The sequence below is a fragment of the Lissotriton vulgaris genome, chromosome 12, assembly GCF_964263255.1.
Source record: "Lissotriton vulgaris chromosome 12, aLisVul1.2, whole genome shotgun sequence".
Taxonomy (NCBI): domain Eukaryota; kingdom Metazoa; phylum Chordata; class Amphibia; order Caudata; family Salamandridae; genus Lissotriton; species Lissotriton vulgaris.
In genome coordinates, this window is record NC_141700.1 from 737,101,331 (window position 1) to 737,233,126 (window position 131,796).

The window sequence follows — 131,796 nt, forward strand, 5'->3', positions numbered from 1 at the left end:
TTTCTTAAGCTGCAGGGATTGGAAGCAGTAAAATAAGTCACTTCCAGAGGACTGATGGCCCAGTAGTGCAACTATAAAAGTGTCAGAGCGTAAACCTGTATCTCATTTACTTGCCAATGTGCACCAATGACTTGGACCAGGAGTGCTGTAGTCCCAAACAGACTGTGGTGCTCACTGATGGACCTGTGTCTATTTAATGAGGTGAGTACATTGGAACAAAGCTGTAAACATTCTCATAAGAATGACAGACAAGGGCCAAAGTTCAAAAGTTTATTCAAAGAATATAAGTACTAAAATTCATAAGCTAGACCATCAATCAATTAATTAAACATATGCATACAAATCAGGCAACACAAGAAGAACTAAGTAAAGTTCTTGTTGGAAAGTGGATTATTAGTAGTGGCAAATATATATCTACCACTGTCAATAAGGCCAATAACACAGATTAGGGCTCATGATAAGTTTCAGAAAATGATTCCCATGCTCAAACCTTGGTAGTTTGGCTGCGAGCAGACAGGCTTAACTTCAGAGACAAGTATGCAAAGCATTTAAAAACACAAAGACACAACCCACAATAAAAACCCAACAGCAATTTATAAAAATAGGAAATATTTTTATGTTTAAAATGACACCAAAAAGAAAAAGCCAATGTAGTGAACCGGGGGATGTGATTTAAAAAAAAAAGATTTTACACTATATAGCACTTAGAAACATATAGCGCCTAAAGGGACTTCTGATCACACTCTACCAGCCCATTGTGGCTACCCCTGGGCGTAGGCCTTCGTCAAAGTTTTACCTTCGGACTTAGAAACGTTTATGCAGGGGCGTAGCTAGAGCTTGTGGCGCCCGGGGCTATCCCTCAGATTGCCGCCCCTTGGGGGGGGGATGGAGAGGTGCTGGGGAAAAAGGACGGCGAGCACTTATTTATTTATTTATTTATTTATTTATTTATTTGTTTATTTCACTTGTATCGCGCAACAGCTACCCAACAAAGGGTTTCCCGGCGCTACTGATTCCGTGGTTTTTTCTGGGAGTTTATAATTTTCAGATGTTGAACAGCCAGGTTTTTAAGGCCTTCCTGAATTTAAAATAGCTAGTCTCATTTCGCACAGAGAGTGGCATCGCATTCCACAAGGTGGGTCCGAGAAATGAGAAAGATTTTCCACCCATTCTTGACAATTTGATTTTGGGAATTAAGAAATGTTTAGCCGAAGCAGATCGAAGGACACGAGAAGGGTAGTAAGGATGTACTAAGGTTTGCAAGTATTTTGGGGCATATTTTGGAGAGATCTTATGCATAAGGCAGAGGGATTTAAACTTGATCCGGTTCTCCACTCTTAACCAGTGAAGATCACGGATGTATTTAGAAGTTGATGCTGTATGTGGAATATTAAATAGCAGTCTTGCCGCTGCATTTTGGACTGTCTGCAGTCTACGAATCGTTTCTTTCTTTGCCCCTAGATATAATACATTGCCATAATCAAGCCTGGCTGTAATTAGAGCATTGATTACCGTTTTCTTTGTGGATTCTGGCAGCATCCAGCAGATCTTCTTAAGCCACTTCAGAATCGCAAAGCAGGTGGCCGACGTCCTCACTGCCTGTTGGTGCATATTAAGGGAGGCGTCAACAATGATGCCAAGGTTTTTGGCCTGCATCACAGGGACTGGGAGAAGGCCCATTTCTTGTGGCCAATGTTGTGGGCCCCATAATTTCTTGTCTTTCCCTAAGATCATTACTTCGGTTTTATTACCGTTTAATTTAAGAAAATTCTCTTGCATCCATCCTGCAATTTTCACAAGTCCTTGTTTTAAAGTGGATGGACCTTCCTTTTTCGATGAGGAAAGCGAAAATAGTAGCTGTGAGTCATCAGCATAGGAGAACATTTGTAGTCCAGTCTCTTCCGCTACTTTTGCTAATGGGCTCATATATAGATTAAAAAGTAAAGGGCTTAATATAGAGACCTGTGGTACTCCATGTTTAAAACTCTGAATGTCGGAACAGGCAGAACGAGAAAAGACCTGGAAAGTACGTTAGTCCAGAAGTTATTTAATCCAGTTTAAAGCTGCTCCTCTAATGCCCATAGAGAACAGTGTCCTCATTAACACGGTATGTGATACCGTGTCCAACGCGGCACTAAGGTCTAGTAACACTAGTGCCACCGTTTCGCCTTTGTCCAACATAGATCGAATGTTCTCTGTGACCCCAAGTAAGGTTGTTTCCGTAGAGAAACCAGAGCGGAAGCCTGACTGTTGGGGGGGGGGGAGCAGATCTTGGGCTGTAATGAATTCGGTCAGAGCACAATGTACATGTTTTTCAAGGATTTTTGCAAATATAAGCAGCAAGGAAATTGGGCGAAAGTTTTCAGGCAAGTTTGGGTCAGCTCCAGCTTTCTTCAATAACGGATGAATCATAGCGTGTTTCCATTCACTCTGCACATGTTCTTCCTGGAGAGATGCATTTAAGAGGTCTGTGATGATTAAGTTGTTTTAGCACTGAACATGGCAAAGGGTCATTGGGCGAACCTGATTTGATAGAGTTAAGTAGTTCAATGACAGTGTCAGTGCTAAGTACAGGCCAACTTTCAAGTGTACTAATGGGAGCATAAGGAAGCTGTTTGTCGATATAATTAGTTTGCATAGCCGCAGATGAATTTGAGGAAATAGTGTTATCCTTATCCTGAGCTTGTTCTATACTTTGATAAATTTTATCAACTTTGTTTACAAAGAAGGCCGCTAAGGTGTCGCATTGGTGTTTATTTAGATCTGGCGGAGTTTGTACTGTTTTTGAACCAGCTAGCTCTTTCACCATTTTAAAGAGTGTTTTAGATTGATTTAGGGCCTCCGTAATGGTAGAACATGTGAAATCTGCTCTGGCTTTACTACAAAGCAATCGATATTTGGCTAATTTGATTTTATATTCTTTTTTGGTTTCTGGAGAATAAGTCTTTCTCCACTTGCGTTCAGAATTTTTGCAACTAGTTTTTTCTAGTTTCAATGCATCATTGTACCACGGAGCAGGGGATCGATGATTTTTGCATTTTAGTTTAGTGTTCGGAAGACAAGTATCAATGGCCGTCATAAGCCATTTTTGAACTGTCCCAGACAAGTTTTGGACTGCTGACTTAGAGCAAGGTGTGTGTGTGTCAAGAAGGGTATTTAAACTGTCAATATCTAGTTTCTTCCAATTTCTAATATATTGAGTTGGCATAGATGTATACCCTTTGCTTGACAATATAATTTGAAATGAAAATTTAATGAGATAATGATCAGACCAGGGAATGGGTAAAGCAGGGGAGGTGATCATATCATTAATATTTGAAAAGATTGGGTCAAGAAAATGTCCGGTATTGTGTGTTGGTCCAGTATTCTTCAAAGTTAAGTTAAGAGATGCTAGGTCAGCTATAAATTCCACAGCTTTTGGACAATTGAGATTGTCCAAGTGAAGGTTCATATCACCAATAATGGTGAAATTAGCCGTCTTCATAGCCAAAGGGCTAATAAGGTCTGGGAGGCTTGTTACCCAATTTGTCGCCGTCCCTGGTGGACGGTATATGAGAGCTCCTGATAGTGTATAGTTGGGGGCGAGGGTGAGTTTAAAAGTGCCTGCTTCGCAGCCAGGACAAGGTAATTTAGTGAATTCACAGTTGAAAACTTTCTTAAAAATAATGGCAATCCCTCCACCCAGCTGGTTTATACGATCAAGTCTTAGAATGGCATACTGATCTGGGAGGGCTTCAGCCGTTTCCGGTCCTGAACTTTCCTGTAGCCATGTTTCCGTTAGGAACAGGGCATCCGGTTCTTCATCTATTAGTAGGTTGAAAATCTCCATTTTGTGTTTTGGCAGGGAGCGACAGTTCAGACTCAAAAAAGAAAAGGTTTTTAATTTGGGCTCAATGTTTTTATTCGTACTACCTTTATTTTCCATAGCTTTCGTCCCAACTGGAGTTATAAGGAAGTTACAATTTGGACAAACTGCCTTTTTTCGGCCTAGATGTAGTGGGCAACATGTGGTTGACAGAGAGGGTCTTAGAGCTCGCTATAGCTCAGAATTATATTTTATGGGTGAAAACGCACCTTTCCGTACGCCTACATCTAAAGGTAGTATTACCTGATTATGCTCCTCATGTTGTAAAGGAAGCTGTTCCATAGTTCTAGACTCGTCCTAGCTCGTCCGAAGCACGGCAGGCGCAGACGGGCTGGATCTATCGTGACTCCGGCGTTGCTACGGCGCGTCCACTGATCGCGTCCGCTACGCGGAGGACACCCTACTCCTTATGTAGGGATGTCTAGAGCGCTGATAATGCTGCCGCCTCCCACCCAAGATGTCCGCTGTCTGGAATATTCTCCCGGGACTCGGTGCTCAGCCCTAAGATCGTCTGTGACCGCCGAAGTGCAAGGGATAGGGAATGACAAACAGAAATAAATTATAAATGTTATGGGGATGTGCAGAAATATTTTAAAAAATCGCCGCTATTAAAATTCAGTGAAATCTCACGCTTGTATTCAGCAGAGTTACACAGCCAACAAGTTTACCTCCCGGCTTCCGCCTCAGGAGGGTTCCAGTCAATTAGCAAACACAAACTGAATCTCGCGTCTGCTCTTGATGAGCTCCTTATGTAGGGATGTCTAGAGCGCTGACAATGCTGTCGCCTCCCACCCAAGATGTCCGCTGTCGGGAATATTCTCCCGGGACTCGGGGCTCAGCCCTAAGATCGGCTGTGACCGCCGAAGTGCAAGGGATAGGGAATGACAAACAGAAATAAATTATAAATGTTAAGGGGATGTGCAGAAATATTTTTAAAAATCGCCGCTATTAAAATTCTGTGAAATCTCACGCTTGTATTCAGCAGAGTTACACAGCCAACAAGTTTACCTCCCGGCTTCCGCCTCAGGAGAGTTCCAGTCAATTAGCAAACACAAACAGAATTTTGCGTCTGCTCTTGATGAGCTCCTTATGTAGGGATGTCTAGAGCGCTGACAATGCTGCCGCCTCCCACCCAAGATGTCTGCTGTCGGGAATATACTCCCGGGACTCGGTGCTCAGCCCTAAGATCGGCTGTGACCGCCGAAGTGCAAGGGATAGGGAATGACAAACAGAAATAAATTATAAATGTTAAGGAGATGTGCAGAAATATTTTTAAAAATCGCCGCTATTAAAATTCAGTGAAATCTCACGCTTGTATTCAGCAGAGTTACACAGCCAACAAGTTTACCTCCCGGCTTCCGCCTCAGGAGGGTTCCAGTCGATTAGCAAACACAAACAGAATCTCGCATCTGCTCTTGATGAGCTCCTTATGTAGGGATGTCTAGAGCGCTGACAATGCTGCCGCCTCCCACCCAAGATGTCCGCTGTCGGGAATATTCTCCCGGGACTCGGTGCTCAGCCCTAAGATCGGCTGTGACCGCCGAAGTGCAAGGGATAGGGAATGACAAACAGAAATAAATTATAAATGTCAAGGGGATGTGCAGAACTATTTTTAAAAATCGCCGCTATTAAAATTCAGTGAAATCTCACGCTTGTATTCAGCAGAGTTACACAGCCAGCAAGTTTACCTCCCGGCTTCCGCCTCAGGAGGGTTCCAGTCAATTAGCAAACACAAACAGAATCCACTTGAAAGGTGGGTGTAATTTCTGGTATTCACATGACTTTCCTTCATCTTTATTGAGTGATTTTAATGTTTGCCCATGAGAAAGTGTGACTCCTAGATGTTGAAATGTCACTCATAATTACAATGAAATTCTGAAAGTGCCACATATAGCAATCTGAAACCTTGGCAGCTATGGATGGGCCACAGACTCATCCACCCACCCCTCTGAACCTGCTGCTGCACTCCTCTTACCTCACTCGATCCAGGCAGGGTCTCTATGGCAGGCAGGGGCGGTTCGGTTCGAACTTTGATACCCTAATAATTTCTGCTGTACTGAGTCTGCAGTGCAGCAGCCAGACTCTCAGTCCAGAGAGCCAGCAAAACAACGCCAAAAGCTGCAAGCACCAGGCCAGAATTGACTCCTCACGAGAGCGTAGCGGTGAAGCACATAACGCGTCACTGCTAATTACGAGGGCTGGCCAAAATGTCACTACAGGGCCGTCATAGCTGCCAAGGTTTCAGATTGCTATGTGTGACATTTTTTTACATTTCAGTGCAATTATGAGTGACATTTCAATAATTTATGAGTGACAATTTCTCGCAAGCAAAACCAAGCAATGAAGTCCATGGGAACGGATAAATATTACAAATTATGCTCTTTTGAGCTGTGATAAACTCTAAAAAGATCTTGAAACTGCTGCAGAGCACCTGAAATTAAAGTTTCCTATTGATCACCAAATGTCTGCTTTTTATACCTAGGTGTTTTTTGTATTCTGGGGTTTGTATGCCCATGCATTATTATAGGAAAGGAGAAAACTATTAATTTCAGATTCCAAAGTATTTAGGATTAACAAATCAGGATTCACGGTGTTACAATTCGCATGAAGCACACAACAGGAAGCAGCTACGGATAGGTCACATTATAGTACTTGGTGTCATGTGACACAGAGAGCCTGCCACCCTTTGACACAGATGTAACCTGATAAGTAATGTAAACCCTTCTACCCACCATAATAACAAAAAGATACAACCAGGCGTGGACTGACCCAAAAACAGCAGCAGATGCTGCTCAGTGAGCACATTTACCCTCCTGCCAATAACAAGGATTACTGCCTTCACTACTGCTCTCTATGCTGCAGCAGATCACATGTAGTTCCTACTGTACCAGTCACTTACTTTCAGGGCTACCATCAGGCTCTGTTGGTATTTTATTGTCCTGGCTGTTACAAAAAATCTGAGAAGCCCTGAAAGTCGATATTTTTCCCCTCATAAGCGCATATTTTAAGCAGTAAAACCAAAAACAAGTTGCAGTGTTCTGGAGCTGCGAAGTTAATAACTGTCTCATAAATAAAGTAAAGACAGAAAGTAAAGCCCCTATATACACTTTAGAAATACATTTTTTTTATAACTCGCTCATCTTAAATCGACATGGTCTGTGGTGCAGAGCAGAGTGCAGTAGCGTAATGCTGTCCTTTAATGACAACTCAGGCACCTGGTCACAGTGTGACCGGACAGGTGTACCCCAGCACCGAGCCGGCAGACAATTAAGTAACAGACCCTGCTTTAGCCAGCCTTTGCCAACTGGGCCTCTCTGGGTACTCCCTGGCAATCAATCAGATGCAGAGCAAATGTGTACTGCAGGCCACCCTGTCCCACGTGGGACCCGGCCAAAATAGGATGTGAGGCCCCAACAACATGGATGTTCTTGGTCAGCTACTGAAGTAAATAAAATGAAATAGTCAACAGTCTGCTGACTATCGGACTCGACAGCTGAGCATCTAAGCCTCAGGCTGAGGCGCAAAACATACATAGGTCACAACCAAGGTGCACGCTATGTCAATCTTTATTTAAATAATGACTCAACACTAAATCAGTCACCTCGAGAGCTGCGATCGTCCCAGTCAGCGCGCAGCTACCAGCCCAGCCTCACAGCCACCAGCATGGTACAGATGATGTCGCAGGCAGCTGAAAATTAAGTACTCGCACAAAGAAAGTCTTCAGCTGTAAACGCAGGGCAGGCAGGCGAATATAACCAACATGTTAAATAATATAAATGAAACCACATTTTACAAGAGTGAGGATATCTCACTCTACTTACTTTGAGAGGTGAGCTTCAGCGGCTGCAAACTGGTACGGGCCCGGTCTCCTCGTGAACTCAACCGGCATGAAAATTCAACAGCCGAGTGTGTTCTGGGATCTAGAAGTCACGGCGCCGTTCCTGTGCTTGAGGTAAGTAGGTCAAGTTTGCTGCTGCTAGTGCCGGCCTCTCACGCTATTTACCCTGTTGAAGCACCCTCTGCCCCCCCCCCTCCCCGGACCCCGGCCAGGAGGTATATGCTGATTGTTAGGCTCAGCTCAGCTGTGGGACCCCGGGGGCGGTGGAGGGTTGTTCACCTAATCACTGCTTTCCGCTCACATTTCGAAAAAATATAATTACTGCGTGGTCTCGTTTTTTGGGCTGCAGTGAGAGTGGCGAAATGTGCGCCGGCGGGAGTTTCGCACACAGGAAGCAGTGCAGATAATGTAACATTGTAGGACGACTAGAGCAGATATTTAACTGTTGAGCTGCTGCTGCTCGAGTCGGAAGTGAAGTCTTCTGCGGCCCGGCCCGGGGCACACAAAGGTGGCGCCGGAGCGTGCTAGGACCTGGCGTAGGCGCGGCAGCCTTTATAATTTATTTGGGGACACTGTGTTCATTCCCAAATAAATTATAAAGGAGGCCGCAACAGGCGGCCGCCTCAAAAAGAGTGCCGCCTGGGGCGGACCGCCCCCCTCGCCCCCCCTAGCTACGCGGGTGCGTTATGGAGCTTTTTCTGCCAGGGACCCTCCATGCTCTTCACCACTCTTGTTCGGTGAAGGTTCAGAGGCTTGCTTTCCAGGGAGCTTCTGGTCAAACTCTGGATGTCCGACCTCCGGAGCTATTCAGTGGGATAAACCAGCAGAGCAGGCCAGGTTACCGTTAAAGGTCGGCGGCTTGCCTCTTGTTGCTGAGTCGGTCCACCTCTGGAGCTTTTTTCCAAGGTTAATTCAAACTCCTCTAAACTTCTGGAACTTCTACCGGAAGTTCTTCTGGTGGTCCTGAAGTGCCCAAAACACAATCCAAGGTTCTGTAATCTCTTGAAAGTTTGAGACTCCAGTTCCCACAATCTACTTGGACAAAACTCTTACAAATCCACTGGATGCACTCTAGACTGAGAATTCTTGGTGGTGATGGACCAAGTGAGCTCTGTTAACTTGTAGGTTGTAGGGAGTCCACTCGTCATTCCTATTGAAGCAAGTTATATCTGCAGGGCTATAGCTCCAGATTTTGCAGCAAGCACGGTCAGTCAGAGTGCAGGGCCTGCTCGGTGCAAATCAAACTTCCAGCATTGACCTTTCATCTTTTCTTAGTTTCAAGCAACAGATCAGAGAGGCTTTGCCCCTCTCAGAAACATATTCAGTGTCCTCTGGGGTCAAGAAGGAGAGCAATACTGTCCCATGAGGTGCAGGGTAACACCCCAGAGCATGGCCACTTCTTCCAAAGTGTGGCATATTGGTCTCCCAGAAAACACTCTCCCTCCAAAATTCAATATGTCTGAAGTCTCAGCAAAGGAACAAGATCTAGTTAAACGAACCTCCAGTATGTCTAATTTCCACAGCTCTCCTCCCCCTGGCATGCTTGGAAATGCATACCTTGCGTATAACCGCCATGAATGCATCCCACAATATCAACTGTGACCCGACCGTGCCCTCATTCGAGTCGAAATAGTCCTGTGTTGCCTCTCCCACCTGGCTCTGGAACACAAGTTCCAGAAGGGCAGAAGCAGGTAACCTCCATAAGGGCCGCTGTTTAGGAAGCAAGGAATAGTCCAGTTCCAGTAAGACCGGCGAATGGTCCGATTGCGTTCGGAGAAAATTCCTTCCTTAAGCTTGCCAACTGGCTGGGTTAAGAGGGAAGGCGGTAGAGGGACCTGGTCTTCTCTGCCTGTCTCATACTTCCTTTGAAGCTCATTCTTTACAACCCATTCCCCTGCGCAGACATTCCTGTGTAGCAGAACCCTCTCCTAATAGATACACTCTCTCCCTGGGTGACACTTATCACTTCATCAAAGCAGCTTCCCTAATCCTCTTAACTCTGACCAATCAGTGGAGACCACAGGAAGGCTGAATTTTGGCTTACAGACAAGAAAGTCTTATAACTTATTTTTTGTATATTTTAGGATACATTCAATAATAGCATATTATTGGATATATTAATACCATTCTCCTAAATCCTTGATTTATATTTTCGGTAATCCCTAGTGATAGTTATAAATTCATAAACTATAGCAATGTTAACCCATGTGGCTGGGAATCTACAAAGGGGGAAAGGAAATGTCTAGTTTCTCCAACATCAGGTCCTATGAAACATCTTTTATAAGGTCCCTGCTTATAGCTACATGAACCCCCTCACCTGGGACACCTAGGGGAGACTTTAGGGGTCCTGAATACGCAACAAAAAACATAGATCCTTACTTTACAGAGCTCCTAGCACAAAAGTTGATTTTGGGAAGCACTTTCTTATTTTTATTTTTTTGTAAATTTATTTTTATTGTATATAGCCAACAACCAAGCCGTCATACAGTACAAGATTCGGCAAATATGCTGCAAAAGAATGGCCCGTTTTGTGGAATAAGTAATGGTTGCATATCAGTAACAAAACATTAACAACAGAGGAGCATAAAAAATTAATCATTCAGTAAAAAAAAAAAAAGTACATGGATAATCAAGTAATGTGTGAAGTGGCAGCAATAGGGCTATAAACGTTCATTGCATAGTGCACATCATCCGGGAACTGTCTAATAATAGCATTTGTCCAAGACAGAAAGCACAGCGGACATGTCACCACCATTAGTTTGCGTGCACTTCACTCCGGCATCTCAACAAATGGATGAAGCTGTAGGTAATCTTTAAGCGGCTGCCATATGTCCCGAGTTCTAGAGGTCAGAGGCAGCAGTGTGGCATAATCATTACTCATTGAGTTACAATATATGAGGTCTCAAAGCCATGCCTTAATTGTCGGGGAGTGTGCTCAGCCCCAGTGCAAGGAAACTTGACGCATAGCTAAGAGCAGGGCCATGGCGGTGAACCGTCTGATGCACCTTTTATTAGGTTTAACATACCCCAACAATGTCAGAGGCGGTGAGGGGGACAGTGCTTGCTTGGCCATGAGTGACAGGTGTTGAAATACCTCTCCCAAATGTGCCTGAATGTTTATACAATTACATGCTAGATGTCCAAAGTCAGCATCCAGCATCAAGGATTTGGCACATGCACTAGAAGTATCTGGGTGCATCCTGGATATTAATTTTGGGGTGATGTATATTCCATGAAGGTATTTATAATGTAGTAGTATTTGTCTGTAGTTGGACGATATATATTGCATCTGTGAGCAGCAATATGTCCAAATTACATCCGTCAGTGGAACCCCCACATCCTGTTCCCAAGCTGCTCTGGCCTTAAGGCCCACTACAGGCCTCAATGTCCATGATAAGTGGTATAGCCGTAAAAGCAGGTAAGTGCAGTCAGGGAAATTAATGACCAAAGTCAGAAGAGGAAATTCCTCCGGTTCACTAGCAGTTTCCGGCAAGGCACTCAATAGGGCAGCTCGTACTCTATGTAGGAGGAAACTATCCATATATGTCATGCTCACCCCTGATGTTAATTCAGCAATCGTGAGCGGGTGAGAGCCACAGAACATATCCCCAACAGTACGCAGTCTATGTCTGTCCAACTTTTTTGGGTGAGTGCCTCAGTGGTGGGAGGTAGCCATAGATTGTTAACTAAAGGTATGTGGGGATAGTATAGAAAGTCATGGCGCAAGTAACGGCGTAATTTATTCCATGGCCAGCATCTCGTTGCCATCATTTCTATCTCACCAGGGTGGCGAGGGAGACCCAGTGGCTGAACTGTCTGGAGTGAGCGTGGGTATATCTGGAAGCGCTCGGGTCGAAGGTCTAATATGCGGGTGTCCAAGTGGTATCAAAAGCATGTGAAATGTGTTTGCATCACAAGATAGTATAAATAAAAGTCAGGGAAATCAAACCCTCCCCGTTCAAATGGTAATGTCGGAGTAGCAAGACTAATATGCAGTTTGCCCGCCCAAATGTGTCGAGTCAGCAGGGAGTGAAGGGTATCAAAAAAAGACTTGGTCAAGGCAATTGGGATGTTAGGAAAGAGATATAGTAACGGTGGTAAAATCACCATTTTAATTATAGCGATCCTCCCAGCTATAGAGAGCGGGAGTTTGATCCATCTATTAATCTGTTCCTTTACCCGGTCCATTACAGGCCCGTAGTTAAGGCAAATAACCTCTGCAGCACTGCAGTGTAGATAGATGCCCAAAAATTTTGGAGGGTCTGAGCACTATTTCAGTGGGAATTCTTTGTCCAAGTGGGTAGTGGCAGAGGTAATTGGAAATATTTCCGACTTTGCCCAGTTTATGACCAATCCTGAGTGTACCCCAAAGTGGACCACCTCCCTCAAAAGCAGATGTAAGTTCTCCGCCGGATGAGGAACAAACAGCATTATGTCATCTTCATAGAAGGAGGCAGCAAGCGGTCCTGTGGGGAGTTGCAACCCCCAATGGAGATGACGCTCCTGAATATGGCGGGCGAGGGGATCCATTGCGACAATGAACAATAAGGGGGATAGTGGGCAGTGGAAAGTGCGTCGTGACTGTCCCGTTTACTTGGAGCCGGGCAATGGGTTGAGAATAGAGCAGTTGGACCCTCAATAAATATCCGATGGGTAGTCCCAGTTTGTGCATCACTGCATACAAGAAAGACTACTCCAACAAATTGAATGCCTTCTTGGCATCTAGCAAAACAGCTGCTGCTGTAAGGGATGGTTCTATCTGATTCAACACTGAGAACACTGTGCGCAAATTGAGTGCAGTTGAACGTCCGGAAACGAAACCCACCTGATAGGGGCACAGCATAGTGTCAATGAGCAGCACCATACGGGTGGCCAGTATTTTGGTCAGGATTTTATATTCATGGTTACGGAATGAAAACGGGCGATATGATATGATTAGTGGGGGGGCTTACCTGGTTTAAGTTACAATGTTAAAATGGCCTCTCGCATGGTCAGTGACAGGGAGCCGCTCTCTATAGCCTCCGCATATACCTCGAGCAGGCATGGGGCAAGTATATCTTGGTATGCTTTATAAAAATCCCTGATAAGGCCGTCAGAAAGGGGACACGTCTACTCGCCAATGCCTTTATGGCCTGCTTGACTTCACCAGCATCTATTGGTAAGGCTAGAAATTTTCTCTGCTCATCTTCAAGCCACACCATGGCTATTTCTTGCAAATAATCCCTCAAAGCCTGCCCTCCCGGGGTATCTCGGATTTTATAGAGACGTGTGCAATAGACTAACATAGCAGCAGTTACATCTGTGCTGAAGGTCAATGTCACTCCCGTGTCTGACTCTAATCGAGTATTATATGTCGATTGATATTGTGGTCGAAGGAGCCTGGCGAGTGTCCTCCCAGGTCTCTCTCCCTCACCATACACATGGGCCCTAGCACATTTACCCAGGTTATTGTTCTCCCCGGCGACAGCATCGTTGAATTCCACCATCAGGGCGGCTTGAGCACGGAAGGCCGCTGAAGATGGGTCCGTGAGCATTATCGCGTACAATTCTTTAAGTTTCTGTTCAAGATTACTGAGTTCAGTATGAATAGAGCAAATAACACCAGCATGGTTGGAAATGCATACTTTGCGTGTAACCGCCTTGAATGCATCCCACAATATCAACTGTGACCCGACCATGCCCTCATTGAAGTCGAAATAGTCCCATATTGCGGCTCCCACCTCGCTCCGGAACACCACATCCAGAAGGCCAGAAGCAGGGAACCTCCACGAGGGCCGCTGTTTAGGAAGCAAGGAATTGTCCAGTTCCAGTAAGACTGGGGAATGGTCCGATAGCATTCGGGGAAATGCTTGATGTTACTTACAGCCAGCAGGAGTTGTGGCATGAGATACCACAGATCAACACGGACCATGAATTGTGTGGAGTGGAGTAGAAGGAATAACTACGGACCCCGGGTGGTATGAATGCCAGGGATCAGCTAGCAGTGAGTGGCATAAAAGGTTCCACAGGCCTTGAGTGGCATGAGGTTTTGTAACTCGTCTTGGGCCGTAGTGTCCGTGGTGGGGTCAAGTGTGAGGTTGAAGTCCCCCCCATAACTATATTGTCAGTGTTCAGTCTGTCAATCACAGCATGTAGCCCAGGAAAAAAGTTTTTAGAGTCAATGTTCGGGGCATACACATTTACGAGCAGTATGCTGTCTGCCCCTAGGTGTCCCTGAACCAAATCATATCGTCCGTCAGGGTCCTCTATAACGTCAACCGCTCTGAAGAGGACCGTGTGATGTACCAAAATTCAGACACCCAGTGAGTATGAGCTGTAACAGGAGAAGACTCGGTTCCCTCCCCAGGTGGACGCAAACTTTTGCATATTAAAGAGAAAAGCGAATAATTCATTTCTTGCAGAAAGGCAATTTGTATTTTATGCCTGGACAGATATGCTAATACCTGCCTACTTTTCTTTGGATTTCCTAGACCTCGTGCATTCCACAAGAGACATCTCAGATGCATCCCGGAGCTATTGGCCCTATTATCAGTCACAATACTTTCCGTGGGTCGGCAACCAAAGGTTAATACTACATACATCTTGCACTGTGAATATCAATGGTGCTCCAACCAACATAAAATAACATCTAGAACCAAAACAACCCAGATATCCCCCTACCCCCCACCACCCCCATCCCCATTGGATACACACAAACTAGGCACCAGGTGAATCCCTGCATACAGAAGAACACCCAATATATCAAATAAACAAAGGGAAATAGGAAGGGGAGAACATTTGGGCATCATCTTACAGGGATGGCAACGCTCCATTGGAACCTCAGAGTGAAGGAGTTTTAATATCCAGAATGTTCACCTCACCAGTAATTGCCATGCAGTCTGAAGGCAGGTCCGCTCAGTTCAAAGTTACAAGAGAAACGTCATTAATGAAATACATATAGAGCAACCAGCGGAACATCACAGCTAGGAGCTAATGCAAGAATCCACTAAGCGGAGAGAGGGCAAGTCTGCTGCGATTGGAGGATCAAAGGTGATAGATCCACAGAGAGTCAAGATCCAGAACCGGTGCCGTCATCCTGTTGTTGCTTTGCCAGAGATGGTTTGTGCTGTTTCCAAAAACGTTCGGCTTCAGCGGGGGAGTCATGAATGCGAGTCTTGCCACCCAGTTGGATGCGGAGCCTGGCCAGGTATAACATGACATACTTTATGTTTGCCTTCTGGAGGGCACGCTTCAAGTCAGTATATTTTCACCACGCCTCCTGCACAAGGGGCGTAAAGTCTGGAAAAAGGGATATAGTGGAATCCTAGAAGTTTAGTATGCCACCTTCTCTTGCCAGGCAGAGAGCTAAGACCTGGTCACTGTAATTGAGGATCTTGGCAACTATACTGCGAGGGAGTACCAGGTGCTGGGGGAGGGCCAAGAGTCCGGTGGGCACGCTGCACTACAAATGTTGTGGAGAAGGTCTCCTGTCCAAATAGATCCACCAGGAGACATACTCTACAAATTTGTCCATTGGGCCCGTGTTGGTCGACTCCGCAATTCCCGCGATCCGGATGTTGCTTCTACGGGAACACGCCTCTAAATCTTCAGCTTGGCAGCAAGTTGTTGAAGGAGTTAGTTGGCTCAGTCTAGGCCTTTCTGAAGAGGAGGTTGTACATCCTCCAGATCGGAGATACGCTGCTCCACCCCACCTATCCGTGTGTCCTTTGCCTCTAGGAGGCCATTGATTTTATCCAGTCAGCTATTTGATGCTTCCAGGTGGGTATCGATGGAATGAAAGACCGCCCAAAGTTCAGCCATTATAGTGGCAGCCCCCTCTATCTGGCCCTGCTCCTCCCCAGCGGCAATGTCGGTATCCTCCCTCCTAGGGTCTTCCCTGCGTCGAAATTCAGCTGGTGCTGCTTCTGGTCAGTGCAGCCAATTGTGAAGTAAATGGGCGGGCGGAGTGCCTACCGTATAATAAGGTGCATATAAGTCCCAGTGAGGCCTGGAAGCATGGGGAGGGCGATAGCCCCATGTCGCATGGGAGTGATGGGGAGCTGGTGAGTGATATGGCAGTCAGCTAGTCAGTGCACTGTTCTTCACTCGGGTCCGGGCTGCCGGGTCTGAGGGACTGCAATCAGAGGACTGGGGTCCGAGATGTGAAGGAGATGTGAAGGAGGCATGGGATTCCCTCAATAATATGGGCATTATTCACTTCAGGCCATCCGCGGCGGTAGGTGACGAGAGTTCTGCATGTGTGGAGCTAAGGCAGCACAGCTCTGGCCCAGAAGACATACACAGCGCTAGTCAAGCAGGACATGCCTTGCAATGTGGATCAGGGCTACCCCGTCTCCCATTTCATGGCATGATGGGAAGCTGCATAGACATTGCTGTGGAACAGTACCTTGTGGGGGAGGTGTGCCCCGTCTGCATCTGGAAATTGCAGCTCTGATCCTCCCTTTGAGCATGTGAACAGACGTGGTCGGCCGAGGCACACGTTTCCAGGGCCCCGCCCTCAGACTTACCGAGTACCCTATTTACCCGGGGCCTCTGAGGGCCGTGTCAGGCCCAGGAACGCCTCTGCGCAGATCCCTGTATTGGCGCCAATTTTGTGGGGAATTAGCGGCTCATTCTGCTCACCAGTGCCTACTGCATCAGCTTTGTTGAAGCTAGGCGGATAGCATAGCGATCGTTTGCAGTAAGGTGAGGTTCGCGGTCCAAGTGCTCCGGAGCTCCTGAGTCAGGCGGCCATTTTAGTCACCGGCTCGGCGACACCCCCGGGAAGCACTCTACTATGATGGGGGAAGTAAAATGCCCAATTTCTCTATCCTAGGGCATTTCAAACCTCTTTATAAGGGTTCTCCCAATAATTACATGACCCCCCACCCTTGGGACTTCTAGGTGAGACCCTGGGGGTGCCTAATATGCCAAAACATTGTAGTTGATCACTTTTTAAGTGCCACTACTACCAAAGTCGAGTGTGGGCACAATTTACATTTAAAAGCAGCGCTGCAACACAGGGCTAGGTTTAAAATGACCTCAGGCTCTCAGCAGTGCACACATGCAAGTATAGAAAGGTCTGCTGGCCACTAAACTGCCATACCCTAATATATCTTAGGGACCTATAGGGTAGGTCATGCCAATCATAGGGGTTCCCTAACACATAGTGTACCCTAATATGTGTGTATGTGTGTTTCACTGTGTTTTCACCATAGCACTGGCCCTGGGCCTGGTTAGGGAGAGACCAGGGACAGTCAGAGTCAGTTACCACCAGTACCAGACAACAAAACATGGGGGTGCCCAGGGCACAGGATGACTTTGCAACAGATCCACAGACAATCCAGCATAGATTCACCTCCTAGGAAAGGGGAAAGGTGAGCCTTAAGCAGATGAAAAGCAGGTCCTTTAATAATACTTTAAAGGATTTCATACATTTACTGCACACTTACATGGTTCACAGGGCATGCACCAATAACAAACAAGCAAAAAGAAACAATTTACTTCAGCCTACATTCGAGTATTCTTTCACAATTCTTCTACATTAGATTCGGGTGTTGACAGAGCCAATTTGTGTACATTGTATGTTATTTGCTCTGATACAGGTTGCCCTTGATTAAGTACATTGCATTCAATGAGACTAGGAAAGTCTCAATGTTTCAGTGTAAAAAGTGGTGGCTGGCATCTACGGAGAGCGGTGGGCAGGGGCAGGTGCAACTGAAATAAAAAAGTTACAAATTAAACACTTATCAAGCATGTCCACTGCTCCAGACTTCTTCTTCTGTCGATTGCAGTGCAGGCACCAGCAAACTCCCTTGATCAATCCTGGCATGGCTCACATGCTGTTAACCAGCATGAGAGCAGTGCCCTGATTGGAGGGAGCGGCCTCTCTCTGTACTCCCAAGCACACTGGAGGCCTGCACTTGCTCTCAGCCCAGCTGTCTAAGACAGCTGGTCTGAGAGGTTTAAAGTGTGCATGTCTTGGTGGCCATCGCAGGACGGCTTGCAAAAAAGACATAAGAACTTTGAACAGTGCGTAGGCAGCCCCCTGCCTACCATTCCTGTCTGCTGCCACTAAGCAGGCCCGCCCCTTCCTAACACTCGGTTAAGGATGGGATGATGGAAAATAAAATGGTAATAAATTACCATTTTATTTTTCAGCTCTGTAGCTTTGGGGGCCATTTAGGAGTGACAACTCTTCTCCACTCTAATGGAGGTGCCCCACCCTGCACACTGCCCATAATTCTTTAGGCAGTCAGTCATAAAGAATGGATGAACACAATAAAACAGCAAGGATACAATAAAGCACTGTATTAAAAATGTTAAAACTTTATTAACCCCTTGCATGCTGCCGTGATTCTGTGCCTGTGTGGCACATTCCGATCACGGGTGCGGTCATGACGGCCGGGAGCCTTCATCAGCACACGAGCACTATGTGCCATTACGACTGCCGGCCGTCATCAGCATGCAAGGGGTTAAAAAATGCATAGAATAATCAATTAAAGTAGAATAGAATAATAAAACAGATAGAACTAAAAACAACACTTTGTGGATTGCACAGAATTTTATGTGAATCTAAAGTGACCCCACTAGCCATAGAGTCAATTGTGCCCCAGTTTACATAAAGTGCAAAATTTATCCCCACAGGCTTGATACTCCATTTTACACAGGATTAAATCAAAAGGAATAGGAAACAAACAGCAGCAATAATACGGTATAGGATAATTTTTGTGTTAGAAATTTACTGTCTGCAAGACTCCCTCTGTCTCGCTTGGCTAGGTAGACTCTAGGCTGTATTTGTCCCTAAATCCCCACATGCAATATAGGAATCTGAAAACTACAAAAACTATAGGTGGATTTATGTCAAAATGCAAAATCGTATAGGCATCCAAGTACCACCTTACACCTAGTTGCGGCATACTTGGGCCCACCATTTTAAACTGGAATTCTTATAAGAAGGGCAGAAGAAAAAAGTATGCACCACTGATTTCAAATCTGCTCCGCAAGGCAGGCTGGACTGCTCTCTGGTTCTAGTGATGCCAGCCCAATTGATGGTGAAGGAGTGCAACAGCAGGGTTCCAACCCTAAACTGGATGTACAGCTTCCTTGCCAGAGAGGCTTGTATCTCATCTAGAAACTGTTTTGCTATATATCCATCCTACAGCAGAAGGAAATAAGTGTTTAGAGAACCTGCCGTGTTCGCTGTTCGGATAATACTTAGACTGAACTGAGCATAGTTTCTCTTTAAAGCTGCTTTCGAAATCAAGAGAGATACCCCCTTTGGATGAGTCCACAAGCTTTCATTCCCCATTTTCCTTAGTGTATATCTGACGTACTCAAACCAGGGGAGGTTCCTAGAGCCTATTCTGCTGAGTATGTCTTGTAACCGGTGCCGATAAGAATGCAGTTCAGGGGTGGCCCATATCCTTCTCCAGTAGAGAATAGGTCTAATTCCCTCCCCATCAGAGATTCGCCTAAGCCCCACATCCAACCTAAGCATGAGCAAGGGCGTGCTCACCGATAGGCCCCATATTTATCTCAGGAAACTATCCTATGCTATCACAAGAGCTTTCATGTTCTTGTGCCCCCATAACTCTGCTCCAAAGAGAGTAGCCCCCCCAGCTCGGTGCTTTTAATCTCAATTCTTTATTGTAGCGGTAATCAATAACAGCAATGGTCACTTGCTATGATACAATGTCACATTTAAAATGCAAGAAAAGTGCAAGGTTGCTTTAAGTTAGCGTGAGCTTGAATTCAACACTATGAAGTGGAAAAAAATGATCTCACAACAGTGGGAGGGTTCAGAGAACATGACTTTTTGGTGTCAGGGCAAACAGCTCAGTGTTACAACCCCTCCTGTTTCCTCTCTGTCACAATCCCATCTTGTGTCCTTTGCATAGTGGTGTGGCACACATGGCTCATGTTGCTTTATGTAGTGGTCTAGGGTGCAGAGCTCATGTTGCCTTTTGTAGTGCTCAAGCATGCAGGGTTCATGTTGCTTTACCACTATGGTGCCCCATACACACATGACTAATACACCCCCAGCATTGCTCAAAGCTAGTGCTCCCCCAACGCCCTCACGACTGATATCCCCCCAGCATCCTCATGACCCATGCTTCCCCAGCACCCGTAATTTCCATTATGCTTGAACCCCTGCAACTGTTTCCCACATGGCGTGAACTACTAGATTAACTACTCTTGATGTTCCTATGGCCTTGGAATGGATTTCCATGAAAGCCCTGCAAACTTCCAACAAATTCCCATGAGCCAATGGCAAGCCTTTTTTCTCACTGTTTCTCGGGAGTTGGTGTTATTTTCCACTATGCATGTTTGAGCAAATATGGTACATTTGTTTCCTGTTATTTGGTTCTGATCAGCAAGTTGCAGCTGCCTGTTTTGTGAGCTCATAGAGAGTGTACTTACACTTGTTTTTCCTAAAATTCGAGAACCTTTCAGACAGACATGTCCTCCATGTGCTGCACGTGATCTAGCCACATCCATCAAGCCTTCGAGAGTGCAAATAGATTCCACCCAAACCCAAATTGTGGCTTGGCCTTCCTCGCTTCAGATCAAGCTATACCCTTCCCACTCACTTGAAGAATAGTGCTGGAACCAAGAAGTGCTTCAGTCTCCATAAAGTCCATCTGAACAAGTGGTTCCTGTGGCATGTGCTCCATCAATGTCTGCCTCCTTGCTCCCTCTTTCACAGCTACTCTTGTCCCCCCGCATCTCCCTGAGTCAAGACTTCGAGATCTACTTCGGCCTTCAAAGAAGTTGAAGAACTAGGGTCAGTACTTGATATCATTTTAGTGCACATTCAACTTTCTACAGTAGTAAACAAAAGCAAGTATCCCGGTCTTCAAAGACTGTAAACTTTTCCTCCATTTCCTATTTTGTGATTTACTCCCGTGCTTCTTGTGTGCTTAGACTCCAGATCCTCCATATAACTGTGATGCCAGAACTGTCACCTCTCAACGATTAAAGACTTTAGTCCTTTGTTTCTCTGATGAACAGTAGTGTCAAGAGAAAGCACTTTAGAGTCTTTTGATATCTGCATCAACCTTGTATTCCACTCTGTGCTTTGAGTGTATCCCCATGAGTGCATGTAACTCCAACCTATGCTCCGAGTGCATCTTGATGAGTGCCTATAACTCCACCAATCTTAGCAGTATCACACTCCAGTCTGTGATTTTGGTATTTCTGCTCTCATGCTGAGTGGCTCACGAAACTTGTAAGTTTGTGTCATTAAAGATAATGCATGTTCATTATATGTAAAGACTTGTTCGAGTACTAATGGTGACTGCCTCCTATTGTTATTCCCAGTGTTTTGCATCATTACAAAGCCAGAGGTTCTGGCCCAGGGCACATCTACCTCACAAACGTAGATGGTCTCAAAAGTGACAAATCCTTTTAAGCACTTATGCACAGCTGCAGAGCAGATCTAATACCGCACGTCTCTCTTCTTATTTTATCCCAAATCCCATTCCTCCAAGGGCACAGTGTGGACTCTCAGGTTTCAGTTCCTGGATCTGCATCGTCCTCGGGTGGGATAGGAGGTCCAGCAGCTGCTCCATTGTCGTCTCTGTGGGTTGGACCAGGCGAGTGCATGACCCTCAGCAACTGATGGACAGTTTGGTAGACAATGAGAATATGAGGGTAAAGGAGCATGGCCAGGTGAAATTTAATGCTTGAACCCACAGACTTCCCATAGGAAGGTTACATAAAGTGTAGTCAGACCTTGCTCCTAGAGTCTACAAGGCACGGTCAGTTGTTGGACTTAGTGGTTTGTGGGTGTGGAGAGCTAAGCAACTTCAGGCATCATGCCAAGAATGGTGAGCACTGCACTGCTGGGAGGTATGGTTCAATAGCTTGCAAATACCTGTGTGTTTAAGTGGTTTTCCTGATTTGTGATATAGCCCAATGGTCTTTGAGGGGAAATCTTCTACACACCCAGAAAGACGTACATAATTATGTGAGTAGGAGTTCGAGTAAACACAATAAACTAGAAAAGTAAATGTCATCATTGCTCTCTGCCACGTGCATGACTACACAAGTGAAGTCAAACAATAAATGTAGCCATTGTTGTTCGCTACCTCTTCAGTGCTGGTCTCCACTGAATCAATCACTGACTCAGTCAACTTCGTCTACATACGTCAGTGCATGCTGTGCCATCTTGTGAGTCAAAAGCACACATAGATGGTGCAAGCTCAATCAATCAATCAATCAATCAATCAATCAATCAGGAGTTTATATAGAGCAGTCACTCACTTGTGAGGGTCTCAAGGTACCAAGGAGGGTGGTGCTGCTGATCCGTCTGGGCATGGAGGTTCAACCAGAGCTGTACATGCTACCAGGCATTGAGTTCAGAGCCAGTTTTGTTCTCCACACAGAGGCTTGGGCTTCACACTGGCCGGTCAGATGTCTACAATTGGCTTTGCTGTCTTCCCAAGGGGCTAAGGAATCCTGGTCTTCTTCAAGGGTTCGCTATCATCCTGGGACATATTACATTTTGGCTGTGTACCTTTCTTTCACCAGTCCTACCAGCTACTGTGTATGTGCTCTGTACACCTCTTATATGCCCTTCTACATTTATTTATTTATTTATTTGAGAATTTTGTAGAGCGCGCAGCGGCCCCAGCGGGGCGTCCCGGCGCTGAGAACTCTGAAAAATAGAGGTCATAGGGTCAGATGTCCAGTATTAAGAGGGGAATAGATGTGTTTTTAAGGATTTATGGAAAGCTGATTCTGTCTGACAGGTGCGAAGGGCTAGTGGGAGCTTGTTCCAGCGCTGAGAGGTACAGACCTCAAAGGTTTTCCCACCTGCCCGAGAGCGTTTGAATCGGGGAGTTTCCAGGAAATGGAGGGTATTGGAACGTAAAGTCCTAGAGTTGGCATAGGGTCGCAAGGTGTTTTTCAGATGTGCCGATCCACTGCCTTTGGATGCTCGAAAGGCCAGTGTCATGGCCTTGAACACACATCTTTTAGCTATGGGCAGCCAGTGCAATTTGCGGAGATGGGGAGTAATATGGTGTCTAGCCGGGATTCTCTCCACCAGCCGGGCGGCGGCATTTTGAACCGTCTGGAGTTTATGGCAGAGGCCTGCTGTGATACCAAGGTAGAGGGCATTGGCATAATCAAGGTGAGATATGATCAGTGCCTGGATCACAGTTTTACGGCAGTCCGCCGGCAGGTAGTTGATAAGGCGTTTTATGGTTCTAATCTTAGCGAAGCAGGAGGTAGCTACTGTTTGTACCTGATTTTTAAAGCTAAGTTGATTGTCCCAGCGAACTCCAAGATTTCTCACCGAGTCTTTGGGGGTGGGAGCTAAACTGTAATTGAAGTCCATGGAGCAGACATTATGTCCCCATCCAGGGCATCACATAGTGGCCCTATGGAACATTCCACAGCTTCAACATGTGCAAATGCAAGCCCTTGCTCTGTCACAACTGCTGTATTCTCATTGCCATTGAAACTGCTCACTCTTGGGTCAGAGGCATCAATGCGCCCTCTACTCACAGACAAATTCAGGACACCAAACTGCAAGCAAATCCCAGAAACCAATACAGCTCTGCCCTCACTCCTCTATAATTGACTTACCTTGGCTGCAATAGTAAATCGGTCACACTTAACCATGTTGTTTAGTGCAGAATTTGCACCCAACCCCAGTCTTGACCACAGATGAAAAAGCCCTAAACACATGAAACAAGTAGCAAGGCTGTGGAGTCATTGGTCATTCACGAAGACACCCCCTTTGCAAGAGGCCATCTGTAGACAATCTCAAGACTGGACTTCACACAAGCACGAGGGCACATTTCCTGATGTCACAATGTCACAATGTACTACAAGCGCAATTTAGAACACAATCCAGTAGCCTGGTGTTTGTGGCAGCACTGTCCACTTTATTGAATATCAAAATGTAATGTCTGAATAGTAAATCATGGGTAGCTGTTCTTTGAATCTACTGTTTTATGGAATGTTATGATTTCTGTATTATGGGTGATTAGCAGAATTATAAAGTATTTAACATGATTAAATGATATACCTATACATTCAAATATGAATACAAATTCCATCCATTTTGCCCATGGTGTACATCTATCTACAGCTACCCGTGCTACTGTGGCTCATGAAGAAAGTATCTGTCCCTGTACTATGGTGATTACAGATAACACACCGCCCATCATCATCAGGGCTTTTCTAAACCAGATGCATTTTGAGACTTGGATTCGGCAAAACCCAACCCAGACAGCCTAGTGTGTAATTTTCACAAAACCTGATTTTTAAGGCACAGCACCTACTTGGGTGGCCTATGTCATGGTAAGTACAGTAGTATTTTGGGGACATCTACGTCCTTACACATCAGGGTTGCTGAGAATTTAAAGACACTTTTATGAGGAAAAACCAAATCAAGCCTCATTCCAGTCAATTGCTCTGTGCGCATGTGAGCTCAAATGGCCTTTTTCACGAGCCCTGTTGTCTTTCCCATTAAATAGTCCTTTGTGTTCATATGAGGCCTCCACAGGATGATATAACATTTAGGAATAAAGATGCACGAGATCAAAGCAGAGCTGGAAGTCAAGATGGCAAAGACCTCCATGGCCACCATGTACTTGCCCTTGGTGCTGAGATAGGCCGGAATAAATGACAGCCAGACACTAAGGAAGGCCAGCATGCTGAAGGTGATAAACTTAGCCTCGTTGAAGCTGTCGGGCAGATTTCTGGCAAGAAAGGCGACTATGAAACTGTTGGTGGCCAGAAGGCCAAGATATCCCAGCATGCACCAGAAAGCGGTCTGCGATCCCTCGTTACATTCAATTATTATCTTTCCAGGCAGGGTGTGGATGTTGTTTTCAGAGAAAGGATGTGAGAGAATTAACCAAGACAAGCACAGGAGAACCTGAATAAGGGTACAGACACAGATGACCAGATAGGACAATTTGGGTCCCACCCATTGCTTCAAATCACTGTTGGGTTTGGTGGCGTTGAAGGCGATGACCACCATGATGGTTTTGGATAAGATGCAAGAGACACACAGAGCAAAAATGATTCCAAAGGCAGCTTGGCGGAGGAGACATTTCTCTGCTGTGGGATAACCAATGAAAGCCAATGAAGACAGAAAGCAAAGAGAAAGGGATAGGAGCAAGAGGTAGCTGAGGGAGCGGTTGTTGGCTTTGACGATGGGGGTGTTCCTATAAAGAACAAACAGTTGCAGAATCCCAAGTGGTATCAAGGAGCTGAAAATGCAGATGGCTGTCAAGCAGGATCCTAGAGGCTCATCATAGGACAGGAACTCTGTTGTCTTTAGGATGCATTCGTCCTGTCTGGCGTTAGGCCACTGATCCCAGGGGCATTTGAAGCAATCTGTAGATCCTAGAAGAGATTTATCAACACATGTAATCATGACTATTATCTAATATTCATAATATTGATATTAGTAATACATCCATGCACATAGAGCATGTGTTCCCATTTTGGAAAAGGACTCCTGAATATATCTGATGTCTGGTAGTCTGATTTTTGGAAGCCAGTTGCTAGCTGTACTGGTCACTCACCTGTCTGATTGGAGATTTCCCCTGGAGGACATGGGAAACATAGGAAGCAGCACACAGCCTCCCCTTCCCTAGCTGCTTTTCTGAATCCAGGCACACAGCTTTCACTGCATACAGAGACAGGGACCTGTTATCAGAAAAAAAGTAACTTACTCCACAGCTAGATAGATACATTTGTCAAAGTCTAGCTGTCATGTTCTCTCCTCAAACAATCCAGTGTCTCAGCTCAGCTCCATATCGGAGGCTTTATGTTGAGCCAAAGATGAGCGGACTACACATATACAACTGCTGTAGCAATCGAGGCATTTTGTTTCTGGACAGATAGTGCAGCATCCCTATGGTTGGAGTGAGTAGCCTCCTTTCGGCAAGGTCCCAACACCCGCCTCTGAGCTAATGGTTGGATTTCCTGACTCTGTTCTCCTATGCAACAGTCACCATGTAAGATTGCAGTAGTGGTTGGACTCCCCACTTGGATCTAACACTGTGAGGTGGTCCGAAAGGGTGACAGTAAGTTGGTGGTGTACCTTGTACTGCCACGCTGACAATAACCTGGGCTCCCCTTAAAGAAAGTGTGCGCAATGCCAGGGATTTTCTAATGTCTGCCACCTACAAGCCCTAAAATTATGAAGGAAAGGATTCTCCCATCACCCTTGAACACGGGAACCCTGGAAATCCTTAAGTTTACCTTCAATGTTGTGCATAAAAGAACACAGCAAAAGGTGAATCTCTAGCATCCGGTCACCACTACCAATAATGTGTGGGGTATCAGCAAAGAAATGTCTAGGATTGTCTTCTGCTAGGTGGCAGTTGCTCCACCACAGGGAAAATTATTGTTATTATAATAGTTTTGACCCCACCTGAAGTGCAATGTATGCACAGTAGTGCGTCCAAGAATAAGAGGGATTCCAAGCTGCTGGGGCATCTGCCAGTGACTCTGACAAGTGATAAAGCAGGTCCATCAGGTAGAAGGAGGCTATGAGCACCACAGTTTTGACAACACTTCAGCCCTGTCTTTTTTCCCGCTAACTGGGAGGAGAAGCTACTGCTATTTGTGATAGGAGCCTGACAAGAGTGTGGAAGGGTTAAGATTATATTTTGAGAGTTTCGCTGGCAGTCTTCATAGAGGGCTACATCCCCTATCTACCTCTTGTGAGGTCCATGTATATTTCTATTTACATCATACAGAAGTGTAATGAATGCTAGTGATAATTATTGTAATTCTACAACCAACTACATGTTCCCCTCTTTTCTTTACAGTCTCAGAGAAAACATTAACCGAATTTCCCAAGTTCTAGCTGGTGATCCTGTGGGTCCAGTAGGTGTCATAGTCCTACTGCTTAGCTTACTTTTTTTATGTGTTCTTTCTCACTGATTTATTTTATATTTAGTTTTTATTTTGCCAGTACTCCTCCCTGGTGGGATGGCCTTTCAAGTGGGAGGGGAGCTGCTCCACTCCGGTTTGATCTGAGTTGCCCTCCTTGTTCTATCAGAGTTGTCACGCCATAGCCATGCCCCGTTTAGGGGAAGCCTATTTAGAGATGCAAGCTGCGCATCCATACTTGGTCTCAGCTCCTGAGTGGAGCATTTTACATTCCTGACGCTCTGCATCTGCTTGTCAGCTGCTAAGGAAGTGACCAACTTTAAGGTCCAGAAGTACGGCCCTTTTTTGCACCCAGAAACGGGAGATTGGCCTGTTTGTGACCACAAACAAGGGTCCTGGCATGTACAAACTCTGTTTTCCGAGTCACTGACTAGCAAAATAGCATTTGCGACTCTCGCTATTAGGAGTCTCAATGTCATGTACTATTGTTTTGCTAGCGCATTTGCACCTGCAAAACACTCGCAGTTTACCACCTTCTTCAACTAGGTGATAAACCCCTTTGTGAGTGTCTGCGAAAATATTTTTTAAGAGCAGGCAGTGGTCTCAGGGACCATTGACTGCCCTTAAAAAATGAAACTGAAAAGTTAAATTTTTCTATTTTAAAAGCATTCCGTTTTCCTTTAAGGCAAACAGGCTGCATTTTAAAAAAAAACAGCTCTATTTAAAAAGCCGTCAAAGACATGATGGTCTGCTGACCTCATCAGGCCACCATCCCTGGGAGTGCTAGCCAAGCCCTATTGGGTCGCATGAATATTGATGAGGCATGCAATTTGTGACCCCTTTGGGAATCGCAAGCAGTGTCTAAGACCTCTGTTGTATATTCACTTTAGCGCATCTAAAGTATATTTGTTGTATTTGTTAAAATGTATATTAAATCTAATTTATCTACTAAACTATATTTATTATTTGATATTTATTATTTTATATATATACTTGAATGGATTGGGCAAGCATATAATTAAATTAACCATAATAAGACATATGACTTTCATTCAGGCATGGATATGTCTAATCTGGTATGGGGTTCACTGCCAGAATATCGAAACCTAAAATATCCCCATACCAAAATACCTAGGCTCTTATTTATGAGGCCTTGCGTCAGTTTTGCGCCGCCGATGCGTCACTTTTTGTGACGCACCAGCGGCGTAAAATATGCGCCTTGTTGCGCCATATTTAAAAAGTGACGCATCTAGGTAGAAGCGTCACTTTTTAACCCCCTGCGCCACATTATACCTGCGTCAGGTATAATGTATGCAGAGGGGGCGTACCCCCTCAAAAAGGCTCGTAATAGTGACGCAGTGAAATCTATGAGATTTCACTGCGTCACTTTTAGGATGCTGTTGCGTCAAAATCTTGCGCCTGCCTCACAGCAGGCGTAAGACTGACGCAAGCCCTTTCACATGGGGCTTTCCCCATGTGAAAGAACGCATTGCTGGAGTTGCGTCACTTTTGTGACACACTCCAGCAATGCGTCATTTTTGCCCTTACAGATGCGTCAGAAATACTGACGTATCTGTAAGTCCTTGCGACATGATGCGTCATACATTAAATATGACGCATCATTGGTGTCGCAAGGAGTGCGCAGTGAAAAGTGACGCATCGCTGTTTTCACGCAGCGATGCGTCACTTTTCATAAATGAGGCCCCTAGTTTTAAATATAGATGTCAAAAATATCTACATCTTATATTTTTAATGGTAAGTATAAAAATATCAGAAACGAAATATTGATGTCAAAAATATAGTTGCACAAAATATTGTTGACCATTGAGCAAATTCTGGACTTGAAAAATCTTTTTTTGATCTCATTTATGATCTAGAAGAGAATATAGTAACTGAGAGCCAAATATTAAATGAGCTAGGTAGAGAAACAGTAGGACGCACACCAAGTGGCATAAAAAAAAGTCTAAATATTGCCCCAATTGTCTCCAGGCAATAAAATAGATCTCTTTTCAGATGCTGTCATGCAAGATTTGGATAATTTACAGAAAATATGCAATAATGGAAAAAAGGAAAATCTATCTGTTAAAGAACGTGCTGCACTAAAAATGCTAATGGATGATGATGAAATGATTATCAAGCCCACCAACAAAGGTGGCAACATAAACATCCAAAATCGATCCAACTATGTAAAAGAAGCGCAAAGACAGTAGAGAGATACAACAAAATACAATAGGTTACAGGACAATCAGATCAATAAGATGATATCAGAATTGGAAAAGAGTCTTGTGAAATGGAGCGATGGGGGCCAGATAAGTGAAACGCAATTCCAATACCTACGGACGGAGTATCCAATGATACCAACCATATTCTTCCTTCCAAAAATACACAAAACAATTGTGGACCCTCCAGGTCACCCAATTGTGTCTGCCTGTGATTCCTTATATGAGAATGTGTCAATATATGTGGACCAATATTTGGCACTGATGGTCCAAAATCTCAGTTCATACTTGAAGGATACTGTAGATTTTTTGCGGATTCTTGCTAATACCGCTTGGAATGAAAACTACATCATGGCCACAATTGAAGTGGTATCCCTATATACATCGATTCAACATCACATTGGCCGTGATGTTTCTTACTATGATTGAGCTGTGCTTAAACAATAATATGTTTTTGTATGATCATGACCTATATCAGCAGCACTGTGGGACTGCCATGGGCTTTTCCTTTTTGCCAAACTATGCCAATTTAACAATGGGGTGGTGGGAGAAGGAAATTGTCTGAGGGCCTGAGAATCAAGATGAACTAGACAAAGTGTTATAAATTGGTTATGCGACATTGGTGATTTATTTGTTATCTGGAATGGGAAAACAGGAGTTCTTGTCCTATTTCAACGAGTTAAATCAAAATGAGATTGGATTGGACTTCACTCGTACAACTACCAGCACCGCAGTTAATTTCCTGGATACAACGGTATATATAGATCAAGGGCAGATTCAAACAACATTATTCAGGAAAGCTACAGTGACTAACAGCATTTTGCATGGCTCAAGTTTCCACCCCAAACTTCTAAAAAACAGTATTCAGAAGAATTAAACGGTGCTGTTCTAAAGATGAAGAAGCCAGAAAGAACATTTTGGAAAGTGCACAGAGATTCAAAGCAAGGGGATACAGACCAAGAGACCTTGACAAGAGTCTACAAAAGATTGAAAAAGTAACCGGGATGGATACCTTCATTCCTAAAGTTCAAAAAGATAAAGACGTCACCACACAGAGCGGGGAAGCGCAGAGACTCATGCTAACGTATAGTAAGGAGAGTGCCAAAATTGTTCAGATTGTACATAAATACTGGCCCTTACTGAGTAGTGACCAGGACATTGGTTCAATGATTGGAGTAAGACTGCAAGTAACATACAGGAAGGCACCTTCACTGCAAGACACTTTAATCCAAAGCCATTACCAAACTAAAATGAAACCGTGTTGGTTGGATTCAGAAAGTGTAACAAGTGCCAGGCATGCAAAATTTGAACTAACAAAACAGAAATAGTAGACCATGAAGGAAAAATCAGAATCAAGTATAAGATCTGGGGCCAGATGTAGGTTATGAAGATTTGCCGATTCTAAAATACTGAATTTTACCGATTCAGTATTTTAGAATCGGTAAATGGGATGTAGGTATTTATTCGGTAAGTATTACTGAATCGGTAAGATTCGGTAATTACCGAATCGGTATTTACCACCAACTTATAGTTGGTGGTAAATAACGAATCCTTAAAGCACATAAGTACTCCTAAATGTGCTACCAACATGACATTTACCGATTCGGTAAATACCGAATCGGTAAATAATGATTCGGTAAATACAGAATCGGTAAATACAGATTCTGTATTTACCGAATCATCACCTACATAGCAAATGGCTCAATACCGGTCGGTAAGCCTGAAATTTACCGAATTTCGGGTTTACTGACCGGTAATGACCCACCTACATCGGGTCCCTAGTGTACTACACAGTACGTGGTTTATGTTATCCAATGTATTTTGAAAAAACGGATCTTGGAACACATCTGTGCGATAAAAAACAAAGATCTGAATTATGCTACGGCCAGACACATGGCGATATGTCAAAAGAATGATTGGAGGGCCATGGAATTTTTTGGTTTGGTCACTATCCCAGCGAATGAAAGTGCAGGGGATTGAAAGAAAAAATTAAGACAGTTGGAGTCCAATTACATTATTAAGTTATGAACCAAGACCCCTAGGGGGCTCAATAATGACGAGGAACTTTATATCCACCTATAAAATGGTTCATACCATCAGAACTACACAATGCCTATAGGGAATTGTTTCATGTATAATATCTGTATGTTCTGAAATGTTGCTAGTTAATAAGGGTGACCTTTGGCTGGTCCATATTGTGAGCCATATTTTGGATCGAGCCGATTTATAACAAGGTAGAATGCTCTCGAAAATGAACTGTGTGCATTTGATACAGGTATTTTGCTATGTTTGTTTACATTTAAATAGTTATCGTTTTATTTGATTTTCAGTAAGATTTGATGGTTTCTTAAAGACCTATGTTTCACTAACGTTATTAATGATCGAAGGGAACAACAATGTGGTGTACAAAACATTGGAGTAAGAATTTTATTTGTGTAAGTCAGTGTATCGTGGGTCACTGAGACTCCATCACAGATGCACTCTAATAAGATTAGTTTTAGGGTGCTGAGTTACAATACTCAGATTTATTAATGAGTGAGTTACTATAACTCAAGTTCTGTGATACAAAATCGATCGCTTCAAAACACTGTCACTGTACATATTATAGTAGATATAGCAGCTGTGATATATTATAAACTGCCAGTGAGGGTCAGGGGATCTTTTACAGTATACACGTTGTGAAAAGACCATGGAAACAGAAAAGTCACTTCAACATTTGATCAATGAAATTCGATTTGTTGTAAGTATATTTTTTCACTGAATGTAGCATGTGAAATGGAATGACGCCTATTTATATATTGAATTCATTACACCCGGTGCTTTACAGCAAATAATGTCTGTTGTTTATGAGGAGAATTGTTGTTTAATGAACTACGACCCCCAGAAAGCCTGATTATAGGCTAAGATGGGCTATGTATGTAAAGGTGTATTGTGGAAAAAAAAATTCCAACTGTGAGCAAGGCCTTTGGCCGAAACACATCAGTGTGATTTTGATTTACAGACTGGGTCCTCTTGGTTAATGAATAAATAACTGATGACCTGCATACCCTGAGTGCAGTATTTCTTTATTTTCAAAATTGACTAAGGCAACGGATTCTGCCTCACGTTTGCTCCTGCCGTTTAGCGCTCTGGCTGAGGGTCCAATTGCTGAAAAAAGAAAAAATATATATAAATATATATATATATATATATATATATATATATATATATATATATATATATATATATATATATATATATATATATATATATATATATATATATATATATATATATATATATATTACCTACTGGCGGTCGCCAGTAGGTAGTTATAGTAAGGATTATTTTGAATAGGGAAATCGCAACATTCTATTGGGAATAACTTTAGAGCCGGTTGTCGAATCTGCCTGAAAATTTCCTCAAATTTGCCTCGCGGCGCTCCGGTCCTTCCCTGAAAGTTTGGGGGTGATTCGTCAAGCGGGGGCCGAGATAAAAGGGGGGTCCCAAAACGTGTTTTCCCCATGTTAATTTCCATAGGGCGGTCGACCTCACTTTTAGCCCGAACGGCTGAATGGATTTCCACCAAACTTGGCAAAAATGTAGGGACTGGTAGCTAGATGTGCCTTTGCTATGTCTCAAGATATGTGCTCCAGTGGATTTTGAGTACTTTAGGTTATAAAATATATATATATCTATAAGCGCGGCCCAGTACGCGCACCGGGGCGTGAACCAGCGCGCTACGCGAGTTCGCGCACGGAAACCTGATTGGCTCTTGGGTGTCTGTCAACATTCTAAACAGTCTGGAGCACCCGCAATCTTGTGTCTCGGTAGGATCGAGACACAAGAGGTGGCAAAAACAAAGGGGGAAATGACCAAAAGGGGGAAGAGTAGACCCCCCCTGACCTCCTAGATTTGATGTGGGGGCCATAAAAGGGCCCCGCGGGGCAAAACATTTTTTTTTCGATTTGCGCGGGGGGAGCGCCCTGTGCGCGCACCAGGGAGCGAACCGGGGAGCGTACCAAGGGGAAAAATGAGTTTTTAAAAAATTTAGCCTTTTTTTATAAATTGGAGGTAGTTCTAAAAAGAACAGTTTTTTTTTCTTCTTTTTGTTGTTTTATATTTTTTTTAATGTTTTTTTGAACATTTTATACTTTTTTTGGCTTTTATGGGGAGAAAAAAAAACCAGGGAATTGTAAACGGCTCAACTGGAGCAAAAAAAATCAGGAAAAAATAATTGGTTTTTGGGGCAATTGTGGTTGTCACCAGCATGGTTGATGAGCTTTATGCTTTGCTCACCATAGGTGATGGTTTTACCACAAAATATACAAGTGATCTTGTATTGCCCAAACTGGGGTTGTATGTTTGGGACCATCTCCCTTGTCTCTGGTCCCGATGGAGTGGGTGTCTTTCTTTTGGAGGTGCTGGGTGAAGATTGGGGAGGGTTTGTGGCCAGTTCTCGGACCTCTGCCGCAGCATGGTTGTTGGGATGCCTGCGCTGTATGTGGCGAATCATGGTGTTATTGCCAAATGAGTATTTCTTGTTAGGGTTCCCCCTTGAAATTTCAATGCCACAGATTAGGCAAGTCACCTTTGGCGCATTCACTTTTTTGAGGCCACTTGGGATTAAGCATGAGCGGATTTTGCGGATTGGCAATCCGCGAATTTGCGGATTTGCAAACTCGCAATCCGCAAAATCCGCGAATTCCCGCGAATTTGCGGATTTTTTTTTTTTTTTGTGTTCGCCCGTGTTTCTGCCAGTTCGCGAGGGTTTTTACAATTTCGCAATTTGCGAACTTACCTGTCGGGTCGCAAGTTTTGCGAACTTGTTGTTTCTACGTGTCCAACCTGTTTGGGACACTCTTCTTCATCACTGCCACTCTCTGTCACCACTGCCACTCTCTGACTACTCATGCCACCCTCTGGCCCACCCATGCCACCCTCTGTTTCATCACCACACCCTCTGGTTGTCCAGTGTACATTATTTTTGGCAAAGCACACCTTCCCTGCCTCAAGTGACCTGAATTAATTTGGGGCTGATTAATGTGTCACAGAATATTTTTTTAGCTGGCACCTGCTTCCTTAGTGCGCCCTGATTAGTGATCTTTTGCACTTGCTAAGTGCTTTCATTGTTGCAAAATTAGTTACAACACCTGCCCTGCCCCAACTGACAATAATGAATTAGGGGCTGATTAATGGATTTTAACTTCCAGCCTGGCTCCTGCTTGTCTCCCTTAGCTGTAATTCAGGACCTTTGTGGCATATGTGTAACTATTCTGAGGTTCAGAGCAGGGTCACATAATAGTTGCAACTGGCAACTGAACTCTGGAGGGGCCCCTCAGGAAGCACTACAGGAAATGGCTACTAATGATGAGCCTGAACTTTTGAACCTGGTAAGTAGTTACTTTCAGTTTTGCTAAAATCGTATTTCTGCAATTTCGCACTTATTCGCGGGGCGCGAACTCACGCGAACAGTGCGAGCAGTGCGAGCAAAATCCGCTGCTCGCGGATTTGCGGATTTTTCAGGAAATTCGCAAATCTCGCGGATTGCGGATTTCCCGAAAATCCGCAAAATCCGCGAGCGGAACGGATTTTCCGCCCATGCCTAGGGGATGGAAAAAACTCCCATATAATGTGCTGCTTTGGCCTATATGGGGTATTGTCTTCTGGCCGGAACTTGCGCTCCTGCAATGCACTGCTGATGACATGAGTGATGTAATATGTGACGTCATCAGCAGTGCATTGCAGGCGCGCAAGTTATAGTGAGTCCAACTAACTATTAAGTGGGAATTTCAATGGTTTTATGTCAGTAAAATTTCCAGCTAACTATAACTGGTGTCAAACCTATGTTTTTTTCAGTGAATTTAATAGGTTTTTTAAATGCTAATTCCTAACTATAACTGGTGTGAAACCTATGGTTTTTTCAGTGTATATATATATATATATATATATATATATATATATATATATATATATATATATATATATATATATAACGATAATTTTTGCAACTATATTTTTCATACCAATATTTCTTTTCTGATATTTTTATACTTACCATTATACATATAGGACGGCAATATTTTTGACATCTATATTTAAAACTCGATATAGTGGTATGGGGATATTTTAGGTGTCGATATTCTGTCAGTGAACCATGAAGCAGTCCTGTGTTCCTGAATATTGATATGTGTATCATCGTATACAATATATGATTTTATAATATATCTTTCACACATTTGCATTAACGGTGCCAGTGTTATTTGTTTTGCTATTTATGGTCAGTATTTAATGTATGTGAATATTTGATTGATAGTCCTAAAACACTGTGGACAAAAATAGTTGAAAAGCAATTGTCTCTCTTATGGCAGAACCTCTGTCTGTATACTGTCACAATTCCCAAGGTTCTGCATGATACTGGAATACCTCATTGATACTTATGATTACTATCTTGGTGGGTAAGGTTACTTCATCACAAACATGATGGCTAACCAGTCCACCAAATTCCAATTCCATTATATCCTATGGGACTTATAGTACGGAGGACGGGATGTCCATCACGTTTGTGACAGATTATCACATACATCAATATTGTAATCAGGCCCTAAGTTTATAGTTTGTAATTTTTATGTGAAGCTGTATCTGAGTTACAAACCCCGCTTCTACCATCTCCTGGAGTAATCCTGGAGGATTCCAAATTGCTCCTTCTTAACAGTTCATTACAAAGGGAGTACCTTAGTTATCCAATTTGGAGTGCATTAATAACACAGACCGTGAAACAGTTATAGAAAACAACTGGTCAGAATGTGGATATCGACCAGTAACTAGTGGGTCATGGGACAAGAATAATAAAATTGAATCTCTTGGTATATTTTTATCACTTGGGTATTATAAACATATGGCTTGTAGCCTGCAAGTGGCTCAGATATATATTCTGTCTGGAGTTTTATGGGTTCAGAGTTGAATGCATACACAGAGAAATAAAGAAATGATATCCCAAAGCTGAATCATGCATATGTTACCTGAGCAGAATTTAGCGCAAGTTCTTTGCATTTACAATGTCTAAAGCACTAACCTTAACTCCACATTTTCTGCGTTAGTGCATTAACTGAAAAAAACACAGCTCAGAAACAATACTGTATTGGATAGTAATTGCCTTTCTCTGGTCCCCTGCTTTATGTCTGGAATGATCATCTTACACAAGGTCATTACATAAAATGGCTCCAGTGCTGAGCATTTTCATCTACAAAATATTGCTTTCAGATGTGTGGGTCAAAGTAAGCTAAATAGGACTACATCCCAAAAATGTATTAGGCTATCACAAACGTATATTGCAGGAAGCTGAGTTCATTGTGACCTGGAGGTTGATGTTCATATAGTACCACTACAACTTAATAACTGCGATTATTGCAACCCAGAGACCAAAGCACCTTCTATGGTTCAGGGGTTCCTTAGCACCTTCACAGCAGGGAAAGTAATACTGTACCTGAGAGTACCCGGGAGGCCACTGGATAGAGCTGGTGTTGAAGGCGAGTCTTTGGCCCTGGGGAGCAGTCGAGTCGTAGGCTCCAATTCTCACACTCTGGAGAGCTCCATTGGGAGTCCTGTGCCAGTTCACAATGTCATACTGTGCAGGGACTTCACCTGTCTGGCTGAAAAACAGCGCCTCTCCTGCTTTATTTTTGAATTGCACATTCTTAACATGGTGTAAGAGCTGAAAGAGAGAAGCAATTATTGAGCACTTGTGTAATGCATTTACAGTATTTTAGTTGCTGTACTATGTACAAACTTGCTGGGCTTCCACAATTATTATTTTTTTTTATTTCTGAATGAATGAAATACAGCAGAACAGCAGACATATGCGAAGTTGAGTTATTTGAGATTGTCCTACATTAAATCCCATCTAAATGTCTTCTTTGTGACACATTCAACTGGTGGGAAGGCGAAGGCTGCACAAAATAACAATGGACAGTGTCCCATATGCTCTAAACCCTGACAAGGACAGGCACGGAGCTCCTTATGGCAGCTCCTAGGATGGGTGTAGCCCGCTAGGGGCTAGACAGTGTTTAAGGTAGGTGCATGAGGCTAATTTGTTTGACTGATGGTGAATCCTGCAGTAGTGATGAAAATGTATCAAAACGTGCTAGTTTACCAGCAGATGCATGATGTTTGACTGTCCAATATAGAAGGTGCCCGGGGTAGCAACAGGTGTAGTCAGTCCCCCCCCACGGTCTACTTTGTGAGATGGAGCAGGCCAGGACAGAAAGGTAGGTTAGGTGTAGGGGAGGGGGCAGGTGTTAGAAAAAATTCTTAAAAGAAGGGAAGGTAATGAGTCAGCCTCTCAATGACTCCTTCACCTTGGTGGGGACAGGGAAAGTTGATGGAGGTCCTGGGCGAATGAAGGAATGCAGGAGAACAAAGCTGTTTGCAGGAGAACTTTGAAAGGTAGGAGATAAGAGTGGTAAGGAGACAGGGATGGGAGGATGACAGATCAGTGATGGTCAAGGAGGGGGAAGAAGGCAAGGAAGGGAAGCTGCATAGGAAGAAACTACCATATATGGGTTTCGTAATGCTCCTCGGGTCTCAGTTATCAGATGAGACAAAAAACAGGATTTGGAATCACAAATATGTTAATGTGTTTAAGATAGACAGAGGTCAGGCAGCAGCACTGATGCTGCTCAACCTGACTGCCGCCTTTGATACGGTCAACCATGAAATCCTGCTGAGAAGATTGAGTGAGGTCGGGGTGAGAGGCTGTGCCTTACGATGGTTTCGCTCTTTCTTGCTGGATAGACAGCAGGCAGTGTCCCTCCCCCCTTTCCAATCTGCCTTCGCTCACGTGCTGCATGGTGTACCCCAGGGATCGGCAATTAGCCCCAAGTTTACCTTGGAAGCTCAGGAAGCTGTTTCGCAATGATTACGTCCCTTCGCAAAATCTTCCCCTTATTACCTTCTCAGGCACGTGCCCAAGTGGCAAGGTGTAGTATTCTCAGTAGGCTTGACTACTGTAATGACCTTTTGCTTGATTCCCCAAACTTCCTGTTAGACAGACTACAAAGGATCCAGTCAGCAGCTGCCAGGTTAGTTTTAGGGCTGCCTAAAAAATCTTCTGCATCTGCTGCTTTGGCAAAACTTCACTGGCTCCCATTGGGACAGAGAGTGCGATTTAAATCTCTCTGCCTTGTCTTTAAAGCCCTTCATGGGATAGGGTCTGTGCTTTCGCATAAGAAATTTGACTGGTACACCGCTACAAGACTGCTCCACTCGTCATCGGCAAGACTTGTGAAGGTACCAATATTTAGGAAAGTCAAGTCAGGGGGTAGATCTTTTGGGGTGGCAGCGGCAAGACTGTGGAACAGACTCCCCTGGGAGATCAGTCAAATCAGGGAACTCCTTCCCTTCAGGAAAAGTGTAAAAAACTGGCTGTCCCCCAAGAATTAGTTGGCCTGACCCTGTCTCCTAGTCACCTCTGCCTTTGAGTTGCTTAGCGCCAGGATGCCTGCAAGGTGATTGTGCGCTCTATCTATACTAATATAATAAAGAGAGAGCCCAAACCTTTGAGGCGGGTAATCTCAGGAACCACAGCACCAATCACAACACCCAATACAGCATTGGAAAGGGCAGTTGCAGCAGAAGGACATAGTCTATGCAGACGCACACCATATACATTTAAAAGGTAAAATAACCGTGCCAGCAAAGTAGTCCCTTGTGGGCGTGTCTGCGTTGTGCTGTGGGCGTGTGCTGGGGGCGTGACCAACGCTGGGGGCATGTGGTACGTTCCGCCCTTCATGCCATGTCTCATATTGTGTGCTCTGGGCGTGTGCTGGGGGCGTGGCCATGTGCGGGGCGCAGGATTACGGGAAAAAAAGTGAGCGTTGTGCCCAATATTTCATTATTTTTTCTTCCCAGGTTCTGTACATTCCAGCTCCGGTTGTGCTTGCCCCGCGCTCCCAGTGACGTGCACCTGCTTCACTGTATGGAGGTCAGGCATGGCGCTATTCCCAAGGGCTGGAAGGAGCGCAAACAGGGGCCATTGTGCAGGAAATGTAATCTCGCCTTAACTTCGGGTGACGCCTAAAGCGCACACTGGAGATTTTCCACTTCTGTTGCGCACAGGCCTCGCGCCAGGCACATCCGGACACAAGGCCCGCCTCCACGGAAATAGCAAGAAAGGGATTATTCCTCCCCCGGGAATATGTGATGATATTCCGCAAACCAACATCACGCATACCATCACTCCGCAATTTTTATAACGCAGGACTATTACTCCGCAAAGACATCATTTCTAAAACTTTTACAACGCATATGACTTTATCACGCATGCCATTATAACGCAAATGCATGTGTGGTAGTCATATACATTGTAAAAGTACATTATTAAAACATCAAATATATGTTTGTATATATGTGTATATATATATATATATATATATATATATATATATATATATATATATATATATATATATATATATATATCACATCAAACAGGTACGCACAATTGAAGGAAGCCACTAGAAGTAATATTACATTCTTGGTTTATTCCATGTCTTGCCAGCAAGCAGTGAATAAGTTCAGTCCTCAAAAAGTCTTTCAGTGGCCATACGCGTTTCAGGACAAACCAAATCCCTTCTTCAGTGGCCGATGTGGCGGAGTTTCTGAAAGTACATTGAATGGCGCACTTTAATGAAGTTCCAAATAACTACCACAGTGGGCGTGGCCTCGCAGGGACACCTGGGCATTGTAGTGCGGCAAAAAAGTTTTGTTCCCCAAGTGGGGCGGCTTTCACTCCCTCCATACCAAACTAATCATTATTTCAAGTGAAATCGAGGCACTGTTCCGTTCGCTGCGTGCCCCGCTTTCCAGACAGGAACCAGTGTCAGCAGGCTGCACCAACCTGTTTGGCGCCGTTCCTGCACTTCTCCCCGTAACTGCAAACAACGGGATGTCGCTTGCACAGTTATATATACATTTTTTAAATTTAATTAAAACATTTATTCTTTTAAATTGCATTATTTATATTATTTTTATTTATTATTTTATGTGATTACCCTTTACACCCTGAAAAGTAATCCCACTCTGCTCCCTTTAAATACCCCTGCACCCCATAATCATAACCCACACTTACTCCTTATAATACCCCAACACCCTTAAACACTAACCCATCTTAACCCTATAAATATACCCTGTACCCCAAAACCCAAACCTATCCCTAAACCCTGAAAATACCCCTGTATCCCAAAACCCAAACCTAGCCCTGAACCCTATAAATACCCCTGTACCTCAAACCCCGAACCTACCCCTGAACCCTAAAAATACCCCTGTACTCCAAAACCCAAACCTAGCCCTGAACCCTAAAAATACCCCTGTACCCCAAAACCCAAACCGACCCCTGAACCCTAAAATACCCCTGTACCCCAAACCCAAACCTAGCCCTGAACCCTTAAAATACCCCTGTACCCCAAAACCCAAACCTACCCCTGAACCCTAAAAATACCCCTGTACCCCAAAACCCAAACCTACCCCGAACCCTAAAATACCCCTGTACCCCAAAACCAAAACCTAGCCCTGAACCCTAAAAATACCCCGTACTCCAAAACCCAAACCTAGCCCTGAACCCTTAAAATACTTCTGTACCCCAAAATCCAAACCTACCCCTGAACCCTAAAAATACCCCTATACCCCAAAACCCAAACCTAGTCCTGAACCCTAAAAATACCCCTGTACCCCAAAACCCATACCTATCCCTAAACCCTAAAACTACCCCTGTACCCCATAACCCAAAACTATATCTGAACCCTTAAAATACCCAAACACCCCAAAACTAATACCTCAGTACCCCAAAACATATACCCCTATACCCATACTTACCTTATCCAAACATTAAAAAAAACATGTTTTTACCATTCATGCATTTAAACAAAATTTCGTTGTAAATGTATGTGTGGTAAAAGCATATAAAATGTAATGCCATGCGTTATAATGGCATTGCGGAGTCATGGTACTTTCATAATGAAAGTATGCGGAGTGATGGTATGCGGAAAGAAAGTAGCAGAATAACGGGTGTTTACCCTCCCCGATAAGTACATTGGTGGCACGGCGGCCCACATCTCCAGCAACATACTCATATTTTTTCACCACCCATTTGAAAAATGCACAGATCTCTCTCATTGATGGCCAGCACCGACATACACTTTTAGACACACCTCCCGCCACAAGTTCTAGAATTGCGAACTTTAGATCTGGGGAGCTACGTTTGAATCTCAGCATCAGCTCAACATCCTGTGATTCCAGGCAAATCGCTTTTTCTCCCCGTGACTACCACAAATGAATGTGTTCTTCTGTAATGTAAATTGTGCTCATGCCATGTTGTTGAGTTCGCGCTATATAATATCGCAAGGAAAAATAAAGTAGGGAAACTCGAGTTCACACACTCTTAAGTGCATCAGCAGTGCACTGTGAATCGGAGCGTTTCACAGGCCTGTCACAGATAAGAAATGCTATCAAAACGAAATCTTACAAAACAATATACTATTGTCCGGCAGCAATTCATACCAGGACAACGTTGGGACGGGCTGCTAGTAAATTGAATAAATAAAATAAATAAATAAATAAATATTCAGGTTACAGAGGGATCTAAATAGGAGGAACGGGAACTGGCCCGACGGCCCAGGGTACCCATCAATATGGAAAACTGGACATCAGCTTTAGAAAATGATGGCAGTATCTATTGCAAGGAGAATTCGGACCATGCAATAGCCCATTTTAAATACATCGATATTATCCAGAAAGAACAGTTTAATTTTGGTGGTATGCCTAGCTGAGCTTTGATGAGGAGTTCAGAGTTCGAGTTAGCTTAACCTCCGAGAGGGATGTGGATTCCGAATTGTGGCTGCAGGGGATGTCTTCCACACAACTGCTGGCAACTACGCACACGGCGAGCGATCTTCCAGTCACTTACTTGCTTTTTAGCACTGTCCCACTCAACAAGGGGTGTGATATGGTCAAGAAAGTAGAGAACCCAATGTTGGGTGTGATGAAACTTCAATAAGAGGTTCTGCTTGAGACATCTTTACAAGTTCAATCATGAGTGCTCTAAGTGTGGGGGAGTCACCCCCATCGCACAGTGCTTCGCGATGGTCACCCCTGCAGAACAATAGAGGGTGCCCAAGCGGAGGGGACATCATGTCTCAGCTGGCCACAAGGCCTCCTACTTCGATTAAATTGGAGAATATGGCCACACGATTGCAGTCATACCTGGACAGAGACTTTAGATGCTGGTCGACCTGTGACACGTGTTTCTTCCTTGGCCACCATGCCTATCCCTGTATAACAAGACAAAGTACGATGCAAACAGCCTAAGAAGAATAAGCACGATATATACGGTTATTCCATCCAATTATATTCTTTCAAGATCTAGAGGAATCATTTACCTGCCATTCCCAAGGAATCTCAGATTGCTGTATTAATTTTTGAACTAGTATTGATCTTTTGAGCCCTGAAGAAGTCTCAGTGTTTGAGACGAAACGCGTTATAGTTTTAGAATAATTTTTTAAAAAGTATATAGTTTGTAAAGGACAGACTTTATTAGATGGCCTACTTCTTTACTATTATTATTCAATACTTCACAACTTACTTAATGGGGATATTGAATCTTACACTTATACCTAGTGTGGTGAGTTAAAGTATCTTGTTCAATGTCAGTAATCAACTCATGTGACTATATGAAATAGGTATACTACAGTAGTATTGATTTGCATCATTTGCTCAATAGATTGATATTCCAAGATATTGCAAGCCAATTTGAAATATCATATTATAGCACTTGTGAATAGTGTAACCTGAGAAAGAGACAGATTGTACAAAAGTCTTTATTAACAATTAGCATATGATGAAGGATTAGGAACAGAAACTGGCTTTTGCCTTCTTTTCTCTTTTTCCCAGTGCGTCTTTTACAGTATAACAAGACAAAGTACGATGCAAACAGGTACTTTCTAAACCTATATATGATATTTAAGTCTATTTTCTAAAGAGTTAAGAGCTGTATTTTCCAGTGGACGAAGAAATAATTCATGTTGCACATGTACTTTTTGTGTCTTGTTTACAGCCTAACAAGAATAAGCACGATATATACGGTTATTCCATCCAATTATATTCTTTCAAGATCTAGAGGTAAAAACAAATTAAACGCAAGCCCTTCAGTTTAGCATGATGAAGGTTTAACAATTTTTCGTAGTGTTAAACTACGTTTAGTAATTATGAACTAAAGATCATGAAAAAAGGAGAATAAGTCCATATTATGGACTTTAATTAAGATAATTTTTTCACATGTGCTGCAATTCTAAAAAAATTGACAATGACTTGTTATAAATATGAGATACGTCCAAACAAAAAGAGAGGCAGGGAGAGTAGTGTGACACTCTTATTCCCTGGTACTAGTCAATAAACAAGAGAAGAGTGTCCAATGGTAGTATTCAACCACCGTCAGGAGCAGGTAACCGGCTTCACTTAAGGTGTTTAAGGAAAGCCCTCCCTCACCACCTAGTGATGACATGCTTCATCATCGGGCCCCACAAAAGAGACAGAGTGTCTCTTTTGTGTGCTACGACGCCAGATTTTACTGCGGAGCGGGTTGGTGAGTTCAGGCAGTGTTGTGTAAAGAAAACTAGTGAGTGCTGGATGGTTAAAAATAGTCCGTAGTGTATCAAAATTAACTTTATTCTAGTGATCACTAGGGACAGGTTCATTAAAAATTATTTGTAGGATATTCGTCCACAATTAATTAAGTGGTAGTTTCCTAGTTATCAGTCGACATGTTTCAGCTACGAAACGGTATGAATTTACCTGGCATTCATCAGGACTTCAGCGTGTGCTAAACCCTGGCGGAATGGACTCTCTAAGGCCCACCCTTACCTAGGAACGTGAAAGTGAAAATTAACAAAAAAGTGTAAAGTGCAAAGAAATTGGGAGGAAATATTGTCTTCCTAATTACTCCTGGTTTAGGAGGATTCCGGCTTTACGGTTTCTGCACTTTTGTGGTGTTCAGGATTCACACCATGGGTCACAGGAGGGGGGTGGGAACGTAATTAGCACACCGCCCTTGACGCTCAGCACCCGCTGTGTACCTGCATCTACCCTCGACTGGACCCCGGGGGTGTGAATCCTGAACACCACAAAAGTGCAGAAACCGTAAAGCCGGAATCCTCCTAAACCAGGAGTAATTAGGAAGACAATATTTACTCCTAATTTTTTTGCACTTTACACTTTTTTGTTAATTTTCACTTTCACGTCCCTAGGTAGAGAGTCCATTCCGCCAGGGTTTAGTACACGCTGAAGTCCGGATGAATGCCAGGTAAATTCATACCGTTTCGTGGCTGAAACATGTCGACTGATAACTAGGAAACTACCACTTAATTAATTGTGGACGAATTTCCGACACATAATTTTTAATTAACCTGTCCCTAGTGATCACTAGAATAAAGTTAATTTTGATACACTACAGACTATTTTTAACCATCCAGCACTCACTAGTTTTCTTTACACAACACTGCCTGAACTCACCAACCCGCTCCGCAGTAAAATATGGCGTCGTAGCACACAAAAGAGACACTCTGTCTCTTTTGTGGGGCCCGATGATGAAGCATGTCATCACTAGGTGGTGAGTGAGGGCTTTCCTTAAACGCCTTAAGTGAAGCCGTTTACCTGCTCCTGACGGTGGTTGAATACTACCATTGGACACTCTTCTCTTGTTTATTGATAAATATGAGATATTCATCTCTGAAGGAGAATTTTTGGTTTTAGGCTGCAAGTGATTAGAGATGTCTATGATCATTATTTTTTCTTTTGTACAACAAAGAAAAGACCTGTTAATGTTGGGTAATTGCTTAAACAATAGCACAATTGTTGGCATGAAATGAAATTTATATATTTTTTATATGTTTCTTCAGGAAACATTTACCTGCCATTCCCAAGGAATCTCAGATTGCTGTATTGATTTTTGAACTAGTACTGATCTTTTGAGGTATGCACCATGCTCACACCTTTCCTTGGGGTCCTTTCATCATAATGATCACCTGTAATCTAATTTATTTTTTAGGAGGTTTTTTAATATTGGATCCTTCTCCAAACAGCTTAACGTATACTTTGGGAATATATAGGATACTATTTTGTACTGTATTGAGATTTCTAAAGATACTAATCCTAGTGCTAGCCAATTCGGATGAATTTAGTTTACATTACACGTTTGTTAAATTGTATTGTTCTAAAATTTCTATTCTGTTCTTTGTTTTTATAATGAATAACAGAAAAAGATGTATGTATAGGTTAAATAGTGTGTAATCACTTTATGCTTTATCCTTAGCCCTGAAGAAGTCTCAGTGTTTGAGACGAAACGCGTTGTCTAAGAAGGGAAATCCACATATGTCCTTGGATTTTTGCCGGTCTTGGATTATCACAATAAAGAATTTGAATCAGAAACTCCGCAACAGTCCAGACTTATTTATTACAAGATCTTACACTTTTATATATATTGAGAACAACAAAGACTGCCAATGAACATTTCTTAGATGGGTGCTGATTCCATATTGTTCATTGTAATTTTTGGGCTTTGCCCTTGAAGGATTAGACGGGGTTGTGCTCCTTGGAGTCACAAGCACCATCGCCATAACTCTCAAGCCACAGGTAAAAGCAGGTGCTGTTTTCTTGCCTCAACCCTTGTTCTTTGAAATACCTGGACAGAGAGAATGCTTTGACACTGGAGTGGGGTTTTTGGGAGGACTTGTGATGGCTGCTAAACTGGGGGAAGGACGTGTCAGAGGTGAGGATAGTGGGCCCCTTTTATGACTGGCCCATGCCCTATTCGATTGTTTCCCCCTGCATTGGTTCCCAAGAAGGCAGAGAGGGAGTTCAGGATAGTGTATTATTTTTGCTGTCCTAAAGTGGGGTCAGTGAATAATTTCATTGCCACTGAAGACATGTGGGTAGTGTATGCCTCAGTGGACGATGCTGTGTGTTTTGTGCAACTGCGCTCTCTGGCTCATACCTATTCACGGGGTGGATTTTCCTTTGTTGGGCATTCAATTTGATGAGGCTATCTATGTGGATACGGTCCTGGCAATGAGCTTAATGATATCCTGTGCACTGTTTGAGGCATTCAGTACTTTTTTTCTGCAGTGGTTTTCCTCACTGAGAAGTGGTCATAGGGAGGTGACTCGCTATTTGGACTTTTTGCAGAAGGTTGGGCATGGCTATGTTTTGTTGGCTGTGCAAGCTGACCTGTGCATTTGATGGGCATTTTTGGAGGACTTCAATGATGTGTCTATGTTTTTTCAGCCAGACTACACAAATACCAGAAAGGATCTGCAAACGCCAATGCCATTATCAAAGAGACGTATCACATTAGGGGCAGTATGCGTAATTATCAGCAACAAGGTGATATGGTAGTGCCTCAATTGTCTCCTGCCCCCTTACGATTGTATTTAACTTTTTCTATCCAATTCTCAGTTAAGATTTTATTTACCAAGGTCCCGTTTACAATCTGTACATTTTTAATGGTATTTCCGTGCCGGGAAGGGTGGATGGGATAGCTTATGCCCTGTACTTGTGATAATTCTTCCAGCCAAAGCACAATGCACTTCGTACTATTTTGCACATTATAATAATTGGTGAGGACTAGATTGTTGCATCCATTATTAGGGAATATTCGTCCTTGTTCATATACTGATGGTTTTAATTTCTTGCATACATTGGTTTCCTCTGACCTTTGTATTGTGGTAGCTAACTATATAAGGGGCTCTATCGCAATTAGAAAACATTAGGAGTAAAATTTGTATAAGGTCACCAGGGTAATATTTTGCTGCTCAAATTGTCTTTTTAAGGAAATAATATGATTTTTATTTCTGCTCTTGCTGTAATTTTATGAACTGTCTTCTCATCTTTTCTATTAAGGATGTTTTATGAATTGTACATTTTGTAAAAACTTTTATGCTTCTATGAACCATATAAAAATTATTCTTGACTTGACTTGACAACACAAATTGGCGGGTGCAAATCTTTCAGATAGGGCTGAGATGCATGGTTTTGGCCTTTTCTGGGAAGGGAGATGGTGTGCGGAGCAATGGGCCAAAAATTGGCTGAGGCAGGGGAGAAGCATTGCATTTCTGGAAATCTTCCCTTTGGTTGTGGCGCTAGTGGTGGGAGGGGGTTGGCAAACAGAAAGATGATGTGTAATCTGGACAACATGAATGCGGTGGAATTGGTGACCTCAGGGTGTTGTGCTTATCGCAAAAAGTCATGTTGAGATGCTTACAGTTGAACATTGTTTTCCGGGTTAGGCATGTGCCAGGGGTGATCAATGATGTAGCAGACTTTAAAGCTGGCTTTGGGTGGGGAGGACACAGCTCTCACATTAAATTTGGGCTTTTGGGGAATGAGAATGATTGAATTGGTAGAAAACGCCTTAGCTGACGCGATAAAGAGGAATTATCAGCTGGCTTGGAGGGAGTTTAGAAGTTTTGAGCAGAGTTCACAGACATCAGCGACTAAGAAACAGGTCAGCAGGGAAAGGAGAGTAATCCATTTTATTCTGTACCTGATTGACAAGGGTTTAATTCCCATGAAGAGATCAGGAAAATTGGCTGACATTTCTTTCAGAGGACTCTGAAGGGTTGGGAGAAGGAAAGGGCCATGGGGACTAGAATGCAAGAGGCCATAACATTTTATTTATTGCAGCACATCTTGGCAGTGTTGCCAGGTTGTTGTTGTGACTGTTTTGAAGTCACTATTTTCAGGTTGTGTATGCTGTGGATGTTCTTTGGTGCATTTAGGGTCTCTGAAGTGCTGGGATTGGTAAGTAATGTATTTAGTCGATGCAGTTGAGTATTTGGTTGCACAGTTTCAAGACTGTTCAGGCAGGGAGGGGAAGATGTCTGTGGTTCTGGGGAGGGGGCAAACAAGATGCATGCCCAGTGAGGGAATAGTGTCAATTTTCACTGTGGCCAGTGCTTCGGCAGGAGGAAACTTTCTGCCATGAAGGGTGAAGGAGTGTAACAGCTATCCACATTTGTTGGCGGTATTACGTGGACCACTGTGGAAGGTGGGGGTAATCCCAGCCCACTACTGGACGCCTTGCTTTAGGATTGGTGCAGCTACAGTGCCGCGCAGTGGAGGTTGCATTAGAACTGAATAAGGAGCAAAGGGCTTTGGAGATCTAGGTGCTGTGTGCGCTACAGAAAATTAGGGTATTTTGGTTGATCTAAGTTTGGAACAGGGCACGCAGCACTCTAATATTATGTTGTTTTTCCACTGCAGGTGTGTGAGCTGTCCAGGAATGAGTAAATTGGTGATGTGGACTGTAGGACATTATTTTCTGCAGTGGGTGGCTAAGTACGAAGATCAGCAGATTTATGGCCAGAGCCTTGGTCTACCCAGTAACCGGCATGGGGTAATCTGATTATGTAGGGCTCAGATGGATGGAGCAACGTTTTGCCTTTTTCTGGTGAACTTTGTTCCTCAAAAGGGGATGCCCAGATCTGCTCCTTATACACTTGGGGGGAGAATGATTTGGTCCAGTTGTCCAGCCTGACACTTCTACAGCACATAAAGGAGGATTTGCAACTGATTAAGAGGCAATTTGCAGGGACATGCCTGCTGTGTACAGAATGTGTCCCTATAAGATAATGAACAGGGAATTTGAAGCACTCAGCTATTGACAAAGCCAGTCGGATGATCAATAGAGCTATGATGGTTTCTTGCATAGCAATGACCATTAAGGTACTGTCACATGGCGGAATTAAGGAAGAGGATCAGTTTTTTTTCGCAATGATGGTGCACAATTTTCTCTGTTTGGAAATACTTATTACCTGGTGGAACTGGGGAATATAGTAGGGAAGTTTCGGATTCAAAGCATTTGGTGCAAAGGAGTCTATGAGTGAGGAGGCCATGGACGGGCCTTAAGGGTAAGGGGCAGCAAAAAGCCCTCCAGGGTTGTCCTGGTTGGGTTGTTTAGGGGCATGGAGAAATCAGATACGGGTGTATTCACTATCAAAAAATGGGGGGGGGCGGTAGAGGTTAAGGTTAGGTTCACCCTCCTTACTGAATGCAGTTCCACAACATCCGGAATACCAGAATTAGAAACCTAACCATAGGAACAACAGGGAGTCTACAGAACATGTGTGAAAAACCCTCTTTCCAGAAAGAAAAATTATTTTCTAGAGTTCCCTCACCCACCAGGGTTACCCCTAGGTGGCATGCTTCATCATTGGGGTCCTCTCAATCCGCTGCGGATTGAGGTGTGCTGCAACTTGCAAACTATGTAGGAGCACTATGCTTTTGGAAAATATGTGTGTTGCAGTGATGTGGAGTGGGAAAAATAGGTTAAAAATACCTAGCTAGTGAGCTAATATTTTATTCCTGCTCCTAGTTGGTATGTTTTAAAATCAGTGGGTAATACTAGGGAAAGACCTAACTGTAATGAGTAAGGTGTCCCTAGTACTGGGTCGGCATGTTTAGAGCTTTCCTCTAAAGCTCTTCTTCAGAACCACAAGAGGCCCAGCCCCTTTGGTACCACTCCTAAAGAATCCTTTGAATAGGAAACAATGGGGTGCACACCTAATTTGTTCACCTGATATTTAATACTTACGATTGTACACTGACACTCTGTATCTGTAGGAAATAAAGAGAAAAGAAAATTAAAAAAGCCTGCCTAACAGCCAAGCTGGCAGGCCCTTAATATATGCGGCGTCGTATCTCGATCAATGTACTCTACTATAGTGGGTATACTTAACACCTTAGCAGCTATGGAACGTCCAGATCCAGTGCTGGACGTTCCATTGCGCAGGTGCAGTTGGAACGTTCAATGGCCGACAGCAGCACTCCCGAGGTATTGGTGCCGTCGGCCGCCGAACGTTCGAAGCACTTAAGGGGTTAACAACTATTTTGTGCGATCATCTGTGGTGGAAGAAATCAATCACACACAATGTCTTTGTGAAGAAAAGTGGTTATGTACAAATTGCAGTTTAAAAGTACTCATGAAAAAGACACCACGTGACCTACAACATATAACAAAATAATAGTATTACATATCAATAACACATACTTTTGTTTAGGCAGAAATATGCCTCATGATCTGCAGGGTTAGATGGGTTTGTAGTCACAACCTAAAATGGTAATGGGGACATACAGATAGTCACTAGAGTTTCCTAAATGTAAATGGGATAGGAACCACAGAGAGAATTCCTGGTGCCTTGGCTTATCCTGGAAGGAAAATAGAAACCTTAATATTTGCTTGGAAAAATTAGAAATAAGGTCAAACGGGTCAGGCTGAACTTACTTTGTGAAAGCACTCCTCCCGGAAAGTGACCTGATGGCACCCCTGGAAAGCGAATCTTACTGCATTTGTCTCGCGGTGGCCATTAAATAGACCTGGATCAGCTTAGCCATGTTTACTTTAAAAAACTAGACTGTGTCTCTCACAAAATGGCCGCTGTGTCTGGCAATGGAGCGGGGCCATCTTGGGCGAATGAAATAGACCAGGATCAGCCTAGTCATGCGTACTTCAAAAACTAGACTGCGTCTCTTACAAAATGGCTGCTGTGACTGGCAATGGAGTGGGGCCATCTTAGATGAATGACCAAATTGTCAGGTATTGTGGACGAAAGGCTGAAAATAAAATAAAACTAACAAGAGGGATACATTTACAAGGGGGGGTAAATTTAGACACTCAAGTACAATGTAGAGTAGTAATTCATGCAGTATGTTGTGAGCGCAACTGTACATCTAATTGATGCGCAAAACCCTTGGACATAACAGCTCAACTGTGCTCTTCACAGAATAGCTTGTATATACATCATGAAATGAATAAACCTCACCTCGTGTTGGGAGAAGTCATGAAAAATGTCATATTCCCGGATAATGTGATGCAGAAGACTGTTAGATTTAAAAGCTGGACTGCGCTCCTGGGGGCAGTGTATTCACTCCTGGGGGCAGAGGGGGAGCACAGGGGAGGGAAGACACTGTGTGGAACTTTGGACTAGGACAAGGAGGTTGCATTGGAGGATGGTTGGTAGGGTAAGAGAGAGACACTGGGGAATGCAAGGAAGACAGGAAATGACAGGTGAAAAATGAGGGAGGCATATGCAGAATTGGGATGTGAATGATTAGTACACATGGAGAATTTTGATGTAGTGAAGAAGTTGATGTTACGGTAAAGTTGTAGTGTAGTTAACAAGAATACTGCAAAACATGTCCTAGTAAAGTGGTCTTGTACGCGTCATCATGGGATCAGTGATGTTTGCAAAGGGTAACTTCACTTAATGAGCTGCCCACAGGCCAGCACGAGTTTGCAGCTGCCCTGGGGGCAGCGCATTAAATATGACAGGGCGCACATTCACCGTTGGGGCATGGCACACCGGTGTAACGGCATTTTAAAACTACCTTTCCAGGATAACTCAATAGCAATTGTTAAAAGGGTTGTGCCCTCTATATTAAAATTCACCAAAAGGTAGAAACCACTTTGTAAAGAAAAAGGATGCTCCTCATGTTTTCTCTAAATGTGCCATGTTGTTTATTTATCGTTTCAATCAAACTGTCCAAGTAAAAGCTGGGGAACACGAGGATTGGTGTGTTACTATTAACACCTTCTGCAACAACAATCAATAATAGCAAGAACTTCAACTCTTTCCTAGGTATGTGCATATCTAATTCAACCGTCGGGGTCCATATAGCAGAACATTTATAGATGCAAAGGCTGCGCTTGTGTGCTCCTCCTCTCTGAAATACAAGTTGTATAAAGGTACACAGTTACTAGTCTGAAAGGGATCCTGCTAATCAGTACCCCAGTCACTTTTCTTCCTCCCTAAATTGTTTATGGTGAGTACCTAGGTACATTACTATTTGGCTACTGGGGCACCCTTGTAAGTCTCTAGTATATGGTACTAAAGTAGCTAGGGCATGGGTATCCAAGGTGTCCCCTATGGGCTGCCTGCAGCATGTATTATGCCACCCATTAGGGACACTCCAAACTACAACTACAGGCCTCCCATTGCAGCTGTGTGAGTTGGTGCATGTTCCTCTCACGAAAGGTATAAGTCCCCTTATACCTATCATCAGTGCACTGGAAATCTATAAGTCACCTCTCTAGTAGCCCTTTCAGTCCCAAAGGCAGGGTGCTCGGTTCTAAGTGTGAGGGTGCCCCTGCATGAGCAGGACAACCTTCGGAATCCATGCTACTGGATTGTAAGTGCATCAGACATTATGATACATAGAGTGTTCATCCATCATCACGCTGTGACCATCTGTAAACTGGCTGTAAGGAACCCTGTCATGCTTGGTATCTAACATGTTGGAATCATACCCTCACACCATGCCCTGTTAAGCTCTTCCAGGAGGCCCTCAGTGCTAACAGGTACCAGTGTTCTAGACCGGACAGCACAACATGGCTGCTGCCGACCAGAGACATGATTCTGCCCTCCTGCTGCTGAGCCAAGCTTAAGAAGTGGAAGGCAGGCAAATAGGTATCCTGTCACAGGGAGATGTGACCACCTCCCAGACAGGGCTTAGTGTATTAGGACAGGGTGGGGGTGCTTGTCAGCACCACTCAGTCTGCTTGAAGGGCACATTTGGTGCCCTACTTGCATAGTCCAGTTCAATCCAGCTGAGGGAGCCATTAGTTCATGCTGTGGCATGGAACTGGACAAAGGACATGGGTGAATACTCCCCACTGTCAAACCGCTCCATTGGGAGGGAGACTTGAATCGTCCCCCCCTTTCCTTACGGTACTTAAGGGCTTACATGTAAGTGGGACCCTAGATTTGTCATGGGATTCGATTGAGCTCCAACACCACTTCAACTTTGACCGTCTGGACATCCTGGCTGAGTGGTGCTCACTGTGCCAGACTGATCACATTGTCCTTTACTTTGTGATGAAGATTGCAACTGAGAAGACTCTTTCTGCTCCTGACCTCGTTATTTTAGAACCTGCTGCACCATCAGTGTCCGTGCTCAATACAAGTTCCGTTCTGGGCCTTTGACATCTGAAGACATCCAAAGGAATTTCTCTTGGAGTGAAGGAGTTATTCCCCTGCATCTGCAGGCACCGCTATGACATCAACCGGTTTGCCGAACCTGAGCTCCCCCAGACTGCAAAAAGGATCAGCAACATACGTGGTGGTTCTTCATTTCCTCAAGGACTGAGCTTTCTTTATTGCAAAGTATTATGTGCATTGTGTATATCTGTGGGTAGGAGATATCTGTATGTGTTAGTCTGTGTCTTATAATAAATACATATTTATACTAATATAATAAAGAGAGAGCCCAAACCTTTGAGGCAGGTAATCTCAGGAACCACAGCACCAATCACAACACCCAATACAGCGTTGGAAAGTGCAGTTGCAGCAGAAGGACATAGGCTATGCAGACGCCCACCACATACATTTAAAAGGTAAATGAATCGTGCCAGCAAAGTAGTCCCTTGTGGGCGTGTCTGTGTTGTGCTGTGGGCGTGTGCTGGGGGTGTGACAAGCGCTGGGGGCGTGTGGTACGTTCCGCCCTTGATGCCATGTCTCATATCGTGTACTAATCCCACCCTGCTCCCTTTAAATACCCCTGCACCCCATAATCATAACCCACCCTTACTCTTTAAAATACCCAACACCCTTAAACACTAACCCATCTTAACCCTATAAATATACCCTGTACCCCAAAACCCAAACCTATACCTAAACCCTAAAAATACCCCTGTACCCCAAATCCCAAACCTAGCCCTGAACTCTATAAATACTCCTGTACCTCAAAACCCAAACATACCCCTGAACCCTAAAAATACCCAGGTACCCCAAAACCCAAACCTAGCCCTGAACCCTAAAAATATCCCTGTACCCCATAACCCAAAACTATATCTGAACCCTTAAAATACCTCAGTACCCCAAAACATATACCCCTATGCCCATACCTACCCTATCCAAACATTTAAAAAAAACATGCTTTTACCATTCATGCATTTACAACGAATTTCGTTGTAAATGTATGCGTGGTAAAAGCATATAAAATGTAATGCCATGCGTTATAATGGCATTGCGGTGTCATGGTACTTTCGTAATGAAAGTATGCGGAGTGATGGTATGCGGAAAGAAATTTGCGGAATAATGGGTGTTTACCCTCTCCCGGTAAGTACATTGGTGGCACGGCGGCCCACATCTCCAGCAACATACTCATATTTTTTCACCACCCATTTGAAAAATGCTTTGGTCTCTCTCATTGATGGCCAGCACCGACATAGATTTTTAGACACACCTCCTGCCACAAGTTGTAGAATTGCGAACTTTAGAGCTGGGGAGCTACGTTCGAATCTCGGCATCAGCTCAACATCCTGTGATTCCAGGCAAATCGCTTTGTCTCCCCGTGCCTACCACAAATGAATGTGTTCTTCTGTAATGTAAATTGTGCTCATGCCATGTTGTCGAGTTCGCGCTATATAAAATTGCAAGTAAAAATAAAGTAGGGAGTAGGGAAGCTCGAGTTCACACACTACTGAACGCGCACTCTTAAGTGCATCAGCAGTGCACTGTGAATCACATATAAGACATGCTATCAAAACGAAATCCTACAAAACAATGTACTACTGGCTGGCAGCTATTCATACCCGGACAACGTCGGGACGGGCTGCTAGTTATTTATAAATAGACTGTGTGGTTCTTTTTCACTAAATCTATACCAATAAGAATATGTTCTGGTGAAAGAAGCTGATTTACACTCCTTTTGGACTAAGCCTGAAGGCTGTTCTCCACAGCTTCCACATAGAAAGCTTTCTAAGGTTGTCTAAGACCACTAAAATCACCATAAGGGTTGTCTGGATTAGTGTAGGGTGCCCCCTTACATAAGTGTGCACCATATACTAAGCCAGCTTCCCACAAGGTGACTCTTGGTTTACACATGAATCACAGAGAGAGGGACTGAGGCTTGATAGGTCCAGCATACATGCCCCTGTTTGTGAGTGGCAAAAAGAGAAGACCTCTGGCAAAGAGCCCCTTTGCAGGGCCCTTTGGGCATTGTAGCGCCGGCCCAATGAGGACTTGCCTAATGATGAAGCATGACACCTGCAGAGGTGTGTGAGGGCCCTTTCTCCTTATAGGAGCCATCCCCCCGTTGCCCTCTCAAGTTCCTGGCACCTGAGACACCACCCCATTCTTTCCCTCAGTCACCACCTTCCCTAGGAACTGCATACCTTGCTTTTGCCACTCTTGGTTTGTTCAAACAGGCATTCCCAAACTGCTGAAATCATTTCAAAAATGAAAAAATGAATTATTTATTGAATAATACACAGTACATTTTCATTCCTGAAATCACTACCCAGTGTCTCGATGCCTGAATCAAACTCTTTAAAACTCTTGAGTATAACATTGCAAGGATCTTTTACTTATACAACATGGGCATAGTTATGAGGGTCTGAGTACTGATGGACTGCACCCCTTAATAACAATACTCTGGGGATTATTACTGAACAAATACGATGTGCAAATAGATTTGCGAGTTGCCTCCTGAAACTGGGGCAAAATATGCAGACGCTGATACTCACTGCTTACTTTACATAAACAACAGTTGATGGACAGAATGCAGAACAATGTCATACATTCACCCCAGAACAAAGACCTGGGCCTAAATCCATTGTTTTTTTGCTCACCACACCACCCCAGTTCAGACATGGCCATATGCAAATCAGCCTTGACCCTGTGCCTCATGGGAACAGTCCAGCCGGAACTGCCAAGCCATTTCTTCCCTGGACCGGAATCAAGCATCCTAGGATCGGTTTCTGGCTATCATCCGTCTTCAGCCAGGATAGCTTGACTCCAGTGGCGTGGAGAGCACATGGCCATGTCTGAACTGGGGTGGCTTGGTGAGCAAAATAACAATGGATTAAACCCAGATCTGTGACTGGGGTTGAATGTTTGCCATTGTACAACATTCCGTCCATCATCTTGTATGTTTCACTGCTTATTTTCTTGCACCAAAATCTGCATGGCCTAGTATTCGCCAGGCCTTTTTCACCCGGCAAATTTCAGAGGAAATAACCTTCTTCTGGTGATGTGAACCACATAGGGATTTTAATGAAGCTCTTACAATAGAGGCCTGCATCTCTTGAAAGAGCTCCAAGATGGAATATTGCAATACCAAAGGGGATGATGGACGGAACGTTTGCGCAAATCAAACACTCACCCCCAGTCAACTGATCTGGGTTTAATCCATCATCATTCTTTAGCTCACTCCACCACCCCAGTTCAGACATGGCCATATTCAAATCAGTCTGACCCTGTGCCTCATGGGAACCGTCCAGCCTGAACTGCCAAGCCATGTCTTACCTGGATTGGAAACAAGCATCCTGGGACCAGTTTCCGGCTAATCAGCCATCATCAGGAAGGCTTGCTTGATCCAGTGGCAAAGTGAGCAAGCGACCCACGTCCGGGCATACCCTGCCAACTTAGGGCGAACAAAGCGATACCAAAGGACAGTGTAGGAACCATGCACCAGGTGTTTCGTCTGCAGTTATTATATTGGAAATATGTGTTTTTGGGTGCAGGCAGACTCTATGTCATTTTTGTGTACCTTGGTCTACCTTTCGCTTCGTCCCTAGAGATTTTCTGTGGAAGACCTTGAAGGACTGGGGGTGCTCAACAGATTACACCTGAATAATTACGCTTTGGTCATGTGTGGCCCACAAAGTGAACTGACAGACCCCATTCTGATTTGTATATCAGTTAGGCAGGGGTGTGTGTTAGTTCCATACCTTTCCTACTATATATTGATGATTTGGAATTGCAATAGGAGCAATGCAAATTGAGATGCCCCACTGCTTGCCAGGGTCAAGATCCCAGCCCAGCCCAGCCCTCCTGTTTACAAGCAATACCCTTTTGTTATCCAAATCCCCTTTGGTGATACAGAAACTTTTGGATTGCTTTGGGTTCTTCTGGAGGCAGCTAGGGTTTGAGATCAATCTTGGCAAGGCCAAGTTTATGGTTTTTAACCCTAATCATATCCGTTGTGCTAATTCAGCAATTAATGGAGCAACCCTGGAAACAGTTCAGGTGTTCAAATACCTTGGGGTTACACTCACAGAGCTTTGATTGGACGTCCCATATCCAGATGTGAGGCCTTAAGCTAGAACAGCTCTGTGGGAATATTTTGAGGGCACCACAAGCTTCCTCTTTCCACCCAGTAACTCCTGCACTTGAAATTTACAAAAGTCAGGCATTAGGGGCCTTCCTTTTATGGGGGATAACTTTCGGTATCCAGGATTCCCATCCACTAAAAATAATAGAAAACCAGTTTAAAATGAGTCTTTATGGTTTGTCAATTAGCACCCTGCTTCTTCCTCTACATCTTCACTTTGGTTTTGAATGAATTAATGATGTAGTGGGACTGAGTCCACGCTTGTTTACGAAGTTTGTGGGTCAAACCCTGAATTTCCCACTTTTCACATGGCTTTTGAAGGTGTTATGAGGCAACCTGGGTCATGTAAAATTCCCTGGCTTCCTTCTATGAAGGCTTGTTTAAGACGTATTGGGAATTCCAATTTGTGGTCATCCACTGGTAATGTTATGTTAGTCTCCAAATCTGGGTTAAAAAGTGCTTACTGGCAATCGAATGACAATCAAGCCTTATGGGCTCTAAAGGGAGGATCGCTTACTGATTCTTTTTTAGGTTTTGAAATGTATTACTGTAAGGAAACATAGCTGGATGACATCGAACTTCCACTGACAAAGACCATTTTGCCCTCTGGTAGAAGAGGTTACTGAGCATGTCATATTTTTTTGACGAGTTTACCAAGTAAATCGAAATACGTGGATTTTACCGGTTTGTCATAAACTGTGGACAAGGAATATTGGGATTATACTTAGGATCTTAAGCAGGCCCTTAGCCAGAGTTATAATTTTAAGGGGGCCTGCCCCCAGCTATGACCAAACATTAAAGCTGTGCTCAATAGGTACATTCTATCCCAAATACTGGTTGCACTACTAAATATTGACCCCTAGAATCCAGCATACAAGAATATCAAGTACAGAATATTTAAAGGTAAGTGCCTATAGGTAAGTATAGATTTACTGCTCCTAAGCCCACATCTACGTTCCTTGAAGGTATATATATTACGTAAGTACATATATGTGGAGTAAGTTACAGCCTTATATCTAGTTCATATGCCTATTTGTGATTTACATATTGCAATATATAGCCTGGTGACCCCTGACTTGGTAATGATTGCCTCGTGCCCTACAAGCGTGTCGTAACCTTGCTTTAGCTGCTCATCAGTGAATTTCATTGAAGCCCAGCAACCAAACTACTGTTTTCTGATGTTTACTTCGCTCATGGATGCATGTGTTCATTTTGTCAATACAACATGCATTTGAGTTAAAAAACAAAGTATCGCCCACAAGGAAACGCTTCAGTGTAGGCCCTTGGTAGTTTATATGTATGAGGAAAAAGTTACAACCGCACACTTTTGAGCTTCATGAACACTGTCATTACAGTGTCTCTTAGATTGCATACACTCACCAACCAGCCATTTGCATGCCTCACCACTCTCAGTAGATGCCATCCTCCACTGGTGACTGATCGTTCGCCCAAAAAAGGACAGGCTTTCCAAGACACAAGCAAAGATCAAGACTGCCTTGCAAATTGGCCAATTCTGGTGTTGTGGGTAGCTGTGGAATGTAGGCGAGAGCTCAGTTGGCACTGAGGGTAACCTTCCAGACCCAAACATTTCGGAAAACAAGGTACCTAGAGAAGTATGGGCTGTTGTCGTTTGTGTGGATCCCAATGCTTTTTCTTAACCAGAATGCCATGCAAACAACAAACTTTAGCTAAATCACAGATCATCCAAATTTTTCTGTGAATGGAAGTACCAGAATCTATGAGGATCCATAAAAATTCATACAATCAAGCATTCCCACACTTCTCCCAATAACACCACTACCCCTATAGTTCACTAAATAATATGTATTTAGTACATTACTTATATAGGACCTCATTTCAGCAATTTATTTGCTATGGCCATAAATTAGAGAAAGATAAAGTAGAATTTGAAAGCAGTCAATATATTTCAAAAAGCGGATTCATTCTACACATGTCCTAAATTACAATAAAGTAAAATCTGAAAATGTTAGTTGATGCTCTGCAGAGAGGTCTAGAGTGGTCAATTATTATACAAATTATTTCAGCCTCAAATGCCCTGATGATAGTGGGAAATGTATTCTCAGTGCGTTGACCCTGGCAGAGTAAACTAGATATTATTCCAATTTTGAAAGATAATCCATTCTAGCATCCCTTTTTAACATGGTAGGCTACATTGGGTCATTTCAGCTTCACACTACTGTTATTTACGGTATTTGTACCCCTCAGCAGCAGGCACATTAACGTCGCAAACTATCTGACTCCTGCAAACAAAATCACAATCTGTAGAGCAGATACACTAACTCACCAGGCTATATTTCACAATAGGCTACTGTAAGGTGGAGCAATGTCAGTCAGATATAAATCGTACCTGGCTTTTGATCACTCTGCCGCAGCACAAGAGACTAATCACAGCACCATACCATATTGGGAAATGGAGTTTCCTGAATGAACATTGATTCTGAATGACAAGTAGGTTTTGGTAGTGGCAACCACTTATTTATCAGGCATAGGCAATGTCATGAATGTTGCTGCCTTGAGAACAACATGACTCAATGTCCTGTACAGTTAGCAATTCCTTCACACAGGCAATTCCTGTTGGACACACCACATGTGAAAGGTGAAAAGGGAGTTCAGCTAATGCCCACTGACATGTTTGCCTCTCAGCTGTCACAGTGAACTTGTGTTGATACCACCTTTCATCTCATCTCCTCACACCTAACAATGTGTCGTCCCACAGGGGACCATCATATCCCCTCTACTCATCAACATCTACCTAACTTGGTAATGATTAAATGATTTTACCTCACCTGTTACAACTATGGCGTAAAGCACTTAGACCATACTGCCACCCCACGCCATTAATTTTTTATTGTTTTATTGAATTCTATTTATAATTGTATTTTATATTGCAACAATTTTAATTAATCTTACAATGAAGTTGTTATACTTACTTACTTACTGGTTACAACTATCTAGATGACACACAATCATATTTTATAAATGTGTGGTCTGGAAGACCTCTGCATTTTAAAACTTCATGACTGACTTCGGGCCATAAACACATGGATGATGAATAACCATCTAAAGCTAATTACCATTGACAGAGCTTATGACCCGCAGACAATGACAAAAATATCAGCCTACTGCCATGTGACCTGAGGAACATAGAGACCCTCCAGCAATATCAAGAGAAGTCATAAACCTAGGAGTAACTATTGATTCCTACAAATAGTTGATACCATTTTTTAAAAACCTAAAATAGAGTGCCTTCTACACAATTAAAACTTTACGTTGCCTTCTTGGATACCAACAGAAACTGCATCGCATTTTTGTACTTGTAATCTCCAAGCTTGACTATGCCAACAGCCTGTACCTTGGTGCACTCTCTTTCATAATACGCAAAATACAATTTATCTAAATTTGTTGCCACAAAATGTCTTCCCTCCCTTCACCCAAGAAAACACATACACATGACTCCTGTCTTGCAATCACTGCACTACCTACCTATAGCAAAAAGGAAAATGTTTAAGGCACTTTCCATTGTTCACAGAACCTCCAAGGAAACAGTTATTAATTACAAGCTAAATTCAAGCAATTAGATCACAAAACAAAGACATCACACACACAACCACACACCACCATATAGTGTGTATCTTGCTGCCAATTTAGGTAAGCACTTCAGTGCCACACATAGGGGTACAAATAGGCAATACAATATACAGTATTCATCACTTTCATCACTAAGATTGTGCTAAATCCTGCTAAAATCTTTGTTTTCATCACACTTCGTGATTAATAAACCAAATGTACTGCTGGCATATGTTGAAATATGTGTATAGTTAATTTACAGGTATATTATGTTTTTTGTGAATTAGAAACAAAATAACATCATACAGTATTTCTTTGTGCACTCCCTGTACATAATGCCACTGGAAATATGAGATTATGTGGCCATTGAACTATGGGATTCGGCAGCTGCTGGGTATTCAGCAGAATTATGAATGTATCGCATTTGCTACAAAATCCATCACCTGCTGCATATTTTGCAACTTTAAAAAAAAATTGTTTCTTGCTGAAACAAAAGAAAATGTACCTAAAAATGTTGCAATGTATGCTGCAGTGCAATGTAATGTCCTTTGCAAAGGTTGACTGGCCACCTTTTAGTTATGTACAGCTGTATTTGGATGTGAAACTGGTACTAATAAAGTGAATCCTTTGCCCTGACAGTGCTATATAACGCTGAGAAAATAATGAAGTGACTCTATAAAAAAAATTTGGAGCATTAAGGTGCAACATTTGTGTTTTCTTGCCACATAAATTAGTCAACACTGCCACATAATTTAGGCTTTAGCTGCTGCCTAATTCCAGTGACCCTGTCTATACCACAGACAGACTGTCACAGATTTCACTTTAGACAATCCTCTCACTCAGAAGACAGAATGACATTTTAAATGTCTTGGAACACACAGCAAATATAACTAGATAAAAACAACACTAAGAGAGATTTGTATTGCTCATTCACCATTTGAACTACTGCACCCCTAAAGTGTGCCAGCTGACTTGCTCATTTTGGGGGACACAAGATTATTTTGGGCTGGCCCGTCCCTCAGATGTCCCCCCTGGTTACGCCCTGATTTTAAGAAGTAGCACCAGTCAATATATTGCGTTTCCTGTCTCCCAATTTCGAATGCATATGTGGAGGTACGGGTGGAAGCATCTTTCTAGCTAGTGGGTGCCTTTTTATTTTAACGAGCTCTGTGTTTTTAAGATTTTATTTACCTTAATTTGTGTGAAATAACTTATAAAAAGGAACGCTGTGTAAATTATTATTATTTTTTATATATATTGTATTATGTTCTTATTGATTCATTTTATGGCCATGGGTCAAAATAAAGATTTATTGATTGATTAAATTATTTTTCACGATATGTTTTCAGACTTAGCCTACCCATTGAAATTGCTGATTTTTTAAACAATTTCAAGCATTGACATAATTCATCATCACAATCTCCATGTAGTAATATATTTATTTAGCTTGCAGATTATGGCTACAATTATGCATAGGTGGCATCCTTACTTTTTATAATGAGTGTTCCGTGGTGTCTACATCAATGGTGGGTCACTAGGATCTCACAGCAACACACAGTCTGTAGAGTTATACACAGGCCTTTTAATTACCCAGGGAAATCACAGAAAGATTTTGCAGTTGACCAGTGGGGCAGCAGGGTACGGTGAGAAAGGATCTGGCTACTAAAGTGCACTTAAGGTGGAAGCCGTGGGGTAGCAAAAAGCCCTGGGGGCCCTTCCGTCACTGTGCACCAGCGGTACCCTGGCCTGAGTGCTCCTGGCTGGGTTGCGAGCGTGGGAGTCCCCCTCCATGTACTTTGCAAGCTGGCCCCCTCAAGTTTAGTTATGCCCCTAGGTGGAAGCGTCACTGTACCAGTGTATGACAAACCCATGTATCTTAGAGCATTCTCATAGAAGCAAATGCTTTCTGCGTTTAAACCACAGAGACATAAATATAAATATACGTTTTATTGAACCAGTAGAAGAGCTCACAGTAGTTCAGTGTGCTTGCTTTGCAAAACCTGAAACCAGTTTTAGACAGTACCTGCCATGGCTTGAAGTCCAATATGTCTTCCTGGAATCCACTGAGTAATCTGAGCTTGCTGGAAACCAAACTGTGCAAGGCCCAAACGTTTGCATAGACTGCAATGTAGACATTGTAGGGACCCCTAAAACGGGTTCCATCGTTGTATCCGACGATAGGGAGTTCGAGGCTCTCCTTGCCTGTGCACACTTTTGAAGCATTATCCCAGACACCCATACCCTGCACCTGGTCCATCCACTTGCATCCAAAAACTTCTTCCCACAACTTTTGAGCAAATATGTCAGGTGCATATGTTGAAGGATTTACTCTGTTGAGATGCTCTATGAAGCCTGGTATCTCTTCACTGCGGGTTGTGAACCCAATGGTGCCAATGAGTATACTGGAAAACCTCTCAATCGCTAAGGTGGTGGAAATAGACCACCCATCACTGGCAATCCAGACCTTCCCAGTCACTTTGTGTTTTGTCATCTCCTCTATTAGAGGACTGAGTCCTGCATCACTACAGAAGACAACAATGACATTGGCTGTTGAGCTCTGTATCACTTGGATAATATGTAGGGCATTTCTATCAGACCGGCTGAGGATGATATTCTCAGAGAAGGCGATGCACGCCCCCGCATTTTCAAGTTCTTTCTTCAATAACGTGGCCCCAAGCTGCCCATAGTCATTGTCTTCAGCTAGGAGGCCAACCCATGTCCAGCCAAAGTGCAAAAGTATCTCAGCCAGTCCCTGAGACTGGAAAGTGTCACTGGGGATGGTCCGGAAGAAAGAAGGGAACTGGTTCCGGTCACTTAGGATGGGACTTGATGACACATAACTGATCTGCAACAAAACACAGGTTTTTTTTCTGAATACTTACATATCTCATGATGATGATAACAGTAGTTGAAAATACATACCGGGGTGGCAAAGGCTAGTATAGCAGACGAATAGAAGAATGCCTTTCATTGGGAGACAATATAGTGAACGTCTCTTTGACACCAGGCATGATTTTACACATGTAGGGGCTTATTTATGAGACCTTGCATCACTTTTACGCCGCTGGTGTGTCACTTTTTGTGACGTACCAGCGGAGTAAACAATGTGCCTTGTTGCACCATATTTACAAAGTGACGCATCTAGGTCGCTTTGTAAACCCCTGCGCCACATTATACCTGCGCCAGGTATAATGTATACAGGGGGGGGGCGTTTCCTCGCAAAAAGCCTCGTAGAGATTTCACTGCGCCGTTTCTTGGATGCCTATGTGCCAAAATCTAACGCCTGCCTCATGGCAGGCGTAAGACTGACGCAGGCACTAACAACATGGGACTTGCCCATGTGAAAGTACACATTGCTGGAGTTGCATCACTTTTGTGACACACTCCAGCAATGCGTCACTTTTGCGCCTACAGATACGTCAGAAATACTGACATATCTGTAACTCCTTGCGACATGATGCGTCATACTGTAAATATGAAGCATCGTTAGTGTCGCAGGGAGAGCGCAGTGAAAAGTGACGCATCGCTGTTTTCACGCAGCGATGCGTCACTTTTCATAAATGAGGCCCGTAGGGTGTAAGTGACACAGATCGCTATATGAGCAGGCATGACTTACTCTTCTAGAACGCTAGACTTATGCATGAGTTGCAGGAGTAAACCAGGATTACACCTGGTTCACTTCTGATTTACTCCTGAAACTTAGTCAAATAAACACTTGTGTGAATAACCTCGAAGTATTATGCTATTTACTAGTCAGATGTGGGAGGTACAGTTATTTTCAGACAGCAAAAGTCCTTCACTTTCCAGATGAGAATGATTCAATATTTTTCTGCCTAAATGGGTACCAGCCTCACGTCTTTGTTTACTTGTCTCTCTTTCCCTTATTTTTCTTTTCCTTTGTCCCGTCTGTGCCCCTCCCTGGCTTTTTCTTTCAAACTTTCTGTGTTAGTGGCATGCCTCTTCTAGTCTCACTTTCTGCCTTTGTTAATCGTTTTATTTTGTAAATCTGTCTGCTTTATGTCTTGCTGTCAATACGCACATATCAGTACGGGTCAAGATTGTATTCTTTTTGTTTTCTTAGCACCTTAGTATCTCCACCTCTGAGACACTATCTAACAAGGTATAGTACAAATGACCTCTTAGAAAATAATACACTTTTGTTAGATTTTATAATTATAAAAAAAGAAGAATATAAACAATAAGGTAAAGAGCAAAAAATAACAAGACACAGATAAATGCTAGAAGTGCATTGACAAGTAAGAATAAGTACTCAAGACAATAAATGAGGTACTGGAGTTCTGGACGGAGTCAGGGAACAACACCCAAAGACCCCGGAGTTCCACCTGCCTTGGTGCACAAATGAACAGAAACACGGGCTTCTCGATGGTGGCGTCAAAGACCAAAGGTTTATTACTGCAGGGACACAGAAGTCACAGAAACTACGCATGGGCAGTAACTAGGAGCCTGTTCGATTTGTACAAAGAGGGTTGCTCCTTATATACTGAATTTTAAGCTGGGGGCAAATTCTTTACATGTAATACATTCCCAAAACCTTTGTGTCTAAAACAATAAATATTTGGCGTTACACAGGAACCGTCGATAATATCTGAGGCCAAACATTACGAAGAGAGGGGTTCCCACTAGTTTGTCACAATTCCCTGTCAATATTGCATTCAGGATCCGGACCGCCTCATCGTAAAGTTCGTTACCTCCCCCTAATAAAGATTCAGCAGGAAAGAATCAGAGCCAGGTGTGGAAGATAGAAAAGTGGGATAAGGGATGTTTGTGGGTTGTAAATGGGCAAGGCTACCGGCTTCGGCCGCCTAATCATGATCAGGACAATGGACACGGAGACCAGTTTGGCAGGACTGGCCTCGGGCAGAGGAGGCAGCCTTTGTCGAGTCATGCAGCTACAGCGTGAGCTGGTTTAAGGTGCACGTGTCAAGAAAGAGGTGAATCTCCGGCTAAGGTTACGTGTCCTTAATCGAAATGAAGTGATCAGAGGTTATTGCGTATGTGAGGGCAAGAAACACAAAATGGCGGCCATGATCTAAGATGGATGCCGTGGGTAGATCAGAAATGTGTTTATAAAAGGAGTGCTCTTGCTCGTAGCGTAGCGAAAACACCAGGATATACTAAATGGATCATTTGCGATTCGCTGATACCAATATTATGTATTTCCGACAATGTTGAAAACACGGGTTCAAATCGTCACGGAACCTCAGACCCTCCTTTTGCCCTTACATAGGCAATTACTCAGTCTATGTCAGAATCTAATTCTATGCTCATCAGGTCAGTGACATGCTGTTGTATCATCATCCTTTCTCGTGTCTTTTCTCCAAACGCAGGTGGTTTCCTAAAACAAGTTGCAGCACAAAGACTACACAGAGCAGGACCACACTGGATAATCAGACAACATGAGAATAGGAATACTAAGATGACACCAATGACCATCAGAACCTTCCATCCCCACGCTGATATCAGAGTCCAAAACCACTCCATGAAGGACCAGTTTCCCTTGTCTACATGTATGGAGTCGGAAATCTTATGTAGCTTAGAGATCGCCTCATAGACTGTTGGAGCGTTCTTAGGAATAAAGACACAGCAGCTCGATTGGATCATTCTGCATACCCCACCTCGATCTGCAAGTATAACGTCTAGAACCATACGGTTCTGCAACGTCATGAGTCTATCCGCCTGAAGCTCAGCTGTCAAATTGCTAAGGGCACCAGCAGTTTCGGTAATAGTAGATTCAACTACCCGTGTTAGCTGACGTATGTTTCTACTATTGGCCATAGGCCCCCAGAACGGAAGGAAGCCTTTGAAAAAGTCTCCAGCTTCCTGACCAGCGGTATCTTCCTTGCTGAAGACACCTCTCGCTACTCTGGTTCTGTGGTAATCAGATGAAGCAGTGTATGTCGGAGGCAACAATCGAGCAATATAACATGATCCTGAAAAGTCGGCAGGTAACCATGTATAAGCTCTATCTTGACAGATGAAGTAGGTACCCCTAGCAGTCAGAAAGGCAGGGGAAGAGTTAGCCGGAAACACATAAGTCTCTACGCACTCACTCCTCCCTAGCTGAGCCCTCGGATTTCTCCCATTACCTTGCAGACAGACTTGACCTCGGTGAGGTACGACCCAGATTGGAGTTGAGCTTTTACGCTTGCTTTCTCCTAAACTAAGGCGATACTCTGAAGTATTCCAACTTAAATACACTCGCAATTCGTCTCTAGGGTATGATGGAGTGTTATTGACGTCCTTGACCATGTCAATAATTCCCTGGACTAAGGCTTTGTTGGCAGAGTTATATTTAGTGGAACGCGGTGGACGTGGAGGATAGGTTTCAAGGGCATAAGCAAAAATGGTTTGGAGGGCCTGAAATGATCCATTGTAGCTGAAAGGCAAAACCAGATAGGGAATACCTTTATCCATAGTGTGGGGTATCAAGCCACACACCCAGCAGTCTGTAGTGTTAACTACCAGTTGGTGTTGGTGTAAGAGCTGTACAAAAGTGTTGTTAATAAACTCTGAGCGTCGAGCTTGCTCATGTTCAGGAAACGAATGAAAAGAGTGTATAGAAGAAACAGTAGAAGTAGCAGGATCAAGGGGAGGTATTGTAGTAACTGGCACAAAAATCAAATTTATACTGAAGACGATTCCACCCACCAACGTCATCAAAATAATCAAGAATGTAATGGCACATTGCATCAAAAAGCATTTGCTATGAAGAATTCTATAAAGTCTGTTTCTGCGAACATAAATCACATTTTCTCGTTGCAGCGCAGGAAGCTCCATCTTCTACAATCCGCTCGCGACCACTGATGATGTGTACGTAGATGAAAATGCCTCTATCAGCCCTGGGAGTTCCCAGAACCAACAGAAAGATCGACCTTGTGTCAGACCCCTGCAAATTCAACTAGGCACACAGCCACGACCCTACGGCTACCCAGACGGCAAGGCAATTTTAAAAACAATAAACAATAGCAAACTTCCTGGCTGAAGGCAAAAGCTCAATATATCAAAATCACAATATGCAGTTGCCTGCTTTATTTGTCCATTTTACGGCTTCTTAAGTTATATTTCTGTTTCGCTGGTACTGTCTGATCGGCAAATAGTGTATCACTAGCAGCTGTTGCAGTGTTTAAGTTCGCAGATGGCAAAGTTTCTTCTGATGCTGGAGGCAAATGTTCAGTGTTCAAAGGAGTCTTTTCAGGAGGAGAGTCAGGTTTTAGAGTGTCAGTAATCAATTCGGCATCGCTGAAAGAGATGAATTTCGGCGTGTTTTCAAATTCAGAGGAACCAATTCCCTTCTTCACCCAGTCGTCGTAAGGGAGCGGCAAAGGCACACGCTTTACATGGGACGCATGCACCCAGTGCTTGCGTCCAGCCACACGAACCGCTGTCCTCGTTGCCAGTAGGATTTGGAAGGGCCCCACAAATCTCGGTTGAAGGTTCTTCGTCCTCGCGAAGTTCTTGATGACAACGAACTCGCCTGGTTTCAGCTGATGCCCTGGACTCTCCGGAGGCTTTGGCAAAGCATCAAAAACCTGTTGATGAATAAGACTCAATTTAGCAGTCAAGTCGTAAAGGTAGTCTATCAACATAGGATATTCTAGGGAACAAAACTTTTTAGGCCTTGGCACACCCCAAATATTTGCCGGGCGGCCAAAAATTATCTCATAAGGACTGAGTCCCACCCTAGAATGTACAGTTGCTCTCGTTGATAGCAAAGCCAAAGGAAGTGCGTCTGGCCAGGCTAAACCTGTGGATGCTTGTATTTTAGCCATTTTCAGCTTGAGGGTGCCATTGTAACCCTCCACTAAACCAGCAGACTGGGGATGGTTTGCACTGTGGAATTTCTGTTTCAACCCTAGGCCGGCACACACACTCTGCATAACTTTCCCTATAAACTCACTTCCGTTATCTGACCATACAATCCGTGGCATTCCGTACCTAGGGAAATATTCTTTGAGAAGAATCTTGGCAGTTGATAGGGCAGTATTGTCCTTTAGTGGATATGCTTCGATCCACCTGGAAAAAGCACAAACTACCACCAGGACATACTTCAAATTATTGCAGCGCTCCATGTGAATGAAGTCTAACTGAATCACTTCAGATGGGCAGGAAGGGGGAGCGAAATGACCAGCTGGAGTTGGAGTTCCCTTACCAGGATTATGCATCAAGCACACCATACAATTTTTCACCACTCTTTCTGCACACTTACTGATCCCCTCATTCTTCCAGACCGGAGCCAACATCTTACAGATCCCTTTAGAACTTATATGCGCTACTCCATGCGCCATCGTCACTACTGCAAGCACATACGCATCGGGCAACATCCAACGCTGCTGTTCTGTCAAATCAATCCAACATCCATTCGAATCCAACTTGCCCATACTTTCTTTCCATACACGTTTCTCTTCCTCAGTTGCTTCTTTCTGAATCTCTTTCACACTTTCCATAGTATCCTCGCACATTCCAGACTCAGCAATCCATCTTGCAGACGTAGCAACATACATTCTGCTCATCGTGTCTCTAGCTGTCTGTTTAGCAATTTCATCAGCAAAAGCATTCCCACGACCAACATCATCCGTGATTGCTTTATGAGCACTGCACTTCACAATCGCAACTTCAGTCGGTAAGGTTAGAGATTCCAACAAGTCATTAACTAGCTGGCCATGTTGGATCTTAGTCCCATGGGACGTAATGAAACCTCTTTCTCTCCACAACCGGCCAAAACTATGGGCCACGCCAAATGCGTACTGACTATCTGTGAATACATTCACTCTCTTTCCCTTAGCTAAAACACACGCTCTTGTTAGGGCGATTAATTCTGCAGCTTGGGCAGAATTCTGACTCACTCTTGCAGTCTCCACAATCGTCTTCAAAGTCGTTACTGCGTAAGCAGCAGTCACATCACCATTCTTCAATTTAAAACATGATCCGTCCACATACAGCGTACCATCTGGATCGGATAGCGGAGTATCCTTTAGGTCGATGCGTCCTTTTGTCTCTTCCTCCGTTTTAAAACAACAATCATGTGGCTCGGAATCACTCGACTCTTGATCAGTCGGCAACAGCGTTGCTGGATTCAATACATTACATCTTTTGATCTGAATATGACCCGCTAGTAATGTCAGCTCGTAACCAGATAGTCTCGCACTGGTAAGGTGTTGTGTCTTCGTTCGATTCATGAGTGTATCCACTGCATGAGGAACCATGACCACTAGCATGTTGTTCATCACCAAACCAGCAGATTGTCGAATGGAAGCCGCAGCTGCCGCTGTAGCTCTCAAACAACTAGGCAACGCTCTAGCTACCGGGTCTAATGTTGATGAAAAATACGCACAAGGGCGTTGTTTATCACCAAACTTCTGTGTCAGAACACTCAACGCGCAACCTTCCCTCTCATGAACATAGAGCGTGAATGGCTTACTGTAATCAGGTGTACCCAATACAGGAGCTGAACACAAGGCTTTTCGTAATTCAGTAAAACTCTCTTGACATTCATCAGACCATGGTACCGGACTCGGAACATTTTTCCCAGTCAAAGCTACCAACGGTTTTGTTAAAAGAGAAAAATTTGGGATCCACTGCCTACAGTAAGAGGTAATACCTAGAAAGGCACGTACTTCTCTCTGTGTGCGTGGAACACTCATTTGTGTAATTGCTTTTATTCTCTCTGGGGTCAACTTCCTTCCCTCCTTTGACAAGAGATGACCTAGGTAGGTCACTTCTTGGCAGCAGTATTGCAATTTGGAAGGAGACACCTTGTGATTCAAATTAGACAAATGATGCAATAAGGAAATTGTAGCTGCTTTGCAAGTTTCCTTGTCATCAGCAGCCACTAAAAGATCGTCTACATACTGTATTAGAGCAGAACCTGGAGGAAGGACAAAGGAATCTAACTGGCTTTTCAGTGCTTGACTGTAAATGGATGGGCTCTCACAATAGCCTTGTGGAGCGCGTTTAAATCTGAAACTTCGACCTCCTAGACAGAAGCCGAAAATATCTCTGCTTTCCTCGGCTATCGGAATGCTGAAAAAGGCATTCTTCAAGTCGATGACTGAGAGCCAAGTAGCTGTAGCAGGAATCAGTGTTAACAAAGCAGTAATGTCTGGAACTACAGGAAACTGCGGAATTACAATCTTATTAACTTCTCTAAGGTCTATGACAAACCTATAAACTGGAGGCTTTGTAGGATCAGTTCGTTTCAAAATTGGCAGTACAGGACTGTTGCAGACATTTCCTCTCGTTTCTTCGACTACACCTTTCTTAATCAAATCTTGCACAATCAATAAAAGTGCACGCTCACCTTCACTAGATATTTTGTATTGAGGAATTCTTGGAAATTTCACATTTGCTTTCAAAGTCACTACATATGGTGGTATTTCTAAGAGACCTACATCATTAGGACCAGTCGCCCAAAGAGAATCAGGGAGTGAACGCAGCTCTGGCGGGAGTGCATCCATTGACAAGTACATCGGAGAAGTGATATTTTTACCCAATGTAAGCTGTACTCCTTCCGGAGAACAGTACAATGTCGCATATAGTCGTTTTAACAAATCTAAACCAAGCAGATTTTCATTACAACCTGTCGTCAAAATCAGAGGTGCTTTTAAGTGACATGGTCCAACAGAAATAGACAAAGGACCAGATATCGGGTTGTAAACAGGGGCGCCTGAAAAACCTACAGAGACATTTGTTGAGCCAGACAAAGGTGCGCCAGGGAGTTTCGCATGAATGATAGAACTTTTTGCGGCACCAGTATCCAACAGAAACGGTTCGACTACACCTGATGTTGCTACTGCGACATAAGGCCCACTCTGATCCACTGGAACTGATACTACTCCCTCTCTCTGTCCATGGCTGTCCTAGTACCCATTTTGCTGAAAACCCTCATCTACTTCACAATAGTCCTCAACAAGATATTGTTGAGATCTGTTTTGCTGAGTAGACTGTCCATTTCGTTGATCAAAGTGATTGGAAGGACGATCATTCGTTTGTGGAGGCATAGCACCTCGTCCTCGACCTCTAGAATTTTGCACAAAACCACCACGACCTCTCTGAGCTGCTGCTGCATTATTCTGTGCTAAGATTGGACATTCATTTTTGTAGTGACCCTCTTTCTTACAGTACGCACATTGGTTCCACTGATATTGAGGTCTTGATGCACTATAATCTGTCCTTTGGTACGAACCTTGCTGCATATTAGTCTGATTCGTGCGGGGCGGATACGCCTGCTGTAAAAGAACTTTAGTTTTTAAATCCTTCGTTTTCTTGTCTGATTTCTCCTTTTCCTCTTTATCCCTGTTTTCGTAGTACTGCGCAGTCGCAAGTATTTGCGCAGTTGTGGAAACAGCCCACGCACTTTCTGAATCTTTTAGTTTATTGCATAATTCAGGTAACAAATTATGCACAAATTTATCGACAAATAGTCTTTGTCCTCCTTCTGTACTCATGTCCTGACCACTATGATCTACAAAAGTCTCCTCAAACCTCGTGAAGAAGTCGGAGACACTTTCGTCTTTCTTCTGCCTGCATGCTGATAACTTGTCCCAATTAACACGTAATGCTGGCATCAAGGTCTTCATTAGATCAATTATTCTACCTGGTAGATTAGCAATTAGAGGTTCGGGTTTCGCACCACCTACTTGCTGACCATCCGCTGCAGTGATGGCTGCCCAGTCACCACCTAAGGCAACTTGATGATCCTCTCTACGAATTTTAGCCCACACCGGTTGCGGAACCACATTACCAAATAACATATCGATGTCGGCTAAGTTCATTATACAAGCCTCAACTGTCTGTGTTAATTCCTTGTAATATCCAGCAGGATTCTTACGTGGATCTGGCAAGGCCTGTTTCACTGCTAGCACTTCAGCTCGCTTCCATGGAATGTGTATCCACACTCTCTGGAATTGCGCTGGAGCACCTGCAATACCAGCATTATCATCACGTGCCACTGCTTCGCGCCAGATTGGAGGAACTTCCCTCATAGGATATTGGCGACTTAGCTTCATTTTTCCTCTTTCTAAATCTCTCGGCGAACGAAGAGATGGATCATTCCTAAAACTTAAAATAAGTTCCATCGCTTCTTTTATATTTTCACCCACTATCATTCCTGCAGCAAAGTCTTTCTGAACCTTAATCAAATCTTCTAAATTTGATTCAACATCATCGTCTTCTATCTCCTCACGTAACAACGAGCACATCTCGTCAAAGACATACCGTTGCGTTGGCTCTTTCCACTGCATAAAGGTGTCTAGCACATCTCTCGTACTATATCTCCTACTCTTCTAAATCCATCTGAGAGCCGTGGAATCTAAAATTCCCCGTTCCTCAGTACTTGGAAGCTGACTACGTCTCTGAACAGAATCGGAAGTAGGAGTCTTGATTAAAGTTTTATAGAAAGGAGACAGAATGTTAGATACGGAATCAGTGATTCTTCGTCGAACAGAAAGTGGAGTCAACACACTCGCAGACGCAGAAAACGCAGTAGAGGTAGGAATAGATAGCGGAACAGTAGGAGTATCGAGGAAGATAGTTTGTGGAGTAGTAGGTGCAAGCGAGACAGATACAGGTATAGAAGTCGGCAATCCAGGAGGAGGAGGAGCCGTAGGAACATTTACATTGACCACAGGAGGTACAGGAACTTGATTCTGAGGGACAGGAGCAGGAACACCAGGTTGTCCAGCAACCGGCAATTGAACATTCGGGACAAGTGGAGCCGTAGCACCTTGTGCATACGGTGGAGGTGACCGTAACAGATAAGATAGCAGAGGATCGTTTTCGGAATCCTCCAGTATTTTAGCTGTTTTCGATGGCAAGGCAGGATAGCACTTGTCAATCGCTAAATTGTGTTCTCTAATGGCTACATCTATGGCTTTCTCACACTCGTTAGCCTGCAACTGTTTAGCCGCTTGCTCTAGAGTCAACTCTTCTTGTTCTTTCTGTTCTTTCTTTAACCTTTTCATTTCTCTCTGTTTGGATTCCTTTCGCCAATAACGGAAAGAATCAAACATTGCCGGCCGGGCTTTCTTCCTAAACAATTTCGCTTCTAAATTATCGAGAATCTCGGGTTCAAAACTACCATGTAATGGCCAACTAAGGACACCATCGTTTTTACAGTAACGGACCCACACCTCATTATAAGATATAGGACCCACACCGTGTTTACAATATAAGTCATATAGGGGAGTCCCAATCGGAGGAACCAGACATGAGTCCTCCAATTGTGAGTCACTGTTGCAACTAAAACACGACAACATACAATTTTTCCGACTTACCATTTTTCAGTCCGGAACACAAAACAAACAAAACACAAAACAAATATGTGCACTCGAACCAAGAACTTAGGCCTACCAAAACGAACTGATGTATCGATACCCAAACTAAACCAAATAGATTATCGTAACTAGAACAACCAGTGATAATCTTACAAAACCAAACCAAACCAAGAACCGATCAAGGATTTTAGTAACCCTCACAAAGTAACCAGCTAGCTATCACTAAATACTTAACTGAGGCACTGAAGACGTCACCAAGGAGAAACCCGTCACGTTTCGCTGTACTAAGGACTGCACCTCGGGTCCAAGACAGGGCGACGGTCAAGGCAACGGCCCACTGCAGCCGTCCTGAACGGGAACCCTCGTGGAAGAGAACTTCGGGCCACTTTTGCGATATGCCGGGATCGATGAAGTGGGGCGCCTCCCTCAGGAATCTTCACACGAAGCTTCTCGAACTCTTCAGGCTTTTGGACCGGTACCGAATGACGTCGCCCCACGTTGGGCGCCAATTGGAGTTCTGGACTTTTTGGTTCCGTCCAGAGGTGTCAGGGAACAACACCCAAAGACCCCGGAGTTCCACCTGCCTTGGTGCACAAATGAACAGAAACACGGGCTTCTCGATGGTGGCGTCAAAGACCAAAGGTTTATTACTGCAGGGACACAGAAGTCACAGAAACTACGCATGGGCAGTAACTAGGAGCCTGTTCGATTTGTACAAAGAGGGTTGCTCCTTATATACTGAATTTTAAGCTGGGGGCAAATTCTTTACATGTAATACATTCCCAAAACCTTTGTGTCTAAAACAATAAATATTTGGCGTTACACAGGAACCGTCGATAATATCTGAGGCCAAACATTACGAAGAGAGGGGTTCCCACTAGTTTGTCACAATTCCCTGTCAATATTGCATTCAGGATCCGGACCGCCTCATCGTAAAGTTCGTTACCTCCCCCTAATAAAGATTCAGCAGGAAAGAATCAGAGCCAGGTGTGGAAGATAGAAAAGTGGGATAAGGGATGTTTGTGGGTTGTAAATGGGCAAGGCTACCGGCTTCGGCCGCCTAATCATGATCAGGACAATGGACACGGAGACCAGTTTGGCAGGACTGGCCTCGGGCAGAGGAGGCAGCCTTTGTCGAGTCATGCAGCTACAGCGTGAGCTGGTTTAAGGTGCACGTGTCAAGAAAGAGGTGAATCTCCGGCTAAGGTTACGTGTCCTTAATCGAAATGAAGTGATCAGAGGTTATTGCGTATGTGAGGGCAAGAAACACAAAATGGCGGCCATGATCTAAGATGGATGCCGTGGGTAGATCAGAAATGTGTTTATAAAAGGAGTGCTCTTGCTCGTAGCGTAGCGAAAACACCAGGATATACTAAATGGATCATTTGCGATTCGCTGATACCAATATTATGTATTTCCGACAATGTTGAAAACACGGGTTCAAATCGTCACGGAACCTCAGTACTTGACCAACAGTGAAAACAGGAGGAACATTATTGCAGGCCTATTATTATTATTATTATTATTATTATTATTATTATTATTATTATTATTATTATTATTATTAAATATATTTTATTAAGGTATTGAGTTTCATAGGCATTGTAAAAACTTGGCAACAAGTGTGCTTGTAGTTATAGAGACATTTCCTAATTCGCCATGTATAAGGTATCAACTGAGCATGTCATTACAGTCGTCAGCACGTACCAATGCTTGTAATCAACATTATGAACACTTCAACAAATCAACAATTGTTCAAAGTGTTAATGCATCTGTGGAGTCTGCTTGTGGATGACAGTACTGCGGTGTGTGTAGGTAGACCAGGTGTCGCATAGGTGAAGTGTGTTAGCGAACAGCACCAGTAGGGGGAGTGGCATCCCAGTGCTGAAAACACTGTGTGTCCAGGTGGCCAGAACACGTGTCCCGCAATGGCCTAGTAGTGATAGTCGTGTGAGTAGAGGGGACGTGTGCCAGGGGCAGCTCTAGGCTCATGGCGGCCCTAGGCAGGGAGCGTAGGTAGGGGCCCTGAAAGAGGGGATCCGGGCAGAGTGGAGCTCGAGGCCAGTGAAGAGCGGGGGTCAGGGTGTTTGGAAGTTGAACAGAGCCGGAGACCGCCAAATCCCTGCCAGGGGCCGCCATGCAAATATGTATCCATCCTCAGAGGATTAATATGTTAAGGATATATATTGGCATGGTGGCCCCTGGTGTTTGGTGGCCCTGTGCAGGTGCACAGCTAGCACATGCCTAAGGCCGCCCCTGCGTGTGCGGGGAGTATAGTGCAGCTGCTCAGCAGGGCTCGAAGTTCATACATGTGTGATGGTGAGACATGGTTCACGGGGGTCTTGCATTGTTTTTGTCCTCAACCTGAAGCAGGAAGATGTCCCAGCATTCTCGACTGGTTCTTGTGTCCCCCTGAATCTGGGTGTATCCACATGGTGTTGGCCTATGCTCGCAGCCAAAACAGCAATATGGGCAGCCAGCACTGGGGATCTGGGGGAGCGGGCGCCTCCCATGCCAAGGCTATCGCCTTTAAAATAGCACAAAGGAGAGATCAATGGAGATGTCTGTCACCTGTTTACAGCGGGCCATTCAGAAGAGCGGGGCGGGTACATGAGTTTGATGCACTGCAGGGAGAGGTAGGCTTGGTGTACATAGTTAAATTATGTAAAGTGAAATCTGGGATTTTGGTACATGTCCTTCACCATTTGTAGAACACAAGACCTGGATGAATTTGTCAGGGGTTGTGGGAGTACTGAATCCCCTCTGGCCCTTGCTCCAGCAGCATACTTTGTTGGGGTGGAATTGAGAGATATACAGTGAGTAGTGATTGCATGGCGTGGGCTATCTGCAGCTAGAACCCCCATGTAGCACACAGCAACCTTTGCATCATGTGGAATGTAAAAAACTTGGCCAGCCCCTCTCCTGTAGATGTCCATGACTTCCTGAAAGGACATAATGTTGCCCAGGGACGCCTGATAAGTGCCATCTCAGGAGATGGGAGTATGTGCAACCAAGCTAGAGGCCGTTGCAACTGAGCTGCTGCATAGTCAACTCAATGTTGGGTGTGCTAAGGTCACCCTCCATCAGTGTACGTTGCAGGGTGGTAAGTGCATCCTGGCTATGTCTCTCACTCCAGATCAGATTAAGCAATAAGCTCTGCAGTAAATCACAGCTCAGCATAGAAACTCATCTTGAAATGATTACGCTTGAAATGTGATGGTCTAGGTACTCGGCTTGAAATCTGGCCATTGGATCCTTAGGTAGTCAACAAAGAAGGGACAGCTGTACACTAACTGTACTAACTGCAGCTCAAAGGATTTGAACACTAAAGGCCAGATTAAGGGTTTGGTGGTCCATGGGATCCTGGACCCTTGGTGGAGGTTTGGGGTTGTTACTTGCCTACTGCACAAGTGGTGCGACCTCCTCACTATGAGTGAAGCGGTTGGAAAGTTTGGGGACAACTACAACCTCCGAGGGTCTGTGATTCCCGGCGATAGTGTGGCAGGCCTGAGGCTGTAATATGCTTGGCGGTGCTGCAGCGGCACCTCAAAGCATACTAAGAGTTTCCGCCAGCCTCACTTTTTATGGTGGTGAGCCTGCCGTGAAAAGTGAGGCGGGGAGGAATCTTCCTCTGCACCTGGGAATACATGCAAGGTGGCACATGGTGTGGCCCCCTGTGTCCATGCACTCCCTGTTTCTGCACGGCATGGACTGAACAGTGCATGCCATGCAAGAGCAGCTTTGATCTTCCCATTGCGGTTCTTTTTTGAAAGGCACCACTGTGGGAACTCCAAAGTACCAGCCTCCAGCGAAAATGCAAAAATACTTGTAATCTGGCGGGCAGCCGACAGTGCGCTTTGGTGGTGCAGGCGTGGGGCGGCGGCATGGCAGCCAGCTCCTGCACCACCAAAGTCATAATCAGACACTAACTCCTCAGGTAAGTGCTCTGTGTTTCCCTGACAGACATGCTCCAAATTTATCTTACAGTCAGTGGTGAAAGTTAATTTGAGGAGAGGCAGGTGGGCAACACACGCACACGCGCCCACTTACTTACACCCATGCATCATATAAGGGCAAACATTCAGTCCCAAATGAAAAGCACAAATGCAAGGACACACTCACACTCATTCACATCACCACTCACACAAAAAAAACTTACCGGGCTGCAAAGGTGATCTTAAGGGGTGGGAGGGAAGCCTCAGTGGTACATGACGTTTGAGACTGTCACCTGCTCTCACTGGCTATGTTGCTATGGGTCAGCCAATGACCGGTTGGGACAGTCTCTTAATTATCACAGAGAGAATGGGGTGAGTGAGAATGCTAACCTGTCCCCACTCTGTGACAAGCATCACTGATGTACACTCGCTCTGGGTATTTCAGGGCTTAATACTGAAGTGTACCGGTCCAAGGTCATCAGTGATGACCTCCCACCCCCCATCATGAGGGGAAGGACATCCAAGCTTTTTCCCAGGCTGAGCAATTCTCACCCACAGGGCTGTGACATCTTCAGCCTGTCAAACGTCAGTGTAGACAGCCAGGTGCCTGCATATTTAGGGCACGTACAGCGTCTGGCTGATTGCCCTGAACATGAAGAGTGTCTGTTAGGCTGACCTTGCTCAGCCTGACTCACACTCTATATGTTTGGAAAGAGGTGGGGGTGTGGGGCCCCTTCACCTTTAAGGGTGGTACACTGCAGCGTCCAGTTCCAATATATATCTATTAAGTATAGGAACTTGCAAGGAGTCAACCTGAGGAAAATCTATTCATTAATTAATAAGAAAGAGTATTGTTTAGTTTTCTTTATAAGGTTTTTAAGATGTTACGTTTTTATCTGAAAATTGTGATTTTTTTCAAAATGTCATGATTTTTCTTGTGAATGAATTTTGTTAGTGTATTATATGAATATTGTGTGACTTTTTAGCTGAGACAATAAGTACAATTTGATTTGAGTTGGTGATTCGCTGACAGCAATAACACTTGAAACAACCATCTTTAGTACTTTTATTGTAATTTTCCCAAATTTTGAAAGAGAACAATAGATTGCAAACTATGAAATGTACAACAGGATCATCTTCTCTTCACAACACTGGATTCTAGAAGTGCAGTCTGGTGCAGTATGTAAAAACATTATTATTATGGAAATTCACAAAGTACTGAAAATGTTATGAGCTAATTAAATTGCTCAGTTATCACTGCAATCTTTGTGCATCCAGCATCATGGGTATGGAGCAATAATAGGCAGTCTTAGCCTGTGATCTCTTACTGAGAAATAGTCAAGCATGTCAGCTACAAAGGTTTTCTGGTGACCTAGCCACTATAGAGGTAGGTTTGTGTGATATTAGACTACAAACCATGCAATAAAACTCAGACTCTCCTTACATGGGCTGCCTGGAAAGAAGTGCATTAATCCTTCATTATGAATTTAGCTGTATGGATTGTTTTTTCTTTCTCAAATTCTTACCTGGGGGAGTCTGTACAGCCCAAGTACCCGCGCCATGACGACGGAGCCCGATGACCCAGCATCCCCAATGACGCCCATGAGTTGGAGCTTCTCCCGACAGCAGAAATTTGGAACAGACTCATTTTTACCCGCCAGGATCCATAGTGTTCCCTCGAGGGATCGCTTCAATATCCTACATGAGTCATATATTTGGAAGCCAATGGTAATGTTGGGTAAAATGTTAGGGTTTGCATTAATCTCCTCAATTGCGAACACCATGGCTTGAAGGGCTCGGTAATTCGGTGAGCGAAATCTGAAATATACACAGTATGCTTCAAATTCAGTCATTTATAGCAGTATATTTTTGAAACACAATGCTCAATCATCAATAAAAGCTATGATGGGATAGTTAGGGACCACAATATTGATGCAAGGGCACCAAAATCACATTTCAACCATCAGAACACATTTATTTGTATTGGTCTGTAAATTTGGATCTGCCAATGCACCTCATTTCTCAAGCCATACAACTCTAGTTACAAAAAATATTCCTTTTTTGATTCAATTCCGATGTGCAGTACATCCTCAAAAATATAATAGTGGGACACACTCCCCCCCCCCCCAAACACACGTGCACAGGGGCCAGATTGGCTGCTTCCAGAGCACTGGGATCACAGTTCAAACCCCGGCTGCAGCTCAGCAACTTGTGACTCTGGACACTAGGGGGCGATTCACAGAACTAACTTAAGACAAAATCCTAAACTTACTACTTTTGGTATTCACAGAAATTAGGATTTTGTCTTAAGTTTGTCTTAAGACAGACTTAAGACAAAATCCTAACTTAAGTCTGTCTTAAGTTTGTCTAAAGACAGCCTTAAGAAAAACTCCTAACTTAAGTCTGTCTTAAGTTTGTCTTTAGACAGACTTAAGACAAACTCCCAACTTAAGTCTGTCTTAAGTTTGTCTTAAGACAGACTTAAGACAAACTCCTAACTTAAGTTTGTCTTAAGACACAGTTAAGACAAAATCCTAACTTCTGTGAATACCAAAAGTAGTAAGTTTAGGATTTTGTCTTAAGTTAGTTCTGTGAATCAGGCCCCCAGCTCACTCAATTACCTCAACAGCCCCCATCGCTTTGATACCCTTAGGGGTGATAAGTCACACTTTACAAATCTGGAATTATTTTTATCCAAGTGTGCCTTTATGGAGATCCAGATGCAGCTCTGCAGACCTATCTCATCACTCAGATGTAGGACACTCTTTTTTAACAGTACAAGTAGAATAACCCACACACAGCTCTGCCGGTGCAACTCACTATTGAACGACAGTGTCAATGGTGGTTCTGGTGCTTGGGCACGTTGGAGGACATGTACTAAAATATGATGCAACTCAGGACAGCAACCAAAGTTACCTCAAAAGTAGCGTGAAAAAAGCGTCAAGTCCTTTAAGATATGCTGCTTTTCTCTCCCAATCACATGCACTCTTCAGGCTCCTATGTGCCTACACACAAACTTGCACAAATGTGCAAGGATGATTGTGTGTATTCTGTCACGCATAGATTCTGTATTGGAAGGGGTTCATTCTAGTACAAACACTATCATGTAATATAATGAAAGGTTTGAAGAAATTAAAATGTCCTCTGTTGTACCAACCTTGAGTAGGCATAAGGTCTTGGCACAAATACCGGTCTACAATTGTTAGTAGATTTGCATCAAATTGAATGCCCAAGCACCACCCCCCTTGACACAAAGTAGAGCATAGTGCTCCTTTGTGTTACCTTGGCCAACCTTCTAACGCAAATCCTAATTTGCCTTGGGAAGTAAATACCCCCAAAATGCATTGCAAAGGGATTGAGATGCAAAAAGAACACAGATCTGGTGCAAAGTGTTCGAAAGTCTGGGAAGCAGTGGCGCCACTGTGCCGTTGCATATTCTGCATATTGTTCGTATGCCAGGGCCCATGCGTATTCCACCAGAACATCTCAGAATCAACTTCCAGAACATGTTACATATTCCAATTGAGAGGCTGACGCATCCTCGATAAATGCACTTTTTAGTGACTGTCTACCACTTCAGGTATTTATTTCGGTGGAATCTTCATTGCAGTTTCCTCAATACACTGTTATGTGAACTTTTAGTTCCGTACACAACTTTTAAAGCTAACCTGTATCTAATCATATTCATGGGTGTGCTGCAAACCTCTGACAGTGTGCATGTCGGCAGACCTATAGAATCACCTTCTTTTCTTTTGTGAGTGCTGAGTTCAGCATTTTGGCAAAGTGCCTCACTGCTACCATGTGGCACCTTGTTGTACCCTTTAATGAGCCAACATGCTCTGCTCTAAAACAGCATCCTTGGATCTGCTTCTCCCCTGGAGCCACAGCCTTAGGGCACAAGGGACAGCATTGACCATGCACCCCTTTCGTAATCTACAGCTCTGCTCTTACCCCAATCATTGGACTCAATACATGGCTGTGCCAATTCACCTTTATGAAGATCTGCATCTGGCCTCATTACCCATAAACATGTAGCAATGCACTCCCCTGATGGGGTTCCTCTTCATTCCCATGCCCATACAACGCCACTGACACCAGCCCTCTACTTGTATCTGTATTTCCCTTCCTAGCCCATTGCTGCATTCAAGACATGTAACTTGCCACATCAGCCCTTCTACTCTGCCACTGGTCAGTGTCATTTTAGGAATGTTGGGGCCCTCAGACTGGACATACTTTAGGGGTCCCTGTCCAAAACAATATTTTCATTGTTTTACTCATTTTCTGCTAATTCAAGACAAATCATTACAAACAATATTTTAAGTATTGAATGTTTAGATGGAGAAACAGATATGAGATCAAAAGAATACTTTCACAGGAACCCCTTGGCAGGTGTGGGCCCTGGGCAATTGCCCACTTTGGCCATATCTTAAAATGTCTCTGGTACTTGTACTCACTGACCTGCTTTGGCTGTGACTTGTATGAAGAGCCATAGGTGTCTCCTTCCCCAATTCTAAGGCCAAGCATTCAATGCAACCCTACAACAGCAGCTCCTCTCCCTAATTCTGGGGCCAAATGTACAGCTTTGAAACTGCACACCATGAAGTTGTCTACCAATGCACCTCTAAGATGTTCTGCACACTGTTCTAGCATTCCCTGGTATCCAATACAACAACTCTGACAGTCCAACTCTATGATGAAATCCATCTGTCCTCTCAACTCAGCCCTGACCACGCATCTCTACACGTGTCTGCACATTTACAGCTCTGACAACAAACTTACCATTTGGCCACAAGCCCCTACTCTTCACATGCCCATCAGAGTTCATGGTCTAACCCCATACAGCTTCCTACACATTGCATCACATTTAGAAAGGAGGCAATCACTGCCAGCGCCCAGAGTGGTTCAGCTAAAGAGAAGCAACACAGAATAAGTAACAGTACCTCTGGCAACGTATCAGTGCAGGTTGCACCGTGAAGGTGGTCTTTTGGATGTCCACGTCATCATGGAGTGGAAATATCCCACCTAGTATGACATCTCCATCCCTGGAGAGCCCGGTTACCTCGTGGCTGTGTAGCTGGCATCCTTGCTCTGTCCCCTGGGCGACCGACTCCGGCAGCACACAGTGTATCAGCAGATAGAGCAGGACCTTCTGAGAGTGGAGGGTTTGGTACACCTTTCTTACAAGGTCTTCTCGGTGGGGGGATCTGTGCATTGTTTCGTCGGAAGGGATGTACCTTATATAGCAGTGAGCAGGGCTGAAATGTCCTTCAGTCTCCTGAAGTGGACATCATGAGTCCCATTGAATTTGGTATTAATTCCAGCTTTATTTTAGAGTCAGGAGATGGTTCAGTTTATGATATTTGCTGAACATGTCAATGTACTACTAACTTAATGCAATCCTCGCCTTCAGAAGGGTTGATGAGACCCCTGCCAGGTAGTGGCGAAGAGTCTACCCCTTCCCTTGAACTCGTGACCAAGCTCTTAAGGACTATTTATAACAAACTTTACACAAGCATTTGCAATGCAATCAGTCCCGCCTTTAAGACCTTATATGTATTTAGCAATGAAGCACATTAGCCTGGGTTCTGAAACATCTATTGTTCTTTAACATGGAGGTAAAGTAAGCACCAAATTGCTTGACAAGACAGGAATGAGAAAAAAAATATTGCCTTTCAGCAGGAAATGGTATAGTCAAAGCTCTGTTTTTAAAATAAAATCAGGGCCTTCAGTGGTCATATCACTGAAAATACAAGATTTGAATTCGTTTTATTGTCTACGGGTGCTCGTGGAAGACAATTTTTATAGACTGGAATCTAGAGAAAGCTAAAGTGATTCTGGTATTTTACTGACCTCTGCTGGTCGTTTTCTATCAAGAAAGCTAAATAGAGGCAGTTGCCAGAAAAAAAATACAAATGAAAGTGCCTCAGCAGAAAGCAATTCTGGTATTTTACTGACCTCTACTGGACGTTTTCTATCAAGGCAGTAAAATAGAGGCAGTTGAACAAGCAGAAAGCAATGCTGGTACTTTACTGACCTTTGCTGGTCGTGTTCTATCAAGACAGTTAAATAGAGGCAGTTGAACAGAAAAAAAAGACCCTAGGCAGAAGCAGTCAAAGAACTAGGGCTGATCTCCAGAGCCCACAAAGTATATATACATATAAGTATATGCTAAATTATATACACGAGGTCTTAAATGCTCAACCTAAAATTCCCAATCAACATTTGAAACTGCAAAGAGACACCCCTGGCCCTGCGTTCAATTCTCGCATCTACACAGCAGTGACCAAATATACGACCAAATATAAAGACATATTCAGCGTCCTAAGCAGGCACACACCTCAATGTTCATATAAAACAGTGGCACGTGCTTTAAATAAAAGCAAAACAATAATTTCCTTAAATCATAGATATTGCACTTTACTGAACAAGAAGCATTTCTGGAGACAAACGCAACGCAATAAATGTGATTGAAAAATATTTCTTTTGCATCCTCATAATTCTGCACTTGTGGGCAAAAGGGTCTTAAACTCCCTCTGCAGAGGAGGCCTCAGGGAAGGGGTTTATCTTTGAAAACCTCTCCTCCTGCGGTACGGATCAGGCCGCTGTGTTGTGTGAGTCTCCTGTTGTGGAGAGTAAGTTAAAAGGCTTCCCTTTATAGAGCTCTGAAGATATATTTGTGTGTGGAGCAGGTGCTGTGTAGGGAGATGGCAAGGTATTAGTCCGCGAGCTCTGAGATAATTGACCTAATTGAATTTAAGTATGTGCATTCCTTTGAGAGTCATTTTTATAACTCTGGCCGGAGGGAAAAACACAGTAAAACACTGATTAAACCTGTATTTTTCAATTATAATTTTATTGCCACTCTCAGGATGTTTGCTTTTTGGGCCACTTCTGGTTTCCAATACACAGGCATCTAGATGACCTGTTGTATCATCTGATCATTTTGTTGCTGCCTAGAAAAAAAATGCTATTGATTTACTGAACCATTGAATGTGTTAGGTAGTTGATTTAAATTCGCCAAATTGGTGTGGATTTCTATACGCGGTAGCCAGAGGTCATTGTCACTGATTGTTTCACTACAGAGGTGTTTGAATTTCTGAGTGATATATGGGAAAGACAGGGGTTGCCAGAAGTTGTAGTCACTGAAAACATTGTGCAATTTGTGTCTGAAGCCATGATGAGTTTCTAAGAAAAGTATGACATTGAGCATGTTCATTCTTCTGTTATTACCCATGAAACAATAGTTTAGTGGAAAGGAGGAACAGGAACTTAAAGGATGGTATAAGTTGAGTACTGGTATGGATTGGAGAAAGGCGGTACGTAGGTTGGTATGGTGATATTGGGCAACCCCGCATGAAGTGATGGGCAAATCCCCATTTGAATTGATGAAAGGTCGGAATCCGAGAAATTTGTTTTTCAAAGGGTGGTGAGATGGCGTGTTCCTGAGGATGACGGGTTGGTTGAAGAGAGATTTCAAATTGGTGAGCTAGTGAGAGTCTTGAGAGGATGGAGAGTAAGCAAGTGTGGGTCGAGCCTTTGACTCTTGTGAGAGTAAACAAATACAGTTTGTTGTTGAGTGATGGAAATGCTTGGCACAATGGAAAAGTAGTGAGAGTTCCTAATAATTCTCAGAATAAGGAGGTTCCAGTGGAAGTGGTGATGCAAAGTAGGTCCAATGGTGGTGTGGCCAGGAAAGGATGCTGCGTGATGCTGCTGAAATCAAGATGCCTTGCAGATTCAAGGATTTTGTAATGTCTCATTCTGGAATGTATTATTTCATTGTCATTATTGCTTATTAAGTTACAGGAGCCCGTGTAATTAGATTAGTAAAGGAACTTCAAGGGTGCTAGTGAATCTTATCCATACCAGTGTGTTGGCTTTACCTCATCTAACCTTGAAGAAGAGAATTTCTCCATGTTGTATTTTGGAAGAATGGTGCTTTCTGGGAAATTAATATACCACACTTTGGACAAAGTGGCCATACACCTGGGTGGCACCCTGCATCCCTCTTTTCATGGGTGTCCCTTTGCTTGATGCCCAGAAACTGTGAATGCCGATGGGAGAGCTGCATTTCAACTCAGATCTGCTGCCTGAAACTACAAGGAGAAGAAGGACTGCTTTGCTGTAAACTTGATCTGCAACCCAATAGGTCTGCTCTCTGAAGGTCTGCACCCGCTACACATTCAAGGACTACAGCCCTAAGGACTTTGCCTTGTTTCAAGAAGGATTAAGGCGTGGAAGCTAAAGGTTAACAGAGCCCACCTGCATTATCTCCACCAAAAAGTCCCCAGCCTGGAGTGAGTTCAATAGGATATGGCCAGTTGCTTTGTGGGAATTGGAGTCCCAACATCCTAAGGACTGTATCACAGCTTTTATACCCCTGGATTGGTATTGTGGACACTTTGAACCCTCAAAGAGACCTTCTGGAAGAAGATTTAGAAGTTTTGAGAAGTTTGGAGCAACTGTTAAAAAGTTCCATAAGTTGGCAGGCTTTTTGTGGGAGTTTTAGTCCCAGGCTCCAAGAAGCAATCTAGAGCATCTGAATCCTCGGCTTGTCCTGTGGACTGCATACTACATCAAGAAACATTTCTGAAGCGAGTGTAAAGGACTCTTTACTTTGTCCAGCACAACCCATTTAAGCACGTTGAATGCTATTTGCTTCTAAGCGCTAGTTTTACTTTCAATCTTTAAAAATTCAAAACTCTTTTTCCCTGCATTGCATTTTTGTCATTTTAGCGTCTATTTATTCATAGCAACATACTCCATTTCTATAAATTAGTGTTGGATTTTTATTGTTTTTTGTGTCTTACATATTTAATGTACTGATGCTCTTGAATGCTTTATACACCTGTCTCCCAGGTTAAGCCTGCCTGCTCATTGCCAATTACCAAGGGTTAAGCAAGGGAATACATTATTGAGACCTTGACTGGAACTTGTAGTGTGATTGCAGCCTTATTACTAGTGGTATGTCCCTACTCATAACTACTAATAATCCACTCTCCAACAATAGTAATATAAAATCCAACTTGACCATTAATTAGAATTTTAAATTAGCATTAAAATGAGTCCTTGAAATAGTATTCTACTCCTAAACTTAAGTTATGTATTATAGGGTGTTAAATGGGAACCAGTGCTTTTAAACAGTGAAAAAATACTTTGGAGATTTTTTGCTGCCAGGGCATGTAAAACATAAGCACACATGCCCTACTTTTTAAATGCATACACTCTGTCCTATGGGCGAGTAGGTCCTACATCTGGGTTTTTAGAATTACAATGGAAGGTATAGGCCTGGCAAAAGGTTGATTTTGTCAAGGTGGAACGAGTAGTTTTAAAACAGCATACCCAGGCTACATGGGCAAGCCAGGAGAAATGCTTTGCATTGTCAATTTAGTGATGGTACAATATCCGCTGCAGTCAATTAGTAACATTTAACTTACAGGCCCTGGATACACTTTGTTACCACATACCAGGAACTTATAGGTATGTTAAATTTGCCAACCAGGAATGAAGGCAATTTGAACTTTTTGTAGGGTCACAACACCTTGACTGGGGCTTGGTTAGCAGTGCCTAAGAGCCCCCAAAAAAACAGCACCATAAGTCCTGTAAAAATCGGATGATTATACAAAAAGAGATATTTCCTACTGAAAGAGATAGAGAAAAGAAACAATGCATTTAATATTATATTAATTGTGCTCACGCTGCTGATACATGGAGTCAGTCATTACTTAACATATTTTGTAGCAGTGTCATTTCAGTATCCGAGGCTGCAGCTCCATTACACATTAAAAAGCACTATTTATAAACATTACGAGAAAAAAGATAAATACGCATCGGCCACTAAAGTGGGGCTGTTGTAAATGCTGCCACAAAGCTGCCCATCAACTTTTCTTACTCAAGGCAAAACAATATGAATGGATGAATTCCTTTGGGTTCCTAACAGCCACTGAAATGCCTTTATGCTGCATGAAGATGTCATTGCATGAACGTTCATATAGTTATCTTCTTGTAAGTCCATTTTCAAGTTAAGCTATTAAGAAACACTGTTGAAAAAAGTTATGGAAGAAACACTGTTGAAAAAAGTTATGGAAAGTATGAGGATGGAGCCCAGATCGAGGAACTCAAGCAGGTTTTACATGCAAGGGCCATGTGCAGGTTGTACCAGAGCTATAAGAAGAGGGCTGTTGCAGACCCTACAAATAATGATAAAAACTGTGAGCCACCCAAGCACTCATAAGCAGCAGATTGGACTACGGCAATGCCGTCTACGCTGGAATCAACAGAACTCTGCTACACAAGTTCCAATCAATCCAGAACACTGCATCCAGACTTGTTCTCGGAACCCCATGACACAAACAAATGACCCAGCACCCATGAGACTTCCATTGGCTCCCCGTCGAGAAGAGAGTAAACTTCAAGCTACTCACCCACGCCTCTACAACATTGGACCCAAATACCTCAACGAGAGAGTCGCCTTCCACGTACCCAAAAGGAACCTCTGCTCCGCAGACCGTGCCCTGGCAGAGACCCCACGCATTCGCAGAACCAGAACAGGCGGAAGAGCCTTCTCCTACATCGCAGCCAAGGCCTGGAACACGCTCCCAGTCAACATCAGACTCTCCCCTACTCTGCACACCATCAGGAAGAACCTCAAGACCTGGCTCTTTGACTGAACCAGAGCTGCACCCCCCCAGAACCTTTAGACCCTCACGGGTGAGTAGCGTGCTCTATAAATCCCTGATTGATTGATACCTTTGGGTTCCTTAGTGACTATTGACGTATCTTTTAATACTGCAGAAGCGGGTAAACTGGAAGCAAAGCAGCTGCACTAGCAGTGTCCATGTTTGGTGTTGTAGGACACAGAGAGGGCCCTGTAGCTGGGGAGCCATAGGTCCCTTGCAAATGCAAAAAAAGTTTTACAAAAAAATATGCTAGTCCCTCGCAAATCTAAACAAACTTTAAAATTGATATAGTTAAAGAAATCAAAAAGAAAAAACTTTTAAAAACATTGTTCCAAAAGCCCTGAAATGGAAATAACTGTTTGTGTGGTGGATTAGCACAGTGTGCACAAGCAAAATGCCTCCCCACCCCAATGGCTGTAGCGGGCTAATCCTTTCCGGTATGTGTCCTTTTCTACGCGGCCACTACTTCGGAACGCCTTTACTTCACATCATTCGTATGCAGAAATCATTACTACGCATAGTTTTACTGCGCATGACTATTACTGCGCAGGATATCCACATCGTTGTTTTTATTTAGGAGCTTCCGTTTCTAAATAACGCAGAACGACTCTGAAGACACAGGAAGCTGGAGCAGTGGAAGGTGATCCACGAGGAGAGAGAGGTAAATGGGGCTGTGTGTACGGTTGTGTAGATGTAGTGTAGAGTAGTGTATTTGGTTGTAGGGTAGTGTAGAGGGTCGTGAGTGGTAATGTTTGGGAGTAGGGACAGGACTATGAGTAGGGGCAGGGTCGTGCTGGGGGTAGTATGTTAGGGTTTAGGGTAGTGTTGTGGGGTTAGTGTAGTGTAGGGTAATAATCCACATTTGTAAAGCGCACAATCACCCGTAAGGGTCTCTAGGCGCTGGGGGCCATGGGGAAGATTAAGCAAGCTATTGCCCAGAGTCACAAGGTGCTGGGCTAATCTGCCGCCGGAGCTGGGGATCGAACCGTGATCCCCAGATTCCGGAGTCAGTTGCCCTAGCCGCGGCGCCACACCTCTTCCTTAGGGTAGTGTTTTAGGGTTAAGGGTAGTTTCAGGGTTTGTGCAGGGTAGTGTTTGGGAGTAGGGACAGGACTGGGGCTGGGGGCAGTGTTGTGCTGGGGGTAGTGTTTAGGGATTAGGGTATTGTTGTGGAATTTGTGTAGTGTAGGGTAGTTTTTTAGGGTTTAGGGTAGTGTCGGAATGTTGTGCAGGGTAGTGTTTCAGTGTAGGGACAGGACTGGGGCTAGGGGCAGGGTTGTGCTGGGAGTAGTGTTTTAGGGTTTAGGGTAGTGTTGTGGTGTTAGTGTAGTGTAGATTATTGTTTTAGTGTTTAGTTTAGTGTAGGGGGTTGTGATGGGTAGTGTATGAGTGTAGGGACCGGAGTAGGGGAATGTGTGTGTTCATGCAGGGGGTAGTGATTTAGGGTTTAGGGTAGTGTAGTGGTGTTTCAGTAGTGTAGGGCAGTGTAGTGTTTTAGTGATTTAGTGTTTTAGATGTGTCGAGTAGTGTATTTATATTTATCATTTATTGTAGTGTTGTGTTTTAAACATTTATTTTTTTAATATGACACGTTATTCGCATTGCCATTTTTATTACTAGGCAACTTTTTACTTTGCATACATTAACACTTTCAATGTAATTGTATGTGAACTAAAAACATGCATAGTAACAGTTATTGCTAAATAATAACTGCGTAGTAATAGCATGCGAAGTAATGGCATGCAAAATAAAGGCGCTGCACTACTTCTCATGGACCTTTCAGCTGCTTTTGACATAGTTGAATGTGAGATCCAAAGACACTACGAAGTCTGTATAGAAGGGACTGCTCTAGACCTGGATCACATCCTACCTCCAAATCAGGGCAAATGTAATCCATACTCCCCCTTTCTCATCCAAACCGTAGTTCATGAAAGCAGTGTTCCCTCAAGACTATCTTCTCACCTATGCTTTTCAACATCTACGTAAAATAATTGCTGATAATGATCAAATAATTTCAGCTTGCATGCTAGAACTATGCCGATGAGACACACACACTTCTGAAACTGGACAGCCCCTAAGACAACAGAAACACAAAAATCTGCAGTTGCCTCAGAGCCGTTGATCAGTCGATGAAAAGGAGCCACCTCAATTTTAATGCTTCCAAAATGGAAATACTCACATGTGGCAATTTGAAAAATTGTGACCCAATGTGTGCCTTTACAGACGATCTGGGACCACCTCCTAAAGTATTTTAGAAGTATGAATCCTTGGAATTACCATGAACTCAAAATTATCAATGAATGCCAAAGTGGACAAGTTGGCAAGATTAAGCTTCATTATCATGAAAACTCTGCGGCACATCTTCCCACACCTAGGATTCCATACACAGTCCAGGCTACTGTCTCTTGTACTGTCTAAATTGGATTACCCCAATGACCTCTACCACAGATAATCTTTATCAACAATGAAAAAACTACAATGAATTCAGAACTCTGTTTCCAGACTACTCCTACATGTAAAGCCACAAATCCACATTTCCTCTACCTTGAGGGCTCTACGTTGTTTAGCAGAAGATCCACCTTCAAGCTGCTTCGTATTACCCACAAAACAATACATGGAACAGTACCACTTTTTCTCATGACTAAAATCAGCAAATCCATACAACAAAGGAACCTCTGCTCAAGATAGGCACCTCGCCTCAAAACCCCGGCATACGAGAAAAAACATGGGTGGTGGTACTTCCTCTGTTCAAGCAGACAACTATGAAATTCATAACCCCTAAACGTAGGAGCCCCAGATAACTATAATTTCCTTCATGGCCACCACACAAAAACAAATGTACAGTATATGTCTGTGCATGTAAATATGCATAATTTTGTTTTATATATATATATATATATATATATTCACTGAAAAAACCATAGGTTATAGACCATATATAGTTAGGAATTAGCATTTACAAAACCTTAAAAATTCACTGAAAAAACCATAGGTTATAGACCATATATAGTTAGGGATTAGCATTTACAAAACCTTATTTTACTCGCACAAAACCATTGAAATTAGCATATATAGTTAGTTGCACTAACTATATATCGCGCACCCGCAATCCACTGCTGATGATGTCACATATTACATCATTCATGACATGGTCAGTGACATCACTGATGACATCACTGATGACATCATCCAGTGACTGTAAGTTTCTGTAAAGTCAAAATATGTCTTACATATTGAACAATGAGTGGATGTATAACTGTGTGGATGAAGGATTTAGTAGGTGCATGACTGACTGTATGAGAGAGTGATTAAATGTGTCTCACTAAGTGCATGGGTTAGTGACTAAACTGTTTTAATTTGTGCATCATTTTATCTGTTGTTCTGTAAACTGCTGCATGTGTTGATCAATAGCTATATGAGTAACTATATGGGGTATTGATTGGTTGCCCAAGTATTTGTATGGGAGAGTGAGTGTATGTGTGTGGGTGGCTGGGAAGTGTGTGACTCTTTACATAGATGTGTGAACAGTTGATTCACTAGATGTATTGGTTCAAAACTGCATGTGGAAACAGCTGTATGGGTGGTTGACTGTGTGCATGAGTGTATTGGTGAGTGAATGGATATCTCAGTGCTACATGTCAAAGTAAGTACATATGTAAAACACAGTACAAGAGAGAGTTGACATATATAAATTACTGTCTATAAGAGCCAGTGAATGTGTGAGTGGCTGCATGGATCATTGAAAACTTGTATCAGTGATTGTATAAGAGAGTAAATATGTGTTAGAATATGTTTCAATAAGTAAGGTGTGTATAACTGTATAGTTGAGGAAATGGAGGTGTGATTGATTCTTTGCATGACTGACTAGGTGTGTGAGTAACTCCATAGATGAGTGACAGTCTGTGAGTGTCTGTTTACACTGAGTGTATCTAAGGTTATATTAGAGTCTGATGAGGTTCATCGTATTATCACATGATTGATGTCATCAGTGATGTTGTCAGTGATGTCATTTGAGTTGTCAACAGTGATGTCATCAGTGATGTCACTGACCATGTCATGAATGATGTAATATGTGACATCATCAGCAGTGGATTGCGGGTGCGCGATATATAGTTAGTGCAACTAACTATATATGCGAATTTCAATGGTTTTGTGCGAGTAAAATAAGGTTTTGTAAATGCTAATCCCTAACTATATATGGTCTATAACCTATGGTTTTTTCAGTGAATTTTTAAGGTTTTGTAAATGCTAATTCCTAACTATATATGGTCTATAACCTATGGTTTTTTCAGTGAATTTCAATGGTTTTTTATTAGCAAATATCATACGCTGTAAAATGTATTCTTCTTTTAATGCAAAAATATATTTTATATGTTTTTAATAAAAACATTTTATGCATCTGCCAAACCCTGACCTCTTAATAGTGCACTGTGGAGGAAATTATTTGGGCACTATGACTGGGGTTGGTCTGGAAATGCTTTTAAAGAACACCTTTCTTCAATTGATGACACTTTTTCCCCAAACTGCCTTGGTATATTCAAATATATGTCAAAGACAGAAATGTAAGTGGTCCAACCAATTTTTTCCACAATTTGAGAAAGAACGGAAACATGTGAATAAATCTGTTTCTGCTTACATGAGAGACTATGGAATGGGTTTAATATAAAACAATAACTTGCATTACAACATTCAAGACATCTACAGAAGAGATGGTGTGCACTTCCCCGATGAAGGGAATAGAATATTCGTCCTTTATTTAAAAGTGTGGATTGGAACCTACTTGTAGGTACCTAAATTAGCCACAGAACCCAATAGCTCTTTTCAGAGCTACCCTACCTCTGATCATTCAAAACGTTTATCTTTTTCTATCTTTTTTTTTTTCTCCAAAGTACGCTCCCCGGTTCGCTTACCGGTGCGCGTACCGGGCGCTTCCCCCGCGAAATTTTTCAAATTTTTATTTTTTTTATTTTTGCATATATCAGCGTCCTAATTCCCCCTCAGAAAACCTAGAGGGTCACAAACTGTCTACCGTGCCCCCTTCTACCCATTAACATTGTTTGTCCTCCATCTTATGTGTCAATTTTACCGATACACAAAATGGAGGACTCCCGTAACGCTGCCGGTTTGCGTACCGGGGAGCGCACCGGTAAGCGCTCGATAAAAAAAGGTGGGAAAGTAATTTACAGAAAAACCACTAGAGACACTTTCATCAAATATAGAATAGGCCCTACTACATAGCAGTCCCGACCATTTACCCAAATTTGATAGAATTCCATTGAGAAAATTATGCTGTAAGCCTGACTAAATATCCTGAGGTAAATTACCTAACAAAAACACTTATAAAGTGTTAGAATTGACAACCAATCAAAATACTACTTTCAATTTCTTCTATTATTTCATGACATTTGATTGGTTATGTACCTGAATATATATAAAGAAAGAGAGAGAAACACAGCCATTTTGACTACTACTTCCTGAAGTACATTTCAAGTGCATTTCAACTGAGAACTTATACTTCTTTTGGAAAGGTAAGATGTTATTTTAAAAACTGAAGTATGTTCTACACTTTTAGTTAATTAGGAAAACATTTTCTGATAGTTATATACTATCCCTCTGTAATACTTATAGAATAAGATAGACTTCTCTGTTTTAGTTATGGATGGAGTTAGGCTTGTGTTGTATAATTAAGAATTGACTTAGACTTTATCACATACATTTTATTATATTTCTACTTCCAGTCTGATACCATACACTGCCCAAAGATAAAATCACTGTTTAAAAAACCAAACTACCTGTCTGTACTTAAACCCAACAGTGCCCTATCTGTACTGATATATTTTTTTTAAATTCATTTTACAGCACAAAAATGGAAGGAGAGAAAAAAAATAACTTGGAAATTGGTGCAGAATGCAACAAAGATACACAAATTGACTCAGAATTCTTTGATGAATCACGGGACTTTGAACTTGTGCAATGTGGAGAATCTGTAGATTACCTAATTGAAAATGAGAAAAATTCTGACAAAGAATTATTAGAAGTTCTTTTTAATTTTGAAAATGAATCAGAAAAATAAATTTTTATTTAATAATTCAAAAATTGTTTGAGACATTCTTCATTTTTATATGTATTTTTTAAACTAGTAGCAAATTGATTATAATGTAAAATTAGACTTTAAATATACTGTGAAATTTTTTTGTGTTACATAGTAAGTTTGCTCATAGTTACTTCCTTTCTTCCACTATATTATCTCCAATGTGTATTTAACATCTCTTTATCATCTCCTACCTCCATGGTGTTTCTGCTTTCCTGACAGACTACGCTATGAATTCAATATACCACAATAACTTCTGAAACAACATGCAAGATATCTACAAAGGAAACAATGTATTTTTATTTTTAGACTCTGCATTGGTACCTACATGTTGATACTTAAATAAAAAAATTTAAAAAAAACAAAAAGAACAATCAATAAACATACAATATTTGATCATTCTTTCATCCTATTTTCCAAATATTACGCTTCCTGGACCGCTTCCCGGTGCGCGTACCGAGCGCTCCCCCCGCAAAAAAAACGAACCTAATTTTTTTTTTTTTTTGCCCCGCGGGGCACTTTTAAAGCCCCCTCATCAAACGTAGGGGGTCAGGGAGGATGTACTCTGCCCCCTTATGCTCATTTCCCCCTTCGTTTTTCTCCACCTCTTGTCTCTCGATCCTACCGAGAGACAAGATGGCGGCCGGTCGGGACTGTTTAGAATGTTGACAGACACCGGAGAGCCAATCAGCTTCGCTTCGCGAAGTTCCGTTACGCGTCAGGTACGCGAACCGGGGCGCTAACCGGAGCGCTGTCACAGATATATCTGTTTTTTAAAACGTTAATTTCTCAAAATCCACTGGAGCACATATATTGAGACATAGCAAAGGCACGTCGGGCAAACTATATCTACAATTTTGCCAAGTTTCGTGTAAATCCATTCAGCCGTGTATATATTACTTATGGTTAAAAAACACATTAATCTGTGCTTAACATGTGTGCAGGCCACTGCACAGTTTTTATAAGTTAGTTGCTTAGATGCTTATGGATCTCTGTTTATTTATCTACCTCAATATGTAAATGTGAATTGTATGCAAACGCCTTACTATTGAAACATTGAGAAAAACCTACAATAAAACTTTTTTTTTTAAAACAAATATATATCCACATTCTTGGATTCCTGTCAGAGCCCGGCCTCATCAACCAACGAGACCCGTGCTGGGCAGCGGGGTCCAGGATCCCCAGTAATACTACAAGCAGTACCTGCGCAGCGGCGGGGGTGGGAGCCCGCACTCCAGACGGAATTTTCAGGATGGTTTGTTGGGCTGACGCTTTGCGACCGCCTCGGTCTTTTTCGAAGCCTGGCTTCAAAGTGGACAGAGGAGGCCGCAACGCGTTGGCCTGATAGATTGTTTTGGGGATTCTGTCTGGAGTGCGGGGTCATATTTGGGCTGCTGCACGGGTACTGCTTGATATATATATATATATATATATATGCGTAGTTAACCCCCTCTCCCCCGCTTTCACAGCTGGTGCTGACAATTAGTGTTTATGAGCATACCCTGTCTGTAGCACAGCAGACAAAAGCTCTTAAAAAATAAAAGTAAAGGAAAACTATAACTGAGATCAGGGGTTAACCACAGCACAGGAATTAAGTGAAAAAGAGAGGGAAAGAAAGATTGGAAGGAAGAGCAAAAGAAAGGACATATGAAAATAAGGAAGAAACTGGATGAATGGATGGAAGGGTAAAACAAGATTTGCATTCGTGAGTGAAAAAGTGGCTGGAGTGATGAAAGGCTGGATGAATGGGTGGATTGATGAATGTACGGCTGAATGGAAGGATGAATGGTTAGACTTGTGAGTGGAAGGATGTATGCAAAACTGTAATGATGAAAGTAGGTGGATGGATGGTGAAAGCATGCGTGCAAACATGAAAAGATGGATGGATGCATGAAAGGCTTAAAGGAAGGAGAGATAGATGGACGGAAGGGAGGATGAAGGACCTCCTCTAGAGTGGTTAGATTTTGCTCGCTTCACTCACTTGATGGCTCCGAGTTGGGGGGGGGGTTATTTTCATTTTCTTGATATGTATGTGTGTGTGTATTTGTGTGTATATGTGTATATATATATATATATAAGTATGTATATATATATGTGTATGTATATTTATATACATACATATATACATACTTGCTATATGGAACTTTATACTATACAATTTTATATCCCTTTATTATTTGCTTTTATATATGTATGCCCTTTCTATTTAATTGTGTATCCCTATATTTTTACTTCTACTGTAGAAAGAAAAAAACCTTCAATACCCTCCAATGCACTACTGTCTCATCCTATACCTCTCTCAATATGTCCTCTGCCTTCACTCTGACCCATCACTTACCTTCTACACCCCTCCTTGAATCACCCCAAACAGCAGTCTACTGCCAGGATCTCCCATATAAACCTTTGTAGACTCTTCCCTCATCTAACCCACTTTGACCCACCCCAAACTTCATTTTACTACTGTGATCTCCTAAATAACACTTCTAGACTCTTCCCTTCTGTTTCCCTCTTTTGACTCCTCTCAAACCACATTTTACTACTATGATCTCCCTAATAACCCTTTCTAGACTCTACCCTCCTCTATACCTCTTTTATCCACTTCAATATAACTAATGGACTCACATGTCCATTGCTCAAATTAACAACTATTTCCCAATGCTAAGCCACCACTAATCCGAAAAGCGATACAGCACCAGCGCTATATAAATACAGTTACAATTGTAGGGCCATCTGGCTGTGCAGGGAACGGATTTGGAAGAAAGAAAACCTGGTTGCATACATTTGCTTGCATTTTGGACAGGTCTTTTACTGAGCCATTGTGCGTTCTGCATTGTGCATATACAAAATCTCACAGAAATTCTAATCACGCAAACACACACTGCACAGCAATGTAGAACATAATTTGAGAGGATTTAGGAGGGTTACACTCTGATTGCATGACAGGACATGCTGTGGTGCAGTGGTTCCCAACCCGTGGTCCGGGGACCCCCGGGGGTCTATGAAGCCTCCTAAAGGGGTCTGCGACTACTTAGAAAATGGAATAATATTAACAGATTACTTAATGTACATATATAAATAAGCTAAATGTACAGTTGAACATTTTAAAATGTACTACCTCAGATTGATTTGTGGGAGCAGTGCAAGTGCATCAAACAGAACAGAGTGGCCTAAGTTGAATTTAGAAAAGTTCCAACCTCATATTAAAATTTAAGTTTAAAGGCATGATTTTGCTAATTAAATGTGTCATATAATATGTAATTGAATGTTTTTTTACTGTATTTTTCGTGTTTTGTAGTTCACATCATAGTACTTAGGCTGGGGCATTCAGCTAGCTGTCATGGCTTGGGGGAGGGGGTGGGGGGGTGAGAACCACTGCTGTAGTGTGATAATTTGATTGCAGGCCTGACAGCTTTCTGAGGTAGCGGGGTTAAGTACGTAGCACAAAATATTAATTCAACCAACAACTAGACTAGTTTGTTACATCTAGTAAGGTTGTGTAATTTAACATGCTTTGCGTTTTTCTAATGTTAATCCTATTCTATATGGCTAATGAGATTAATTTCTCAATTACCATTATTCTGATGCATAAGATTTACATACTGATTATACATAATCTTTTATCTTATAATACAAACCGCTGTGTTGGTTTACTATTTCTAGGGTCGGAGGTGAGGGTTTCCATTGGCTGACGGGGTCACATGATTACTAGGGCTATAAAAGGCTAGGGTTAGGGCATCTCAGTCCGGGCGTTGAGGCAAAGGGCGAAGAGGACAAGGGCAGTTGCCTGTTTGAGCCTGTTAAGGGCGGAGAGAACAAGGGCAGTTGCCTGTTTGAGCTTGTTTGAGACTGGCCAGGGCCAGAAATGCTGCCCAATATACATACCTCCTTTGTGCATCTATGTACTTACAATGTACTTATGGATCTATATAGTCATCACTTTCTTTTAATTTAGCATTTCCAATGCACTTCCCTATTTCTCAGCCTATACTTCACTCAATATATCCTCTAGTCCAAACTTCCGATTCATCTCAAACTTCTTTCTACTACTCTTTCCAATGCACTACCCTATCTCCCATTGTATACATCTATCAATATATCCTCTACATCCACTCTCTCATTTATCCCAAACCGCATACCACTACTATGATCCCCAAAATAACTCTTTCTATACTCTCTCCTACTCTACCCCTCCTTGCATCATCTGACACATCTTTTACTATACCGAACCCCCAAAACAAACCTTTCTAAACTCTTCCTTCTTTTCTACCCCCTCCCCAACCCTTCTCAATCCAAATAACTGACTAACATATCCACCACTAAAATTACTTTCATGTCTCACCATACTAATTCAACACTAATCCTGATGGGTTCCAGAGTAGCATGCAACTTGAGCTTCAAAACCCCATCAGGGGTAGGAGGCGCTATATAAATACAAACCTCTTTCCCTTCACTATCCCCCCACCTACCCTTCTCTACCCAACTAACTGAATAACATATCCACTACTCAAATTACGTCATAGTTTACTGTACTCATTTTCAACACTAATCCTTTATGGGTTCCGGAGTGGCGTGCTACTCGCCAGAAAAGCGCTTCGACATCCATCAGGGGTAACAAGTGCTATATGAATGCAAACCTTTCACCCCCTTTTATCCCTCTGCCATCCTTCACACTCCAAATAACTGACTAATATCCACCACTGAAATTACTTTTATATTTCACCATATTGATTTACCACTAATCCTTTATGGGCTTCCTGAATAGCATGCTTCAACACCCCATCAGGGGTAACAAGTGCTATATAAATACAAACCTTTTTTCCTCTTCTATCCTTCTGCTATCATTCCAAATTCAAATAACTGACTAACCTATCCACCACTTATAATGTACTTGCATGTTTCACAATACTAATTCAACACCAATACTCTATGGGTCCCGGAGTAGCGAAAAAGCACTTTGACGCCTCGTCAGGGGTAGTAAGCGCTATATAAATTCAATTACAATACAATACAATACAATTTCCCCATGCTGTATGCTGGGACTGGAATAAGCAAAGTGTGAATGACAGTTTAATAGACCAACGGATGAATATTTCTGACCAAAGCCCCTAGAAGTATTTATAGTCACAAATGCAAGACCTAAAATTACATGTTTCTACAAAAACTGTTCCTGTTTAAGAAATATTTCTGTCCTAATCGTAATTCTGAACACAATGATTGAGACCTCCCATGTTTCCGGGAAATGGCAGCGACCAAGAAATACTATACAGTGGCCAGGGTGAACACTGCCAGTGGCAGCTGGTGACATTTTAAAATGGTGGAGCAATAATAAATGACAGATTTTGCACACCTAAAGTGGATTGAGAATCACCAAGAGAGTTTGCTTCAGGCAGTTTTTAAAACCAGAAGGCAAAGTAGTGCATAATTCAACACATTTCTCAAAGAAATTGCAGGAAAAACATAGGTTTAAGCAGTTCTTAAGGGGGCACCCTGACAAATGGTTGATTTGCCATTACAGCGATACCAGCTTATGCTCCAAAGAACACACCAGGTATCAGCAGTAAATATGTAACTCCATGAGCTATTCACATTTTAAAACAATGAGCTTGACTTTTTAAACTCCTCGATGTCAATTATCTAGTTATTTCTTATATCTCGAGGAAAGCACTGCCAGCCATGTGCCTAATAGGAATCACTACAGTCATCTACATCATCAAAAGATTCTTAACAAAGTGGTAGCATCTGTTAAAAACAAGGATCATTTATTTTTACAGACATACTAACACATGCAGTGGACTACAGCAGATGTAATGCTGCTTTTGTGATCCCAGGGCTCTGCCTTAACTTAGAATGCCCTTCCTACCCTGTAAAGCGGTGTTGTGCGCGTGGAGCAATTAATAAAGCTCTGGAGCAACTGGAAACATTGGGCCTCATTTATGAGAAATGACGCACCACTGCCTGAAAGCAGCGATGCATCACTTCTCAGTGCGCACTCCTTGCGTCATGATTGATGTGTCATATTTATAATATGACGCATCATGTCGCAAGGAGTTACAGATACGCCAGTATTTCTGACGTATCTATAAGCGCACAAGTGATGCATTGCTGGAGTGTGTCACAAAAGTGATGCAACTCCTGCAATGCGTCCTTTCACATGGGGCAAGCCCCATGTGAAAGGGCTTGCGTCAGTCTTACGCCTGCTGTGAGGCAGGCACAAGATTTTGACGCAACAGCATCCTAAAAGTGACGCAGTGAAATCTCATAGATTTCACTGCGTCACTTCTACGACCCTTCCTTGCGTCAATACGCCCCCTTGCATACATTATACCTGGCGCAGCTATAATGTGGCGCAGGGGTTTACAAAGTGACGCATCTACCTAGATGCGTTACTTTGTAAAAATGGCGCAATAAGGCGCATTTTTTTACGCCACTGGGGCGTCACAAAAAGTGACGCACCGGCGACGTAAAAGTGACACACAGCCTCATAAATGAGGCCCATTATTTCTAAGAAAGTCGAATCTACGAGGGCGATTTATTTCCTCTGATAATGATCCTGATTTTGAAGAAAATCACCCCCAATCACCGATCGCCTGCAGGATAGCAACCGTGGTATTATTATCGTAAGCATTAAAAGCAAACTTCGGAAATGGGGAAAGTGTTGAATGTGAAAACATTGGAGCACGCCACGTGACGCACATGACCCAGAGTTTTAGCAAGCAGCGCCCGATCAGGCTTAATTAAATCAGCCCCATACACCAATTCAGCACCGCCTCTTTTGCTGGGACTAAGGGCTGTAAAAAGGTAAGCCCTGTGTGATGGTACCAACACTTTTTTGCGTATGCACATGCGCGGTATTGTCCTGCTAGTGCCTGGCACTGAATGCGTCTGATGCCACTAACTCAGTGCACCACAAGTCACCGCCACGTGGCCTTATTGAAGCAGAATTCATTTGGCAAAAGACATTGCTCCCAGTGCGGCCCGGCCAAACCACGTATCATTGCTGGCTGCGCACACGCTGAGCACCACTGTTGTCACTAACTCAGTGCACCACAAGTCAACACCACATGGTTGTGGGCCTTTGCTGACCACTGTGTCCGGCCTACACTGTGGTCAGCAGGTCTCACACATATCCAATCCAATCCTCTCTTGCAAGGACACGCCATCATTGCTGACTGCGCACACGCTGAGCTCTTCAGGTGTCACTAACTCTGTGCCTCACACTTCATGGACCCTTTATGATTGAGCTTCGTGCCGTAGACACCTGACGCAACAATGTCACCTCAGGCATCAGGAATATACTGAAGGGTCATTAACAATTTGTTCACATCAGCACACTCATCTCTGGTGCCCCTACCTCAGTGCACCACAAGTCATGAACCCTTTATGATTGAATCTCTGTGTGTGATCCGATGATCACTGTTGTAGTTGTTGCCAGCACCAACTATTCCCTGAGGGCTGGCTTACATTCACCCCACACGCATCAAGCACAGACGTCACTGGACATTTGACCCTGGTAATAAAAAGGGGCTGGGCACACGTGCCCGTAGCCAGTTCAACTATCTATCTAACTGTGTCCGTGTGGTCATTATGTATGCATGATGGCCCTGATCCCTACCACATTACATTGTGCTGTTGACTGCGCATGCAACCATGTTACCACTGGCAGTGGGGAAGACCTCGGTTATGTAACTTTGTCTGGGTCATTCTATGAGTACATGGGTACAGACTGGATAATTAGAGTACTGCAAGGAGAGTGTATAGTGAATTTATAAGTGCTTGGGGATTGGCGAAGTGATTGGATAAGTACATATGTTGGATGGCCTAACCCCCAAGCACAAGCTTGACTCTAATTGGCTGCCAACCAGTGGCAACCCCGGCGGAGCGTCAGGATTGCAAACTAATCCTCGGGAGAGCCGACGATACGCAAGGAGCATGAGTAGGCACCGCGCCGGTTCCTGAGGCACCCGCTTTCTTGGCTAAGGGAACCCCACAGCCTTTGCTCCAGTACCCTGGGTTCCCGCCCACTAAAATCTGGGCAACTGGCTAGCGGGAATACCGCACGGATGCCTGGAAAACCAGGAGCTTGTAATTCTCATTGTGGTATACTGCATTCTCATTCAGTGGATACCCTCCCAGGTCGTTAATCTCTAGATCAAGGAATTCTGATTGTCGGATCCCTGGAGTCCCTTCCACTGGATCCCCTAAAGCGAGCTGCTGGGTTCAGGGAACACCGGTAATAAAAGGCCCAGAATCCTGTTGGCAAGATATTGGCAGCCCCACAGCTGGATCATTGACATACGGTGGATAGAATTTACGGAATTCTGTGAGCATAAGTGGAGTGGGCAGAGCTGGTGTACGCCAGTCAGGGGCACAACTAGAGCCAAATTTTGGGGGAGGCTGATAACATCTTGGGGGGGGGGGGGCTAATTCTTCCAGTCATAGGCAGAGTGGAGATGCAGGGGCTCTAAGAAGGGGTGCAAACATGACAAGCCTCATTTACAGGTCAATGCTCTTTTAAAGACCTGTGAATTAATCTGGTGCTGCGCTGAGAGCCGTGCACCCAGCGCGTACACACTAGGGGTCTGCGCTGAGAGCCGGACACCCAGCGCATTCACACTAGGGGGTCGAGCTGAGAGCCATGCACCCAGCGCGTTCACACTATGGGGCCGTGCTGAGCGCCGCGTTAGGCTCGCCACTCCAAATTTTTCACAAAAAAAATAGTCCACTTCCATTAATTTATATTCGCCCCGAGGACCCCATTCCCCGGGTATGCCCAATTCTTGAATGTTTTTATTAATCAGTAGGAAGGGGGGCCGTGTGGTCCCACTTCCCTTGTCCACTTCTGGCTCTAGAGACCCCATCCCCCGGGGCCTGGCCTCTTCATTGGGGCCCGTGGGGGAGCCCCAATGCCCCCATGCTCCCACCGGCTCCCGCCTCCTGCGGAAACCGGCATTGCTTTTGGGTAAGAGGAGCTGCTAATATACAGCTCCCATTGCCCAAAAGCAATCCTGCTTTGCTTCATTGAAGTGAGAGCAGGTTTTCCTCCTCTCGCTTCAACAAAGTAAAACAGGGTTTGTTATGACAGGGTGGGAGACGTGCTTACACCCTGTCATTGCAAACAACAATGTCCCGTGGGTGGGCTCCCGGGACATTGCAGGAGCCGGCGTTGGGGAGTGGCAGTCAACAGGGCCATCAAGGGCTCCAGGAGGGGGGCTGCGTGGCCCTTCCTCCCTTTATTGTCAAAGCACAGGTGAGGTGGTGGTCTGTGGGGCTACGGGGGTCCCACGAGGCCCCCCTGCATATTTAATTAAAGCCCTGGGGGTGGCGATCCCTCTTGGAGGCTCCCCAATAATTACAAAACAACCCCAGGGAGGAGGCGGTTCCCGGGGCTACAGGAGAGCCGTATGCCCTCCCGCACCTAATTGGCATAGCACCGGGCAGGTGGCAGTTCCTGGGGCGGCAGCGGCCCCGCAGGCCCCTGCAATATAATTATAGGATTGCCCGAGGAACCTGGCCCACTCAGGGGCTCATTTAAATGAAGTGGGGGAAGACCCACTTCCTTTTTTGTAAATAAATTTTGTCCGGATTCGCGCACTACAGAGTCACAAGATGGCTGCCAACACTTCCTGGTTTGGAGTGTTGGCAGTCAATCACAGTGAAGTTCGTGGTCGTGGCATCCAATCACAGTGAAGCCCCTGGTTGGGAGGGTGCGCGAACCCACCACTGCCCCAGATATCAAAACTTTTATTTTTTAGATTTCTCAGCAACTACTGAACAGATTTACACCATTTAAAAGAAGGTTTGCTTTCAGAACCAAGCTCTACCATTTTGCCGAATTTGGTGTAATTCCGTTCAGCAGTTCGGGCTGTAGCCTGTAATCAAATTTCCTATGGAAATTAACATGCAGAAAATACTTTTTGGAACCCCCCTTTTTTCTCAGCCCCCGCTTGATGAATCACTCCCAAACTTTCAGGATAAGAGCTGACCTGGAGAGACCTTTTTTTGGGAGAATTTCGTGAACATTTGTCAAACTACGCCAAAGTTATTAGCAAATCAAAAAATGCTTTTCCTATGGAAACTAGGTTCTAACTATAAGTACCTACTGGCAACCGCCAGTAGGAGGTAATATATATGTATATATATATATATATATGAGGTATGTGGAGCTCCCAAAATCACCAGATGCAGCAGATTCAGCCACTTAGGAAAACAGGAACCAGCAAGACCCAACGATGGTGCAAATTTTCTTTATTGAATGTTAACCCAGCACCAGTCCGCCATGACGCGTTTCGGCTAGAGATAGCCTTGATCACATGACATCGTCACGAGGGCTGAACACCCATTTAAAGTGCAAAGTGCCATCACATGTGATAGAAACAAACAAAATACTTTCAATGTTCCCATATGTTTGCAACTAATACATTGCGGCATAAATGCCGGTATTGCACAAGGTGTCAAAATTTGATCTAGAATTGCAGTCAAATACAGTACAATTAACATCGACCAGGAAATTACTCTCAGGTTAAAAAAAACTGCAGTATAAATACACATGGCAACGGCTTCAACAAACTTTTAAAATATTAAAAAAGTTTATAAAAGTTAAAAGCCGAATAAATAATTATATACAATTAATATATAACCATTAAAATACCACATTTTGTGCAAAATTGCTCTAATTGTAATGCTCCGTTGACATGGAATCAAAACAATATGCGATAATGCCCCAGTGGGCCAATGCATATAACCTGAGGTAGAGACTATTAATTGTGCAAATACGCTATTAGTGCAAAACATTGTGTTGGCAATAAAGTGCTACCAAGGAAGTGAAAAATGATACATCAAAACAATTAAACTAAAAAGGTCATGGAGGGTAAAGGGAACATGTTAAGCAATTAAAATTGATAATCTACAGTTCATGAAAAGACAAATCAGATTACAGGATTTCATCACAAAAGGTGCAGAAAGCTGGCAATACAAGGCATGTGGGTACTTAAAGATAGGTGTGGCAATCCTCCCCGATATTGAGGCCTTGCGGTGTCTTGGTGTCAAGTAATATTATGTAGCGAGTCTCCAATTTGCGTAATAGGGACTCCCTAACACCGCCCCTCCTCTGGGGAGGAACACAATCTATCGCGAAGTACCTCAACAAAGATGCATCTTTTCCATGTTTGTTCTCAAAGTGCCTGGCTACAGGATATGTCGCATCTGCGTGGGTGATAGCTCGCAGATGCTGTAATATACACTTGTGCACTTGTGGTCTAGTGCTACCTACATATCTCAGCCCGCACGGGCACTCCAGAACATAAACAACAAATTCAGATTTGCAGTTTAATTTCTGTTTGATTTTAATGGGAAAAGGTGATAGAGGAGTAATAACCTCCGTTTTACTGATGCCATGTTTGCAAGCTTTACAAGTAGAGCACCGTAAAAAGCCTTTGCTCTCACTGAGCCATGATCCAGAGATCACCTCAGGGCTACTGGAAACAAGACTGTCTTGCATTGAACGGGCTTTACGATAGGTAATGCTGGGATGTTTAGTCAAGAGAGGGCCTATAATGGGGTCACTGGAGACTAAGGACCAGTTATCTTTGACTATTTTATGGATACTTTTGTGTTGATTATTATATGCCATAATAAGTCTGGTCTCTTCACATGACTTCTCAATGGAAGTCCTTTGTTGAACACTTCCTGAGCCCAGGAGTGTAACCCTGTCAATCTTGTTGGCCCTCTTAATGGCAGTATCTATAGTTACTGTCTTATAGCCGCGTTGTATGAATCGAGCCCTACAGAGGGACTTTGCCAGCCGGCATTCATGCTCATTGCTACATATTCTCCGAACACGAAGCATCTCCCCATAGGGGATACTACGTATCAGATGTGCTGGATGATGACTATCCGCATGTAGCAATGTGTTCCCTGCTGTGGGCTTACAATATAATCTGGTCTGAAGGCTACCTGCCTGGACAAATATCTCCACATCTAAGAACACGATGGACTGTTTGCTGAGGGTACTAGTATATTGAATGTTGAGATTATTGTCATTCAATTCCTTTATGAATTCAATGACCCCTTCTTCAGACCCATCCCATACAAATACCAGGTCGTCTATGTATCTTAACCAAAGTTTTACATTGGAATTCATATTGGCAACATGTTGTTTCATCAGGACCTGCTCCTCCCAGTACCCCATATGAAGACAGGCGTAACTGGGAGAGAAGCAGGCCCCCATTGCCACACCCCTGGTCTGTAAAAAAAGCTGCTTAGCAAACAAAAAAACATTGTTTTCAAGACAGATAGTGATCATGTCTAACAACATTCTTGAATGATCCTGGAAACAAGTGTCTCTTTTCCCAAGAAAATGTAGTACAGCCCTCAAACCATCAATATGGAATATGCTGGTATAAAGCGACGTAACGTCCATAGATACCAGCACAAAATTAGGGCTCCATCTGAAATCTTGAATTTTTCTCAATAGATCACTGGTGTCCAGAATGAATGATGGTAGGCCTCTTACAAAGTCCTGCAAGAAGAAATCAATATATCTGCTCATATTTTCCAGCAGGCTGTTGCAAGCAGATATAATGGGCCTACCCCGGGGTTGTTGTAAGTTTTTGTGTACTTTTGGAATGAAATAAATAACAGGCGTAACAGGGTAGTCTTTTTTAAGGAACTTATATTCATCCATTGAAATCAAGCCCTTGATGGTGGTGTTGCCAAAATGTTTGTATATCTTTAGGGCAGTGCCACTTTTATTTGATAACAAATGGTTTAAAATATGTGAGCAAATGATTAACCGGTTTATATGGGCCAGAGGAAAGACACGCAGGGCATTGAGATACATGTCACTCCCGCGGGAGCGTGGGGGTTGGTCTTTACCAGACCTAAAATTGTACTATTGGGCTGCTGCATTCCAAAATATGTTGGGATTGGTTGGGGGGGCTGAGGTGGATGGATGGGACAATATTGGTTCACTTGCTATTTATGGTTTGGTTTTGGGTAAAAATGCGGAAAATATTTTCTTACGATTCACTGAGGAAAGTTATTACAAAAGAACGCGATTTAAGACCATAATGGCTGCTTATAACATATGGAAGGGAATATCGAAAAAGATAGGAATTGGGAAATACAATGCTTACACCAGGTTTAAAAATAACCCTTCCCTGCCTTGTATGGTCTTTACAGGAGCTGTATTCCAAGACTGGGAGAGGCGGGGGATAAGAAAGATTGGAGATATCCAGGGACCTCATGGTATACTACAATTTGTAGAATTGCAGAATAGATATATTTTAGATACAAAGCATTTTTTTAAATATCTCCAAATAAGAAGTTGTTTAATAAATAGAAAAGGAGGGCCTCTGGGTTTCGGAAGAAATGTACTGATGGATCTTATAGAAGCAGGCTCCGACTGTACCATAAAGAGATTCTACTTTGAGATGACAGCATTAAAGAATGATGATATGGAAAAATGGATCAATAAGTGGTCTGAAGATCTGGATATAACCAGCGATATTTTTTCAGAGTCATTAGAGATGGGAAGCAAACTGTTGTGCTCATCATCTCTACAGGCTCAACATTATAAGATTTTATATCATCTGTATTACACACCTGCGAAAATTGCTCAATGGGGGGGTCTATCGGGAACCACCTGTTTTAGGTGTGGTAGTGCAGAGGCGGATATAATGCATATTTTTTCTCTTTGCCCACAATTAGATAGTATAAAACAGGACATTGGGAACTTTTTGCAGAATGTATTATCAACTACAATAGAATTAAACCCAGCTGTAATGCTACTAGGAGTTAACCCGGAGGGCCATGTGAATAATGAAAACTTTGTATTTGTGGTAATGGCTATCCCTAGACTACTAGTGGCTTCGGCATGGCTTGATCCTAATCCTCCCACATATCATCAATGGTTGGGCAAGGTGTTATCAATTCAAAAATTAGAATCCGCCATATATGCTAGGAAGGGGAAAAAAGGTAAGAAACTTGGTTCGCAAATATGGGAACCCCTTATTCGACGGAAGCAAGGTTCTGACCATTGATTATTGATTACTGGGGGGGGGGGAAATTGAGAATGTGGTGTATAGCACTCCGTGTATTTATCGTGTATATGGTTTATTTTGGAATAATTTTGTATGATTTGGTATTGTTTATCTTTATATTCCCATTGTATATATGAATGTGCGCTGTACTACCTTGAATTCTATTGTGCCCTGCTCATGTTTTAAAAGGGGGAAAAAAAGGGGGGAAAAAACCATCAATAAAAAAATTAAAAAAAAAAATGAAATCAAGCCCTTGCTTCTCCAGGCAGACAATTTGAGATAGATTTCATTTCTTGCTTTGAAAGCCTCCTGCTTAGAGATGCGCCTGTAGCATTCCCTATCGTTGAGTTGTTTGTGGGCTTCCTCCAAGTACATCTTGCGCGGCCATAAGACCACGTTACCCCCTTTGTCCGATTGTCTGATCACCAAGTTTTTGTTAGCTCTGAGCTTTTTGATCAACATGTGGTATTCTCTGTCCTTGTGGTTGTAGCGCTTAGTCGAATTAGCAGTCTTGATCTGTAACTCCTTTAGTTGTGAGGTGACACGGTCATGAAAAATGTCTACATTGTCTTTTAGCATCAGGGGACAGAATTTGGATTTCATTTTGAAATGAGTTGAACAAGCAGTCGGTAAAGGTTCACCTCCAAGTGCTGTCTGACTCTCTGTTATGAGACACGATTCCTCTTGCTGGAGTTCCAATAATTCTTGTGTTAGGGCTGCTCCTAACACTGCATTGTCACTAGCACCACATGATGCATTTGTAGTGGGAGCATCTTCCCGAATTATATTGGCAGAGTTCCGATCTGTTCCAGTGTGCGTTGCAAAATGTTTGCGAAGTTTGAGTTTACGCACAAACTTGAATATGTCTATTTTAGTAGTGGCATAGTCAAAATCTCCTTTAGGACTGTAGGATAGTCCCAATGATAATGTAGAAGTTTCCTTAGGAGTCAGAATAGTGTCAGATAAGTTGATGACTGCATGGGCGTCAGGATAAACTGCCTCTGTTGTTACTATTGTTGTGGCTGTGCTGGTTGTGCTTTGTTCCACTGCCTTCTGGAACGCTGCTTCCTTGGCCTGCCACCTGCGTTTGCGGCGTTTGTTACTTGTCCGCCTTTCTGCGCGTTTCCTGTTGTTGCGCTGGCGGCGGCTGCCTGAGCTCCAGAACGTAGGGTTCGTTTTCGGTCCTGTTGGACCATTTCCATCTCCTGCGCTGGAGTAAATTTGCGAAACCCCAACAGTTGCTGACGCCTAGCCTCTGAGTCAGATTCACTTTCATATTGTGAACTATCCCCTGAGACTGAAGATATTTCAATTTGTCTTGTTTCTGAAGTTGTACCAGTGTTGGAGTTAGTGGTAGGATGGGTATTCAAAACATCATTGCTGCGTCGCTGTTTGATGTGGTCATATTTTTTAGCGAACGTGAAGATCTGGCCGTTCTCATAATCCAGTCTGTCACGCTGAAACTTGTATGCCTTTCTCTTCTTAATGATGTCTTCCTCGCGTTTGAGTCTAATGTTAATTTCCTCTCTGTATTTCGTTATTTCAGCAGAGGGAGGGAATTTATCAATTTCTGCATTGATTGTGTCAATCTCATCAAGCAATTTGACTCTATCGCTTTCGGCATATTGAATCAGAATACCCATTAGGCGTTTGGAATTTTCCAAATTGCATTGCGCCCAATCCGCTAGCATCTATATATATATATATATATATTCACTGAAAAAACCATGGGTTATAGACCATATATAGTTAGGAATTAGCATTTACAAAACCTTATTTTACTCACACAAAACCATTGAAATTCCATATATAGTTAGTTGCACTAACTATATATCGCGCACCCGCAATCCACTGCTGATGATGTCACATATTACATCATTCATGACATGGTCAGTGACATCACTGATGACATCACTGATGACATCTCAAATGACATCACTGATGACATCACTGATGACATCTCAAATGACATCACTGATAACATCTCAAATGACATCACTGATGACATCACTGATGACATCTCAAATGACATCACTGATGACATCACTGATGATATCATTCATGTGACAATACAATGCATCTCCTCACACTTTAATATAACCTCTGTTACATCCAGAGTAAAATACAGAATATAATTTTTTAAACCATTGACACACCAATACTAGTTACTACATACGCACTCACTGATTCCTATGTCTACACACAGATTCACTCATTCACCCATACAATCATTCATACATACAATCACTCATCTTTACAACACTATCATATGCACTCATACACCTATACAGACACTCACACTCTGCCACTCATCCATGGAGTTACTCACACACCTAGTCAGTCCTGTAAAGAATCAATCACACTTCCATTTTCTAATCAATACAGTAAACATAGAGTACCTTACATTTTCAAACATATACTAACACATACTTACTCTCTTATACAATCATTGATACAAGAACACATTGATCTGCACAGAGTCACACATCTCCCAGCCAGCCACACACACACTCAGTCTCCCATACAAATACTTCGACAATCAATCAATAACCCATATCGTTACTCATATAGCTACTGATCAACACATGCAGCAGTTTACAGAACAACAGACATAATGATGCACAAATTAAGACAGTTTAGTCACTAACCCATGCACTCAGTGAGACACATTTAATCACTCACTCATACAGTCAGTCACGCACCTACTAAATCCTTCATCCAGACACTTCTACATCTACTCATTCTTCAATATGTAAAACATATTTAAACTTTACAGAAACACACAGTCACTGGATGATGTCATCAGTGATGTCATCAGTGATGTCATTTGAGATGTCATCAGTGATGTCACTGACCATGTCATGAATGATGTAATATGTGACATCATCAGCAGTGGATTGCGGGTGCGCGATATATAGTTAGTGCAACTAACTATATATGGAATTTCAATGGTTTTGTGTGAGTAAAATAAGGTTTTGTAAATGCTAATTCCTAACTATATATGGTCTATAACCCATGGTTTTTTCAGTGAATTTTCAAGGTTTTGTAAATGCTAATTCCTAACTATATATGGTCTATAACCTATGGTTTTTTCAGTGAATTTCAATGGTTTTTTAATAGCAAATATCAAAAGCTTTAAAATGTCAAGTACGTGGTAGGTAAAAACATTTTCGTGTTTATGCACGCTGATGTGCTTTGAACGCTGCCCCCCCTCTTTTCTTTTAGGAGTATTCTCTCTTTGCAGATAGTGAAGGGTAGGTAACGCAGGCCTTTGCCCCCGTTGTAATCCATCGTGCCTGCTTCCCTCTCCATTTGATTGATTGTTATCCAAGCATTTACTGTTTTGGAATTGGTTCTCTTTGGTTCATTCTCTATTTACAAACAAGCACAGAGTCGCAATACTCTGTTTAGTCTTTGCAGATAGTGAAAAATCGTTAGAAAAAACAAAAGGAATGAAGCAAAATCAGTAGGGCACTAATAGGATCTCTTTTTGACCTTGCTAAAATAGAAACATTAGGAACAACCCCTCATGAGAAATATGAAACTAGTGAGAGGAACTGAGCTCGACGCCATGATGGCTGCAAGACAGCTCGGCTCCGCCGCCCACCCCGTCCAAAATAACGACAAACCCTATGCAAATATTATAAATATATACAACACACCAGCAAAGTAACAGGGTAAAACGTTTTATTAAATAACTATTTACATGGCAGCCTGCTGCAACATCGATCCAAATGCATGCCGCCGTTCCCGGGATTTCTCCCCGACTACTCTGCGGCCTACGAGATGGAGAGGCCGGGGCGTTGACTAGGCGGGGCCTCCGGCCGCAACCACAGCGCCAACGATCGCTGCTGACGGAGGGTTGCCTTGCCGGTGAGAGCCACTGATCTGAAGAACCGCTGCCTGCGGTGCCTCCCTGAGCCGCTTGACGGAGGCCCCCGAGGGGCGGTGTGGTGGCGCGGACTCAGAGGGGGCGCTTGGCTCCTGCCCCCTCCCCAAGTCTTGTTGCCCTGGTGTGGCCTGAGATCGCCCCCGACATAGGCGGCCGGCTCCCGGGGTCAGGCGGAACTTGTTGCCTTTTGGTGAGTCTTCCATTCTGGACCTTGTCCCACAATCCGTTTGACCTGAAGACACGTCCTGCGGTGCCCTGGTCCAACCATCCCATATACCTGCGCCAGGAGACGGCGTGGGGTGCACTGGAAGGGAGAGGCGGCGCGAACGAGCCTCCCCCACCTCCCCAGGTGGAGGTTTCTCAGCTACACCCCAGCGCTTCACTCGGCCAGCTGAGTTGCGCCCGCTCCTGCGGCACAGTGCCTCGCTCGGCCAGCTGAATTGCGCCTGCTCTTGCTATTACAGCGTCTCACCCACCATCCGTCTGAATTGCACCCACTCTTGCGGTACAGCAACAGGCGGCTGCCACGGAGCTCAGGAAATGGCGGTCGGCTCCACAGACTTGGGCCTGGCCTGCAAGGATGGCTCTGGGCAACCCTGGAACTCGGACGCTTGACTGCTAGGGCATGGGCCCCATTCCCAAAAGCGTCCCCTCAGCCTTGAAGACCCTGATTGTATGGTATGAATGTGTATGTATTCCATATGCCCGGCCGATAAACGTTCTGTTTGCGCAACTGCCGCGTTAGAAAACAACATCGTGACGCGTCGCGTAACCGCGACCTATCGCGTTGTCGCGTAATGCGTCATATGACGCGCCGCGTTAGCGCACCCGGAAGTGCTCCGGTGCGCGAGGCGAGAAGCGCAGCTTCCCGGAAGCGATCCGGGGCGCGGCGCGGAGCACGTAACGTAAGCATAACAGGTCATGTGACTTGTTAATAAAACTTTTCATTGGTTCATTTCACTTTTGGGTTCCTAATGATGTAAGGCTAGGTCATGTGACCTAAAAATAACACTTTTCATTGGTTTAGAACTATTTTTTGTCCCAAATGATGAAAACCCCGCCTTGTTTCCTCACTCTAACTTTAATCTTTGTGAGAGGAAGACCTTTTTTCATCACTTAGCAATAGCAAGTGTTGTAGCTTCAGCTGGTGCATCCCCACCACCACCACCACCTCCTAGGAAGAGAGTACCACCTCCTCAGGTGGTGGTTGAGCAAGAGGTGCCCCCCCCACACCTTCTTGTTGCCTGATTCGGCCAGCTCAATCGATCGAGCATGAGACTCTGTTGTGATCTGAAGAACCGCTGCCTGCGGTGCCTCCCTGAGCCGCTTGACGGAGGCCCCCGAGGGGCGGTGTGGTGGCGCGGACTGGGAAGGGGCGCTTGGCTCCTGCCCCCTCCTCAAGTCTCGCTCGGCCAGCTGAGTTGCGCCCACTCTTGCGGCCTACGACATGGAGAGGCGGGGGCTTTGACTAGGCGGGGCCTCCGGCCGCAACCACAGCGCCAACGATTGCTGCTGACGGCGGGGAGCCTTGCCGGTGAGAGCCACTGATCTGAAGAACGGCTGCCTGCGGTGCCTCCCTGAACCACTTGACGGAGGCCCCCGAGGGGCGGTGTGGTGGCGCGGACTGGGAGGGGGCGCTTAGCTCCTGCCCCCTCCCCAAGTCTCGCTCGGCCAGCTGAGTTGCGCCCACTCTTGCGGCCTACGACATGGAGAGGCCGGGGCGTTGACTAGGCAGGGCCTCCGGCCGCAACCACAGCGCCAACGATCGCTGCTAACGGAGGGGAGCCTTGCCGGTGAGAGCCACTGATCTGAAGAACCGCTGCCTGCGGTGCCTCCCTGAACCGCTTGACGGAGGCCCCCGAGGGGCGGTGTGGTAGCGCGGACTGGGAGGGGGTGCTTGGCTCCTGCCCCCTCCCCAAGTCTTGTTGCCCTGGTGTGGCCTGAGATCGCCCCCGACATAGGCGGCCGGCTCCCGGGGTCCGGCGGAACTTTTTGCCTTTTGGTGACTCTTCCATTCTGGACCTTGTCCCACAATCCGTTTGACCTGAAGACACGTCCTGCGGCCTGGTCCCTGAATGTGTGCAGGGGGACAGTATTGATTGGATCAAGATGGCAGCTTCACACAAAGCTGACTCAAGTGTTGCTGCTGATGCTATGCAGACAAAAACGGGTTTTCAGTTTGTACATTCTTCAGGATTTTTCCATCCAAGGCTGGTTGAGAGTTTGTAGAACGATGGCTTCAGATTTTCAACATACTACTCTTCAACATTCTTCATAAATGTAACAATGTGAGACTCACTAGGAGAATGGCCGTTTATCTTTCCTTTCAAAATGCTGCCAACAATATTTTCTGAATGGAAGACACCATCTTGTAGCATAAAGGGCTGCGTCAAGGGTGGTATTGCCCAGAATGTCTTGTTTTCTAGTGCTCGTAATGACGAAGCCAGAACTGCCGAAAGGGATTCTGGTCCTGCCGCTACTTATTGGAGACATTGAACTATACTCTGGACCTGCCTGGCCTCGACCAAAATGGCGCCAGTATGGGAGCGACTTGCAACTCCTTATGACGTTCTAGTTACTTAGCATTGACGTTATGGGGGATGTATGCGGTCTTTGTGCACATGGTGGGCGGGGAAGGGTACTGACTGGGAATACAGACAACCCTATTGATGTCGATTTTTCATTATTGATTATTGTATCAATAAAGCTTCGAAGTAATGTTACCCATGATACTCGCCCATGGTGTGCGTATGGACGATTTTATTGTAACTGATCCTGTTATACTTTCAATTAAAAAATCAACCTTCACTGATCCTGCAACCGTTTGTCACGTTTAGTTTTTTCAATTAAATGGCTCGCTTGTTACATACTCCTATACCCCTGGCTTTTGAAAGACACCATCTTGTAGAATAAAGGGCTGCGTCAAGGGTGGTATTGCCCAGAATGTCTTGTTTTCTAGTGCTCGTAATGACGAAGCCAGAACTGCCGAAAGGGATTCTGGTCCTGCCGCTACTTATTGGAGACATTGAACTATACTCTGGACCTGCCTGGCCTCGACCAAAATGGCGCCAGTATGGGAGCGACTTGCAACTCCATATGACGTTCTAGTTACTTAGCCTTGACGTTATGGGGGATGTATGCGGTCTTTGTGCACATGGCGGGCGGGGAAGGGTACTGACTGAGAATACGGACAACCCTATTGATGTCGATTTTTCATTATTGATTATTGTATTAATAAAGCTTCAAAATAATGTTACCCATGATACTCGCCCATGGTGTGCGTATGGACGATTTCATTGTAACTGATCCTGTTATACTTTCAATTATAAAATCAACCTTCACTGATCCTGCAACCGTTTGTCACGTTTAGTTTTTTCAATTAAATGGCTCGCTTGTTACATACTCCTATACCCCTGGCTTTTGACCTTTTCCTACGCGCGGTCTGTACTACCGCCCTCGGGCGATCTATGTAATGAACAGACTACCATTGCTGAAACACAAGGGAATGCATCTCAGAGAGATAAGTCAAGTATGTGGTAGATAAAAACATTTTCGTGTTTATGCACGCTGATGTGCTTTGAACGCTGCCCCCCCCCCTCCTCATCATTTAGATTACCACCGCCCATTGCACAAAAGCGTACCGGGCGCTCCCCACGCAAAAAAAACGATTTTTTAAATTTATTTATTTATTTATTTTTTTGCCCCGCGGGGCCCTTTTAAAGCCTCCACATCAAACCTAGGGGATCAGGGAGGATCTACTATGCCCCCTTATGGTCATTTCCCCTTTGTTTTGGCCTCCTCTTGTTTCTCGATCCTACCGAGAGACAAGATGGCGGCCGCTCCGGACTGTTTAGAATGTTGACAGACACCGGAGAGCCAATCAGCTTCGCTTCGCAAAGTTCAGTTACGCGTCAAGTACGCGAACCGGAGCGCTACCCGGAGCGCTGTCACAGATATATATATATTTTTTAACGTTAATTTATCAAAATCCACTGGAGCACATATATTGAGACCTAGCAAAGGCACATCGGGCTACCAGTCCCTACAATTTTGCCAAGTTTCGTGCAAGTCCATTCAGCCGTTCGAGCTAAAAGTGAGGCCAACCGCCCTATGGAAATTAACATGGGAAAAACGCGTTTTGGGACCCCCCTTTTTTCTCGGCCCCCCCTTGACGAAACACCCCCAAATTTTCAGGGGCTGCTCAGAAACAAAATGTGCCATTTTCCTGAAAATGTCAGCCAATTCCGTCCACAAACGCCAAAGTTATTAGACATAGAATTTTCAAAAATGCCATAGAGAAAAAATCCTAACTATATATACCTACTGGCGACTGCCAGTAGGTAATATATATATATATATATATATATATATATATATATATATATATATATATATATATATATATATATATATATATATAACATTTCTATGGCAAAATTAAACCCCTCATTTTGTTCCTTTGCAAATTAAATGTTTTAATTGTTAACACTTTATTCCAATCAAGATGACTTCAGGTGTGCCAGACTTTTGTCATAAGTAAGACTGTTAGCGCTCTAGTTGTTCTTTAGAACACTCTGGGACATTCTGTCACTGGGCTATAGTTGGGCTACATCTGGCTGATATTTGGGCTACATTTGTTTTTTTTTGTCTCTGGTGGCCATCTTTGGGCTACATTGGGCTACATTGGGCTAAATTTGGGCTCTAACATATATATAGCCCAATGTAGCCCAATATATATTTTTCAAAGCTAATTTTTGTAAAAACCACTGGAGCATATATCTTGAGACATAGCAAAGGCACATCGGGCTACCAGTCCCTACAATTTTGCCAAGTTTTGTGGAAATCCATTCAGCCGTTCGAGCTAAAAGTGAGGCCAACCGCCCTATGGAAATTAACATGGGAAAAACGCGTTTTGGGACCCCCCTTTTTTCTCGGCCCCCCCTTGACGAAACACCCCCAAATTTTCAGGGGCTGCTCAGAAACAAAATGTGCCATTTTCCTGAAAATTTCAGCCAATTCTGTCCACAAACGCCAAAGTTATTAGACATAGAATTTTCAAAAATCCCATAGAGAAAAAATCCTAACTATATATACCTACTGGCGACCACCAGTAGGTAATATATATATATATATATATATCAGCAAGGTACCTCTATTGCCAGAAGTGTTTCGAAGAACGCACTCACTCGGGATCTCTTAATACAGTTTTTTATTTAGTGGAAGCGGCAGTAGCCAAGCCCAACGCATATCGGTTCAAGCCTCAAACCTTGATCACAGGATATTTTTTATATATATATATATATATATATATATATATATATATATATATATATATACATATTACCTACTGGCGGTCACCATAAAGCATTTTGAATAAAAGAATTGGCAGGATTCGCTCTAAGTTCCCAAATCCCACCGGGAAAAAAAAACCAAAGCGAGGGCTTTTGCGATCCGTTTTCTAGAAGCCCCCGGGTGAGCCAGGTCCCGGGGACAATTCACAATTATCATGTGGGGCCCCGTGAGGAGCGTCACCTTCCTGGGGCATGATTAATAAAGTGCGGAGCACACGGCCCGTCCGCAGACATGGTGACTGCCACCTCCCTGGGGCTTTTGATTAAAACTGCATGGGGGCTCCTGCCCCCCTCAAGCTGCCCCGGGACTGCCACCTCCCAAGGGTGATCCTTTATTATGGGTGGGTGGCCTTGTGGGCACCCCAAACCCCGGGGACGGCCACCTCCCTGGGGCTTTAATTTCCCCAGGGCATCGAGTATATAAATACGAGGGTCCGTTGAGGACCCCCGGCCCTGGGTACCACCACCTCCCCAGGGCTTTAAACACTAAAGGGTGGCTGCACGGCCCCCTTCCTGGAGCACTCTTTAGCCCTGGGTACCGCCACCCCCCCCAGGGCTAGTTCCGGCAATGTGCCGGTATGCCCATCCCCGGGACATTGCAGTTTGCAATGGCAGGGTGGGAGTGAGTAATTATACATGTGTCTCAGTGAATATACTGGTGAGTGACTAATCTGTGTGAATATCTGTATCAGTCTGTCAGTTGATGTGTAAGTGGCTGCATGTATTGGTGAGTAACTACATGAGTGTCTATATTTTTTATTGTTTGTCTGAGTAGCTGTATGGGTGCCTGGCTTCCTGTGTGGGTGGATGAGGGAGTGTGTGACTCCCTCCGCAGACATGGTGACCGCCACCTCCCTGGGGCTTTTGATTAAAACTGCATGGGGGGCTCCTGCCCCCCTCACGCTGCCCTGGAGCTGCCTCCTCTCAAGGGTGATCCTTTATTATGGGCTTGGGGCCTTGTGGGCACCCCAAGCCCCATGGACTGCCACCGCCCATGGGCTTTAATTTAATTAAAGAAGTGTGGGGACTCCTGTCCCCCCACACTGCCCCAGGGATCACCACCAACTCCCTGGGGCATTGAGTATGTAAATATCAATCAATCAGTCAATCACTGCATTTATAAAGCATGCTACATACCCGTGAGGGTCTCACGGCGCTGAGGGGGAGGGGGGGCGCTACTGATTGAAGAGCCAAGTCTTGAGGAGTCTTCTGAAGGCCAGCAGGTCCTGAGTCTGTCGTAGGCTGGTGGGGAGAGCATTCCAGGTCTTGGCAGCGAGGTAGGAGAAGGATCTGCCGCCGGCGGTGGCTTTCCGGATGCGAGGAACTGTGGCGAGGGCGAGGTTGGCTGAGCGGAGGTTTCGGGTGGGGGTGTGGAAGCTGAGTCGGTTGTTGAGGTATGTAGGTCCGGTGTTGTGTACGGCTTTGTGTGCGTGGATGAGGAGTTTGAAGGTGATCCTCTTGTTGATGTGGAGCCAGTGCAGGCCTCTCAGGTGGGGTGTGATGTGGCTGCCTCAGGGGACGTTGAGGATCAGTCGTGCCGAGGCGTTCTGGATTCGTTGTAGTCGTCTCAGGAGCTTGGTTGTGGTTCCTGAGTAGAGGGCATTCCCGTAGTCGAGTCTGCTGGTGATGAGGGCCTGGGTGATGGTCTTTCTCGTGTCGGGAGGGATCCATTTAAAGATCCTGCGGAGCATAAGGAGGGTTCTGAAACAGGAAGCGTAGACGGCGTTGACTTGCCTGGTCATGGAGAGGGTGGAGTCAAGGATGACCCCTAGGTTGCGTGCGTGGTCTGTGGGTTCCGGGGGTGTGCCTAGCGATGTGGGCCAAAAGGAGTCGCCCCCAGGATGATGGGGTGGGTCCGAGAATGAGGACCTCCATCTTGTCTGAGTTCAGCTTCAGTCTGCTGTCCTTCATCCAGTCGGTTACGGCCTTCATTCCTCTGTGGAGGTTGGCTTTGGCGGTGTGGGGGTCTTCGGTGAGGGATATGATCAGCTGGGTGTCGTCGGCGTAGGAGATGATGTTGAGGTTATGTTGTTGTGCGACATGGGCGAGCGGTGCCCTGTAGATATTGAACAGCGTCGGGATGAGGGAGGATCCCTGTGGGACGCCGCAGATGATCTTGGTGGATTTTCAGTGGAAGAGTAAGATGCGAACGCTCTGGGTTCTGCCGGAGAGGAATGATGTGGTCCAGGCCAGGGCCTTCTCTTGAATTCTGGCGTCATGGAGGCGTGCTGATAGGGTGCGGTGGCAGACTGTGTCAAAGGCTGCTGATAGGTCCAGGAGGATGAGGGCAGCTGTTTCTCCTTTGTCCATCAGGATCCTGATTTCATCAGTGGCGGCGATGAGGACGGTCTCGGTGTTGTGGTTGCTGCGAAAACCATATTGGGAGGGGTCCAGGATGTTGTTGTCTTCGACGTAGCGGGTTAGCTGTTTGTTGACAATCTTCTCTGTTACTTTTGCTTGGAACGGGAGCAGGAAGATGGGCCGGAAGTTTTTGAGGTCCTTGGGGTCCGCCTTGAGGGTCCGTTGTGGACACCCGACCCTGGGGACCACCACCTCCCCAGAGCTTTAAACACTAAAGGGGGGCGGAACTGCCCCCTTCCTGGAGCCCTCCTTAGACCTGGGTACCGCCACCCCTCAGGGCTGGTTCCAGCAATGTCCCGGTATGCCCATCCCCGGGACATTGCAGTTTGCATTGGCAGGGCGGGAGTGAGGGATTATACATGTGTCTCAGTGAATAAATGGCTGAGTGACTAATCTGTGTGAATATCTGTATCAGTCTGTCAGTTGGTGTGTAAGTGGCTGCATGCATTGGTGAGTAGCTACATGAGTGTCTATTTGGATTTTTAATTGGGTGTCTGAGTAGCTGTATGGGTGCCTGACTGTCTGTGTAGGTGGGTGAGGGGTGTGTGACTCCATGCATGGATTTGTGAGTGGGTGATTCACTGGTTGTATAGGTTCATGAGTGCATCTGTGATGGGTTGTATGGGTAAGTGAGTGTGCGTATGGCTGTGTCAGTGAGTGAATGGATGTCTCAGTGGCATATGGGTGAGTGACTGCATATGTGAAAGGCAGTATATGTGAATGTTTGAAGTATGTAAATAACTGTGGGCCAGATGTACAACCACCCAATTTGTGCCTCACAAACTGCGTCGCAATTGCGAGTCGCAATTTGCGAGTCGCAAATTGGGATGTACAACAGTGTCAGAGACATTGTTAGAGATTCCCAATGGGGTTGCAAAATGCGTGGCTCATAAATATGAATGAGACACTCGTAGTTTGCGAACCCATCGGGAATGGCAGGCCCTCCCAGGTATGGTGGCCTGCTGGGCTCAGCAGACCACCATGTCTGGGACTACTTTAAAATAAAGCAGTTTTTTTTAATGCAGCCCGTTTTACTGAAAGAAAAACGGGATGCATTTAAAAAAAAATGAAAGGTTTTTGTTTCATATTTTAAGGGCAGGTAGTGGTGAGGACCCCTTCCCATTTGCGACTGCATTACCACCTACTTGAAGTAAGTGGTAAATTGTGTCTCTTTTGCAAAGCATGGCCTTTAAAACAAATCCATAAAAAGTGGGAATATTGGCTTTTTTAAAGGCTGAGCATGTAAATATATATGTAACAGATTTATGATCTATCTCCAAAAATAACCAATATGTTTCTGCAGTGTGCACTGCCATCCTCCGTGAGCCAAAAGTTGCCCCAGTTGGTCCATGCCTGTGGGGGCAAATACATATATTTAAAGGGGACAGGCTGCCTGGCCGCATCCTCAATATTACATTGGATAAATCCTCCAGACACTTTGGGCTCCATTAGGATATCGGGCGGATTGCCTCCGCCAGGGTGGCGGTGGCCACCGCCACCCAGGCGGAGGCAATCCGCCCGACAACCACTCTCGTTTTCCCCTCCGCCTGATTAGGATGGCGGAGGGGACAATGGCGGACGGAAAGACCGTCCGCCGCTTTACCACCGCGGTCGCATATGGTGGCGGTGTCCAAAGGACACCGCCAGCCATATTACGATGGCAACATGTGTGGGCCTTTCCGCGGCGGCAATGCCGCCACGGAAAGGCATGCGGTGATTGCTGCGGGGGCCCCCTGCAGGGCCCCCAGGTTGACGCCACTGTCTGGGGGGCACATGGGGGGTACCTATGGTACCCCCCCACATTTGCATATGCAAAGCGGCAGGCACCGTGCAGTGCCTGCCGCTTTGCATATGCAAATGCAAAAAAGCATTTTTAACATTGTGGCGGGCGGTGCAGAGTGCACCGCCCGCCACAATGCTAAAACTACAGGATGTGCCCGCCACTGTGGCGGGCACATCCTAATTCCCCCCACGGGACCCCCGCCCTTATGGCGGGCGGTCCCGTTCTACGATAGGGTGGCGGGCGGACAATGTCCGCCCGTCATCCTAATGGGGCCCCAAGTGTGTTAACAAGGCGGGTACTTTATTAAGAACAGTATATAGCAGACCCCATCCACAGTAACCTCCAACAGTCAGCTCAGCTGCAGTCCTACAGACCAGAATTCATCCTTCGCAACATCCCACAGTTCCAGAACACGTACAGTAATTCCAGACAAAAACAAAATGCCCCGCACAGGTGTCTTTCTGGGACACCCCTATCAGGCATAGGGAGTCAGGGTATCACTAGCCTGATCCATATGTCTATTTTTCACTTTTTATTTAGGACTAAGGCTGAGTCCGGAGTCGTAACATGTCTGCCACCACATTCGTATTGATTCTACTCCCTATATAGTATATGAGCTCCCGCCCAGGCCCTGGCTCACCCAGTTGGGTGTTTTTTTTAAAACAAATAACACAGAATCATAATTAAAAAAACACTCCACTAGGGACAAGGTGGTCTGCGTATCCCTATCATAGACCCCTATTTTATTTATTTATTTTCAATTCTAGGACACTGGGCAGGCATGTTTGGTACCCCCTCCTTTTTTCACACCCATCGCGTGATGAGCCTGGTGAAACATTCCAGTTAGGAGCTCAGGTGGAAGACCATTTGGTATCTCTGTTCAATTTACATATGTAAAAATTAATGGGGAAAAACCTTTTGAGAGACTCCTTTTTCTCAGCCCCCGCTTCAAGCATCACCCTAAAACTAGGAAGGAGCTGAGGTGGACAATACATTTTTGTGGAAAGTTTCATGAATGTTCGTCAAACCTAGCCAAAGTGATTATGGAAACCAAAAATGCTGTTCCTATGGAAACATCGACCTAACTATACCCAGTGGTAACCACCACTAGGTAATACACACACACACCCTACTCAAGCACACACATGCACACCCACATACACACCCTCACACACAAAACAAAAAACATGCACACATATTCAAATCCTTAGGATAGAAGGGACTTATATTAAAAAGACCTTCCCTAAACTAATAATTTAAAGTCTGATCTAATAAATATGTATGGGAAAGAGCATGTGGGGATAAATATGTTGCTGAGAATGCCTTTTATTATGAAGGAGCCTTATTGGAAGAAAGAAAATGAATAAGAAAGGAGGGATTCATATGAAGGAGAATGGGACAAGGTCTGAGTTAGACAGGATAAAGAGAATACATGGAGGAAGAAAATCCAGAGTTGTGTGGGCATTGTATTGGGAGCAGAATGGATAGGGAATACTAGGGGATTAATACTGGGTAGTTGTCCACTTGAAGATACATTTAAAATACACCATCAAGATCAGGCTAATGGTGGAAAGTCTTGGACAATGCAAGGGGACTACAAAGAGGGAGCAAAATGGAGCACATTGGTCTTGATCTGCCCTTATCTATCATCTAAAGGTAGCAATGGATGCTAGATAGAGCAAAAATGGAGATAAAAAAAGGGGAAGGAAAGGCAAAAACGGAAAAGGATCATACGACTACAGTGTGCCATAAATCACTGTTTGTGCCAGGCCGAGTTAGTCCAGTTCTTGAGTGTAAGTATTCATCAGACTGACACTTGTCAGCATAACCAAAAACCCAAGGCCCTTCTGAGTGGTAAATACAAACCTTGCCGTCCCTAGCTCTGACTTTTCTCTCACTCACTGATCACTCCCATACACCCGCCCATGACTTAATGGTTGAGTCCATCTCTTCTTCAATTAGGGGCTCAATTCACATGATATCATTTCTTTGCAGGACATCCTTGTGTTACTCCCCAGGCTCCACTGCCCATTGCTGACTCGAGCTCTGCAGGCAGCTGTGTCCAGGGCACTTCCTATTGACCTATCTGTGTGCCCGGTGGGATATGTGACGCTGTAGCTGTCTGAATAGCGGGGTCTCAAAGGTTCAAGGCTCTAACGTTATACTTTGAAATCAAGGGCAACCAATAAAGTAATTGCACCCTGGGATCATTTCATGATAATGAAGTGACTGCCTGTAACTAGACACATGTTCCCCCACCTCTTCCTCCACAGGGAGGAAGTGTTTTGAAACACACTATAAAGGTTGCCTGCGTTTGAAGCTCTCTGCTGCAGGCTGAGCTCTCGGGGTCAGAGGACATTCTTAAGATCGCTCTTTGGGACAAAGACATCTGGAAGGGCATGTTTCACTGCTGCCCTGTGTCACTCCAGGAGGACACCTTCCTTGCTATGATGAGCCCCAAGTGTACTCAACCTACACTAACTTGAATCACCAGAATGATGGGGTGGATCTGAGTCTAACAAACTCAAATATATCTGGGATTCAAGGCTTAAGGTGCAAGGTATGTCTTCTTTCTTTCAGATGTGAATTTTATTTCTATTTTCTTGCAGCTGTACATGCTTTCCATGTTAGACCTGCATGTTCAGTTTTGAGAATAAAACATGGTTTGTGACAGATCGTAGAAGCTGTGTTGGAGAGAGATGTTGGTGCAGTTCTGCAGTTCTTTTTACCAGGAGTGAAGTGTAATTCTAGTTTGAGTTTGAATGGGCACTGCAGTGAACGTTTTGGCTGTCTATTAGGGTGCATTTCTTTGAGAAGCGTTGGTTTGGCCATTATTACATAAAAATAAAGGCGCAGATTTACAAGCCCCTTGCGCCGCCGGTGCATCACGTTGCAGGATGCACCTGTGGTGCAGCCTGCACGCCCCTAACACTTTGCGTGTTAGGGGCATGACATGGGTGTTGCTGTGGATGTTCCCATGCAAAACCCATGTCCACTGATGCATTTCCAGATTAACAAGGAATCGCAAATCTGGAAATGCATGAGAATGCTACACCACCCTAGGGGTGGCGTAGCGAGGTGCAACAAGGAGAAATGTTTTCATTTCTCCTCATTTGTTTCCCTTTTAATACGTGCTGCATTCTACAGCACACATTGCTATAGGAAATTACCTCAATTTATTGTTTTAGTGCCGGAAGGCGATCCTTCCTGTACAAAAACAATCTCCTCACGACGCAGGTATCCTTGCACCATGGTGCAATAAATAGTGCCTGCGCCAGTGCATGGCAGCTGTTTGTGCAGCAGCACCGGGGTAAGCACAGAGATGTGACATATTGTTGTAAATATGTTGCATCCCTGTGCTTCGAAACTAACGCAGCGCGGTGCAGCAATATGACTTGCGGCAACCCGCTGCGTTCGTTTCTTGTAGATCAGTCCCAAAATGTAATATGCTTTGTAATCAATGGTATGGGCTCCAAATGTTACATTTTCTACCAGCTCCAGGAATTCGTAAAGCTGTTTTCTATGCATTCCTTTTTAGAGGTGTGATTTACCTGCTGCATTTTTGTAAAATGGACTAGAATCTCAAAGTGTCCTAGTTAATCTTGCATACGGGTCCTAGTAGCGCTGTATTAGTAATCTAAAAAACAAAAGTGCAAGCCCAGGTATGCAAAGAATAGAACCAGTACTGGAATAGCACTTGATGCATGTGTGACACCCGCAGCCAGATACCAGTTGTACATTGGCTGTTTCAAGACAGTACCTTTCTTTGGTTGAACACAACTACGAGTCTCATAATGTTATGAGGTTGTTTATAAAATTTACGTGGCATCAGTAAGGTTTTTATGTAGATATTAAGCAACTTGTGGTTTGATAGTAGAACGTATCTTAAACCACTCTCTTATGACTAATTACAGCTTCCATATTTATTTTACTTTCCTGTATTTTGTTTACACTAAGCATACTTGCAAGCAAACCTCAACTGCATTCCAATATGATTTTTCAGGAAAGTCAAGCTGAAAACGCTCCAAAACACAACATACCAATCAATAAAACACTGAGGTCCGGATTTACAACATTTCTGGAAAGATAGCACAGCAAGTGAAGTCGCCGTGCTACATTGTGTGAAAGGGAGAGAGCACAACTGCCCCAACCCCTCAAAGAATGGCTCAGTTCTGCTCTCTCCCCGCTCTGGCAGGCTCAGGATAACTAGCGTAAATGGGACGCCTGACTCCATATTGCAAGGGTGTCTGCATTATGGTCAGGATAGTTTTTATGCAGGAAGGTGTACCGTCCTGCCAGAAACGTATATGCTTTTATTTCTTTGTATGCCTGCTTCAGAGTGCAGCACAAATGCAAACATGAAATAACAAGGAAAAGTAAAGATATTTATCCTCCCTGTGCGAGCCACGGGCAAGAGCATAATTTTGGCTTAAATTCAAGTCTACAAATCTTTGTAAATATTGATTTGCATTATAATAGGTGGGTCGTCAAATCTCACTGAAAAGGTTGTTGCTACCATCTCTGCCCAGTTCAAAAAGTTGTTGAGGTTTGTATTTGCCTAAATTGATGGGACACATGAAGAGAGTTCCATTTTCACTGAAGATATTCCTCTTACACAAAGGTCTTTCATTCTTGATGTATGCCAAATTGGAGGTGGGTGGCGATTGTCTTTATTGCTTCTCCAGGAATCTCAGGGCTTTCCTTTCCTCAAAGAGAACCTTAATGAACCAAGTAGCCAATGGTTTTGGTATTTTCTTTTTGCTCTTAAGTGGTGTTACATCATCAAGCACTCTGCCTCGTGGTGGTGCCACCCCCAGGGCATAAATTTACTTCATACACAAGCAGACATGCATACATATACACACAGTTTCAGGCATGCACACAAATACATTCATACATACATACATATGCAATGCCAAGCACACAGGCAGACAAACACACTTACAGTTTAATTCAGAAAAACTTACTTGAGGCAGGCCCATGCTTTCGGACACTCCCAACTCTCTGCAGCAGCCAGAGGCAGACTCACAAGCTGCCACCCAATTGGAAACTGGAACAGTGTCAATCAATAAATCAATAATGGGTTTTAGAGCGCACTACTCACCCTTGAGGGTTTCCAGGTGCTGGGGGTTGGGGGATCACCTCGATGGGCAGTCGACGAACCAGGTCTTGAGGTCCTTTCTGAATTGGTGCAGTGTCAGGATTCATCGAATGTGGTGGAGGAGTTTGTTTCAGTTCTTTGCCGCAAGGTAGGAGAAGGATCTGCCACCTGTTCTGGCCTTGTGGATGCGGGGGGCTGTGGCTAGGGTGAGGCAGGCAGAGTGGAGGTTTCTCTTGGGTGAATGGAAGGAGATTCGTTTGTTGCGGTATTGGAGTCTGATGTTATGGAGGGCTTTGTAGGCATGTGTGAGCACTTTGAAGGTTATTCTTCTTTTGACGGGGAGCCAGTGGAGGTTGCAGGGGTGTTGGGTGATGTGGTCATGTCATGGGATGTTGAGGATAAGTCTGGCTGCGGCGTGCTGAATCGTCTAGAGTTTGCGGAGGAGTATTTTGTTGATTCCAGCGAAGTGTGTTTCCATAGTTCAGTCTGTTGGTGATGAATGTGTGGGTGACAGTCTTCGTGGCATTGGGGGGGATCCATTTGAAGGTCTTGCGAAGTATGAGGAGGATGTTGAAGCAAATGGAGGACACAGCGTTGATCTGGTGGTTCATGGTGAGTAAAGAGTTGAGTATGATGGCAAGGTTGTGTGAGTGGTCCGTTGGGGTGGGATGGTTCCGAGGGTGGGTGGCCACCAGGTGTTGTCCCATGTGGAGGGGGTGGAGCTAAGGATGATGACTTCTGTTTTCTCCGAGTTGAGCTTCAGGCAGCTGCTGCTCATCCAGGTTGCAAAGTCTTTCATCCCTTCATAGAAATTGTACCTGGTGATGTTGGGTTCCATGGTAAGGGAGAGGATGAGCTGGGTGTCATTGGCTTTTGAGACTATTTTGAGTCCTTGTTTTCTGAAGATGGTTGCGAGGAGGGCCATGTAGATATGGAAGAGCGTGGAATTGAGGGAGGATCCTTGGGGTATTCCGCATATGATCTCTGTTGGTTCTTTGTGTTCCGCCTGTGAGGAGAGATCAAATCCAATCTAAGGCTGTTAATTGGATGCCGGCGTGTGTGAGCCTGGAAGCAAGAGTTCCGTGGGAGGTGGCGTCAAAGCTGTTGAAAGGTCCAGGAGGATGTGGGCTGCTTTGTGGCCTGGGTCAAGGAGGGCACGGATGTCATCAGTGCGGGCTATGAGGGCGGTCTTGGTTCTGTGGTTGCTGTGGAATCCAGATTGAGAGGTATCTAGGATGTTGTTGGTTTCTATGAAGTGTGCTTGCTGGTGGTTCACAGATTTCTCAATGACTTTGGTGGTGAAAGGGAGCAGTGAGATGGGCCTGAAGTTCTTGAGATCGGTCAGGTCTGTGGAGGGCTTCTTTAGGAGGGGTTGACATTGGTGCATCTCCAGTCTTCGGGGAATGTAACAGTCTCGAGGGAGCAGTTGATAATTCGGCTTAGTTTGGGTGCGATGGTGGAGATGGCCTTGTGGAAACTGTGCGGTAGGCAAGGGGTCAGTAGGTGCTCTGAAGTGGATGTTTTTCATTGTCTTTGAGGTGCCTTCTGTGGTGAGATGGGTCCAGGTGAGGAGGGTCTGTTGGATGGTGTCGCTGGGGGGATGTTGAGGCGGTACCGTGGTCATGGTAGTCAAAGTTGTTGTAGAGCGTCTCAATCTTGAGGTAGAAGAAGGAGCTGAGTTTGTTGCAGAGGTCTTGGGAGGGAGGGACGTTGGTTGCTTAGCTGTTGGGTCTGGCCAATTCTTGTATGATGGTGAAGAGTTCCTCAGAGTTGCAGGAGTTGGAGTTTATTCTGGGATGTATGTCAGTACAACGCGATCATTTTGATCGCGGCACTTTACATCGCGGATTTTACAACGCAAGTCGTTACAACGACTTGTGTTGGAGGGCGCAGATTGAGGAATATTATTATTTTATATTCCAACACCAGTCCACGTAACAGTAGGGAAGGTGTTGGAATATAAAATTACAATATTCCTTAACCAACAGCGCCATCCAGCGCAAGTCGTAGTAACGACTTGCGTTGTAATGGCAGCGTGGTAAAAGTCGTGGGGTGTAAACACTGCGTTGTAAATGACGTTTACCTGATTCTGTCTTGAATGAAGTTTCCCTTTGTTAATTTGATGAGTTGGTGGTGCACCGTGGTGGCTGCCTTGTATGTGGGGTTTTGCTGTTTCTCCATGTTTTCTCCTGTCATCTACAAGAGCACTTGGATTCTAAGAGGTCCAAGATGAACCAGTTGGTTTTCTTGTTGTGTCATCTCGTGGTGTTCTAAAGTAGGGCAAGAGTATTGGTGTAGTTGGCGATCCATTGGTGGAGGTTGCTCAATGCTATGATGGCATCTGTCGAAGTTGGGGAAGGAGTGCAGCTGAGGGTGAGGTGAGGTGTTCTTCAGAGACTTTGTTCCAGTTTCTGTATGTGGGGTGGGGTGCGCGCTTATGTGTGGTGGAATTCGAGAAGGAGAAATGGATGCAGTGGTGGACTGTCCAGAGCTGGTCCGTGGTGCGTCTGAAGCTTTTCTTGTTTTGTCCGATGAAGATGGGGTTGAGTGTGTGTCCTGCCGTGTGAGGGGGGTGTAGACAAGTTGCTTCAGTCCTATGTTGGTGAGGTTCTCCATGAGGGCGGTTGTGTTGGGATTGCTGTGGTTGTATGAGTGGAAGCTCAGGTCTCTGAGGAGTATGTAGTCCGTGGAGGTGAAGGCGTGGGGAGGGATGTGGTCTGCGATGACGGTGAAAGGGGTGCCTGGTCCGGGAGGTCTGTAGACAAGTGGTCCATGGAGCATCGTTCTAGGGGTGGGACTGGATCTGGAAGTGGATGTGTTCCATGTGGGGCGACGCATCGTCCCAGTTGGTGATTGTAAGTCAGAGAGAGCTTTTGTGGACGATGGTGAGGCCTCCTCCTGGTTGGTTGGGGTAGGCCTTCCTTAGGATCTTGTATCCATCGGGGATGACAGTTGCAATGTCTGGTGCGGAGCTGGCATTGGCCCAGGTCTCTGTGAGGAAGCGATGTTGGGCGAGTGAGAGTTGAGAAGGTTCAAGATATCTACAGCATGTCAGTGCAAGGAGCTTACATTAAGGAGGATGCAGCTCAGTGGCTTGTATGTGGTGGTGTTCAGTGGGTTGGGGGTTGCAGACCGGGTCTGGAGGTGGGTGAAGGTTCAGCAGCAGTGTTGGCAGGAGATCAGGCCCTGGGTGTTGTTCTGCATCAAGAGCTGCCAGTTGTTGTTGCGTCCAACTTTGAGTTTGTGGAGAGTGCTAGGGTTGTAGAGACGGGGGGGGTCGGTGGACCAGGGTTCCTGGCACTGATCGCTGTCCGGTTACGGATGGGCACAGATGGGCCGCCATTAAGTAGGGGTAGGGGGAAGTTGAGCAAATGAGAGGCAGGAGGAAACAAGTTGGGGGCAAGAAGCCATGGAGGTAGCAGCAGCTGGGAAAAGGCAAACAGAAAAGGGCAACCAGAAAAGGGCAAACTAGAAAAGGGCAAATAAAAAAGGCACAACAGAACAAGGCAAAAAAAGGCAAAACAGAAAAAGGATGACACACATGAAGCGGACTAGCAGAAGAGCAAGCTGTTCCACTAGACCACCAGGGATGAGGTGCAGGTTGGAGCCTGTGGGTGAAGGAGTTCCTCAAGCACCTACCTGAAGCTCAAGTTGTTGCTTAGGGCAGTGCCTTAACGGTGGAGCTGGGTGGGGGAGAGAAATTAATCTGACCAGAAGTTCAGAGGTCTTGGGTTGAAGGTACAGAGGTAGCTTTTTCTCTGTTCCAGATTCTGATTGGGCAACAAGGCGTGTGATTGACATATCCTGAAGCTCCATTATCTGACATACAGCATTGTGCGACGCTAGTGCAGCATGTCAGATATGTTTGGTGTATGTGTTAGGCTGGGCTGTAACAGCTCCCATCTGACACATGCACAAAACAGCCCTCTTCTACTGCCAACTTGTCATTACAGTATTTACATGCAAACAAATGATCTGTGAGATCATTTGTTTTCATATAAAAGCTGTAGTCTTCCAGCAGTAGTGGTAGAGTGTTGATGCCCTGGCGCCCCCTAAGGGCCACTGTTTCTCTAAGAATCTCCTGTGAGCTAATGCCAAAATTGTTGAGGTCCATATGCTTGGTATCACAAAATTATGTAATCTCCATTTTGGGTTTCCCTGGTTATAGAATGAGAGAGAAGTGGAGGAAAAGGAAGGCTCTTATTGTCTGACCAATCTACAGCTATGGGATCATATACTGAGAGGTAGTCACTCTTGTATATAATTAAATCTAGTAGTGATACTTTCTTGTGGGTACGTCTGAGGCTGTATTGGCTTAGATCATTTCCAGAGAGGAAAGAGTGAAGGGGAATGACCACACAGTGAGCTGCACTGACCAAAGAAGTTTAAATTCTCCAAGAAAAAAGACTGTTTCACATTGAATTGATTGGTAGTTCATGAGCTCCAAGCACTCCTATATTATACCAGCACTATCGCCAGGAGGTTGATAGATATAAATAAATCAGAAAGAAGAATTGTGTTGATCTTGTAATTCAAGAGCCAGGCACTGAAAAAAGGAAAACAAGCTATTGGAGTTCTCTTTGTAATAATACAATTCCCTTAAGATGACGGGAGCACTTCCTGCAAACCTTCATTCATGGTTGCATCTATCTAATCTCATTAAACCAGGGCTTTTAAGGACTAGAAGATCAAGGCTGTAGTGTGAGATTATGTCAGCAGTAGATGCCAGTAATTTACAATTATGTAGTATGTAGATTAAAGCAGAGGTGACTGTTT

The 131,796-nt window shown here is 44.0% G+C and overlaps 1 protein-coding gene across 1 annotated transcript; it reads right to left on the reverse strand.

Annotated features, from left to right (window-relative positions):
* Positions 1 to 24,129: 24,129 nt before the first annotated feature.
* On the reverse strand, positions 24,130 to 82,935 carry LOC147678455 (extracellular calcium-sensing receptor-like). Its single transcript, XM_086945638.1, has 6 exons — positions 82,664 to 82,935; positions 79,250 to 79,541; positions 62,520 to 63,341; positions 36,237 to 36,464; positions 25,235 to 25,358; positions 24,130 to 25,052 (listed from the first exon to the last, which is right to left on the reverse strand). The coding sequence occupies exons 1-6, from the start codon at positions 82,933 to 82,935 to the stop codon at positions 24,130 to 24,132; spliced, it is 2,661 nt and encodes an 886-aa protein (XP_086801764.1).
* Positions 82,936 to 131,796: the final 48,861 nt, after the last annotated feature.

Coding starts and splice junctions, on each gene's coding strand:
- LOC147678455 (XM_086945638.1), bottom strand. CDS start 82,935: ATGCACAGATCCCCCCACCGAGAAGACCTTGTAAGAAAGGTGTACCAA. Junction 79,542..82,663: donor GCACTGATACGTTGCCAGAG/GTACTGTTACTT, acceptor TGTATATTTCAG/ATTTCGCTCACCGAATTACC. Junction 63,342..79,249: donor GGCTGTACAGACTCCCCCAG/GTAAGAATTTGA, acceptor GTTTTGTTGCAG/ATCAGTTATGTGTCATCAAG.